The sequence below is a fragment of the Coregonus lavaretus genome (genome assembly GCF_964263955.1).
Source record: "Coregonus lavaretus genome assembly, chromosome: 11".
Lineage (NCBI taxonomy): Eukaryota > Metazoa > Chordata > Actinopteri > Salmoniformes > Salmonidae > Coregonus > Coregonus lavaretus.
In genome coordinates, this window is record NC_139998.1 from 29,812,702 (window position 1) to 29,956,880 (window position 144,179).

The 144,179-nt window shown below is 42.7% G+C and overlaps 1 protein-coding gene across 1 annotated transcript; it reads right to left on the reverse strand.

The window, feature by feature from the left end:
• Window positions 1–1,344: 1,344 nt before the first annotated feature.
• LOC311137411 (semaphorin-4B-like) lies at window positions 1,345–91,303 on the reverse strand. Its single transcript, XM_084171888.1, has 15 exons — window positions 91,059–91,303; window positions 35,389–35,805; window positions 14,193–14,353; window positions 13,037–13,099; window positions 12,358–12,456; window positions 10,181–10,292; window positions 9,727–9,843; window positions 9,206–9,363; window positions 5,903–6,084; window positions 5,398–5,548; window positions 3,774–3,984; window positions 3,546–3,661; window positions 2,948–3,105; window positions 2,506–2,597; window positions 1,345–2,211 (listed from the first exon to the last, which is right to left on the reverse strand). Exons 2-15 carry the CDS (start codon window positions 35,507–35,509, stop codon window positions 1,436–1,438), a joined length of 2,517 nt encoding a protein of 838 aa, XP_084028014.1. The 5' UTR covers window positions 35,510–35,805; window positions 91,059–91,303; the 3' UTR covers window positions 1,345–1,435.
• Window positions 91,304–144,179: the final 52,876 nt, after the last annotated feature.

Sequence of the window (144,179 nt, forward strand, 5' to 3'; positions counted from 1 at the left end):
AATCACAGGGCCAGGACAGAGCTATCTAAACAACATGGTGAACAGGTTTTTATAGTCTCAGTCCACTTTAACTTGGTGTCTGAAGTCACTGAATTTGGATTGAAGGAATCAGTTCCTGACTGACACTCTGAACTAGTCAGCAACCATTTTATACTGGGACTTCAGCCTAGCTACATCAACTCCAGGCCTAGTGATAGCCTCTATCTCATTCCCTCGCTCTATGACACAGAAATGGCTCAAAATCACTTGCATACTAAATTGTATAATGCCTCTCATTCTCTGTAATCAATAATGTGCTGACACCTACGTGCTTGCACAGTCTCAAGATGAGATTCTCTTTTGATGTGACCTTTCACCCTACTTCACATGATGTGCTTTGCATAGTCTGTCTGCTCCATAATGAACAATATGTTAATACCTGGTCTAGGGTCTTCCCCAATGACAGGGGTACATTTCAACCCTGTGAATGTCAATCTTACACATAACTTAGGCACCATATCCTCCAATACCTTGGGACTTACAAAACCCATCTAACTGCTCTCCATTTAAGCTCCTGGTGGAGCAGAGCAGAGCAGAGGGCCTCAACAAAACCTCTCCAGTGTTATGTTATTCTGTTGTGTGCTATTTTAACCTCACCTCATCCCAGGTGGTCACTACCTCTTTCATTCCTTCCTCATTGGTTCCTCAGCATGTCTCTCGGGTACTGCCAGCCTGTCTCTTGACCAGTGGATTCCATTCTAATGCCTGTCTGGTTATGCTGCATTGAGGTTTATCTACAGTTTAAACTGCCTTTAATTAATAGCAGTTACAATGCTGTTATAACTAAGTCATAGGCCTAATGATCTACTTACTATAGTGAGAATTAGAGGTTGTTTATTCCACTGCTATCCATGCACTGAGTCTGTCTAATGTCTCAGTGCAGGGCTAAGCCCATGCTAACTGTGGATGTAGGTGGGAGAGTTAAGGGTCAGTTCTTGACCCATAGAGTATCTCTCTACTTTCAATGCAATGCCAACAGAGCATTTGGACGGATTGAGTGGCAATGCATACAAACATGACTAAACCATATACAAACTGTTACAGAAGGACAATATCAGCTGTATGTGTCCTATACCCACCATGAGCATCATTCCACAGATTCAATAGTCTAAAGGCAATCTGTATCAGATTCTCTTCATTGTGCTTCAGATGCACTAGAGAAAGAAGAGTGACTAAACAAGGAAATGAGAACTGACCACAGGGACAAAATGAAAAAGACAAATGTGCAAAATCAGTGTAATGAAATGTCCCTCTGAGAAGAGGTTGACGGTTTTCAGTGTTCCCTCCTTTTGTGTTTTTCTTTTCTTTCACTTATAGTCCCCTCTTTCCTTACAGTTCATAGTTAGTCACTCCGCATTACAGTTTTATATCCTGCTCAAGTTGATCAAAGCTGTCCTCACACAATGGAGTCTTTGATCTCTGAGCCCAGTCTCACCCGAGGCCGCGGGCAGGTGGGCGAGATCTCGACAGTGCTCTCCTTTAAGTTTAGAGGCCTCGTCTCTGACTCCGAGAAGCTCTTGCTGTTGTCTGGTGATGAGCACTCATGTGGCGGCGTGTTGCAGATGTAGTTGTCATTGAGGGTCTGGTAACCCTTGTGGTCTGACACAGACACTGGCACTGTGCTGTTGCCATTCAGAGGCAGGTTTTCTGCCGGCTTCCCCACTATCCTGGGTTTCTTCTGCTGCATGTTGGGACACTCACCCTCCTTCAGCATGGACTTCATGCGGTCACGGTTCCTGTAAACCACAAACAGGGAGAAGACCACCAGGGAGAAGCCCAGCAGGGCACACACCACAATCAGCTCGTTCCAGTAGGTCTTGGTGTTGATCTGCGGGGAGCGGGTCTCTCCGGGTAGGATGATTGGCTCCTCCTGGGGGACAAGAGGGGTGCGTGAGTGGCCGATCAGGGTGGTACTCTCCTGCCTGGCCTCACCTCTCACACAGTAGTTGGCCAGGAGCTGCCTGAAGCCCTCCTCCACTGACCAGCACTCATAGGTCTCCTGTCTGTCAGCATGGGCCACCACCACTAGACCTCCCTCAGGACTGGGGTACAGGAAGTGACCTGCACCCTCACTGTACTCCCACTTCCTCTCAGCCAGGTTGGAGCGCAGCTTACAGGGCAGCACTTTGAATGTGTTGGCTGGGATCATTATCACCTGGCATGAAGACATCCCTGCAGACAACAAGAGGAAGGGCTTTTTCATTTTTCATTTGTGAAAGCAAGTTCATCCCAGGTAGTTCAAACAAACTGCATTATTATATCACTGTGTTAGCTGAGTAGGAGTGTGCTGAGAATGAACAAATTAAATGAGCTGGGTACGGATAATGACGGTAAGAGAACATTGGAATAAAATTGTCAGCAAAATTTTAATTTAAATGCAGCAGTCCCAGAGTAGATTACGGTGGTACAGTATAGAGCCAAAAGGATTTAGTCCAGCAGGAGCTGATGGTATGGTACAGTACTTACGTGTGGGTGGGGGTTTAGCAAAGCGAGGGCTGGGCTGTGTCTTGTTGCAGATAACTGATGTGTCTGCCTCGTCCACATCCTGCTGCCAGTGGCTGAGAACACAGGCAACAGTAAATCAGAGAAATGGGTGTCTCAGAACAGCTCTAACTGGCACTATCAATCTACACATAGAAGGTCTTGACAGACTACAGTGTTAGTCTGCACATACAGCATGTAAGCAGACAGCATAGAGCATTGTCCTGTATTGTCACTTTTTCTTTGGTGTACTCAGATGTTCTGGAAAGTTACCAGTCATTATGAGAGCTTAGCATCAAAATAGTTTATACCTATCTCTTACATGTTAATACAAGGCTAGTATCTATTTGATGAGTAACACCTACATGTCCATGAGTGGACCATGGAAATGTAAAGTATAATGGCTGGTGGTCTGGGGCAAACATACCTATCTGGTGGAGCCAGCCTGACATCCAGGCACTGCCTCCCTGTCCAGGCACAGTAAGGGTCTCTGGACAGGACACACTCTCCACAGCTCTGGTAGTTGGAGCAGTTAGCCACAGGGACCTCCACTAAGCCAGAGTAGGAGGACACAAACAGCAGGCCCTGTAGAGGAGAGGAGAGACCACCAGTCTGTCAGATGCCAGGGAGGAATAGCCCTAGGTCACGTATTCACATTCAGTTACCCCTCTCTAATATAATATAATATCAACATCATACCCTCGACGAACCCAATGCTGGAGGAACAAACAGAGTAACTTCACAGAGTAACAGCACAGAGTAACAGCACAGAGTAACTCAGGACAAGATTCATGATGTGTCACACGCCGTTTACAACCCATCTGTTTTCAGTTCCCCTGAGAGGAAGTTGCATGCAATTATCTCAATGAACATGAGCTGAGCTCCCCTTTAGGCTCCGGCTCTCTTCACGGCTCATGGGACCCCTAAGCTGCTAGTGCTGACATTTAGTGAGCTCAATATTACTACCACTATGAGGACATGCTCCAGAAATAAACAGAGTTCCTGCTCTACACTCTGTACTGTACCTTCTCAGAGTCCAGTTCTATGTGTTCTACAGGCTGGGGGTCAGTGAAGAGCACCATCTCCTCAATGATGTGCATCTTGTTGTTGACATTAATGGCTTTGTGGAGTCTCCCGTCATCTGCCAGAGACATATGACAGAACAGTAGATGGTTAATGTCTGCTATAGCTCTGCCTCTCATACAGAACAGGAAAGGGGGATAAGTTCTGTCAGCTGAGCCTGTTTACAGTACCTGTTCCAATGAAGAGCACATTGTAGTGTTTGTGGATGACCTGGACCCGGTGGACAGCTATCTGGGTGTAGCGGACGCTGCGTTTCAGCAGGAGGGGCTGGCTGCGGATCACACTGTCCATCAGGAAGTGGTCCTTGACAAAGTTCAGTACCTTGTCAGGCATGTGCTTGGAGGAGGGGATGCCCTGGTCCCGGGCTGCATTAGTGATGCACTGTGGAAGGAACACAGGTAGTCTCATAAGCACACACTACACAACCATACTACTCCCCCATGCCTATCCCCATCAATATGTGCTTGTATCCTTCAGTTGATGTGGACATGATAACGCTGCCAGGAAATGAAAGCAGCAGCACCTTTTTGATAACATCAGGCCTTCTGGGAAAAGGGCAGCCAGTGACAGCAGAGAGACAGATAGCTGCTTATGCACTGATGTTCAGTCCAGATTGGTGATGTGAGTAAGGCAGGCTAGAACACATCCGACCTGCACACACAAGGTTGGCTAAAGCTTACTGTAGGCTTCCCAATCTAAAAAGTTTGCGCATATATTATAACAACATTTTGTGACGTTTTTGGTGTTTGGCAGTTTTCTGCAGTTTTTTTTCTCAGGCTGTTCAAGCACACATTTTTTCCTTGAGGCTTGTCGAAGTTTGGTAGTCGAAGTTTACGCCCCTTCGTCATTGATTGGTCAACAGTAGATTATTCAATTAAGTTTTTGTTGTCTTTCAAAGACAGATGACTAGTTTTCATGTTTTTCACTTGAAAAATACTGCACCAAACATCTTGTTAAAATTACGTGACTAAGACCTCCTTGGCAGAAACGTCAAAATTAATTACAGATTTCTTGAGTTATTTTAGATTATTTCTGACTATTTTGAGGAAGCGTACTGGCTGATAAGGCGTTTCAAGAGGGACAAACCGCTTTTTTCGTTTTTCAAGCGAAGGTATTTTAAGGAAGTATGCGTGCACAGACTTTCACTTCGCCTAGCCGAGTTCTGCTAGGAGCAAACCGAACCTATGTATGCAGACACCTTTATTGCGTTTTTCGTACACCAGAAGTACATTCATTTCCAATGGAACGCTGCGTTTGCCTTGCAGCATTGCGTTGCAGAGGCAGTTGCAGTGTGTTCTGTGTGGTGCATACGTATGCATCAAACTGTATGTGTAAATGGGTTGACAGAAATGGTAGCAGAAGGTGAATGTTGAACTTTTGTTGCACACATATCTAGATGATGCTGCATACTATTTTGCGCAATGACACAGTCGGTGTGTTCAAAGCTCAACGCCTTAATCAAACCGATAGTATTATTGCGCAAAATAGTATGCAGCATCATCTAGATATGTGTGCAACAAAAGTTCAACATTCACTTTCTGCTACCATTTCTGTCAACTCGTTTACGCATACAGTTTGACACATACGTTCGATAAATCCAACATATGCACCACACAGAACGCACTGCAACTGCCTCTGCAACGCGATGCTGCAAGGCAAATGCAGCATTCCATTGGAATTGAATGTATTTCTGGTGTACCAAAACACAATGACGCAGTCGGTGGGTTTGAAGCGTAATGCAGTTTAGTGATACTGTGTCAGCTGTCCAGCAGAGGGCAGTGGAAACTAACTCACCGTTCCAGGCCGTGGCTCAGGGATAGGGTGGTTGTAGGTGTACCACTGCTGGGTCTCCCGGTTGACCTCCCGGTAACGGCCGTTGAAGGCCTTCTCCACCTGGTCCATGGTGAAGGCACACACTGCTGAGCTGCCAGAGGCCCCTTTATACCTGGGATAACACCACACAGGGGTTAGGCTACATCGCATTTCTCTTCCCCCAAATCATCCTATTCTTTACTCTGACAATAGTGCTTAACTAATATAAAGTACTTCATCAATAATATCTCCAATACACCATAGACGAACAGAGGGAATGGAGGTGTGGCTGTTTGCCCATGACTGGGTCAATAATAATCTGCTATAAACTGACAGTGAGCTGTTCTTGTATGGAGAAATGTTTATGAGGAGATGAGTGTAATACCAACCAACTCAGACACAGAATCTTTCATTACCCAAATCAATAGAAAATCCTATACACTCTTGCAAATGAACTGTATGTCAAAGTGACAAAGTGTTTCCTCACCACTGTGAAGTGAAGACCCCATAGAACACTGTGTTCTTCCAGTCTTCTGGGCTGGGCGTCAACACAAACATGTCCTGGATGATGTTGAAGGGGAAGCCATCGTCAGGCAGCGAACAAAGGAGCTGGGCTTTTAGGAAGGTGGTCCATTTCTTCTGCAGCACCCTCTCTCCTCCTTTGTCACCCTGTAATACAAATCAGAGCTGTTATAGTATATGGACCTGCGGTCATAGTAACCCAGTGTCCAGTAGAGGGCACAAGCACATACGTTTAAACTGTAAACCCAAAAGTTGAAATGATGAGAATGCATAATAATTAATATTGCACGAAATATTGGCCTGAGTGATGTCATGGCAACCAACTTGCCTAAATATTATTATGGTTTACATTCTGCCTTGTATACATGTTCTACACCTGTTGTATTCGGCGCATGTGACAAATACAATTTGATTTGATATATGTAATGATATGTCTGAAAAATCCTTCTCCCCAGTTGTTTACCTTGAAACGAAACAATGTACACAAACAAGGCACTGTTTGAACTGACATAAATGAGAAACAATATTGTAAAACTACCAGACTGAGTATAACAGATTGTGGCCATAACACAGCTCCCCTGGGGCAGTGGAGTTTTAGGTCAAGAAAACAATATAAAACATCACAACTGGATGGGAGGATAACACTGGGGCGCTGGGGAGGCCAAATGCTTTTCAGTGAGAGAGAAAAGGACACTGCTCACACACAATACCTCTCCACGGAATACTACCACTCTGAACCTGTGCCTGTAGCACTACCCTGCCTGGTGGGCTGTGGTCATCTATGGGATCATGATACTGGGTTGGCTTGAGATGCAAAAAAGGCAGCACAACTTTTCCATTAAGAAAGTATTAATTCACTTAGATCCCTTCAACCTCTGCATGAAATAGATTATTTGTGAGCCTTACAGCTTTGAATGCTGTGCCTATACTTGTAACAGATAGCTGGATGTACAGGGAATGTGTGGGGACATACAACTGAAAAAAGGGATATAATTGTCTGTTTACATTCACTTGAGTCTGTGGCTCAGAGTGCAGCAATTACTCCAATTCTTGTCTGGGACATAGATCTGAGGAGATTCAAAAGGCTGAGGGAGGAACGGCACTGTTCAGAGGACTAAAAAGAAACAAAAAGAAAAATAAGTCTAGTCTACATAACCCAGAGCCCTGTAAATTGTGCCTTCATCTGAGTCCCCCTCAGCCCAACATTAATCAGAGGAAATGACATCGGTGAATGGGAAAGGGAAATGACACGTGACTAATGCTGAGTTTCAGAAGCAATTACTTGCTGTATTAACCCAACCAGATAATGAGCTACATATATTCCCTGCTCTGCTCCCCTGGGTCTACCTAGTTATTATTAAAACCAGAGAGAGTGTGTACCTAAAGTCTCTCCTTCTGAATATTGGACAGAAAGCACTCAATTCATTAACCCCTTACATAAGCCTCCCTTTCCATCACAGAGGTACTCAGGGCCAGGTAGAATTTCCAGAGTTTCAGTAACAACAGTAATACCAGTAATACCAAATATTGTTGTATTGTTCTGTTTTCTGCACAGCTGTATACATCCACAATGCTCCACCCATCAAAAGTGTTATTTTCAGTATTATTGTAATTCTGTATTTTTGACAACACCTTGTCTAAAGTTTCACCAACACATATTGTACCACCCAAACCTTTACAAGGGGAATTCCTTAACAAAGACACTATAGTGTAAATAAGAATTTGTTCTTAACTGACTTGCCTAGTTAAATAAAGGTTAAATAGTGGCATGTATGGTGTGAGGATAGGAAAGACCAGGAGCTGTAGCTAAGATACTCTGTACCCGGAGTTCAAATCTCCCCTGTGATAGCCCTGCACACCACCATCCTGTGTTTTATTTTAGAGGAGAATCAAGGGTGTGTCCTGCAGCCTCACTCTGACAGTGGCAGACACACTGGTTTCCATTTGACTGCCAATCAGTGTCAAGACAAACACCTGCAGACAGCTACTGTAGAGAAGCCGTTCTGCTTGCAGTCTGCAGAGCCTGGGATGGATAGGCAGTCAAAATCCTATTACTAGGAGATGTCTGCTGCCTGTTTGAAAAATATAAACAAGGAAAAATATCCCTCCATTGGAACTGCAACGTATGGGGCCTCTTAAAATGCAAAACATGCCTGTCATTGCTAAGTGTAGACTGCTTTAATGAGTTTAGCTCATATGGCCGAGGTGGAAATTAAATTAAAAAGGCACAGACGCAATTGAAAATGACTTGTGAGCTGGCCCCAAAGCAGAGCTCTATTTCACATCTCATCATGGTTAATATTTTCGAATTAAGTTTGATAATGGGCTTTGGTGGATTCATTACGTTTGTTTGCTATATGCGGGAGGACAACGTGCTGTCTGCAGGAGCCTTGGACTCAGTCACACAGCTCCTCCCTTCACTGTATGCACCTCACTTGGTCCACTCTGGCAGCACTGCAATGGTACTGTTTATCTCTTCATAAAACTAAAAAGCTAAGAAATGCAATATTACAAGGTGCACATCAGCAGCAAGCTTTCCCGGAAGATTGACTGCTGGAAATGCAAATTCTGGGAGGAGGGGTGTTGACCATAAAACTGTCTAGTATTTCACACTGTGTTTGGATTGACCATAATACAGCTGGGATAAACAAGAGGCCATGACCATGCTGTCAAAGTGAGAGGTGATTCTCTAGTCACAGAGAATAGAAGAGGTTCATTAAATTATTGTGGAGAAGAAGTATCACTTAACAATAGACTGGTGGTATAATGAATGGAAACCATTCCTTTCAGGTTGAAATTCTAGAAACGGAAATAAAGTTGTGGAAAAGGAGAAGGCATTTTAGGTCTGCTGTGAATCCTAGCTGAATGCTAATATTTGCTGAAATGTGATAAGAGTGGAGTGGAGGAGGAGGGCCCAAACAGGGGGAACTCACAGGAGGAATGTTTTTCTGTAACACGAGCCTGTGTCCCTCCCAGACTGTGAAACCAACCGCTCCCACCCTTAAATCCCCCACCTCACACACACACACACACACACACACACACACACACACACACACACACACACACACACACACACACACACACACACACACACACACACACACACACACACACACACACACACACACACACACACACACACATACTTCTCCCACTCTGATAGAGTCCAATAAAGTGTGTGTAGACGGGTGGGGGTGGAGGAGAGCCTTGCTCAAGGGGAAAATACGCTCTTTAGACAGGCCATCTCCGTTGAAGCGTCACTCACCTTACACACGCGAGCAATGCGTGACACAATGGTGTTGTCAAAAAAATCAAACTCCTTTCCCGCCTCGCTGAAGAAGAAGTAAATCTTATCGTCATCGCCCACTGGGTTGCCTTTGGGCAGGCTCTCCTGGATGTAGGCAGAGCCCACAAAGGCTGGGTCTGTAACAATAACAAAGAAACCACAGGTTGAAATGTCAACCTAGAACTATGCATTCTAGGACATGGACATGCCTTTTACATCCACAAACGTCTTCTGGTGATTCAGTGATTTTGCAACAGGAATTGTGGTAACCTCTGCATGTCGATATTGACAAAATACCATGGAAACACCTATAGTTCTTCAAAGCTATGGTAATTGTCATTTATCATGTCCAGCCTGAGGTCTTCAAATACTGATTGTATGTTTAGGGGAAAACTATTTATGTGTGTATGTTTACCTTATCAGCTAGCTACATGTACAAACAGTAGATCATGACATTAAGCAGCTACCAGACAGCTTGCAGCCTGAAGACCTGAACTTACCTTGAAGCCAGTTCAAGGAGTTTTCTGTTTTTAGGGCAGCGCCTTGGCCCAGGCTCTTGTAAATGATAGGTTCATTTCCTTGGAAATTACTGACCGTACCAGCATACAGTTCTCCATCTATAATGTAAGGAAGTATAAGATGAAGACAAACAATATCTTGACCAAGAGAAGGAGCCTCTGTGTCACTCATAACAAACCCTGGAATCTAGAAGGAAAGGGTTGTCTGCTACTATATTTACAGTATGGAACACACTAAGGATGGTAAAATATACATTGCAGCTACTGTATATAAAATATTTTATCAATGATAAATCTGAAATTAAGTATGTCTACATTATGTCTTTTATTTGTATGTATATATTGAATTATATACAGTATGTATTGTGTACACAGTGTTATGGAAGCCAAACATATTTCCCTGACAGTAAATAAGTGACCCATATAGTGAACCTACCGGCCATGATGGCAGTGGACTTGTACTCAGGGTTGAAAGGGCAGCGGCTGCGTCCGTCCTCTGTCACTATCTCTCCAGTCTGGCTTCTCACCAGGGTGAAGTCAGCTGTGTTCTGGAGAGGACCCAGAGAGAAAGAGAGCTTTGAGGAGAAGTAGGGCTGTAATCTACACTGACACTGCCCAATGCCTGCTGGCCACTCTGTTCGCTACTACAGCACTGAGGCACAAATGATGGGGTGGGAACCACTGTGTGGTCACAGCCGGTCACTTTGTGGTAGGTCAAACCACGGTGTGTGGTTTGATGTGGGTGTCTCTTGTGTGTGTTTGCAGGTGGGAGGAGTTAGCTAAATCATTTTTGCCATTTAGCTTCAGCGGCTGGTGTGCGACTGTGGGAAAGTTGGTTTGACTTTGGATAGCCTATCTCTGGGGATGTTTAGGGATCGTCAATAAATTACACAATGTAAATGGGACAATATGTTCATGTTGCACAACTTTTAGTTGTCTCATTAAATGCTTTCAATATTTGTAAATTATATGAATTTCTAAAATGTATAGTTGGTTTGAGGTTTTCAAGTCATTGACATTTGGAGCTATTGACCTTTTAAAATATTGTCCTGTGTACATTGTGCAATTTACCGATGGTCCCTAACTAGCCCTATAGGGATATCGAATGTCAAACTAAATTGACCATGGGCATTACAATCGGGTCGCATGCAGCTATGCTCCGAATTTATGATTTTGTGGGTGCTGCCAGCTGTGGCAGGATTGAAATAAACCCAACCCAAACTGTTACGGTACCCTTCATTTTTTCCATTATCTCGCAAATCTCCGTTTTGGACGAGACTGACTTTATGACCAAAATGATCCTATTTATACTTTGTAGTACATTGTTACACTATAATAAATATTCTGACTCATATCTATGCCACATAGGCCATTTTAAAACGAGAAGTAGCTTTTTAGGGGCCGTCGCTCTTTAATTAAATATTATTATACGATTCCTTTTAGAAGTGATCTGGTGATGGGGATGATGAGGAGTGCTGCTTACAGAAGGAATGGACATAACTTTGTCTGTATACTGTACTTTATATCTCTCTGTGTGGGCTGAGACTCAGTGGTTGTGATAAGAGAGACAGAAGGGAGACTTGGGAGGAGGAGGCACTCGGGAATCCTGGTTCACAACCTAAAGTTCAGTCAAGAGACTTTCCCTCCTCCTTTAATGTTTTCCCTCCTCCTTTAATGTTTTCCCTCCTCCTTTAATGTTTTCCCTCCTCCTTTAATGTTTTCCCTCCCATATTAAAGTAGTGCAGAGGGAAAGGGACAAACATTTGAGATGTTCTTTGACTGTCAATATTTCTAAATGGAAATGTCAATGTTATTCTGAATTGCCTCAGAGACTTGTCTGCTCCATCAGCTGAACACATTTACAGATGCACTTCCTCTCAAATCTGTGTGTTCTAAAACATCTTCATTCAACCCAGAGCCACACATGCTCACTAAGCATCTGTAAGGGGTATAATTGGAATACACTGACTTCAGGATAAATCAAATGCAGTCTCCAGGGTGAAAATCACACGAAGAAGAAAAGCTGTACCTTGATTGACAGAGTGAATTACATGGCTAATTACATCTCTCTACAGCACACAGACATGGGGATTATCTCTACAGCACACAGGCATGGTGATTATCTCTACATCACACAGGCATGGTGATTACCTCTACATCACACAGGCATGGTGATTATCTCTACAGCACACAGGCATGGTGATTATCTCTACAGCACACAGGCATGGTGGTTATCTCTACATCACACAGGCATGGTGATTATCTCTACAGCACACAGGCATGGTGATTATCTCTACAGCACACAGGCATGGTGATTATCTCTACAGCACACAGGCATGGTGGTTATCTCTACAGCACACAGGCATGGTGATTATCTCTACAGCACACAGGCATGGTGGTTATCTCTACAGCACACAGGCATGGTGATTATCTCTACAGCACACAGGCATGGTGATTATCTCTACAGCACACAGGCATGGTGGTTATCTCTACATCACACAGGCATGGTGATTATCTCTACATCACACAGGCATGGTGATTATCTCTACAGCACACAGGCATGGTGGAATTGTATGCTGTATGCTGCAGCAGAATAAGAAATCAAACACTTACTATATATGCACAGATTGGACTGAAGGCGTACGTTCCACACACGTATAGATGGGTACTGTTCACACGCAGTAAAATCTTGATGTAATTGAAGCAATCCGTCTGCATTAAAGACACAGGAGAGGAGAGAGCATCGTTAATATGACTCATAGGTTCCCACAAACTATTCTGGAGGGAGAGTTACTCAGGTTGAGTGGAGTAGCTCATTAGGCGACTCTCCAAGCATATTCCCACATTACTTGGCCGGAATTAATTGCTTTCAAATAGCCTGGCAGGGCTGTTGGCAGCAGTGTGACAAATGTCTGAGTGACTGTTTCAAACAGAAAATGTATTAGAGTGTCTTCATCAAGATCCTGGTCTATGAGCCTCTGTCCCCCCAACCAACCAATCAATCAACCATAAATGAATCATACAATATGTCCTTCTGATAATATACTTCCCACAGTATTGAGGTTTCACCACAATCACAGGGGGTTGGTTAGATGGGATGCATAGCAATTTATCTGGCTATAAAAAAATCACTCAGGCCACTACTGCTGAATGGATATGTACTTAAATTAAAACCTCCACTGCCTGACTGAGTTCATTTTCTGTACTACGGAAAAAAAAACAAGCCTAAGGACTGGAATGGAAGTGTAAGTATTGTCACTAGAGTTCCACACATGCAGCACAGTGTCCTCACCTGTAGGTCTTTGCCTTTGAAACTGCACTCGTCTCTCTTCCTTTCCGGGGTGCTCCATGTAAGCTACAGGAGAGGAGAGTACAGGTGTCAGACACATTACTAAGACACAGCATAGAGATGTAAAGAACGTTGCTGCCGAGCACTGTCAAAAAGCAGTGGTGTAAAGTACTTCAGTAAAAATACTTTAAAGTACTACTTAAGTAGTTATTTTGGGTATCTGTACTTTACTTTATATTTATATGTTAGACTACTTTTACTTTTACTCCACTACATTTCTAAAGAAAATAATGTACTTTTTACTCCATACATTTACCCTGACACCCACAAGTATTCGTTACATTTCGAATGCTTAGCAAGACAGGAAAATGGTCAAATTTACACACTTATCAAGAGAACATACATGGTCATCCCTACTACCTCTGATCTGGCGGACTCCCTAAACACAAATGCTTTGTTTTTAAATTCCGTGTGCCCTGGCTATCCATAAAAAATAAATGAATAAATAATTTGTGCCGTCTGGTTTGCTTAATATAAGGAATGTGTAATGATTTATACTTTTACTTTTACTTTTGATACTTAAACGTATTTTGGCAATTACATTTACTTTTGATACTTAAGTATATTTAAAACCAAATACTTTTAGACTTTTACTCAAGTAGTATTTTACTGGGTGACTTTCACTGTTACTTGAGTCATTTTCTATTAAGGTATCTTTACTTTTACTCAAGTATGATTATGGGTACTTTTTCAACCACTGTCAAAAAGAGCCGTGTCCGCAAGATGTCATACACCATGTAAGTTATATAATTCACACATCTTCACCCTTGGGTTACTGTTCATGCATGCACGCACACACACATGCACGCACGCACGCACACACACACACACACACACACACACACACACACACACACACACACACACACACACACACACACACACACACACACACACACACACACACACACACACACACACACACACACACACACACACACACACACACACACACACACACACACACACACACACACACACACACTACAGTACAGCACTGTGGTGATGTGTATCTGAGAGCAGAGGGTTATTACATACAACCTCAAAAAATACAAATGTTTCTATATTCACACACAGACACACACTCGTGCCCACTTACATTGCGTTGTAGTTTGACTCTGCTGATATCAGAGAGGTTGAGGGCGAAGAGCTCCTCTCGTGCTCCAACATAGAGCATGTTATCTTCCTTACTGAGGAGCAGAGAGGTGTAATTGAAGACTCCATCCACAGAGAATCTTTTGGCTGATCTCTCCTTTGCATCTGGGGAGAGAGGAAAAACAGAAAGAGGATAATAAATATTAACCTTACTGCAGTGGGCTAAATCTGGGTCACAAAATGTTTCTTGTTAGTCTTAAACAAATTTACTTTGAAACAAAAGTATACACCTCACACACATGGTTATGGTCTTTAAAAAAAGAAGACACCTGTACCATGTCAGATATAGAGCTGAAATACATTAAATGTTGAGTTTGCATACCAATGTTACACTTTATAGACATCACAGAAGACTGAAATATAACCAAAACGTTTGACATAGAAACACCAGATTTTCTGCACATGTTTTTGTTGTTATATTAATATTAATAACATTCCATCCATGAGGCCACTAGAGGGAGATTTGGTCATTTGACTGCAGGAAAGGGCTACCAAACAGAATGCATTACTGCAATATGAGCCTGCAGAAAGCATTCAAAGAGCCGTCTGGGAAAGAATGGGCAAGAATGAAACATCAAAACTGCAGTGTGTGTGTGTTTGTGTGGTCACATAACATGATGAGCAGGATGAAGACAGATGTTGGGTCTTAATCAGAGTCACCAGCACACCATGTCAGTACTGATAGTGCTCCTTCAGGCTGTATCTTTGTTCCCATGACAACAACATTGTCTGGCTTAGCAGGCTGTCTCTTTCACTGCTGACTCCATCGCTACATTGGAGCTATAATAGGAGAGATGGACAGAGCCTGGCCTCCTGTGTGTGTGTGTGTGTGTGTGTGTGTGTGTGTGTGTGTGTGTTTGTGTGTGTTCAGTTAACAGTGTACATTAGCAGCCTCCAGTCCTATCACCCTCTCTCATCACCTCTGGAGTGGCCTGCAGAGAAACAGAGTGGGAGCCGGCACCCAATCTGTCTCTCACCATCCTGACACCCCTTCAAAAGTCCTCACTCTGCCTGCAGCCTGTAGCCACGTGTCTCATCATTGACTCTCTCTCTAAGCCTTCAGCGTTGGTGTCAAAGCTCCACATTCAGCACACTGTTGCAGAGTGGAGGTCTTCTGAACTGGCCAGGGTCAAACACTTTGTCTTTACGCCAGTCCAACATTAACAACATGGAGAACATTCTGTCATGCAAACAACGCCTACTAAGTGATTCTCAGAGGACATTACTGCCTTACGGATTATAAGCCCAATATTTAACGATTTATAGTTTTATCTTATCAGAGAAGATACAGTATACCTAGGCTACCTCTACATTTCAACACAGAAACACATTTTAATATTTAATATTTTTTCCCACAGGTTCTATGTATTCTGAGTAGGTAGCGTGTGGTTACCTCCCGGCCTGCTAACCCCACCACAGAGGGCAGAAGGTGTGAAGAGAGGGTTCCGCTTCCCCAGGGGAAACTACAGGCTAATAGCAGTGCATCAACGCAGCAACAAGGGGCCTTTTTAACATAAATTCCTGCTGCAAAACAACAAGAGGATCCTCTCTAGTCTCTACATTGCAAAGACCCAAGCCCACCAAGACTGCTCCCTCTCGGTCTATGATTACAGGATGTAGTATGATTAGCGCTCTGTGCTAGTGCCATTTACCCTCCTTCTTTCTCTCCTCTCCTCCATCTTCCCTCTCTCTCACCTCATTTCCTCTTCTCTCTCTCTCTCTCTCTCTCTCTCTCTCTCTCTCTCTCTCTCTCTCTCTCTCTCTCTCTCTCTCTCTCTCTCTCTCTCTCTCTCTCTCTCTCTCTCTCTCTCTCTCTCTCTCTCTCTCTCTCGCTCCTCTCCTCCCTCAGAGCTTTGGGCAAATTTAACAGTGATTTACCCAGGCTAAGACAAAGGCTGGAGCTTGAACCAAAACAAGAGGTTAGAGGGATTTCCACAGAGGAGGATATCTACACAATTACTCTCTTGAGTCAGATCACCACTGTCATATTCTCCAAGCACTGCTGAGGGAGGCACAATGAGGCGGGTAATTGTGTACCATTAAGGGAATCCATGTGGGTTTAAATAGTGTGATGCTTTCTTTTTATAATTTCAGCCAGTCATTAGTCAGGTTTCTATTTCCATTGTGTCAAGCTGCAGTGGTGATGTTTGTATACAGTGTTGTGTATAGCCTAACAATACTCAACATGGTTGTCCATTTACGCTGCATGTCTGCCCATTCCATAACATTGTGGTCAGTATTACAAGGATCTGTGTGTCCAGAAGAAAATTATTTCCATGCATCAGATGGCTTGCATTGATTAATTATTCTTGGAGCAAATTAAAATCATTGCTCATAAATCCAAGATAATAATCTGGACTGATCCAAGAAAATGAACCTATAAAATGTATCAACGATTTGAGCAATTAAACACATTTCCAGTAAATGGTAACATATGGAATGTGAGGCTTTTGGCAGAATAAGTGCAGCTGCGAGGAGTGCTATTTGAAGAATGCTTAATAACATCAGTTCATCTGGCACAAAATGTATCAAGAAAAGTCAAGGGGGGGGGGGATGGGGGGTAAAATATATTGTATAAAGATATAATACAAGATATAATAAATACATTTTTACTGAAAACAAGTTAGGAGTGGGGAGTCTATCTGCCTGAATGTACTGGTGCTGCTGTTAAGGATTCTGTTTAAAGGTGCTATTACTAAAATGATTTTTTTTTATTTCGCCTTTATTTAACCAGGTAAGCCAGTTGAGAACAAGTTCTCATTTATAACTGCGACCTGGCCAAGATAAAGCAAAGCAGTGCGATAAAAACAACAACACAGAGTTACATATGGGGTAAAACAAAACATAAAGTCAAAAATACAACAGAAAATTTAGGAGGTAAAGATAACATGATTGCTGATCTCAAAGGGACAAAATATGAATTGCAAATAAAATACAATTTCTAGCCCTGGGATGACAAACCCCAATAGTGAACTGGAATAACTGTTGGTCAGTGTCTGTCTGTAGACTGTCTCCCCCAGACACCATACATACAGGCAGTCACCACAGTCTCTTTCAGACAGACTCCACTCTATTGTTGTTAGAGCGTCTGAGGTTGACTCCTGGGGGCCATCCCATGACAACGCAGGCAGCCATGGAAACGCTATGCTGTAGTGTTCTCTGGGAAGAGAAGAGGTCTGGCCTGTTTAGTGTTCAGAGGAAGCAGAAGCACTCAAGAGCTGCTAGTTTCTTCTGGAACTGGGGAGACAGTGGGGTGTCTGCCGGAGCTAAATAAGGGGAGGGTGTTAGGGAGGGCAGGTAAGTTGGCACAGTGTAACAAATTAATAGGCACAACATACTGTATCACAACTAGCGTGCCCTCACCTTGTTGAGCCCCTTCTCCCTACACAGCATGGCCTGTGCCCCGGCAACCCAGAGCTCCACAGTTACTTTATCGATGGGACATCTCATTATTGGGTCCCACAATGTCAATGACAAACAAGGGAAATCAAGCTAATAGAGGCTGGGTTCAAATAGCAATACACTTACGCTGGAGAGGAGACATGGCTATCTAGGCTAACAACCTTGCACGTGTGCAAAGGGAACTGCATTGACAGGGGTTGTTTTCTGCTATCACTGCGAGGTTTGGCACTGTTTTGAACATTCATTTAGATAGGCACCAATGTTGTCCTTGGACTGAGTCTATCACAGCTCCCAGTCTCCGTTTCACAGACAGGCTCAGAGTACATTCAACACAGTCCTATTTAACCTGCTGGCTCTGACTGAAAGACACAGCCTCCGCCTGACACAGCTGCCAGTCACACATTTCTCTTCCTGTCAGTGTACCAGCTCTCTCACCGTATCGCTATTTCCAGGCCCACGTCTGTCCGTCCTTCCATCCATCCCACACCCTCAGAGAGAGCAGATTTGTGTGGCTGGGAGCACTTCCTGTGTGACCCCACAACCAAACCACACATACACAACAGTGCTCCTTCAGCAGGACACACAATAAGATGCAGTGAGGGGGGGTGGCTCAACCACGGGCAGCTGTAAGCAATATGAGATCATTAAAATTATTTTTGCAAATGACACTGCTAAATGGATTGTAATATCCACCCTGCCTTGTTCACTAATCCATTTAGGGGCAAATTAATTATGTGGGCTTTTAGGGAACCCTAGTCTACATTTTGTTGCTGTGGATTTCCCAACGGCTCTGAGTTACAACAGCACAAAGTTAATTAGAAGCACAGAACATCCCGTCTAAAAGGCAAATGTGGAGTAATCTGTCATTCAGTCAGGGAGATCCAAGTGCTTCATTTTGTAGGGCATCCAACTACGGCAGCAGCCTGATTCACTAAAAGGCCTCTCCTATGAAGGGGTATTGGCTTTCACAGCTGTGGGTTGAGAGGTTTGAGGTATGCGTTCCCCATTAGAGACAAATGTTGTTATTGTTTACTTTAATGATGCAGAACTAGCGGGAAACAGTGATGGCCACTGTCAGAGCCGTGTGGATCTCTAGTACACATCACTGGATGGCAATGGGACAATATGCAGCAGACTGAACCGCTTTTAAATAGGGCAAGATTCTGTTTATGTATGTTTTAGAAATCTAACAACAAAACCAGTATCCTAATAGAGGCCTTCACTGGTGAAAAAGAGGTAGGAGAAAAACATGATGAGCACTCTTTCCATTACTCAAATCCTCACCCTTCCTCCCAATCAAGAATTGCATTATTTGAGCAAATAGATTACGCTAAAATAAGTGACAGCTCCCTACAGCTGCAATAAGATACGCTATCTGTTCAAACAGTCATTAATTTGGTGCCTGTCATAACAGCAGATGACGTGGAAACAATCTCATCCCTCTTCATTGAGATCAAGCAGCATGCTATAGAACCCTGTTGGTGCATCTTGAAGGGGATGTCTGCTGCCCCATTTCCAGCAATCTGTCTATAAACATAGCCTAGATTCTCCTGTGGAGGAACCCATGAAGATACTTCTATGTCATTGGCAGCAGGAGGCCACTTTGGACAAAAGGGCTGTGCCTTCTGTAAGCAGGGCAGAACAAGCGTATCAGCAGCAGAGAGCTGGGCACAGCCCCACAGCCACAATTACAGCCTAGCAGTGCAAACGTTAATCTGATGGAGCTGGACCTATGCTCACAATTAGAGAGAGCACAACTCCACAGCCAAAACACTCTGGAGCACAGGTCTCAGCAGCACCACACGCCATACAGAACATGTCTGTGGAACTACATAAACTAACAGGGCCTCCACAAGATTCAAGAGCTTATAGGGTTTTCATTAAGATGATCCAAAGATATACACAGGCCACTTTGGCCGTATCTCAGTAACAAATAATTGTAAGCAGATGATCAGGCCAAAGCTATTTCATAGGTAACTGTGATTTAGCCAAAAAAGGATAGCTGTGATGTGAAAGCCATAGGAGGAAACTTTTGAACCCATGCATGAAAGGTATCTGTCCAGGAAGACCAATGAAATAGGTAGCTTAAACAAATGCAGATACCAGAACTGAAAAACACTAACATTTGCATTGTGTTAAGAGTTTTGCAGAGAAGGTGGAGTCGTAGTGGGAGTATGCTGAGTGAGTGGGGTTAATCGAGGATTAGGCTATAAGCTTTGTAAGGTGAAGTCATGGTGGGGTTTACAAGAGAGGTTAGGGAGAAACAAGGGGGTGGATGGCAGTGAGACTGTTTCACCACAGCCAGACTAAAGAGGACAGAGTATAATAAGGGGCTTAATGGTGTTTCATATGCCTCTGAATCTTTCTGCCCAACCTGTAACAGACTCACTGCCTCTTCATCTCACATCTCCACACCTATCTCATGTCTTTATCAGCATGCAGACACACACACGCACACACGCACGCACGCACACACACACACACACACACACAAACACACACACACACACACACACACACATGCACGCACGCACACGCACACACACACACACACGCACACACACACACACACGCACACACACACATATACACAAATCTGTGTCATCACCATACTTGTTCTTACAGGATCCTCTGTTTTGACTTTGTGCACACTGAAACCAGGCGGTTACTTTTAGTCATGTTCCTTTTCAGTTGGATCTGACCCAATGTAAAAGAACAGATACAGAACATTCAATAATCCAACATGTTGTTCTACTCACAGAGGAAGTGGTCACACCCCAACTCTTGGGAAACAGTACCAGGAACCCCTAACACAGTAAGAACAGAGCAGCTCTTCCCGCTTTCTAGAAACCACTTTCCCAATGGGGACAGACTGAGCTAGGAGCAAGGTCAGTTCACAACTTCCCCTATCATCCCATCTAATCCTATTCTATGTGGACAAACAGCAGGAAGACAAAACCCACCACAGACCTTGTTCATTGTGGAGGCACACACTTGACATCAATTGAGCTAGAGTGGGAACTGAGTCAACCCAATGCTCTGGGACCTGGCAGCTTGCATGAGTAGTATGCTGCGGAGGTGAAAAAGCAACATGAACTATGATTGATAGAATGGTGCATGGCCGTGGTAGAACAAAGGCAGAGAAAGGGGCAGACATCAGATCCACCAGGAGATTCATTGGGCACTCTGTGAGCCAGCTGTTTGTTTAGGGAAGGGCTTGGGTCTTGGCTCTCTATGCTTAGCAGGAGATAGGCTAGAGCTCCAAATGGTAGCATGAAGAAAACACCATGGTGATGCTGAAAGTTCTGGCAAGTTTATACACAATCTACAGTGTCGGAAGTTTACATACACCTTAGCCAAATACATTTAAACTCAGTTTTTCACAATTCCTGACATTTAATCCTAGTCAAAATTCCCTTTCTTACGTCAGTTAGTATCACCACTTTATTTTAAGAATGTGAAATGTCAGAATAATAGTAGAGAGAATGATTTATTTCAGCTTTTATTTCTTTCATCACATTCCCAGTGGGTCAGAAGTTTACATACACTCAATTAGTATTTTGTAGCATTGCCTTTAAATTGTTTAACTTGGGTCAAATGTTTCGGGTAGCCTTCCACAAGCTTCCCACAATAAGTTGGGTGAATTTTGGCCCATTCCTCCTGACAGTGCTGGTGTAACTGAGTCAGGTTTGTAGGCCTCCTTGCTCGCACACGCTTTTTCAGTTCTGCCCACACATTTTCTATAGGATTGAGGTCAGGGCTTTGTGATGGCCACTCCAATACCTTGACTTTGTTGTCCTTAAGCCATTTTGCCACAACTTTGGAAGTATGCTTGGGGTCATTGTCCATTTGGAAGACCCATTTGCGACCAAGCTTTAACTTCCTGACTGATGTCTTGAGATGTTGCTTCAATATATCCACATCATTTTCCTTCCTCATGATGCAATCTATTTTGTGAAGTGCACCAGTCCCTCCTGCAGCAAAGCACCCCCACAGCATGATCCTGCCACCCCCGTGCTTCACGGTTGGGATGTTGTTCTTCAGCTTGCAAGAAACCCCTTTTTCCTCCAAACATAACGATGGTCCACAATGTAAACCAGCCGTGGCCTCAGGCTCTCAGGCTCAGGACCTCCTCATGACCCCTGCTGCACTACAGGGAGATGCTGAGCATCAGCACCATGGTGTGAGAGGCCAGGGGGCTGAACAGGCTGGCGGCAAAACTAGGCTACATGCTGAGTGGAGCACCAGACTAGACTAGACAGTGTGTTGAGCTGTCCCTCCCCACAACACAGGCTAGGAGATGAGGGTGGAGGAGTAGGAGGAGGAGGAGGAGAAGCGATAAGGGTGTTTTCACAACAAGGCCTGTCCAGGGTGATTTATGAGCAGCTAGCTCCCTGGTGGACTGGAGAAAGTGGCTGGCTCTCATAAACACTAGCAACATCAACATCAATGTTCTCCTCTTTATAATGAACCTCAGCCACCCGAGCCACGGTCTGTTCACCCCGCTACCATCTAGAAGGCGGAGATAGTACAGGTGCATCAAAGCTGGGACAAAGAGACTGAAAAACAGCTTCAATCACCAGCCATCAGACTGTTAAATTGTCACCACTAGCCGCCCTCCACCCAGTACCCTGCCCTGAACCTTAGTTACTGTTACCACACGGTACTCTAGCCTGCACCTTAGAGACCGCTGCCCTATGTACATAGTCATTGAACACTGGTCACTTGAATAATGTTTACATACTGTTTTGCCTTCAGAAAGTATGGATACCCCTTGACTTATTCCACATTTTGTTGTATTACAGCCTGAATTAAAAATTGATTAAATATATGTTTCCCGTTACCTATCTACACACAATACCCCATAATGGCAAAGTGAAAACATGTTTTTAGAAACTTTGTATGTATTGAAAATTAAATACAGAAATACCTAATTGACATAAGTGTTCACACCTTGTAGAAGCACTGGCGATTACAACTGTGAGTCTTTTTGGGTAAGTCTCTAAGAGCTTTGCACACATGGATTGTACAATATTTGAACATTATTCTTTAAAAAGTTATTCAAGCTCTGTCAAGTTGATTGTTGATCATTGCTAGACAGCCATTTTCAAGTCTTGCCATAGATTTTCAAGACGATTTAAGTCAAAACTGTAACTGGGCCACTCAGGAACATTCAATGTTGGTAAGCCACACCAGTGTAGATTTGGCCTTGTGTTTTAAGTTATTGTCCTGCTGAAAGCTGAATTCATCTCCCAGTGTCTGTTGGAAAGCAGACTGTACCAGTTTTTCTTCTAGGATTTTGCCTACGCTTATAGCTGTATTCTGTTTCTTTTAATAAAATAAAAAAATCCCTAGCATACCCATAGCATGATGCAGCCACCACCATGCTTGAAAATATTATGAGTGGTACTCAGTCATGTGTTGTGTTGAATTTGCCCCAAACATAGCGCTTCGTATTCAGGACAAAAAGTTCATTTCTTTGCCACATTTTTTGCAGTATTACTTACGTGCCTTGTTGCAAACAAGTTGCATGTTTTGGAATATTTGTATTCTGTACAGGCTTCCTTCTTTTCACTATGTCATTTAGGTTAGTATTGAGGCGTAACTACAATGTTGTTGATCCATCCTCAGTTTTCTATTATCACAGCCATTCAACTCTGTAATTGTTTTAAAGTCACCATTGTTCTCATGGTGAAATCCCTGAGCAGTTTCCTTCCTCTCCGGCAACTGAGTTAGGAAGGACGCCTGTATCTTTGCAGTGACTGGGTGTATTGATACACCATCCAAAGCCTATTTAATAACTTCACCATGCTCAAAGGGATATTCAGTGTCTGCTTTGTTTATTTTTGCACATCTACCAATAGCTGCCCTTCTATGTAAGGCATTGAAAAACCTCCCTGGTCTTTGTGGTTGTATCTGTGCTTAAAATTCACTACTCGGTTGAGGGACCTTACAGATTATTTTATGTGTGGGGTACAGAGATGAGGTAGTTATTCAACAATCATGTTCATTAAGCAATAAGGCCCAAGAGGCAATGCTGTATCATGAATACAGTCACAGGTAAATGGCGTTTCTCGGTCCGCCATAACAAAGGGATTGAATACTTATTGACTCAAGACATTTCAGCATACGTCATTTAAACAGGATTAATAAAAAAAAAAATATATATATATATATACTAACAAAATTCCACTTTGACATTATGGGATATTGTGTGCAGATCAGTGACACAACATCTAAATGTAATCCATTTTAAATTCAGGCTGTAACACAACAAAATGTAGAAGATGTAAAGGGGCATGATACTTTCAGATGGGACTGTATATACTGTATTCTAGTCTTGGCTCATCCTATATAACTACTGCTGTACACACCTTTTCTATTCATACACTGTCCATACTGTCTATGCACACCATTTTATATACAGTACCAGTCAAATGTTTGGACACACCTACTCATTCCAGGATTTGTCTTTATTTTACTATTTTCTACATTGTAGAATAATAGTGAAGACATCAAAACTATGAAATAACAAATATGGAATCATGTAGTAACCAAAAAAGTGTTAAACAAATAAAAATATATTTTATGTTGAGATTCTTCAAAGTAGCCACCCTTTGCCTTGATGACAGCTTTGCACACTCTTGGCATTCTCTCAACCAGCTTCAAGAGGTAGTCACCTGGAATGCATTTCAATTAACAGGTGTGCCTTGTTAAAAGTTAATTTGTGTTAATTTGTGTTTTGACAAGGTAAGGTTGGTATACAGAAGATAGCCCTATTTGGTAAAAGACCAAGTCCATATTATGGCAAGAATAGCTCAAATAAGCATAGAGAAATGACAGTCCATCATTACTTTAAGACATGAAGGTCAGTCAATCTGGAAAATGTCAAGAACTTTGAACGTTTCTTGAAGTGCATCCGCAAAAACCATCAAGCGCTATGATGAAACTGGCTCATGAGGACCGCCACAGAAAAGGAAGACCCAGAGTTACCTCTGCTGCAGAGGATAAATTCATTAGAGTTACCAGCCTCAGAAATCGACAATTAATTGCACCTCAGATTGCAGCCCAAATAAATGCTTCACAGACTTCAAGTAACAGACAGATCTCAACATCAACTGTTCAGAGGTGACTGCGCGAATCAGGCCTTCATGGTCGAATTGCTGCAAAGAAACCACTACTAAAGGAAACCACTAAGAAGAAGAGACTTGATTGGGCCAAGAAACACGAGCAATGGACATTAGACCGGTGGAAATCTGTCCTTTGGTCTGATGAGTCCAAATTGGAGATTTTTGGTTCCAACCGACGTGTCTTTGTGAGACGCAGAGTAGGTGAACAGATGATCTCCGCATGTGTGGTTCCCACCGTGAAGCATGGAGGAGGAGGTGTGATTGTGTGGAGGTGCTTTACTGGTGACACTGTCAGTGATTTATTTAGAATTCAAGGCACACTTAACCAGCATGGCTACCACCGCATTCTGCAGCGATACGCCATCCCATGTGGTTTGCGCTTAGTGGGACTATCAATTGTTTTTCAGCAGGATAATGACCCAAAACACACCTCCAGGCTGTGTAAGGGCTATTTGACCAAGAAGGAGAGTGATGGAGTGCTCCATCAGATGACCTGGCCTCCACAATCACCCGACCTCAACCCAATTGAGATGGTTTGGGATAAGTTGGACCGCAGAGTGAAGGAAAAGCAGCCAACAAGTGCTCAGTATATGTGGGATCTCCTTCAAGACTGTTGGAAAAGCATTCTAGGTGACTACCTCATGAAGCTGGTTGAGAGAATGCCAAGAGTGTGCAAAGCTGTCATCAAGGCAAAGGGTGGCTAATTTGAAGAATCTCAAATATAAAATATATTTTCATTTGTTTAACACTTTTTTGGATACTACATGATTCCATATGTGTTATTTCATAGTTTTGATGTCTTCACTATTGTTCTACAATGTATAAAATAGTAAAAATAAAGAAAAACCCTTGAATGAGTAGGGCGTCCAAACTTTTGACTGGTACTGTATATATTTATATTCCGGACTCTGACTCATTCTGATATTTCTTAATTTCTTTCTTTTTATTTTTGGGATTTGTGTGTATTGTTTTGTATTGTTAGGTATTACTGCACTGTTTGAGCTAGAAACATTTCGTTGCACCTGCGTTTACATCTGCAAAATATGTGTACGCGACCAATCAAATTTGATTTGAATTGAAGAAACAGATACCAATGCGCTGCAACTTCTAGCAGACTTTAGCATGAACAGGTAAAACAGCATGTTATCACACATATTCATAAAATATTCTAAACATCAATCATATCTCTTTTCATGGATGACATACACCGAGTATACCCCCCCTCAGACAGAAGCTCAGCTGGCTCTCCATACTGCAGGCCTTTCATGGGCAGTATGCATGTGTCTGCCAAGGGGCTGTGGTCTAGTGGAGCATGTCTAAGCACCTACGGCCAGACCCCTCCCATAACAACACAGTCCACAGGAATGGAGGCCATTTCATGCATACTTAAAGAAGAGTACGGTATAGTAGCTACATTGTGCAGCTATACTGTACATACAGTACATTCTTGGTAGATTCCTTATGTCATTTGACAAGATTGTCATTTTCAATCACTTCAACGTGAGTGGCTCAACAGGCCTAATCACTGTCCTACAGGACAAGAACAAAGCACATTCTGATATACATTATGTGCTTTAAAATTAATGATCTTCTTAATTATTAGTGCTGTGGGCATGTCCCCTATATGCTGACCTATACCATGACTGCCTGCACTGTGTTTAACAAACAGAGGGCTGAATAGATCAACAGGCACATAGAGCCAACATAAACCGCTTATAGGTGTCCCTTTAAATAGCATTCTAGCACGCTAAGCTCTCCGGCATGGTCTGCATTAAAGCCAGGAACAAAAGCGGAGAGCAAAACAGATGTAGGCTCTCCTCCCTGAACCCATGATCCGTCCTGATAGGCGCATAATGAGAACCAGACCTATGTTCACACCATAACACACAAATCCCCATTCAGTATTCATGGTGGATTAGCCTCTTCATTGAGGCAGAGGGCGGGACGGAGGGGTGGCGGGGGAGGGTAGAGGAGAGAAAGGCTGTCCAGGAAAATGTTGCTGCTGCTGGGCCTGAGGAGGGACTGGGGAGGGCCTGGCTGATCTGAGCGCACCACAATCACAAGGCATGCGGTCATGAAGTCATGAATGCTCACATGAAGTCATGAAGGCTCACATACAAACAGACAGGACTGAGGGGCAGATAGAGAGGAGAAGAGAGGAGTCAGCCTGGTTTTGTAAGGCCTAGGTCCTCAAGGCTCACGGCACAAAGTGTTGCTTTGATACAGTAAACACAGAGTGACACAGCCCTTTTGCAGGGGGCCTGGAAAATGTCATCGCACCGGCACTGATGTTAGCAGGCAAAGGCAGCTCCCATCGTCAGGCCACTGTCAATCAGCATCCCTATCAACATGGACACTTTGCTTTCTTTTCATGAGGGTCTTTGCTTAACCAATGGAATATATATCCCTACTGGACACAAACATTTGCCTATTCCAAGGAAACAGATCTGTGTGGGTCGTTTAAATGTCAGTGGGACCACATCCTTTCGCTGTCAGGTTCAGTGCTGCAGCTGGTAAATGGCTATATGACTGTAACTGTATCATGAGTGAACAGCCAGTTCCTTTTACTACTGAACCTCTCAAAGTTTTAAGAGCTGGAAGTCACTCCCACTGTTAGTAAAGTAGGCTGTTTCCTTATGTTGACCCCATTAGCATGGCTCATCAGTAGAACAGTGGCAAGAGATGTATAGTAATGTGATACTAATTAGCTTACAGCTTTACATAATCAATGAATGGGTTTATGGATAATTCCTAATGGATGCTTCTGTAACAATGGTTTTCTAAACCAAAAAAACACAACCTACAGACTACAGAGTGAGAAGATAGAAACTTGGCCTATATCCAGAATCTTCAGATAATGTAGGCATCTTGACATGACTGACTAGGAAAGTGACATTTCGGTCTTACGTGTTTTATAGTGTTCATTCAAGATTAGTGATTCACCCTAAAAGCAAATATTTTTTTCCAGCCCAAAGAGACGTGTGAAGTGTGAAGTGGCTGAAAGGGCCTTTTACGGTTGTGATTGATGGTGTGTGCTGTTATGAAATGCTCCATCAGGGCTGTGCTGGGGGCTTTGTGAAGGCTGGCAGGTGAGAGAGATTACCTGAAACTATAGAGGTCCATCAAGAGAAAGCCAGGATGCAGGCTGGGACAGGCAGGACAGGCAGGCAGGGCTCCAAGCTGAGGTCTCTGTGACCCATTTCAATCTTCTCCTGGCCTCAGAGGAATATACAGTGGCTTACACTATTGTAGGTGAAGATATTATGAAAACGCAATCTGAGCACTCTGTTTCTATGCCAGTATGTGCGTAAAGACTATAGCTGATCCTAAAATGTGAGTCATTGGGATCAACAGTAAACTAATCCTATTCCTGCATTTGCAGTCTTGCATCACTACTATCCCACACAAATAGCGCTAAAGATTTTGTTCTCCTATGAAAACAAAAATGTTACAGATTGATGAAAAGTATAGCTAGGATTTCTAGTGCTGCCTTCTATAGAGCTGGACCCGCTGCCCCCCAAATGGCCTGTAAGACCTGAGACCATGTGAACCGTGACGAATTGGGTGGTAAATCACATTCTCAATGGTTCACACCAAAGGGAATGGGGGCCATCCATAGCTTTAGCATTATGTGCATACGCTCATCAACCCTGGCAGAGCATTAGTATGTTGACAAATGGGCTGTATTGCAATTACATATCATTTGATTCCTTCTTCCAAAACCACAAATCTGGAGCCATATTGAAATCAGATGGGCGAGCATAATCCCTACGCTTATTAGTTTAACAAGCACTGCACTTAATAAAGACATGTTTTGAAGACATTTTTTAATATGGTGATATTGGCAACTACTTAAGTTAACTGGGCAAACAAACCATTAGCACAGACTGAAGAGGACGGCTACAGAAGAGCAATACCTCACTGTTGATGGAAACTCTGTGTGTGTGTCATTGTCCTGAGTAAGACTAAGTACAATGACCTGGTTCATGTTGTAAATACCTCTGACCTGCTATGACTTGACAGACCCACCCTGATGGAACTGCCATTCATGCCCTGGGATTTAGCTGGCTTTACTGCCATTAAGGTCTAGACACACTGAGGAACACACTGAGTAACACACAGAGTCAAATGCATGGATCGGAAACTTTTTGTACTGCTGAGCCATCATGAATGTTCCTTTAGATTTTGCGAGGAACTGCCAGTGAAATGTATTGAAATGTTGCACAATGTCAATGGAAGTTAATCAATGGAAACACAAGCAAAATGTAAAATCCCTGACAAGAGCTTAATTCTCACAATAGGTTACATAATACAGTATCTTGTACTGAGTAACAATATATCACTAAGACCTTGCAGAACACGCTTTCTCTCCCTTTCAGCAGGATACCATTCAAAGTGTGTGAGGCACTGTCCTGAAATACCAGCGTCTTTCCGTGAGCATAGCAGTTATGTAAATGTTGTGCTCCACCACGATGTGTCCCACTGAGAACACACTGAGCTCCTCAATAGAGCCGGTTAGAGAGGAACAGCCTTGCTCCCATTTGTCTGTTCATCAACACCTTGCCAAGCGTTTCTGTCCATTTTAGATATTCCTCAAAGCCCTGCCTGAGCCCCAGAGCTCCAGAGCTCTCCTCTCCTCTCAGCACCCTGGGCCATCCCAGCCGCCTCCACCACAACCCCAACCCCACACTGCTCTTATTTATAGAGGAACAACAGCTCTGGAAGGGAAGCAGGCTGAGACTCCCATGCACATTTTTCAGTAAATGGATGATCTACACACCCAGGTCAGTGGGGAGAGCACACAGAGTGGGTAAACACTGTAGCCTCTCTCTTGCTCGCTCTGTTTCTCCAACACTCAAGGAATTCTTGTGTTTCTCACACTATGACCTACAACTGGTCCTGGAGAAACAGAGGAATACAGGAGGGAGGAGAGTTACTGTGCATTCGAAAAGTATTCAGACCCCTTGACTTTTTCGACATTTTGTTACGTTACACACTTTTTCTAAAATTGATTAAAACATTTTTTCCCTCATCAATTTCTAATAATAATAATATGCCATTTCGCAGACACTTTTATCCAAAGCGACTTACAGTCATGTGTGCATACAGTTTTATGTATGGGTGGTCCCGGGGATCGAACCCACTACCCTGGTGTTACAAGCACCATGCTCTACCAGTTGAGCTACACACAATACCCCATAGTGACGAAACAAAAAAATGATTTTAGAATTTTTGGCAGATGTATTAAAAATAAAATACGGAAATATTACATTTAAGTAAGTATTCAGACCCTTTACTCAGAACTTTGATGAAGCACCTTTGGCAGCGATTACGGCCTTGAGTCTTCTTTTTTTATTTTATTTTTTATTTATTTTATTATTATACACACATACATACATACATGCATACATACATATATACATACACACACATACACATATACATACGTACATACATACATACATACATACATACATACATACATACATACATACATACATACATACATACATACATATACATACATACAGTCGTGGTCAAAAGTTTTGAGAATGACACAAATACAAATTTTCACAACGTCTGCTGCCTCAGTTTTGATGATGGCAATTTGCATATACTCCAGAATGTCATGAAGAGTGATCAGCTGCCATCTTGTCAGTGATTCTCTCGTTAACACAGGTGAGAGTGTTGACGAGGACAAGGCTGGAGATCACTCTGTCATGCTGATTGAGTTAGAATAACAGACTGGAAGCTTTAAAAGGAGAGTGGTGCTTGAAATCATTGTTCTTCCTCTGTTAACCATGGTTACCTGCAAGGAAACACGTGCCGTCATCAATGCTTTGCACAAAAAGGGCTTCACAGGCAAGGATATTGCTGCTAGTAAGATTGCACCTAAATCAACCATTTATCGGATCATCAAGAACTTCAAGGAGAGAGGTTCAATTGTTGTGAAGAAGGCATCAGGGCGCCCAAGAAAGTTCAGCAAGCGCCAGGACTGTCTCCTAAAGTTGATTCAGCTGCGGGATCGGGGCACCACCAGTGCAGAGCTTGCTCAGGAATGGCAGCAGGCAGGTGTGAGTGCATCTGCACGCACAGTGAGGCGAAGTCGTTTGGAGGATGGCCTGGTGTCAAGAAGGGCAGCAAAGAAGCCACTTCTCTCCAGGAAAAAACATCAGGCACAGACTGATATTCTGCAAAAGATACAGGGATTGGACTGCTGAGGACTGGGGTAAAGTCATTTTCTCTGATGAATCCCCTTTCCGATTGTTTGGGGCATCCGGAAAACACCTTGTCCGGAGAAGACAAGGTGAGCGCTACCATCAGTCCTGTGTCATGCCAACAGGAAAGCATCCTGAGACCATTCATGTGTGGGGTTGCTTCTCAGCCAAGGGAGTGGGCTCACTCACAATTTTGCCTAAGAACACAGCCATGAATAAAGAATGGTACCAACACATCCTCCGAGAGCAACTTCTCCCAACCATCCAAGAACAGTTTGGTGACGACCAATGCCTTTTCCAGCATGATGGAGCACCTTGCCATAAGGCAAAAGTGATAACTAAGTGGCTCGGGGAACAAAACATCGACATTTTGGGTCCATGGCCAGGAAACTCCCCAGACCTTAATCCAATTGAGAACTTGTGGTTGATCCTCGGGTGGACAAACAAAAGCCCACAAATTCTGACAAACTCCAAGCATTGATTATGCAAGAATGGGCTGCCATCAGTCAGGATGTGGCCCAGAAGTTAATTGACAGCATGCCAGGGCGGATTGCAGAGGTCTTGAAAAAGAAGGGTCAACACTGCAAATATTGACTCTTTGCATAAACTTAATGTAATTGTCAATAAAAGCCTTTGACACTTATGGAATGCTTGTAATTATACTTCAGTATAACATAGTAACATCTGACAAAAATATATCATAACACTGAAGCAGCGAACTTTGTGAAGACCAATACTCGTGTCATTCTCAAAACTTTTGACCACGACTGTACACTTACATACATACATACATACATACATACATACATACATACATACATACATACAGTGGGGGAAAAAAGTATTTAGTCAGCCACCAATTGTGCAAGTTCTCCCACTTAAAAAGATGAGAGAGGCCTGTAATTTTCATCATAGGTACACGTCAACTATGACAGACAAATTGAGATTTTTTTTTCCAGATAATCACATTGTAGGATTTTTAATGAATTTATTTGCAAATTATGGTGGAAAATAAGTATTTGGTCACCTACAAACAAGCAAGATTTCTGGCTCTCACAGACCTGTAACTTCTTCTTTAAGAGGCTCCTCTGTCCTCCACTCGTTACCTGTATTAATGGCACCTGTTTGAACTTGTTATCAGTATAAAAGACACCTGTCCACAACCTCAAACAGTCACACTCCAAACTCCACTATGGCCAAGACCAAAGAGCTGTCAAAGGACACCAGAAACAAAATTGTAGACCTGCACCAGGCTGGGAAGACTGAATCTGCAATAGGTAAGCAGCTTGGTTTGAAGAAATCAACTGTGGGAGCAATTATTAGGAAATGGAAGACATACAAGACCACTGATAATCTCCCTCGATCTGGGGCTCCACGCAAGATCTCACCCCGTGGGGTCAAAATGATCACAAGAACGGTGAGCAAAAATCCCAGAACCACATGGGGGGACCTAGTGAATGACCTGCAGAGAGCTGGGACCAAAGTAACAAAGCCTACCATCAGTAACACACTACGCCGCCAGGGACTCAAATCCTGCAGTGCCAGACGTGTCCCCCTGCTTAAGCCAGTACATGTCCAGGCCCATCTGAAGTTTGCTAGAGTGCATTTGGATGATCCAGAAGAGGATTGGGAGAATGTCATACGGTCAGATGAAACCAAAATAGAACTTTTTGGTAAAAACTCAACTTGTCGTGTTTGGAGGACAAATAATTCTGAGTTGCATCCAAAGAACACCATACCTACTGTGAAGCATGGGGCTGGAAACATCATGCTTTGGGGCTGTTTTTCTGCAAAGGGACCAGGACGACTGATCCGTGTAAAGGAAAGAATGAATGGGGCCATGTATCGTGAGATTTTGAGTGAAAACCTCCTTCCATCAGCAAGGGCATTGAAGATGAAACGTGGCTGGGTCTTTCAGCATGACAATGATCCCAAACACACCGCCCGGGCAACGAAGGAGTGGCTTCGTAAGAAGCATTTCAAGGTTCTGGAGTGACCTAGCCAGTCTCCAGATCTCAACCCCATAGAAAATCTTTGGAGGGAGTTGAAAGTCCGTGTTGCCCAGCGACAGCCCCAAAACATCACTGCTCTAGAGAATATCAGCATGGAGGAATGGGCCAAAATACCAGCAACAGTGTGTGAAAACCTTGTGAAGACTTACAGAAAACGTTTGACCTGTGTCATTGCCAACAAAGGGTATACACTGTAACAAAGTATTGAGAAACTTTTGTTATTGACCAAATACTTATTTTCCAACATAATTTGCAAATAAATTCATTAAAAATCCTACAATGTGATTGTCTGGAATTTCTTTTCTCATTTTGTCTGTCATAGTTGACGTGTACCTATGTTGAAAATTACAGGCCTCTCTCATCTTTTTAAGTGGGAGAACTTGCACAATTGGTGGCTGACTAAATACTTTTTTCCCCCACTGTACATAGATACATACACATACATATCCATTAAAAATATATATTTTCCCCTTTATTACTTTCCAACCCCACCACCCTTTCCATAATTGGAGTAAACTAGTGAACAACAATGCTTAGGCCTCTACTCCCAGCTTATACTTACTATATACATTTTATGGACACAGTCAATTTAAAAAAAATTATATTTTGTTTGTTTTTTCTCCTGAACTTCTTCTACTCTCAACCACTCCGATCATTTTCATGATGTCCATCTGGTTTGCTTCTATATGCCATATCTTTCTAACTGTGCTCTTTCACAAAAGCTCCCAACCTACAACCTATATACTTATTATGGACACAGTATGCTTACATTATTAGTTATCTTGTTATTAGTTGTTGTTAGTTGTTATTAGTCCCATCCTTCAACTCCATTCAAAACCACCCATCTATATCTTAACACCATCCATATAGGATTTCTATTTGCCATATATTTTTCAACTGTAATGTGATGTTTTACAAAAGTTCTGAACCTTTCTATTCTCATTGTTTCTACAGATTGTAAATTGAAAATACATTTTTTTGCTAAAAGTATTATTATATTATTGATTGATTGACTTTTCAGATCACCCAGAAATGCTATCTGCAAGGTTAGCTCCAGGTAAATATTGCCTTGAGTCTTCTTGCTTATGATGCTACAAGCTTGGCACACCTGTATTTGGAGGGTTTCTCCCATTCTTCTCTGCAGATCCTCTCAAGCTTTGTCAGGTTGGAAGGGGACAGGGAGCCTAGCACTGTCACTGCACAGCTATTTTCAGGTCTCTCCAGAGATGTTCGATCGGGTTCAGGTCCGGACTCTGGCTGGGCCACTCAAGGACATTCAGAGACTTGTCCCAAGCCACTCCTGCGTTGTCTTGGCTGTGTGCTTAGGGTCGTTGTCCTGTTGGAAGGTGAACCTTTGCACCAGTCTGAGGTCCTGAGCGCTCTGGAGCAGGTTTTCATCAAGGATCTCTCTGTACTTTGCTCCGTTCATCTTTCCCTCAATCCTGACTAATATCCCAGTCCCTGCCACTGAAAAACATCCCCACAGCATGATGCTGCCACCACCATGCTTCACTGTAGGGATGGTGCTAGGTTTCCTCCAGACGTGACGCTTGGGATTCAGGCCAAAGAGTTCAATCTTGGTTTCATTTCTCATGGTCTGAGTCCTTTAGGTCCCTTTTGGCAAATTCCAAGTGGGCTGTCATGTGTCTTTTACTGAGGAGTAGCTTCCGTCTGGCCACTCTACCATAAAGGCCTGATTGTTGGAGTGCTGCAGAGAAGGTTGCCCTTCTGGAAGATTCTCCCATCTCCACAGAGGAACTCTGGAGCTCTCTCAGAGTGACCATCGGGTTCTTGGTCACCTCCCTGACCAAGGCCCTTCTCCCCCGATTGCTCAGTTTGGCCGGGCGGCCAGCTCTAGGAAGAGTCTTGGTGGTACCTCAATACAATCCTGTCTTGGAGCTCTACGGACAATTCCTTCGACCTCATGGCTTGGTTTTTGCTCTGACATGCACTGTCAACTCTGGGACCTTATATAGACAGGTGTGTGCCTTTTCAAATCATGTCCAATCAATTGAATTTACCACAGGTGGACTCCAATCAAGTTTTAGAAACATCACAAGGATGATCAATGGAAACAGGATGCACCTGAGCTCAATTTCAAGTCTCATAGCGAAGGGTCTGAATACTTATGTAAATAAGGTATATTTAATACATTTGCAAACATTTCTAAAAACCTGTTATTGCTTTGTCATTATGGAGGTATTGTTTGTAGATTGATGAGTATTTTTATTTATTTAATAAATTTTAGAATAAGCCTGTAATGTAACAAAATGTGGAAAAAGTCAAGGGTTCTGAATCTTTCCGAATGCACTGTATGTTCCCATAAAGAACCACAGCTATTCTAACAGTCAGGAAGGAAGGCGATGGATGACACTTACTGTAAGTGAAGCTGAGCCGTGGAGTGACATCGTCCTCAGTGGCAGCTGCTTGGACGAAGGCGTAGGCCAGTAGGAGAGTGAAGGCCGGGAAACAGAGCTGGGCTATGCTTATTGTCCACATGGCTCCTCTCCTCACGACTGCCAGCCAACTCACACTGTTTGTCTTTCAGGATTTGGGGGAATTCATGAACAGCGCCCTTTTCTCCTGTGTTTATTTTATCTCCCTCTCTTCCTGTGGGTCTGGGCTCCCTAAATGGGAGACCTGTGCTCTGTTGTGAAAGTGAAGCTCCTCCGGGGCTGCAGAAGACTCTGGCCTCGGAATGATGACCTTTCACCTCACAACAAGCCTCCCAGGATGGACAGCCTCCTCCAATCAGCCTCCATACAGTCAAACCACCCCAGGGGCTCAGCTGAGATCTGCACACATGGACAAAAGAACATTCATTCACATTGGTGTACAGACAGTGCAACACAGTTCACAGGGTTCCTCTCCTTATCATGGAACATTGGTTTGGAAAAACACTCCATTCGCACACGTCTCAGTACTAACAAGGCTTCAGCCATAAGGCTACTGGCTACATAGGGGCTACTTTAGGCTGAGTGCACTTCCCTGTGTTTGTGTTTGTTGGACATAACTCGCTGGAAATATATTAATTTCATAGCTTGTGGCCATGTCTGTCTGTTTTCAGATGGGCAGAGTGCACTCTTTACCTGGACCAAAACAAACACATCATCTGTCCTCTTAACAGGCAAATATGATCATATCTGACAGACTGAGACAAACAGAGCTGAGACAAAGACCCCCCTCTCTATGGGAGTCAGACTGACGTTTTCACTACAGTTAATATCATAATACTGTATCATAGTATCACCCGGCTAGTATGGGTCTACTTAGAGTTCAAATCGAATCAAAACCAAATCAAATTTGATTGGTTGCGTACACATATTTGCAGATCTTATCGCAGGTGCAGTGAAATGCTTGTGTTTCTAGCTCCAACGGTGCAGTAATACCTATTAATACAAAACAATACACATACACAGTACCAGTCAAAAGTTTATACACACCTACTCATTCAAGGGTTTCTCTTTATTTTTTTCAATTTTCTACATTGTAGAATACTAGTGAAGACATCAAAACTATGAAATAGCACATATGGAATCATGTAGTAACCAAAAAAGTGTTAAACAAATCAAAATATATTTTATATTTGAGATTCTTCAAAGTAGCCACCCTTTGCCTTGATGACAGCTTTGCACACTCTTGGCACACTCAGAGAGTCCCAAGCGGGATGTCATGTGCCTTTTACTAAGGAGTGGCTTCCGTCTGGCCACTCTACCATAAAGGCCTGATTGGTGGAGTGCTGCAGAGATGGTTGTCCTTCTGGAAGGTTCACCCATCTCCGTAGAGGAACTCTAGAGCTCTGGCATAGTGACCATCGGGTTCTTGGTCACCTCCCTGACCTAGGCCCTTCTCCCCCGATTGCTCAGTTGTCCAGGCGGTTCCAATCTTCTTCCATTTAATAATGATGGATGCCACTGTTCTTGGGGACCAATGCTGCAGAAATGTTTTGGTACCCTTCCCCAGATCTGTCCCTCGACACAGTCATGTCTCGGAGCTCTACGGACAATTCCTTCTACCTCATGTCTTGGTTTTTGCTCTGACATGCATTGTCATCTGTGGGACCTTATATAGACAGGTGTGTGCCTTTCCAAATCATGTCCAATCAATTTAATCCATTTTAGAATAAGGCTGTAACGTAACAAAATGTGGAAAAAGTCAAGGGGTCTGAGTACTTTCCAAATGCACTGTACATATGAAGTGGGTAAAACAGTATGTCAACATTATTAAAGTTTCTGTTTCTACGGGTAAACAAATAGAATACACAAAGAGATGGTTTGGTAATGATTCACAAAATACTAAGCCATAAATTAGCTCCTCCCTAAGGCATGCATTTCTCTGTGTGCATGAGGTACTGCATGAGGTTAGGTTAATTTGAAGGCATCATCGCATGACGAAACACCCTCAAGCCCTGAGAACTGGTATCTCCACACATACACTACATGGCCAAAAGTATGTGTACACCCCTTCAAATTAGTGGATTCGGCTCATTCAGCCACACCTGATGCTGACAGGTGTATAAAATCAAGCACACCGCCATGCAATCTCCATAGACAAACATTAGCAAAAGAATGGCCTGTGCTGAAGAGTTCACAGACTTTCAACGTACAGTTGAAGTCGAAAGTTTACATACACCTTAGCCAAATACATTTAAACTCTGTTTTTCACAATTCCTGACATTTAATCGTAGTAAATATTTCCTGTCTTAAGGTCAGTTAGGATCACCACTTTATTTTAAGAATGTAACATTTCTGAATAATAGTAGAGAGAATGATTTATTTCAGCTTTTATTACTTTCATCACATTCCCAGTGGGTCAGAAGTTTACATACACTCAATTAGTATTTGGTAGCAGTGCCTTTAAATTGTTTAAATTGGGTCAAACGTTTCGGGTAGACTTCCACAAGCTTCCCACAATAAGTTGGGTGAATTTTGGCCCATTCCTCCTGACAGAGCTGGTGTAACTGAGTCAGGTTTGTAGGCCTCCTTGCTCACACACGCTTTTTCAGTTCTGCCCACAAATGTTTTATAGGATTGAGGTCAGGGCTTTGTGATGGCCACTCCAATACCTTGACTTTGTTGTCCTTAAGCCATTTTGCCACAACTTTGGAAGTATGCTTGGGGTCATTGTCCATTTGGAAGACCCATTTGCGACCAAGCTTTAACTTCCTGACTGATGTCTTGAGATGTTGATTCAATATATCCACATACTTTTCCTTCCTCATGATGCCATTTATTTTGTGAAGTGCACCAGTCCCTCCTGCAGCAAAGCACCCCCACAGCATGATGCTGCCACAGCCGTGCTTCATGGTTGGGATGGTGTTCTTTGGCTTGCAAGCAGCCCCCTTTTTCCTCCAAACATAACGATGGTCATTATGGCCAAACAGTTCTATTTTTGTTTCATCAGACCAGAGGACATTTCTCCAAAAAGTACGATCTTTGTCCCCATGTGCAGTTGCAAACCATTGTCTGGCTTTTTTATGGCGGTTTTGGAGCAGTGGCTTCTTCCTTGCTGAGTGGCCTTTCAGGTTATGTCGATATAGGACTCGTTTTACTGTGGATATAGAAACTTTTGTACCTGTTTCCTCCAGCATCTTCACAAGGTCCTTTGCTGTTGTTCTGGGATTGATTTGCACTTTTCACACCAAAGTACGTTCATCTCTAGGAGACAGAACGCATCTCCTTCCTGAGCGGTATGGCGGCTGCGTGGTCCGATGGTGTTTATACTTGCGTACTATTGTTTGTACAGATGAACGTGGTACCTTCAGGCGTTTGGAAATTGCTCCCAAGGATGAATCAGACTTGTGGAGGTCTACAGTTTTTATTCTGAGGTCTTGGCTGATTTCTTTTGATTTTCCCATGATGTCAAGCAAAGAGGCACTGAGTTTGAAGATAGGCCTTGAAATACATCCACAGGTACACCTCCAATTGACTCAAATTATGTCAATTAGCCTATCAGAAGCTTCTAAAGCCATGACATCATTTTCTGTAATTTTCCAAGCTGTTTAAAGGCACCGTCAACTTAGTGTATGTAAACTTCTGACCCACTGGAATTGTGATACAGTGAATTATAAGTGAAATATTCTGTCTGTAAACAATTGTTGGAAAAATTACTTGTGTCATGCACAAAGTAGATGTCCTAACCGACTTGCCAAAACTATAGTTTTAATGACTCCAACCTTAGTGTATGTAAACTTCCGACTTCAACTGTACCATCATAGGATGCAACCTTTCCAACAAGTCAGTTTGTCAAAGTCCTGCCCTGCTAGAGCTGCCCCAGTCAACTGTAAGTGCTGTTATTGTGAAATGGACATGTCTAGGAGCAACAACGGCTCAGCTGCGAAGTGGTAGGCCACACAAGCTCACAGAACGGGACCGCCGAGTGCTGAAGCACGCAGCGCGTTCAAATCGTCTGTCCTCGGTTGCAACACTCACTACCGAGTTCCAAACTGCCTCTGGAAGCAATGTCAGCACAATAACTGTTCGTCGGGAGCTTCATGAAATGGGTTTCTATGGCCGAGCAGCCGCACACAAGCTTAAGATCACCATGCGCAATGCCAAGCATCGGCTGGAGGGGTGTAAAGCTCGCCACCATTGAACTCTGGAGCAGTGGAAACACGTTCTCTGGAGTGATGAATCACACTTCACCATCTGGCAGTCCAACAGACTAATCTGGGTTTGGCGGATGCCAGGAAACCACTACCTGCCCAAATGCTAGTGCCAACTGTAAAGTTTGGTGGAGGAGGAATAATGGTCTGAGGCTATTTTTCATGGTTCGGGCTAGGCCCCTTAGTTCCACTGAAGGGAAATCTTAACGCTGCAGCATGCAATTACATTCTAGACGATTCTGTGCTTCCAACTTTGTGGCAACAGTTTGGGGAAGGCCCTTTCCTGTTTCAGCATGACATTGCCCCTGTGCACTAAGCGAGGTCCATATGGAAATGGTTTGTTGAGATCGATGTGGAAGAACTTGACTGGGCTGCACAGATTCCTGACCTCAACCCCATCGAACACCTTTGTGATGAATTGGAATGCCAACTGCGAGCCAGGCCTAATCGCCCAACATCAGTGCCCGACCTCACTAATGCTCTTGTAGCTGAATGGAAGCAAGTCCCCGCAGCAGTGTTCCAACATCTAGTGGAAAGCCTTCCCAGAAGAGTGGAGGCTGTTATAGCAGCAAATGCCCATGATTTTGGAATGAGATGTTCGACGAGCAGGTGCCCACATCCTTTTGATCATGTAGTGTATATTAGTGCTGTATGTTGTGTCTGAGTGGTGAATAAATGCAAGCAGTGTTTCTTGGAAACATTAGTTTCTGTGGTTTCTAGTCCAAGATAATGAAAAGGTGTGTCCCTATACTGTATCAGCTCATATTGTAGTGCCGGTCAGTCAGAGGCACTGCCCCACTATGCTGTAGCTCATATCACCACCAATGCTCTTCCAATTCATAATTGAAGTAAGCAACAATATAAAGACACAAAAACATGCTGTTATATTAGTTGGAGATAGGCCTCTGTTCAATTAACGTAAAATTTGCAGCATTTTAATTGCAAGGAGTCAAGCCACCCAGTAGCAGACCACTGGGCAGAAACTGATGGAATCAACATTGTTTCAACGTAATTTGTCAATGTATTGTGACGTGGAATCTAAGTGGAAAATACATTGGATTTGCAAAAGGTCATCAACGTAAATTATTGTTTTGAGGATGAAATGTCAACAGACAAACCTTGTATAAAATATAGAACAAAACATATAAGATCTTCTAAGTCTGTGTTTACCACAGACCTTATTTTCGGCGTTTATCCAAAAACCCTCCAAAAACTCAATTCATTTTCCCATAGGCTTTGTTCAACAAACCATGGCAGAGTTAGTGCCTACAAAAGATGCCATTACTATTGCTTTGTTGTTGAGAATGATTGTTGAGAGTCATTCCAAAAGATAGGTTTAACAGAGCAAATTATATGTGACCATACTTTATCACTCATATATCATCAATGATGCTATTAAGGCCTACATAGCATTTGCTAAATCATCAACAGCTATTGTTCCAATTCAACTCAGGAATCAACAAAAATAAACAATACATATAGGCCTAGGGTTTCAAGCTGGTTGATTTCAAATGTAATTATATTTAGTGATATTGAATTGTGTTTGGTTGTCAACGCAACCAAATAGTAACATTTGAAGGAGATATACGGTATCTTCTGCTTTTAAATGGTTGAAAGCTCAGTGATAGACAGTGATAAACAACAAAAAATCGGACATTGTTTTTCCATTGGAATTTGGTTGTGCTTTTAGGTGGTTGAAAGCATATTGATAACACATTGGATATTCAACTAACTTTGGCTGTCTTTTTGAGTGGGTGAATATAGGTTGTAATCTCATTGATCCATGTCTTAACCAAGTATTACCCAATTATCCACATTGAAATGACATGGTGTGCCCAGTGGGAGTAGTCATAAAAGTTTTTTCATAATTGATCATAAGATGTTTGGTTTTCAATGTACATAAAAGCCTGTCTGCTTTCAATTATGTCCTCTACAAAACCATATTAAAGGAAATTGGAGTGATTAGAGCTTGTTGCCAGCCATTTGTGGTGGGGTTTGAAGAAAATGAATGGACCAATGCCCACAGGAGAGGCCTCTGTGATTAAACATGGTTGGACACAGCTACAACACTCCTAAACTCTCTATGGATCAATGATAGGCTATTAAATCTTTAATGTGCTTGCCAAGACCAAGAGTGGACACTGGCTACCTTGTATGCCCACATCTTAGCCAATATGACATGTGAAAGCATCAGGACAAAACCACAAAGCAGCTGTACAAGAGCATTAATGTGATGTGAACCACTGAAATTTACAGTGTGGCAAACGGCAAGGCCTCTATAGTAACAGAATGTAACGTGATAGACATCCCCCCCCATCTGCTGTTTTTATTATAATTGTCGAGAGGCTTTGCTTACAAGTGGTGCTGAATAACAAATGATCAAAATTGATCAATGTCAGAAAGCCCCTCAGGTTAAGAACGTCTCACCACCACCTGTGAATCCCCACACAGGGAGCCGCAGAGCTCCTCATACTGACTATATAATGAATTAATCAGGAGCATCTGGATCAGACAGGATATGTGCTTTACTCCGTCAACACAGCAGAAGGTGTCCCGTCTCCTGTTTCAAACTGATGTCTATTTTATCACCCAACAAAATCACTGAACTGTAAAATAAATTCACAAATGCAAATATGTACACATTTTCAAAACTCCAACCAGGCTATATTTCTATCTATCTAATGCTAATTCTAAAAACTGGTCGATGAAAGAACATAGACCAATGAAACTGTAAAGAGCACAAAGAGAGAGGTGTCAGAGAGTTGTGATGGTCTGCTTGGCTACACTGTAATGGTAGCGCCTTCCAAGTTTCCCGGTCCTTTGTGTGGAGTGTTGCGTGCCGTAAACAGGGCCATGGTGAGGGCCACATCAGCATGGGAGGCAGCCACAAGCATCATTAGCCTTCTTTGTGAGGAGCAAATTGTAGTCAAGTCCCATCTGACCAATGAGCAGCCGCTGCTCCATTAATCCTTCTGTTGTGTGACAGGCAGAGGAAGTGTCCTACACTACACTACTGGCCCACATGCATCAGGCCGGGTTTTGCTGAGGCATGCCAACAGTTGAACTCAATGGGAGTAAGAGAAGGAGGGCCTCTGACAGCATAGAGATTGCAACTCTGTATTTCTCTCTAGTATGGTTTATCTGAAGGTACTGAATCATCTCATTGTCTCACTATCATCTCTTTCACATAAACCCCCCTACAATTTACTATGGTCAAGATACAACAGACCATAGCAAACATATATGATACATCTGAATAATGGATTTCATTGATATCAACGTAGGCTACTACTTTATCCTTTTGAGTCAATTTTCATTCAGATACAATCAGGTTGGAGCAAACCTTTCTGCTACTGTAGCAAATGTCAAGGTTGTGGATAAGAGCTGAGAGTTAGTTTCCCATTTAGGTTGGAATAACATCTCTAGCATGTCACTTTGGACACAATGTAGGGAAAATAATGTGTATTTTTTGCGTAAATGAAAACAGCAGAGAAAAAACATTCAAACTCTTACATTTCCAAAGGAACAAAAACATTCTCCTCTCTACGCAGATGATGCTACGGTTCATCATTGAGGTGATAAGTGAGTAGGTCTACATTTTCTAATAGACTTCATGTTTTCAAAGGCATAAAGATGCTTTCCCTCAGATTCATACCAGCCTATCATCTGCATGATGAGTAATAGTAATAGTTTTGACTATCCAGTCACTGCAGTGGATTAATTGGGAGAGGAGGTGACCAACAAAACTAACTAGCTTTTCCCAGTCACTGTCAGAGTTACTCTACTGGCCTTCCTAATTATTGCCAGAGTCCTATACTGGGAGAAACCGGAGCACTTGTGAGAACTGCATCACACAGTGACGTGCCAGTGTGCTGGGGAGCCACCATGGAGTTTCTTACTGGAATTGTTTACAGAGTCATGAATGTTTCCATTGCATTTTTAAAGGGAGCTGATGTAGTGGTTACTCAGAGCAGAGAAAAGCTTTGAGGCAATCTAGACATATTAACTCAACATTAAAAGGGTATTAAGAGCTATGACAAGTTCAGAGCAGGATCAGCTGGAGCTATGTTATCGTTCCCACACTGAATAAATACATCATAGAAGGGTCTGACGCAAAAAAGGAGATATATTTTATATTTAACCAAAACAGGGACATTTCCAATACTCTGTATCAGTCATATCCTGGAATACAGTTCCTGTTGTAAATCCCCAGTTCACGTCCAAGGTCTGGAAGGCGTTCATGGAACGTCTGGGGTCTCGGTCAGCCTGACCTCTGGGTTCCACCCCGAGAGTAATGGGCAGGTGGAACGGGTAAATCAGGACTCCTAACACCTTTCCAGTGTATTCTAGGTTACCAACCGGTTCTGGCACCGTGGCACCAGAGCCAGACCGAGGCTCCTGCGGTGGATGACTGGTTTAGGCGCGCGGAGGAGACGTGGGATGCTGCCCACGTTCACCTCCAACGCGCCGTGCATCGTCAGAAGGCCAACGCTGACCGCCACCACAGTGAGGCCCCTGTCTTTGTACCGGGTGATCGGGTCTGTTACGGGATTTCCACCGTCGCCATCCGGCTCGCCCTGCTTCGCGTCCTCCTGGCCGTCCCTGAGGCCGGGGTCGGCGCGCTGCTGGAGCCGTGTGTCAAGGGGGGGGGATACTGTCATGACTTCCGCGGAGGCTGCCTCCCCTCCTTGTTCGGGCAGGTTTCGGCGTTCGTCGTCACCGGCTAACTAGCTGCTGCCGATCCATTTATCATCACTCCACTTGTCTTGTCTAATTAATCACACACACCTGGTCCTTATCCCCAATTAGTCATTGTATAAGTGTTCCTTCTGCTTCCTTGTCTGTGTGGGTGATTTTTTGTAGTGAGCTGTGTGTAGCTCGGTTGAGCTACCCTTACCTTGTTGTGCCTGAGTTTTGTTGTCGCATGCTTGCACAACTGTTTATCGACGGAATAAACTATTTGGATGCGTATACTCTCTTGTGCCTGACTCCTTCTATCACACGCATAACACAAGGGGGATGAATACTTTTCCAAGGCACTGTATATATAGTACCAGTGAAATGTTTGGACACACCTACAAATTCAAGGGTTTAACTTAATTTTTTCTATTTTCTACATTGTAGAATAATAGTGAAGACATCAAAACTATGAAATAACACGTATGGAATCATGTAGTAACCAAAAAGGTGTTAAACAAATCAAAATACATTTTAGGATCTTCAAATAGCCACCCTTTGCCTTGATGACTGCTTTGCACACTCTTGGCATTCTCTCAACCAGCTTCACCTGGAATGCTTTTCCAACAGTCTTGAAGGAGTTCCCACATATGCTGAGCACTTGTTGGCTGCTTTTCCTTCCTCTGTAGTCCAACTCATCCCAAACCATCTCAATTGGGTTGAGGTTGGGTGATTGTAGAGGCCAGGTCATCTGATGCAACATTCCATCAATCTCCTTCTTGGTCAAATAGCCCTTACACAGCCTGGAGGTGTGTTGGGTCATTGTCCTGTTGAAAAACAAATGATAGTCCCCTAAGCCCAAACCAGATGGGATGGTGTATCGCTGCAGAATGCTGTGGTAGCCATGCTGGCTAAATAAATCACCAACAGTGTCACCAACAAAGCACCCCCACAACATAACACCTCCTCCTCCATGCTTCATGGTGGGAACCACACATGCAGAGATCATCCGTTCACCTACTCTGCGTCTCACAAAGCCATGGCGTTTGGAACCAAAAATGTGGACTCATCATACCTCAGGAAAGATTTCCACCGGTCTAATGTAAATTGCTCGTGTTTCTTGGCCCAAGCAAGTCTCTTCTTCTTATTGGTGTCATTTAGTAGTGGTTTCTTTGCAGCAATTCGACCATGAAGGCCTGATTCACACTGTCCCCTCTGAACAGTTGATGTTGAGATGTGTCTGTGACTTGAACTACATGAAGCCTTTATTTGGGCTGCAATTTCTGAGGCTGGTAACTCTAATGAACTTATCCTCTGCAGCAAAGGTAACTCTGGGTCTTCCATTCCTGTGGCGGTCCTCATGAGAGCCAGTTTCATCATAGCGCTTGATAGTTTTTGCGACTGCACTTTAATAAACTTTTCTTAAAGTAATGTAGAAAATAGTAAAAATAAAGAAAAACCCTGGAATGAGTAGTTGTGTCCAAACTGTTGACTGGTACAGAATATTTATATAATATTATTATTATTATTATTATTATTATTATTATTATTATTATTATTATTATTAATTTTTTTATGTTTATTTTTGGACTGTAAAAACAGCTCCAAGTGAGACGTAATTGTATACAAATGCAAGGTTTTAAATTATTAGTTAAATATTATATCTGTTTGGGCTTCTTGCGGTCAATTTGCAGTCTACAAATGATTTATAATTATGTTCCGGCCTCCATCAATAACAATAGGCCCACAGTTAAATCTAAAGTGCATTCGGAAAGTTTTCAGAACCCTTGACTTTTTCCACATTTTGTTAAGTTACAGCCTTACTCTAAATTGTATTACATCGTTTTTTCCCCCTCATCAATCTACACACAATACCCTATAATGACAAAGCAAAAGCAGGTTTTTAGAAAATGTTGCAAATGTATTTAAAATAAAAACTGAAATTTCACATTTACATTTGTTTTCAGACCCTTTACACAGTACTTTGTTGAAGCACCATTGGCAGTGATTACAGCCTCGAGTCTTCTTGGGTATGATGCTACAAGCTTGGCACACCTGTATTTGGGGAGTTTCTCCCATTATTTTCTGCTGATCCTCTCAAGTTCTGTCAGGTTGGATGTGGAGCGTTGCTGCACAGCTATTTGCCGGTCTCTCCAGAGATGTTCGATCGGGTTCATGTCCGGGCTCTGGCTGGGCCACTCAAGGACATTCAGAGACTCCTGCGTTGTCTTGGCTGTGTGCTTAGGGTCGTTGTCCTGTTGGAAGGTGAGCCGTCGCCACAGTCTGAGGTCATGAGCGCTCTGGAGCAGGTTTTCACCATTCATTTTTCCCTCGATCCTGACTAGTCTCCCAGTCCCTGCCCCTGAAAAACATCCCAACAGCATGATGCTTCCACCACCGTGCTTTACTGTGAGATGGTGCCAGGTTTCATCCAGACGTGAAGCTTGGCATTCAGGCTAAAGAGTTCAAACTTGGTTTCATCAGACCAGAGAATCTTGTTTCTCATGGTCTGAGAGTCCTTTACGTGCCTTTTGGCAAACTCCAAGTGGGCTGTCATGTGCCTTTTACTGAAGAGTGGCTTCTGTCTGGCCACTCTACCATAAAGGCCTCGTTGGTGGAGTCCTGCAGAGATGGTTGTCCTTCTGGAAGGTTCTCCCATCTCCACAGATGAACTCTGCAGCTCTGTCAGAGTGACCATTGGGTTCTTGGTCTCCTCCCTGACCAAGTTCCTTCTCCCCGATTGCTCTGTTTGGCCGGGCGGCCAGCTCTATGAAGAGTCTTGGTGGTTCCAAACTTCTTCCATTTAAGAATGATTTAGACCACTGTTTTTTTGGGGTCCTTCAATGCTGAAGAAATGTTTTGGTGCCCTTCTCCAGATCTGTGCCTCAACACAATCCTGTCTTGGAGCTCTACGGACAATTGCTTCGACCTCATGGCTTGGTTTTTGCTCTGACATGCACTGTCAACTGTGGGACCTTATATAGACAGGTTTCTGCCTTTCCAAACCTTTTTTGATTACAGATGAACATGGTTTATTGTATGGTTACACATCCTTGTGATCAGTCTTCATGTTTTACACATCCTCATGATCAGTCTTCATGTCTTTCCATGAGACTTGCAGTACAAACAAATCTTCTGCAAGATGTCGAAGCAGTGGGTGGTGAAGAAAGTGTACGAGAGGCTTGTCCACCTGGCTGTGGAGTGCAGAAATGACCAGATGGTTGTCTACAAGGAGCCTGAGTCACAGCTCCTCAAACCCAACATCCCTGCTAACATCACCACAGCGCCAAAGTCTGCTAAACCAGCTGCCATTACCCAACACTAGAAGAAGTTCACCAGCTGAAGAACATGGAACCTGCCTTGAACATTCAACCAACACAACATCCATTTGTTAGACTGATGTTGTAGTATAATATAGAATGCCTAGTATGCTCACAACTGCATTGTGGTATAGATATTGCTAGCTGTTGTACATACTGTATGTACAGTCGTGGTTAAAAGTTTTGAGAATGACACAAATATTAATTTTCACAGACTGCTGCCTCAGTTTTTACGAAGGCAATTTGCATATACTCCAGAATGTTATGAAGAGTGATCAGATGAATTGCAATCAATTGCAAAGTCCCTCTTTGCCATGAAAATTGACTTAATCCCCAAAAAACATTTCCACTGCATTTCAGCCCTGCCACAAAAGGACCAGCTGACATCATGTTAGTGATTCTCTCGTTAACACAGGTGAGAGTGTTGATGAGGACAAGGCTGGAGATCACTCTGTCATGCTGATTGAGTTAGAATAACAGACTGGAAGCTTTAAAAGGAGGGTGGTGCTTGAAATCATTGTTCTTCCTCTGTTAACCATGGTTACCTGCAAGGAAACACGTGCCGTCATCATTGCTTTGCACAAAAAGGGCTTCACAGGCAAGGATATTGCTGCTAGTAAGATTGCACTTCAATCAACCATTTATCGGATCATCAAGAACTTCAAGGAGAGAAGTTCAATTGTTGTGAAGAAGGCTTCAGGGCGCCCAAGAAAGTCCAGCAAGCGCCAGTACCATCTCCTAAAGTTGATACAGCTGCGGGATCGGGGCACCAGCTGTGCAGAGCTTGCTCAGGAATGGCAGCAGGCAGGTTTGAATGCATCTTCACGCACAGTGAGGCAAAGACTTTTGGAGGATGGCCTGGTGTCAAGAAGGGCAGTGAGGAAGCCACTTCTCTCCAGGAAGAACATCAGGGACAGACTGATATTCTGCAAAAGTTACAGGGATTGGACTGCAAAGGACTGGGGTAAAGTCATTTTCTCTGATGAATCCTCTTTCCGATTGTTTGGGGCATCCGGAAAAAAGCTTGTCCAGAGAAGGCAAGGTGATCGCTACCATCAGTCCTGTGTCATTTTTTTATATTTTAGTCATTTAGCAGACACTCTTATCCAGAGCGACTTACAGTTAGTGAGTGCATACATTATTTTTTATTTATTTATTTATTTCATACTGGCCCCCCGTGGGAATCGAACCCACAACCCTGGCGTTGCAAAAGCCATACTCTACCAACTGAGCTACATCCCTTGCCAACAGTAAAGCATCCTGAGACCATTCATGTGTGGGTGGGGTTGCTTCTCAGCCAAGGGAGTGGGCTCACTCACAATGTTGCCTCAGAACACAGCCATGAATAAAGAATGGTACCAACACATCCTCCGAGAGCAACTTCTCCCAACCATCCAAGAACAGTTTGGTGATTATCAATGCCTTTTCCAGCATGATGGAGCACCTTGCCATAAGGCAAATGTGATAACTAAGTGGCTCGGGGAACAAAACATCGAAATGTTGGGTCCATGGCCAGGAAACTCCCCAGACCTTAATCCCTTTGAGAACTTGTGGTCAATCCTCAAGAGGCGGGTGGACAAACAATACCCCACAAATTCTGACAAACTCCAAGCATTGATTATGCAAGAATGGGCTGCCATCAGTCAGGATGTGGCCCAGATGTTAATTGACAGCATGCCAGGGCGGATTGCAGAGGTCTTGAAAAAGAAGGGTCAACAATGCAAATATTGACTCTTTGCATAAACTTCATGTAATTGTCAATAAAAGGCTTTGACACGTATGGAATGCTTGTAATTATACTTCAGTATACCATCTGACAAAAATATCTAAAAACACTGAAGCAGCAAACTTTGTGAAGACCAATACTTGTGTCATTCTCAAAACTTTTGACCACGTCTGTATATAATGGTGTTTAATATAATATTTTTTACAACTGTACTGACAAGTGGCTAAATGATTCCAGCTGCATCAGAAACAAATAAAGTGTTGACTTCAACTTCTGGATCAATTCATTGTGATATTCATGAAATATATTTTGATAAACTAGCTTCAGTCTTACTGCTAAAACAAATGATGCAGAGAGTCATTTAATCTTTAATTTGTTGGCAAGTAAACATGTTTCAATAAAACAGTAGAATAGTCTGTCAATATAGCAAATAAGTAGACATGGCTTGTATTCAAGACCGAGGTGCGTTTACATAGCAGTATGCAGGAACAGTTATGGCAATTTATGATACATTAGAAGCAAAATATACTACTAACGCTTTTAATAAATATTACAGTTCTACAAAGGGAATACTTGCATATGGTGTGTTTGGGTGGTGGAGTGAGGTGTTCGGAGTCACTTTGATACAAGGGGAGATTATTGTTATGGGACCTTTCACAACTCGAGAGTCAAATTCTTTGTATCCAAGCGGTATTGTCTGTGAGAGAAAGACAAAAATGCTATTACACATTCATGGGCAATCGTTGTGTACTGTCTGTATTCCTACTGTAGCTGCATGGTGTAGAATATGAGACATCTCACAGACACATGTTAGCTAGCTAGCTACAACACCCAGGTATAGTTACTCCAAGACTAACATGAGTCATAAAGCCAAAGTCATTCCTTTACTCTCTGCCATCATCATCAAAACATTTCTCCAGTTTCGCTCCTAATGAGAGGCACTGAGGCTAGCCAGGCTAGTTAGCTAGCTAGCTATAACGTTAGACTACAGTACATTTTAGGTATAGCAAATACACAACTAGCTAGCTAGATAAACTTGGCTAGCTTGCCTTGTAGTGGTACTAGCAAGCCCTGTTATGGCCAAATCGATTACCAAATTGTACTATACTGAACAATACTGCCTCATGTAAAAAGAGAGCTTATATTGCTAGCTAGCTACCGACAGCAAAGCAATTTTCTCATTTGTTATTTGCACTCCTGAGTCCTGGTCCAGCTGGTCTAGGCTGCCACCGCTGCTTGCCGGTCTCGCAATAATTTTTCAGTGTATTCCAGCTCAAATAAATAGGGTTGTATGTTCCTATGTAAAATAACATTTAAAACAATTATTGGAAAGAGGAATCATCAGCAGCAGCCGTTGTAGCTAATTATTTAGCAATCACGGATTGACAGTGCACGGTAAAATAGCTTCCATGAACCTGTAAACTAGTACCGCCCACATTTTGAAAAGCCTGGGAACAAGGATGTAGGGCTCCCGTCAGGCTGTAGTCTTTACAAAGCCAGGGAAAATGAGTCAACCTAGATATTCTGCAATATCCTAGCAGATACGAACATCTTTGATGTCCAATGGCTCTTTTGAAAAAGGACAATTGGCAAAACACAAAGGCCACAATAATTGCTACAAAACATGACCCAATTCATTTTTAGATCAGACAGCAGGCTCAATCAACCAATTACGTAATTGGTTGAATTCTACTGGCGCAAAATTTTTAAAATACAGCTATAGTGCATAATTATGTATGGAGACTGGAAAAACACCCCAAATAGTGTCTAGCGGTGAAGTTTCCCTTGAAGGAAATTCAAAAGAGAGGGTAATATCATCACATTGTCCTCTGGATACAACTCCCATTCCGCTGCAGCACATCATCGTTGCTGTTGAGATGTTCCTGTATTTCCTGTAGTAAATGGGAACTGTGCAACCAGCTAGTCTGTGTGATGAGGTGACCGAGGGGCCTGGAAAGGCCACGTCTCTCTGCCCATTTCAAAGTCCACTCCCCAAGCCCAGCTTAGTGTAATTAATGGCTTATTCATTCCTGAGCAAACCATCCAGCAGTAATTATGACCATATGCTATTTCAAAGACCTTTAATTGCCCAATTAAAATGTTATTAGACTCCTGATCAGAGATGGGAGAATTTTTTTTACTTCAGGTTTTGGGAGTGTAGAATTCTTCAAGCAAAATTACCACAGGGATTCCTGAACCATGGTCAGTAGCCGTTAATTTAATCACAACTAGGTTTTTTTATGGATCAAAAAGGGGCTTAGGTGGTGGGCGTGGCAGGGGGTGTGGCAATGGCGTGGCAATAGCCGCAGTGTATAGAAATGTTTTAATATTTAAGCAAATTTCCTGCAATTGTACACATTTCTCCATGGAGCTGAGAATTTTTTTTGCAGTTTAAAGCAAATTTCCTGCAATTCTATGCATTTTGCCATGGATAATGCTGCGTTCTTTTGCTAAAAAATAATAACAAAATAAATATTGCAAAATAATTTTTTGGGGGAATTTTAAATTCTCCCTGACTGTCTAGCTTTTATTTAGGTGATTGTTAGTTCTTTAGACAATATTATAAAAAAATATATAGGTCCTTTTCTACATATCTGGTTTTAGTAATTTAAGTTTACACTGAAAGCGTTTTTCCATCCCAAAAATGTTTTCAACAAATATTTATACAAATGTTTGACACTGTTTGAACTTTTCGTCCCGAAAAAACACTTAGGCGGCCCGCCCAAGAATTTCAATGGCAGAAAAATCCCTGACAACTGCTGACTGGATGAAATCGTTCCTATGTGAGGAGAATATCAGATGCTCTCTGTGAGCTCAGCTCATTGATATATTAATGTAATATATGGCTGTGAAAGTGGATGAGAATATTTCATCACCTCTGTCTTTGAAACCTACGCAGTAAACTGCCTAAATCAACCAGCTCTCGGAAGTGAAAATATTTGAAATGGTATTCCATTTCATTCCATTTCCCCTCTGTGCTAAATTTCCATAACAGATGTGGAGCCAGCAGAAGCACCTACTGTAGCTGATGAAATGTAAAGTTGCTCTCTGTCTGTCTGTCTGTCTGTCTGTCTGTCTGTCTGTCTGTCTGTCTGTCTGTCTGTCTGTCTGTCTGTCTGTAGCCAGCCCTGATATCACTATCAGGGCTGTGGAGGATGAAGGAGAGCAGCAGGGGTCTGACTTACAAAGTGCCTACTGCATTAAAGGTGCTACACATAGGATATTTTAGAAAATGTCCATGTACCATCTACATTGCTGTGAAATATATTTTTAATAACAACAAAATATTGTTTTTACAGCTGTTTGAAGCTGGTGGACCAAAACTGTAAGTAACTTTCGATTTTGATCCACCAGCTTCAAACAGTTGTAAAAACAATATTTGTTGTTATTGAAAATATATTTCACAGCAATTTATATGGTACAATCATTTCCTACACTATTCAGTGTTTGTTTTCTCACATAAACTGAAATTGAGCAAACAGTGTAGAATTGTAGCAACCAGGAAATGACAAAGCGATTTCCACTAGATAACACAGCCACAAAGTCAGAACAGCTTTCCCAGATGCCGCTCTGGCGGGAAGAATCAATAGGCAAATATCACAGCCAATCACATCACTGGCGGGTAAGTAATACCGTGAAGCACTATCATTCCACTATTAGTGCCAAATATATTATGGAAATTTTCTGAAATTACAATGCTCTACAAAATCTAATGTGTAGCACCTTTAATACTCTACTCTACTGTACTGTACTGTGGGGGAGGGAAGGAGAACCAATAATATAATAATATGCCATTTAGCAGACGCTTTTATCCAAAGCGACTTACAGTCGTGCGTGCATACATTTTTGTGTATGGGTGGTCCCGGGGATCGAACCCACTACCTTGGCGTTACAAGCGCCGTGCTCTACCAGCTGAGCTACAGAGGACCACAACTCATCTACCTGAAAGAGGAGAGCAGTATGGCAGACTGTTTCCCCCTTTAAATGTGAAAGTATCCAATGTGCTGCCTGTAAAATACATCAACATAACATTCACAAAGCCAATGTCTAGGCCTATTCCATCTTTGAGTTATGACAATTTTTTTCTTTTGTCATTTAGCAGACGCTCTTATCCAGAGCGACTTACAGTTAGTGAGTGCATACATTTTTTTTCATACTGGCCCCCCATGGGAATCGAACACACAACCCTGGCGTTGCAAGCGCCATGCTCTACCAACTGAGCTACACGGGGACCATCATGTTAGTAGATCTTAGGAGTCATTTTTGGTCAGTTCTGACCAGAGAAATAACCTAGTTAATATTCAACATCCCGGAAAAACACAATATTCTCTTTCCATTGAGATGTGTGCTTTAGGCAGTTTTGTCCTGTGAGCTGTGCTGGCCTAACTGAGTGAGAGAGGGCTGGCGCTCACAGCCTCCCTTCCTCTTACAGCCAGGACTTTTTTTCCTGGCACTGGGGCCAAATCTCCCTGTCAAAACACATCAGGCAGGGTCTAAACTAGGCGGATTAAAACCTCTCTTGTGTTGTCATGAAGAAAGTTTCATAACACGGTGAATGCAGAGGAATTGAGAAAAAAATTGAAATGTCAGAGGGACCATTTCCTTGTATTCTCCACTGCTCTTGAAGAACTCTGATGTAAGCTGATCTACTTTGGGAGGTACCTTGTTGATTCAGTTGAAGTGGCCTGATTATTTTCTACAGTATGTGTTGCTCTTGTCACACCCTGTATTGTGCATAGGAACACCTCTACTTCCCCTTCACTATATCACATTACATATATGGGACCACTGGCTATTTGATATGCAGCCACTATATTACCATGGTGTGAGGAACAGTACAGTGAACTTTCCGGAAGATGATTCTGAGACCTCATAGTGGGCTGATAATAATTGTAAAGATTCTCCTGGGTGTTTAGGATGCACTGTGAGTTTAACATGGAAACACTGCCTTGTTCAAAATCCATCCACAAAAGATGAAGGAACTTCAGGAACAAATGAGATTTCTCATTGAACTATCTAACACTTGAGGTATTACATGCTCTGTCCACAGATCCCACTATTTGAATGCATGGCAGAGTTGTTATTGTTGTCTTAGCAGTGTATGGTTAGTAGCATCCCCTGAGATAGCTGAAATAAAAGGCTTACCATACCTAATTTCCTGGGTAAATACAGTATGTCATGCTGACATTTGCTTTGATACACAATGCAAGGAGAATACAACTATACTGTTTACAACTTTCTAACGCAGGGGGGATGTGTAATGGGAATCAGAGGCATGAATGAGTGGTCCAGAGGAGTTGTTCAGACCCAGATACAGAAGACTGTGTGGTGAGCTACAAAACCAGCCTTGACTGCCATCTCAGTTATTTGAAATGATTGAGTATTCAACACATACTTTAGTGTGTAGCCTATAGCCTACTCTAAATGCATGCATTGTAATCATGTTTGCTTATCTCCAACACTATCAAAGCCAATACTGATTGGGCTCCAACTGGTGCATGTTTAACTGATTCTTACCAAAGATATGCAAAATCACTCATTATAATATGTGTCTTGTATGTGCTGTTATGATGATAGTATTCAACTGAATCAAAGCCTGCAGGTTATGTTCCCCCTCTATACATCTTCATCAACAACTGTTAGAGAAGTCATAACACTTCCATCTGTTGAGCCTCCTGGCTCCCAACACTCACAGAGCTGCTCAACATGCAGTCAGAGCAATTGTCATCCCACATGTGTTGCGCAAGCACCAACCTGGTCTCATATTATTCTGTACGTAAATCTGAGACACTCAATTTAGTATCATATGTTACGTTTCGTATGGTATGCATTAATTTGTGGAAGTCCATTATCCATTTCGCATGATATGTTACGAATTACAATTCATATGCTCACACTGCCCTACCCTATGCTTTGACTTCTTTCTCCCCTCTCTCTCCAGATAAAATATTGCGACTTGTGACGGCAGGCCGCCCAACAACCTGCCCGCTTGACCCTGTCCCCTCCTCTCTTCTCCAGACCATCTCCGGTGACCTTCTCCCTTACCTCACCTCGCTGATCAACTCATCCTTGACCGCTGGCTATGTCCCTTCCGTCTTCAAGAGAGCGAGAGTTGCACCCCTTCTCAAAAAACCAACACTCGATCCCTCTGATGTCAACAACTACAGACCAGTATCCCTTCTTTCTTTTCTCTCCAAAACTATTGAGCGTGCCGTCTTTAGCCAACTCTCTTGCTATCTCTCTCAGAATGACCTTCTTGATCCAAACCAGTCAGGTTTCAAGACTGGTCATTCAACTGAGACTGCTCTTCTCTGTGTCACAGAGGCTCTCCGCACTGCTAAAGCTAACTCTCTCTCCTCTGCTCTTGTCCTTCTAGACTTGTCTGCTGCCTTTGATACTGTGAACCATCAGATCCTCCTCTCCACCCTCTCCGAGCTGGGCATCTCCGGCGCGGCTCACTCTTGGATTGCGTCCTACCTGACCGGTCGCTCCTACCAAGTGGCGTGGCGAGAAGCTGTCTCCGCACCACGTGCTCTCACCACTGGTGTCCCCCAGGGCTCAGTTCTAGGCCCTCTCCTATTCTCGCTATACACCAAGTCACTTGGCTCTGTCATATCCTCACATGGCCTCTCCTATCATTGCTACGCTGACGACACACAACTAATCTTCTCCTTTCCCCCTTCTGATAACCAGGTGGCGAATCACATCTCTGCATGTCTGGCAGACATATCAGTATGGATGACGGATCACCACCTCAAGCTGAACCTCGGCAAGATGGAGCTGCTCTTCCTCCCGGGGAAGGACTGCCCGTTCCATGATCTCGCCATCACGGTTGACAACTCCGTTGTGTCCTCCTCCCAGAGTGCGAAGAGCCTTGGCGTGACCCTGGACAACACCCTGTCGTTCTCCGCTAACATCAAGGCGGTGACCCGATCCTGTAGGTTCATGCTCTACAACATTCGGAGAGTACGACCCTGCCTTACACAGGAAGCGGCACAGGTCCTAATCCAGGCACTTGTCATCTCCCGTCTGGATTACTGCAACTCGCTGTTGGCTGGGCTCCCTGCCTGTGCCATTAAACCCCTACAACTCATCCAGAATGCCGCAGCCCGTCTGGTGTTCAACCTTCCCAAGTTCTCTCACGTCACCCCGCTCCTCCGCACACTCCACTGGCTTCCAGTTGAAGCTCGCATCTGCTACAAGACCATGGTGCTTGCCTACGGAGCTGTGAGGGGAACGGCACCTCCGTACCTTCAGGCTCTGATCAGTCCCTACACCCAAACGAGGGCACTGCGTTCATCCACCTCTGGCCTGCTGGCTCCCCTACCTCTGCGGAAGCATAGTTCCCGCTCAGCCCAGTCAAAACTGTTCGCTGCTCTGGCACCCCAATGGTGGAACAAGCTCCCTCATGACGCCAGGATAGCGGAGTCACTCACCACCTTCCGGAGACATTTGAAACCCCACCTCTTTAAGGAATACCTGGGATAGGATAAAGTAATCCTTCTACCCCCCACCCCCCCCCCCCCTTTACTCCCCCCCCCCCCCCCCCCCCCCCCAAAAAAAAAATAATAATAATAATTGTAAAGTGGTTATCCCACTGGCTATAAGGTGAATGCACCTATTTGTAAGTCGCTCTGGATAAGAGCGTCTGCTAAATGACGTAAATGTAATGTAAATGTAAATATGATATGTTACAATTTGCAAAACATATGAAATGTTACGAATTCCAATTTGTTGTTGCTAACGTTAGTTAGGTGGCTAGGTAGCTAACACTAATATTAGCTAGCTGGCTAACGTTAGCTAGGCTAGGGGTTAGGGGTTAGGGTTAAGGTTAGGAGTTAGGTTAAAGGGTTAAAGTTAGGGTTAGGGGAAGGGTTAGCTAAAAGGGTTAAAGTTAGGGTTAGGGGAAGGGTTAGCTAAAAGGGTTAAGGTTAGGGTTAGGGAAGGGTTAGCTAACGTGCTAAGTAGTTGCAAAGTAGCTAAAAATGTGTTAGTAGTTCAAAAGCTGCTAATTAGCTAAAATGCTAGAGTTGTCCATGATGAGATTCCAACACGCAACCTTTGGGTTGCTAGACGTTCGCGTTATATGCCCACCCATCCACTCCGACCAACCATCCGCCTTTTGTTTTTGCCTTAAGTAACCTTCAATTTTATGTAACCATACCAAACGTAACATATCATACTAATCCTCAGAGCATGCGCAGACCAGCTGGCTGGTGTGTTTACGGATATATTAAATCTCTCCATATCCCAGTCTGCTGTCCCCACATGCTTCAAGATGGCCACCATTGTTCCTGTACCCAAGAATGCAAAGGTAGCTGAACTAAATGACTATCGCCCTGTAGCACTCACTTCTCCCATCATGAAGTACTTTGAGAGACTAGTCAAGGATCATATCACCTCCACCTTACCTGTCACCCTAGACCCACTTCAATTTGCATAACGCCCCAATATGTCCACAGACGATGCAATCGCCATCACACTGCACACTGCCCTATCCCATCTGGACAAGAGGAATACCTATGTAAGAATGCTGTTCATTGACTATAGCTCAGCATTCAACACCATAGTACCCTCCAAGCTCATCATTAAGCTTGAGGCCCTGGGTCTCAACCCTGCCCTGTGCAACTGGGTTCTGGACTTCCTGAAGGGCCGCCCCCAGGTGGTGAAGGTAGGAAACAACATCTCCACTTCGCTGATCCTCAACACTGGGGCCCCACAAGGGTGTGTGCTCAGCCCCCTCCTATACTCCCTGTTCACCCATGACTGTGTAGCCACGCACGCCTCCAACTCAATCATCAAGTTTGCAGACAACACAACAGTAGTAGGCTTGATTACCAACAACAATGAGACAGCCTACAGGGAGGAGGTGAGGGTTCTCGGAGTGTGGTGTCAGGAAAATAACCTCTCACTCAATGTTAAAAAACAAAGGAGATGATCGTGGACTTCAGGAAACAGCAGAGGGAGTACCCCCCCCCTATCCACATCGACGGGACAGCAGTGGAGAAGGTGCAGAGTTTTACGTTCCTCAGCGTACATATCACTGACAAACTGAAATGGCCCACCCACACAGACAGTGTGGTGAAGAAGGCGCAACAGCGTCTCTTCAACCTCAGGAGGCTGAAGAAATTTGGCCTGTCACCAAAACCCTCACAAACCTTTACAGATGCACAATTGAGAGCATCCTGTCGGGCTGTATCACCGCCTGGTACGGCAACTGCACAGCCCACAACCGCAGGGCTCTCCAGAGGGTGGTGCGGTCTGCACAACGCATCACCGGGGGCAAACTACCTGGCCTCCAGGTCACCTACAGCACCCGATGTCACAGGAAGGCCAAAAAGATAATCAAGGACAACTACCGCCCGAGCCACGGCCTGTTCACCCTGCTATCATCCAGAAGGCGAGGACAGTACAGGTGCATCAATGCTGGGACAGAGAGACTGAAAAACAGCTTCTATCTCAAGGCCATCAGACTGTTAAACAGCCATCACTAGCACAGAGAGGCTGCTGCCTACATACAGACTTGAAAATCATCACTGGCCACTTTAATAAATGGAACACTAGTCACTTTAATAATGCAACTTTAATGTTTACATGTCTTGCATTACCCATCTCATATGTATATACTGTATTCTATACTATCTATTGCATCTTAGACTATGCCACTCTGATAATGATAATGACATTGCTCATCCATATATTGATATATTCTTATTCCATTCCTTTACTTAGATTTGTGTGTATTAGGTTTTTGTTGTAGAACTGTTAGATATTACTTGCTGGATATTGCTGCACTGTCGGAACTAGAAGCACAAGCATTTCGCTACACTCGCAATAACATCTGCTAACCATGTGTATGTGACCAATACATTTGATTTGATTTGATTTTGAGTGTCCCAGATTTACATTTACTATGTTACGTCGAGTCTATGAGACCAGGCTGCAAGCACTGCTGGGACAGTCAGGAAATACAGTACTGTACTGGGGGTATATGCTCAACCCAGGCCAGTCCTCTACTCTCTCACTCTAGTATTGACTTGTCCTTGGTGCAGGGGTTTGTGTGCTGAATGGGGACAGAGCCGGGCTAGCTAATTATGTGGACACCCAGTAATGAGACTCACATATGCAGCCCTGACAGTGGGATTATGGAACAGTTTTCTCCATTACACATAAAAACAGGGGGCCTGGTCCTGCAGAATGACTCACGGGAAGGCTGCTGTCTTCATTACAGCCTTGAGGAGACCCTTATATAATTACAGTCACACCAGCCTGGCAGGCTGCCAGTACGCTTAAACACCTCCTAGACCATTTGACCTTGAATGTCACATATTGGAGGATAGGAAAGAAAAACACCTGAAATACAAGTTGGCAAAAACATACTGTATGTTGACTAATCAAATGATTTTCATTAGGAAAACATTGCAGAAAGGTATCCATTCAACTATATGAGGGGTCACAGCGTCAGAGACACAGGTGGAGCTGTGAAAGTCCTGGCTGCTTAAAGTAGGTCAGAGCAGGTCTGTCCAACGCTTGCTGCTCCCCGTATCCTTCTTTGTACATTTATTGCAGGAGCAATATTGACCCTGATATGCTAAACACTGATAAGCCTGTTACAATCTGCATGACTTCATATCTCACTCTAGTTTCTGTTTTGCTTCAGGTCTGACTGCATGTGGTAGATTGGTTTTTAATGGCAAGGGCCTATTATTGTTAGTTCAAAAGTACACGGTGGATGTTTGCTTTATAAATGACTAACACATCAGGTTTACTAATACATAACCTAAGTGCTTTAATTAACATTTCCTTCAATTGTTTAATTTGTAATTGAATGGTCACAAAAAATGTATAGTTATTCATCACCAGAACCTGCATAGATAACATGAAGAAATGTAAACGATTCCCCCTGCAAATGGGGGAATAGGCTAAATATGATAATAACAACAACAACTTGATGGCAGTAGCTAACTACTGTAGCTAACTAGCCAGCTAACCTCTGTAGGTAGCCAGGAAGCTAGCAAGCAAAGCTAAAGGGATTGCAAAATAAAATAGTTTTCCTAATTATTAGCTAGCTGGCTAGCATTTATGAGGCCATCAAACACTTTCCTCACACGCTAGGAACGTATTTCCTCCAACGTTATAATGAAAAGGTGCCTCTCGCTCCCAAAGTTTTTCTGGAGTGCTGATGACATCACCCACTGTATGGGTCTCGTGGCCTGATTGCGTCCAGACTGAGGAGAAATCCGCACACAATGCGCTCCGGCTCTATTTTCATGTAATCTGACCAAAGCACTGGTTCCAATTCAAGTGCCAATGCCGTTCAGGCATTTACATTTGTTGGATGACATGAAAATAGAGTTCTTTGGCCACACACACCAGTGGTGGGTTTGGCGTCGAAATGAGAATACATGAGCAGAAAATAACCCCATACCTACTGTAAAATATGGTGGTGGATTTTTGATGTTATGGGGCTATTTTGCTTCCACTGGTCCTGGGGCCCTTGTTAAGGTCAACGGCATCATGAATTTGACCCAGTACTAGGACATTTTAGCCAAAAACCTGTTTGCCTCTGCCAGGTCACTGAAACTTGGCCGCAAGTGGATCTTCCAGCAGGACAATAACCTCAAGCACACATAAAAATCCACAAATAAATTGTTAATTTGCCACAAAATCAACATTTTACAATGGCCATCTCAGTGTCCGGACTTGAAACCCATTGAAAACCTGTGGTTTGAATTGAAGAGGGCAGGTCATAAGCGCAGACAAAGGATATTAAGGATCTGGAAGGATCCTGTATGGAGGAATAGTCTAAGATCCCTCCTAATGTGTTTGTTAACTCGTAAAACATTTCAGAAAAAGGCTCAGTGTCGTTATCGTCGTAAGGTGAGGTATTGAACGCTATTGAAAATAGGGGTGTCAATATATATAATTTTGACCCCTACACTTTTGAGAAAAAAAAAATTCCTTGTAGAACAAAATCTCTTTCTCTGAGCAATTGTATTAGTATAAAATAATAGAATTTCCCAATTTCTTTGATCATCCAATATAGCTCAGTATTTGAATTATTTATTTTATACAGTAATTATTGATCATCTTTATCAAGGGGGTCAATTATTTCAGGACCCTACTGTATGTGTGTGTATTGTTATCTGCATCTATAGGCTACTTGTGGTCAGCTCATAGCAAACCCTGCACATGTTTACACATAGCTAACTGTATTAAGAGCAGAGAAAGAAACTGACTACAACTCAATATGCACTACACACAATATGACCTAGAGGATAACATTGATTATTTAGCCTACATGTCTGAGAGGAGTAAGAGGAGATTATGCATACAAAGTAGTCATATAACTGCCCGCAGTAGAGTACCAGAAGAAGGAGAAAGAAAGCTGCAAGCAATAAATACATACATACAAAACTGATGGCGACAACAGTCAACTGGGGGGTGACATTAACGTTTTCCTTCTTTGGTGTTCATAATATCGGCATACTATTTGACTGTTATCATGATGCCCATCCCAGATGCTTGGTCACCCTCTTCCATGCATCAGTTTGTGTGGAAGCTTCTCTTACTTGCTGTGTGAAGGTTGTGAATTGATATTTCAATGCAGGGTGTGTACTGTAGTAAACCTTAATCTGAGCATCCGTGTTTTCATTTGCATAATGCAGAAATAATGATAATTACAATGGTAATACTAAATATCAGACCTCCCAGTTCAAACTGAATGCAGAAGTTGCCGTAATATGCAGACTGCTCTGCTCTGCCTTTGTAGTCAGGCTGTGCTCTGTATGATAAGACAGTTCTCTCTGGGCTGCATATGGGAGAAAATGCTCTTAAAACATTCTGAGGTTGAATTCTAAACCCTGAACACAGTGCAAAGATTGCCTGTCTGATATTATTTTGCCAATCAGGTTCAAATGAGGTGCTACTGATCCTGGGGCAACAGTAGCAGACACTCTGACTTGCTGATGCCTGTGGTTCCTCCAGTACCTCTGCTTCTCGCTCAGCCTTGAAATGAGTGGGAATGATATCAAGTACCAGCCAAAGCCCCCTGGTTGTCTTTATCTAGCTTTATCTAGCAGACAGAGTTTTTTGTTTTTAGTATAGTCTGTGTGTGGGGTATTGGCCCCCCACATGCAGTGACCTCATATTGGAGTGATCAATAGCATGCTACTCATTCCTAAAGAGTCACCAAGACATTGGTATGCCAGTCATCCTAGACATATCATCAATAATTGACACCACAGATATCTAGGGTACATTCCACTCAGTGGCACCCAGCAACCTAGACAACTGGCTTTGACCCCAAAAGGGGGACGACTGGTTGGCAATCTGGAGGAGACTTGGTCTTGTCACTCAATGTGTCAACCTGATAGCCATGGAACGCTAAAGCGCAACACAGCTCCTAGCTCTTGTTTAATAGTAAAATGTATAATTTTAGGTCTAATTGAAGATTATCTCCAAAATCTATCTCCTCACTTTGGAGGGATTGTTCTATCAAGCCTTTCTCCTCTTGTTTTTGTTCATATTTCTAAGTAAAGTTCTGCAGGGTCCCATTGATCCCTGGGCTAGATGGTTATAAGGCTGACTGACTGACTGCTCTACTTAACCAGACAAGCATAATAACGGGATTAGCAGCCTATCAGATGACACAGTATAGTGCATCTGGTTGCAGGTACATACAGGCCCATATCTTATGTCACATGGTGTGGTCAACTAGCACTATGCAGTATTAGAGTGAAAATTGATTAATTTAAAACTTGATGACTGAGAAAAAGGGTATAAATTAAGTTTCTCCTTTTCATTAACACCAAGCAAAAATACATGCATAACATGCATTAAAATGCATAACCTTTATATCACATTTCTGATATTGGGAGTTAGCTTTCAGCTTGCTTTCACTGGCTCTGCAGAGGATTGTTGGTTAATGTAGTACAGAGTGGAGTGAACCTCAAAAGGACCCTTGAAGTTCCTGTGGCCTTTGTTTGCAGTGAAGGGCTCAGTCATAGAGTGCAGTGGATGTGTGTGCGATCCAATCAGAGTCCTGACACGTCCACACAGCTCAGCTCTTTGCAGGGCCCTGCGGCTGCAGGCATGGAGGTGGGAGCTGATGTCATGGAGAGATGGCAGTGAAATGATCTGTTACAGGAAAGTTGAGCGTCTTCAATACCATGTTAGAGCCAAGCCCACATAGCATTTCCTCAGACAACTTCATCTACTTTCACAACAGAGGTCAAGGCACGTCAAACCACAGGTCAGGCCCTCTGATGCAATCTCCTTTCCAGACATGAGCAGAGCAAGACAGATGCTGCTTTTTCCAATATACACAGAGAAGAAAGATGATGTGCAGAACTGGAACAATGATAACCTATTTTCTTATCTGAGACATTTTGTAGGTTAATCTATCAGGTAGACTAAATCCAAGTAGGTACTGTAGATGACTATCAGGTTGGAAAGAGCTTTGCTTGACCTTAAGACCTGGGTCTGAACAAACCAAAGGTTTTAGAGGGCACAGGAAGACAAATAGTAATTTCAAGAAGTCCTAATTCAGACAATGAGCATACAGTATCCCTCAGGAGCCATATAAGGCAATCTCCCAAAATACCCTGTAACTTCAGGGTGAACTGTAACTTGAAAAAGTAGGCTCTACTGCTTTGTTGTTCAGTGAAAAAGCAAATACATGCCATAGCTCTTTCTTTTGGGCAACCTCATCACAAGAAATAATACAGCATCCTTCAAATAAAGCACAAGAAGGTCCCTTTCCCTACTTTATTAATTCAGGAACATGAGGAGCAGTCTTTTACAGACTAAAGCATGGCTGTGTAGAGGGACAGCATGAAGATATCTGTGTGATCTGAACCAATTAGACCAGTGGACCTCTCCTCTGTTCCACTGTCCCACCGACCACGCTGGCAGCAGTGGGGAAAATGAGCATCAAAGCATCAAAAGCGTTAGTTGCTTCCTGTGAGCTGCTACCTGCATGCTAAGCAGTTCCATTCCCCCAGATGTCTGAAAGCTCTGCTGGACCCCAGCCAAAAGCAGCATTTCTGTAACCGTCTCCCTCCCAGGCTGCCCAGACCAGACTAGCCAGGCAGACAGTGGAGCGAACAGGTGCCAGGGTGGAGAGAGAAAAGACAGGGATCTGAACCCTGCTGTCACTCACAGCACAAGAAAGCACCGGGACAAGATGTTAGCATCCTTTAAAAGGCCACCGGATGCCTTGCCCTGGGTGTTTATACATCACATATTCGATCCAATGACATTAATTATTCAGACTGTACTCTGCCTACTGTGGCTCTCACCTCAAACACCTGCACTGTCTGCCTACCTGCCCTGGGTAACAGTGTTACCATAAGAAGTATGATTCGATACATGTCTAGATTCATGGGCTCCGATACGATACAGGAACGATACGTTTTAGTTTGAAACGATTCGGTGCGATTCAGTTTGATTAGAAGAACGAATTGATGCAATGCACTAACATTTTTTGCATAAACACATTCATTTGACATTCTATATTAAAAGTGTGTGTGTGTATGTGTGTGTGTGTGCGTGCGTGTGTGCGTGTGTGTGTAAATGATGTATATGTCTATGGTGTACACACTTTTGATCTGAAATCATCATCACCCACTAATTAATTTGTAATTTGTGCAGATTAAAAGTGTTAGAGCTAGTAATGTATCAATATTTTATCTTGAAAAATTAGCTATGACCTACCCACTGAATATATAGCAGAACTTTGGATTCCACCCATCTCATAATCAAATGGTTTAGACCGTTTGGAGGTTTTGACGGACTTGGAGTAAGCTTCTCTTCTTCTCTTGCTTCGACCATGTAGTATGGATAGCAAAAGTGATTTTGAAATTGACAAGGTTCATTTTCTGGCCATCTCTGAAACACACTTAGATAATTCCTTTGATGATGCAGTAGTAGCTATACATGGTTATAGAATATATAGAAAAGATAGAAATACAAATGGAGGAGGTGTTGCCATGTACAGTTGAAGTCGGAAGTTTACATACACTTAGGTTGGAGTCATTAAAACTTGTTTTTCAACCACTCTACAAATTTCTTGTTAACAAACTATAGTTTTGGCAAGTTGGTTAGGACATCTACTTTGTGCATGACACAAGTAATTTTTCCAACAATTGTTTACAGACAGATTATTTCACTTATAATTCACTGTATCACAATTCCAGTGGGTCAGAAGTTTACATACACTAAGTTGAATGTGCCTTTAAACAGCTTGGAAAATTCCAGAAAATGAAAAACATCATGGGAAAATCAAAAGAAATCAGACCTCAGAAAAAAACATTGTAGACCTCCACAAGTCTGGTTCATCCTTGGGAGCAATTTCCAAACGCCTGAAGGTACCACGTTCATCTGTACAAACAATAGTACGCAAGTATAAACACCATGGGACCACGCAGCCGTCATACTGCTCAGGAAGGAGACGCGTTCTGTCTCCTAGAGATTAACGTACTTTGGTGCGAAAAGTGCAAATCAATCCCAGAACAATAGCAAAGGACCTTGTGAAGATGCTGGAGGAAACAGGTACAGAAGTATCTATATCCACAGTAAAACTAGTCCTATATCGACATAACCTGAAAGGCCGCTCAGCAAGGAAGAAGCCACTGCTCCAAAACCGCCATAAAAAAGCCAGACTACGGTTTGCAACTGCACATGGGGACAAAGATCGTACTATTTGGAGAAATGTCCTCTGGTCTGATGAAACAAAAATAGAACTCTTTGGCCATAATGACCATCATTATGTTTGGAGGAAAAAGGGGGACTTGCAAGCCGAAGAAAACCATCCCAACCGTGAATCACGGGGGTAGCAGCATCATGCTGTGGGGGTGCTTTGCTGCAGGAGGGACTGGTGCACTTCACAAAATAGATGGCATCATGAGGAAGGAAAATTATGTGGATATATTGAAGCAACATCTCAAGACATCAGTCAGGAAGTTAAAGCTTGGTTGCAAATGAGTCTTCCAAATGGACAATGTCCCCAAGCATACTTCCAAAGTTGTGGCAAAATGGCTTAAAGACAACAAAGTCAAGGTATTGGAGTGGCCATCACAAAGCCCTGACCTCAATCCTATAGAAAATTTGTGGGCAGAACTGAAAAAGCGTGTGTGAGCAAGGAGGCCTACAAACCTGACTCAGTTACACCAGCTCTGTCAGGAGGAATGGGCCAAAATTCACCCAACTTATTGTGGGAAGCTTGTGGAAGGCTAAACAATTTAAAAAAGGCTAAACAATTTAAAGGCAATGCTACCAAATACTAATTGAGTGTATTTGGGAATGTGATGAAAGAAATAAAAGCTGAAATAAATCATTCTCTCTACCATTATTCTGACATTTCACATTCTTAAAATGAAGTGGTGATCCTAATTGAGCTAAGACAGGGAATCTTTACTAGGATTAAATGTCAGGAAATGTGAAAAACTGAGTTTAAATGTATTTGGCTAAGGTGTATGTAAACTTCCGACTTCAACTGTATCTACAATACAAAATCCATGTGTACGTGTGTGTAGAGCACGTGTTGGCAGGTGTATGTGTATGTGTGTATCTGTGCCTGTGTGTGTGTGTCTCTTCACAGAACCCGCTGTTCCATAAGGTTTATTTGTATCTGTTTTTTAAATCTGATTCTACTGCTTGCATCTGTTACTTGATGTGGAATAGAATTCAATGTAATCATGGTTCTATGTAGTACTGTGCGCCTCCCATAGTCTGTTCGTTTTTGTGGCAGTCCCTTTTTGTGGCACCTGACCACACGACAGGACATTAGTCCAGGTGCAACAAAACTAGGGCCTGTAGTACCTTCCTTGTTGATAGTGTTGTTCAGAAGGCAGAGCAGAGCTTTATTATGGACAGACTTCTCCCGATGTAGTGATCATAATATAATAGCCATATCTAGAAAAAGTAGTTCCAAAGACCCTGCCTAAAATTGTGTATGAACGATCTTACAAGAGGTTTTGCCATGATTCCTATGTCGAAGAGTAATGAGGAACATCCTGACTCTGCACTTGAAGCATTTATGAAACTGCTTCTTCCGGTTACTGATAGGCATGCGCCCATCAAGAAACTGACTGTTCGAACTGCCAAATCCCCATTGATAGATGATGAATTAAAAAACTGTGAGGCTGAGAAGGATGAGGCAAAGGAAATAGCAATTAAGTCTGACAACACAGCAGACTGGCAAACATACAATTGAGAAATCACGTAACTAAACAAAACAAAAAGAAGAATAAACTATACTATGGAACAAATATAAATGATATAAAGAATAATGGTAAAAAGCTATGGAGTCCTTTTTTTTTTTACCCCAATTTCGTGGTATCCAATTGGAAGTTACAGTCTTGTCCCATTGCTGCAACTCCCGTTCGGACACAGGAGAGGCGAAGGTCGAGAGCCGTGCGTCCTCCGAAACAAAACCCAACCGAGCCGCACTGCTTCTTGACCAATGTGTCAGAGGAAACACTGTACACCTGGCGACCATGTCAGCGTGCACTGCGCCTGGCCCGCCACAGGAGTCGCTAGTGCGCAATGGGACAAGAACATCCCTGCCGGCCAAACCCTCCCCTAACCTGGACGACGCTGGGCCAATTGTGCGCCGCCCCATGGGTCTCTCGGTCGCAGTCGGCTGCGACAGAGCCTCGACTCGAACCAGGATCTCTAGTGGCACAGCTAGCACTGTGATGCAGTGCCTTAGACCACTGCGCCACTCGGGAGGCCGCTATGGAGTACTTTAAATTAAATTCTGGGTTCCATCCTTCATTGAGGCAGATGGCTTGTTCATAACAAAACCCTTTGATATTGCCAACCACTTTTTTTGTTGACAAGATTAGCAAACTTAGGCATGACATGCAAACAACAAATGATGAGTCTTCATATTCATGGATCATAGACAAAATAATGAAAGACAAGCACTGTAGTTTTGAGTTCCACAAAGTGGGTGTGGAAGAGGTGATTTTTTGTTGTTGCTGTCTATAAGGACAAACCACCTGGTACTGACAACCTGGATGATAAATTGTTGAGGTTGGTAGCGGTATATATTGTGACTCCTGTTTGCAAAATCTTCAATTTAAGCCTAGAAGACGTTGTGTGCCCTCAGACATGGAGGGAGGCAAAGGTCATTCCGCTACCCAAGAATAGCAGAGCACCCTTTAATGGTTCAAACAGCCGACCAACCAGCCTGTTACAAGTGCTTAGCAAACTTTTGGAAAAAATGGTGTTTGATCAAATACAAAGTTATTTTACAGAAAACAAATTAACAACATACTTTCAGCATGCTTAAAGGGAAGGGCACTCAACATGCTAGGCACTGACACAAATGACTGACAATTGGCTGAAAGAAATTGATAGTAAGAAGATTGTGGGAGCTGTTCTGTTAGACTTCAGTGCAGCTTTTGATGTCATTGATCATAACCAATGTTCCCTCAAATTATGTTCAGCACTGAGTAGATTTCAGGTCTGCTGAGCGCAAACTTCAACGTTGTGAAAATTCTGTGCAACTTCCAGTGTGCGTTTACTGTGAACACTGAGGCTCTACCCTTTTAAAGTTTTAACAGTGGCCAAGAAGGCTACTGTGGCTATTTGATCATATAATATAGGCCTACCATAACATTTTAAGACGGAAATAGCTGTTCTATCATTCAGCCTACAGTAGCAGCCAATGTGTGGTGTTCAATGTAGGCCTACATTCCATGAAACCTTTGAAAAAAAACATGCAGGGCTTGACATGAACCTATTTATCCACTTATCCTTCAGACAAGGAGGTGACTGAAATGAATTGTTGTGACTGAAATGAACTGAATGTTGTTGTGTTGTTTGATGCAAGAAACCACTTTACAAAATAAAATGCATTATTATTCCCATACCATTATTACAGAGAATCAGACAAATTATGCTACCCTCTGCCTATTGGCTACTTAGCTTATTCAAGCCTGTCTCAAAATACAACACTGCCCCATTAAGACAAAAAAAAAGCTCTTTACCTGAATCTCTTTTCAAAGATGTCTAGAAATGTACAATTTTTTTTGCTCTTGTAGGAAGCAGTCACTCCCCTATTGCTGACAACAAATTATGTATAACTGGGCTAATAACTTACTAACTAGGAAAGGATATAAACAAAATGTGCACAGGTAGCTAGCTACATGCAGCTCTTGCTTTGATCTCAAAACAAGTGCATCTAATCACGACAGCTCATGCTGTAAACACAGTTCAGTTCAAAGTAAATGGCAGAGATCCATATATGGCAATGGTCTATTTGCATATAGGCCTACTGCAGCTCTGTTTGTTTATGCCGCACAGGTCTGTGTAGAGTAAGGGTTGAGTCGTGCATGTCAATGCAATAGAATCCTACTCCGATGCATTCTGCCTACAACAAAATCTCTTGCATAGTTAGTTTTGTTTCGGTATGTTGCATTGAAAGTGGCTAATATTGCGTTGATTCAATCACAATAGCCACAGTAAAGGGAAACGTTGATAGTGTTAACAGGGAAAATTTAATTATATTTCAAAATTTTAGGTATATGATCACACCAGTAATAGATCCATTGCTGTATTACTTGTGAGGCACAGCTGAGTGAGCATACATTTAAATCATTTGCTTTTTATTTTTATTTTACTGTGCTAATGCTGCCTGCATCTGATGGTCAGTCTTAGTGGAGGAAGAGAGCAGAATGATGGTTCGCCTCTCAACATCCCTCCACTCTCCCTTTCCTCTACTGACTGACCAAAAAGGGACACCGTCTTCCAGCTGATGATGAAACTCGAGTCGCACCACATTATTTCTGTCTCATGCACACATTCATATTGTTACTCCTATGAACAGAGAAAGTCAAATATTCCTTGATATTAAAAAAGACCCAAGCCGCTAATAATAACAACTAAGCAAGCCTATAGATACACATTCCTACTCATTCATTACTGCTGCAGTGCTTGTTGTAGCGCTGAGTTGAAACAGGAAGAACTCGCATTTTATGGTTATAAAAGTGCTGAATGCAAAGTGTTGACAGCGCTGAGTAAGAACTTAAACATGAACTCACTCATAAAAACAGCAGCTCTTCACTGTATTCGTTGACAGTCTCTCTCTAGTTAAATACATTTACATTTTAGCAGACACTCTTATCCAGAGCGACAGGAGCAATTAGGTTTAAGTGTCTTGCTCAAGGGCATATCAACAGATTTTTCACCTAGTTAGCTCAAGGATTCAAACCAGCAACATTTTGGTGACTGGCCCAACCTCTTAACCACTAGGCTACCTGCCGCCATAGTTTTAAATGTTTTCAAATCTCACAGTATCAACTTTGCTTTAGCTTTCTTTTATGCCTGCTACGTTATTGCAGACACAGTAATCTGAGCCATCTGATTGGCCAGCGGTAGGCCTATAGTGCACTTGATTTGCTCTCCGGGCCCGCCGGGAAGGCAAAGTTTGTACCTTCAGACACATGAAATGGGTGCACCTACCGTCAGCAACTCGAAACGAATAAAAAGGCTTTATCGTTGTTTTTTTTACAGAAATGTTCAAGGCACTTCACGATCGACTGGTTGGTGACCACTGCTTTAGAAAGTTTAGTGAAGTTCGAACTCGTGCTTCTCTCTGTGGGCTGATATTTCTTCTGCACGGCAATCCTGGAGGAGCTGCGTGGCAGTCTCAAGGCTACTGCACGAGGGAACATTGCTCTTAACCTTAGAGGGAACATTGATCATAAACTATTGCTGAAAAAACATAGGCGTTATAGATTTGCATCCTCTGCCTTATTATGGATTGAGAGTTACCTATCTAATAGAACACAGAGGGTTTTCTTTAATGGAAGCCTCTCTCATGCAAATTCAGTTCAGTGTGGTGTACCACAGGGCAGCCGGCTAGGGCCATTATTGTTTTCTGTTTTTACTAATGAACTTCCATTGACCTTGAATAAAGCCTGTGTGTCTATGTACGCTGACGACTCAAAAGTATACACGTTGGCTGCAACAGTAAAACAAAAATACTGACACCCTGAACATAGAGCTCCAGTCAGTTTTAGAATGGGTAACCAGCAATAGGCTGGTGCGAAATATCTCAAAAAACGAAAAGCCTCATTTTTGGGATGAACCACTAGCTCAACCTCATTTAGATCTATTATTGAATAATGTGGTGATTGAGCAAGTTGAGGAGACTCAACTGCTGGGTGTAACCCTAGATAGCAAGCTGTCATGGTCAAAACATATAGACTCAATGGTTGCTAAAATGGGAAGAGGTCTGTCCATGATAGGGTGTTGCTCTGCCTTCTTGACATCTTAGTCGATGAGACAGGTCCTGCAGGCCCTAGTTTTGTCGCACCTGGACTACTGCCCAGCTGTGTGGTCATGTGCGGCAAAGAGGGACATAGGTAAATTAAAGTCGGTCCAGAACAAAGCAGCATGTATCGCACTTAGATGTACACGGAGGGCAAGTGTCAGTAACATGCATGTCAATCTCTCCTGCCTCAAAGTTGAGGAGAGATTGACTGCATCATTATTGGTCTTTGTGCGAGGTATTGATGTGTTGAAGGTACCAAACTGTCTGTTCAAGCAGTTGGCACACAGTTTGGAAACTCATCGGTACAACACAAGACATGCAACCAGACAAGCACACCTAATTAAACTTGCCAACTAATCATCAAGCCCTCAATGAGTTGAATCAGGTGAGTTTGTCGGGGCTGCAACAAAAATGTGTGCTGTTGGGGGTACTCGAGGACTGGAGTCGGGAAACACTGAACTAGGGGGATAAAACCAGCATACAGTCCTCCCCTCACTCACTCCTTTGTTTGTGGATTCCAGCTATGCATGAAATGGCCAAATACCAGCATCTCTCCTCCCGGTTCTCCTCTGTGAACGTCTCCCACTCCTAACTATCAGCAGGGATTCCTGACTGGATAATGTGACCAACACTTCCAAGTTTAGAGGTGGACAGAATCATCCAACTACAGTATAACGAGCCTGTGACTTCTCAGCCATGCGAAATGTTCAGTTGGTCTTCACAAAATTGGATAATTGATTAAGAATATATGATCACAAAAAAACAAGACCTATGACTTGTTTATCAGTCACTCCAGGATTCCGCGATTCTGTGATTTCTTTTGTTGTTGTACAAATTCAACAATTCCCACCATATTATGCGTGGGCTTGCAAATTTGACCAATCACTGCACTATTTCTGCATAAAACAGTAAAGTCATCTCAATATTTTTTTGGCTGCAAATTGGATAACATCCTTGCATACTGCCATGCAAATATCACAAAGAATCCCTGGAGGGACTAGTTTATAGTAGAAAAGCAATTAAAAGCCTTCTATTATCAGTGGTCTGCAGTCAGGAGTCTGGGAGGGTCAGCAGCACCATTAGTGGAGTAAAGGGCACAACCTGGAATGCTGGGAGATATTGAATCACTGCAGAGGGGGAAGGGGAGGCGGAGGCTGCCATTGTCCAAGGCTGATTCCATTCATCACACACAGCAGCTCCACACTGGTGTCAAAGAGGAGCACACCAACACCATCACAGTGAGAAACACCTCATATAGCCACGTTTAGAACAACATGGCGGCGACAGAAACATTGCCCTGTTTCTAGCTCTTAGACAACTTTGCTCTAGTTTTGTTTTGTTATTTCTTACATTATTTGCTCATAAGGTTTTTGGTATTATTACCTACAGTCGGAAATAACTTTTGGATATTAGATCGGCAGTCACTCACCAGAAATTTGGGCAGAAATTTGACTTGCCTGACCTCGATTCTTTGTTTGAACTTCCCGATGCAGCTCTATTCATCCCGGGGGCTGCACCAAAATGGTGACGCCGGAGAAGAGGTAGAAGGAGTGGGACCATAGTCGGAGTCAGGCGGTGTGCATACCATCCACCGCTTCAGACTATATTATTCACTAACGTTCAGTCCCTGGATAATAAAGCAGACGAGCTCAGGGCGAGGATCTCCTTCCAGAGAGACATCAGGGACTGTAACATACTCTGTTTTACAGAATCATGGCTCTCTCCGGATATATTGTCCTCGTCCATTCAGCCAGCGGGGTTCTTCATCCATCCATCGAACGGACAGGAAGAAAGAACTCTCCAGGAAAAAGAAAGAGGGAGGGGTTTGTTTCATGATTAACAACTCATGGTGTGATTGTGGTAACGTAGAGGAACTCAAGTCCTTTTGTTCTCCCGATCTGGAATACCTTACCAGCAAATTCCGATCGCATTACCTCCCGAGATCATTTTCTTTGGTCATCATCACTGCGGTGTATATTCCCCCCCAAGCCGACACCACGACGGCTCTAAAATAACTACACTGGACTATGTGAAAACTGGAAACTGCATATCCTGAGGCTGCATTTATTGTAGCTGGAGACTTTAATAAAATACATCTGAGGAAAACGCTACCAAAATTCTATCAACACTTCTCCTGTGCTATAGGCACAACATGGACCCTGGATCATTGCTACTCTCCCTTCCAGTACGGCTACCAGTCCCTCCCCCGCCCTCCCTTCAGCAAAATAGATCACACCTCCATTCTGCTCCTCCCCACCTATAGGCAGAAACTTAAACAGGAAGCTTCCATGGTAAGGACAGTTCAACATTGGTCTGACCAATCGGAATCTATGGCTCAAGATTGTTTTGATCATGCAGACTGGGAAATGTTCTGGGTCGCCTCAGAATAGTATTGACGTATACACTGACTCGGTAACAGGGTTCATCAGGAAGACCATAGAGGATATTGTTCTCACTGTGATGATTAGACCTTATCCAAACTAAAAGCTGTTGATAGATGGCAGCATTCGCAAAAAAACATGGTCGTGTACAAACAGACCAGCTACGACCTCCGTAAAGCACTCAGAGGCAAAACGATAGTACAGGGACAACTTGGAGTCGCAATTCAACGGCTCAGACAGGAGATGTATGTGGCAGGGACTCTAGACAATCATGGATTATAATGGGAAAGCCAGCCACGTCATGGACACTGACGTCTCGCTTCCGGATGAGCTAAACACCTTCTTTGCCCGCTTCGAGGTAAACAACATTGAGCTGCCAACGCGGGCCCCTGACGCTCACGAGGCCTGTGTGCTCTCATTCTCCTTGGCCGACATGAGTAAGTCCTTTAAGAGTGTTAACCCTCGCAAGGCTGCCGGCCCAGACAGCATCTCAAGCCGAGTACTCAGAGCATGTGCTGACCAGCTGGCTGGAGTGTTTATGGACATATTCAATCTCTCCATATTCCAGTCTGTTGTCCCCACTTTCTTCAAGATGTCCACCACTGTTCCTGTACCCAAGAAAGCAAAAGTAACTTAACTAAATTACTATCGCCCCACAGTACTCACTTCTATCATCATGAAGTGCTTTGAGAGGCTAGTTAAGGACCATATCACCTCCACCTTACCCGACACCCTAGACCCACTACAATTCACATATCGCCCCAACAGATCCACTGAAAACGCAATCGCCATTGCACTGCACACTGCCCTATCCTACCTGGACAAGATAAATACCTATGTAAGAATGCTGTTCATCGACTAAAGCTCAGCCTTCAACACCATAGTGCCCTCCAAGCTCATCATTAAGCTCAGGGCCCTGGGTCTGAATCCCTCCCTGTGCAAATGGGTCCTGGACTTCCTGACAGGCCGACACCAAGTGGTGAAGGTAGGCAACAACACCTCCACCATGCTGATCCTCAATACGTGGGTCCCACAAGGGTGTGTGCTCAGCCTCCTGCTGTACTCCCTTTTCACCCATGACTGCGTGGCCACGCACGTCTCCAACTCAATCATCAAGTTTTCTGACGACACAACAGTGGTAGGCCTGATTACCAACAACGATGAAACAGCCTACAGGGAGGAGGTGAGAGCTCTGGCGGAGTGCTGCCAGGAACATAACCTCTGCCTCAATGTCAACAAAACAAAGGAGCTGATCATGGACTACAGAAGACAGCAGAGAGAGCATACACTCATCCACATCAACAGGGCCACAGTGGAGACGTTCAAAAGCTTCAAGTTCCTTGGTGTGCACATCACTGACAACCTGAAATGGTCCCTTCACACAGACAGCATGGACTTTTCAACCACAGGAGGCTGAATACATTTTGCTTGGCCCTTAAGACCCTCACAAACTGCTACATATGCACAATTGAGAGCATCCTGTCGGTCTGGTACGGAAATTGCAACATCCGCAACCGCATGGCTCTCCAGAGGGTGGTGTGGTCAGCCTAACGCATCACCAGGGGCACACTGCCTGCCCTATAGGACATCTACAGCACTCGGTGTCACAGGAAGGCCAAAAAGAACATCAAGAACCTCAGACATGCGAGCCACGGCCTGCTCACCCCGCTACCATCTAGAAGGCGGAGACAGTACAGGTACATCAAAGCTGGGACCGAGAGACTGATGAACAGCATCTATCTCCATGCCATCAGACTGCTAAACAGTCACCACTAGCCGGCTTCCACCAAGTACCCTGCCCTGAACCTTAGAGACTGCTGTCCTACAGTGCATTCGGAAAGTATTCAGACCCCTTGACTTTTTCCACATTTTGTTACGTTACAGCCTTATTCTAAAATTGATTAAATAGTTTTTTCCCCTCATCAATCTACACACAATACCCCATAATGAAAAAGCAAAATCTGGTTTTTATAAAAAAAATTTTTTAAAAAGGACAAAAGGAAGCTGAAATATAACATTTACATAACTATTCAGACCCTTTACTCAGAACTTTGATGAAGCACCTTTGGCAGCGATTACAGCCTCGAGTCTTCTTGGGTATGACGCTACAAGCTTGGCACATCTGTATTTGGGGAGTTTCTCCCATTCTTCTCTGCAGATCCTCTTAAGCTCTGTCAGCTTGGATGGGGAGCGTCGCTGCACAGCTATTTCCAGGTCTCTCCAGAGATGTTCGATCGGGTTCATGTCTGGGCTCTGGCTGGGCCACTCAAGCACATCCTGCGTTTTCTTGGGTGTGTGCTTAGGGTCGTTGTCCTGTTGGAAAGTGAGCCTTCGCTCCAGTCTGAGGTCCTGAACGCTCTGGAGCAGGTTTTCATCAAGGATCTCTCTGTGTTTTGCTCTGTTCATCTTTCCATCGATCCTGACTAGTCTCTCAGTCTATCTTGGTTTCATCAGACCAGAGAATCTTGTTTCTCATGGTCTGAGAGTCTTTAGGTGCCTTTTGGCAAACTCCAAGCGGGCTGTCATGTGCCTTTTACTGAGGAGTGCTTCTATCTGGCCACTCTACCATAAAGGCCTGATTGGTGGAGTGCTGCAGAGATGGTTGTCCTTCTGGAAGGTTCTCCCATCTCCACAGAGGAACTCTAGAGCTCTGTGAGAGAGACCATCGGGTTCTTGGTCACCTCCCTGACCAAGGCCCTTCTCCCCCGATTGCTCAGTTTGGCCGGGCGGCCAGCTCTAGGAAGAGTCTTGGTGGTTCCAAACTTTTTCCATTTAAGAATGATGGAGGCCACTGTGTTCTTCGGGACCTTCAATGCTGAATATATTTTTTGGTACCCTTCCCCAGAACTGTGCCTCGACACAATCCTGTCTTTGAGCTCTACGGACAATTCCTTCAACCTCATGGCTTGGTTTTTGCTCTGACATGCACTGTCAACTGTGGGACCTTATGTAGACAGGTATGTGCCTTTCCAAATCATGTCCAATCAATTGAATTTACCACAGGTGGACTCCAATCAAGATGTAGAGACATCTCAAAGATGATCAATGGAAACATGATGCATCTGAGCTCAATTTTCGAGTCTCATAGCAAAGGGTCTGAATACTTTTGTAAATAAGGTATTTCTGTTTTTTTTTAAATACATTTGCTAAAATTTCTAAAAAACCTGTTTTCCCTTTGTCATTACGGATGATGGTGTGTAGATTGCTGAGTATTTTGTTGTATTTAATCAATTTTAGAATAAGGCTGTAACGTAACAAAATGTGGAAAAAGTGAAGGGCTCTGAATACTTTCCGAATGCACTGTACATAGAGTCATTGAACACTCGTCACTTGAATAATGTTTACATACTGTTTTACCCACTTTATATGTACAGTGGGGAGAACAAGTATTTGATACACTGCCGATTTTGCAGGTTTGCCTTCTTACAAAGCATGTAGAGGTCTGTAATTTTTATCATAGGTACACTTCAACTGTGAGAGACGGAATCTAAAACAAAAATCCAGAAAATCACATTGTATGATTTTAAAGTAATTAATTTGCATTTTATTGCATGTCATAAGTATTTGATACATCAGAAAAGCAGAACTTAATATTTGGTACAGAAACCTTTGTTTGCAATTACAGAGATCATACGTTTCCTGTAGGTCTTGACCAGATTTGCACACACTGCAGCAGGGATATTGGCCCACTCCTCCATACAGACCTTCTCCAGATCCTTCAGGTTTCGGGGCTGTCGCTGGGCAATACGGACTTTCAACTCCCTCCAAAGATTTTCTATTGGGTTCAGGTCTGGAGACTGGCTAGGCCACTCCAGGACCTTGAGATGCTTCTTACGGAGCCACTCCTTTCGGGTCGTTGTCATGCTGGAAGACCCAGCCACGACCCATCTTCAATGCTCTTACTGAGGGAAGGAGGTTGTTGGCCAAGATCTCGCGATACATGGCCCCATCCATCCTCCCCTCAATACGGTGCAGTCGTCCTGTCCCCTTTGCTGAAAAGCATCCCCAAAGAATGATGTTTCCACCTCCATGCTTCACGGTTGGGATGTTGTTCTTGGGGTTGTACTCATCCTTCTTCACGGCGAGTGGAGTTTAGACCAAAAAGCTCTATTTTTGTCTCATCAGACCACATGACCTTCTCCCATTCCTCCTCTGGATCATCCAGATGGTCATTGGCAAACTTCAGACGGGCCTGGACATGCGCTGGCTTGAGCAGGTGGACCTTGCGTGCGCTGCAGGATTTTAATCCATGACGGCGTAGTGTGTTACTAATGGTTTTCTTTGAGACTGTGGTCCCAGCTCTCTTCAGGTCATTGACCAGGTCCTGCCGTGTAGTTCTGGGCTGATCCCTCACCTTCCTCATGATCATTGATGCCCCACGAGGTGAGATCTTGCATGGAGCCCCAGACCGAGGGTGATTGACCGTCATCTTGAACTTCTTCCATTTTCTAATATTTGCGCCAACAGTTGTTGCCTTCTCACCAAGCTGCTTGCCTATTGTCCTGTAGCCCATCCCAGCCTTGTGCAGGTCTACAATTTTATCCCTGATGTCCTTACACAGCTCTCTGGTCTTGGCCATTGTGGAGAGGTTGGAGTCTGTTTGATTGAGTGTGTGGACAGGTGTCTTTTATACAGGTAACAAGTTCAAACAGGTGCAGTTAATACAGATAATGAGTGGAGAACAGGAGGGCTTCTTAAAGAAAAACTAACAGGTCTGTGAGAGCCGGAATTCTTACTGGTTGGTAGGTGATCAAATACTTATGTCATGCAATAAAATGCAAATGAATTACTTAAAAATCATACAATGTGATTTTCTGGATTTTTGTTTTAGATTCCGTCTCTCACAGTTGAAATGTACATATGATAAAAATTACTGACCTCTACATGCTTTGTAAGTAGGAAAACCTGCAAAATCGGCAGTGTATCAAATACTTGTTCTCCCCACTGTATATACTATATTGTAGTCATGGCTCATCCTATGCTACTGCTGTACATACCCTTTCTATTCATATACTGTCCATACTGTCTTTACACACCAGTATACACTGAGTGCAGAAAACATTAGGAACACCTACCTAATATTGAGTTGCACACCTTTTTGCCCTCATAACGGTGTCAATTCGCTGGGCATGGAATCTACAAGTTGTCGAAAGCGTTCCACAGGGATGCTGGACCATGTTGACCTTTGAGGGGTGGACCATTCTTGATACACACGGGAAACGGTTCAGCGTGAAAAACTCAGCAACGTTGTAGTTCTTGACACACTCAAACCGATGCACCTGGCACCTACTACCATACCCCGTTCAAAGGCACTTCAATCTTTTGTCTTGTCTATACATCCTCTGAATGGCACACATGCAAAATCCATGGTGCAATTGTCTCAAGGCTTATCCTTCTTTAACCTGTCTCCTCCCATTCATCTTCACTAATGTTTTGTACACTCAGTGTATGTACCGTACCAGTCAAAGGTTTTGACACACCAACTCATTCCAGGTTTTTTTTTTATTTTTACTATTTTCTACATTGTAGAATAATAGTGAAGACATCAAAATTATGAAATAACACATGGAATCATGTAGTACCCAAAACAGTGTTGAACAAATAAAAATAAATGTTATATTTGAGATTCTTCAAATAGCAACCCTTTGCCTTGATGACAGCTTTGCACACTCTTGGCATTCTCTCAACCAGCTTCACCTGGAATACTTTTCCGACAGTCTTGAAGGAGTTCCCATATATTCTGAGCACTTGTTGGCTGCTTTTCCTTCACTCTGCGGTCCGACTCATCCCAAACCATCTCAATTGGGTTGAGGTCGGGGGATTGTGGAGACCAGGTCATCTGATACAGCACTCTCCTTCTTGGTAAAATAACCCTTACACAGCCTGGAGGTGTGTTGGGTCATTGTCCTGTTGAAAAACTAATGATAGTCCCACTAAGCGCAAACCAGATGGGATGGCATATCGCTGCAGAATACTGTGGTAGCCATGCTGGTTAAGTGTGTCTTGAATTCTAAATAAATCACAGACAGTGTCAGCAGCAAAGCACCCCCACACCATAACACCTCCTCCTCCATGCTTTATGGTGTGAAATACACATGCAGAGATCATCCGTTCACCCACACCGTGTCTCACAAAGACACGGCGGTTGGAACCAAAAATCTCAAATTTGGACTCCACACCAAAGCACACGTTTCCACCGGTCTAATGTCCATTGCTTTTGTTTCTTGGCCCAAGCAAGTCTCTTCTTCTTATTGGTGTCCTTTAGTAATGGTTTCTTTGCAGCAATTCGACCATGAAGGCCTGATTCACACAGTCTCCTCTGAACAGTTGATGTTGAGATGTGTCTGTTACTTGAACTCTGTGAAGCATTTATTTGGGCTGCAATTTCTGAGGCTGGTAACTCTAATGAACTTATCCTCTGCAGCAGAGGTAACTCTGGGTCTTCCATTCCTGTGGAGGTCCTCACGCGAGCCAGTTTCATTATAGCGCTTGATGGTTTTTGCGACTGTACTTGAAGAAACTTTCAACGTTTTTGAAATGTTCTGGATTGACTGACCTTCATGTCTTAAAGTAATGATGGACTGTCATTTCTCTTTGCTTATTTGAGCTGTTCTTGCCATAATATGGACTTGGTCTTTTACCAAATATAGCTATTTTTGTATACCCCCCTACCTTGTCACAACACAACTGATTGGCTCAAATGCATTAAGAAGGAAATAAATTCTACAAATTAACCTTTAAGAAGGCACACCTGTTAATTAAAATGCATTTCAGGTGACTACCTCATGAAGCTGGTTGAGAGTGTGCAAAGCTGTCAAGGCAAAGGGTGGCTATTTGAATCTCAAATATTAAATATATTATGATTTGTTTAACACTTTTTTGCTTACTACATGATTCCATATGTGTTATTTCATAGTTTTGATGTCTTCACTATTTTTCTACAATATAAAAAATAGTAAAAATAATGAAAAACCCTTGAATGCGTAGGTGTGTCCAAACTTTTAACTGGTACTGTATATATATTTATATACATTATGTGTTTATATATTTAAATTCCAGTCTCTGACATTGCTCATTCTGATATTTCTTAATTCCTCTATTTACAAATTTTTCGGGATTATTATTATTTATTTTTCAATTGCTAGGTATTACTGAACTGTTGGAGCTAGCATTTCACTGCACCTGTGATAACATCTGCAAATCTGTGTAAGCGACCATGATTTGATTTGTTTGGAGTACACAGGTCACACATTTAGCTCCCCTCCAGGTCGAGCATTATTTAAAGAGGACAGACACTCACATTCCCCAGCTCACCACTGTTTAAAATAGAACGGTATAATGCGTGTAACATGGACATGCAAGAAAAACAGGTGTGAACCCGAGTGTGACGGACAGCATGCCCTGAAAAGACAATTTTCCAATCCTCACACGGACACATGAGAAACTCTGACCCACGTGTAAACATATTCCAAATGTCTTCCCAAAAGTATTTCACAGGCCGGCTTGTGTACAGTTAAAATAAGTCACAGGTCGGGTGATGTGAAAGCCTGAGGCACCTTGTAGTACATGTGCCATGTTTCTGTTCACGTCTCATAGGGGTTAAAGGCAGATCTTAGGCTCTCTGAGACAGCCGAGCAAACACAGGGTTCTGGCTAGGATCCATGTCCACAGCCATTTCCGACATCATGCCACTGTGACTGCTCTGCTCTGGACTGGGAAAACACAGGAGATTGCTAGCTGTGCTCCCAGAATGCCTGGTTGCAGAGTTCCCATGAGTAAGTACACAGTAATAGGACTCCCTGAAGGCCCATGTTTAACCTTCAGGTTACAAGTGGCTGCCACTCCATGACCCATCCCCCTCTCTCGCTGCTATCAACCCCTCTCTCACTCACGCTATACATCCACCACAGCAGTACCAAACAGCTCTCTCACATTAAGACCCTTGCATTTATCATAGCACCTCAGTCCCAGCTGGCTTTCACAAATATTAAGTGACAGTCAGTCATCTTAATGGTGGATGGGTCCTCCGAGAGACAGTGTTTCAGCTCACTCACATTACTTAATATGGTTCCTCATTGAACTAAGCACTGTTGAGAGGGGGATGGGTTGGGTGAGGTTTGAAGTTTATTTACATTCCTTGTTTTTACGACCAGAACGAATTGCATAACCTAATTTGTGATCCACTTCACACACGCACAAGCAAGTGTGTACACACGCGCACACATGCATGCACCCACGTACACACACACTCACCCAGGTACTAAGCCAACAAATAAAGAAGAGGAATCAGAGTAATGCTGAGAAAAGACCCCTGGGATTATATGATGAGTGTGATTGGAAGCATGTGCTAGAGCGTGGCCAGGGAGGGTTGTGCTGTGCAAAGATACTACAGTGTGATGAATTTCTTATTTTATTTTTCTCGGAGCAGAATCACTAATCTGTAACAGGTTGTCCATTGCACTCACATTGTGACGCTTCAGTGCACAGAAGCACTGTTTTTCTTTTTTTGCTTCGTGCCCCTCAGCTGCTGGAACACCAAATCAAAAAAGGCCTTCCACTGTAGCTAGAAACAGCTATGAAATATTATTTACTTTAGGCCTTACATTATTACTTTTAATGTTAGGTTATTCGAATATTCAAATATCCGAACGGACGTTAGTATTCTGATATTTGTGTGAGTATACATTTTTGTGAAAAAACTATTATAGGTCTGTTTTAACACTGAAAATGCTTTTTCTAAATTCAACTAAAATATCCATGTGACATTGTTACATAAAAGGATATACCACGACATTTCAAATGATTAGTTAAATAAAACAACAAACTTTTCAATGTAGTTTTTTAACAAACTTTTCAATGTAGTTTTTATGACGTGCACCCCATAACAAGACTGGTGGCCGACCGGTAGCCTTCACATGTGTAGATTGTTGATTATGCTGGCTAATCAAAGCGGCAAAGAGGCTCAATGAGTAGCAAGTGGAGGGAGAGTTCACTAATGCAATGCAAGAGTGAATAAAATTACAGAATTAAAAGTTATCAAAATGAGAAGGATTAGGCTACAACGAGCAACCAACAGGTAGGCCAGTGGCGGCTCCTGAAAAAATTCTCAGGAGGGGCAATTTTTCTGATGATTTAGGTGACCTACACACATTTTAAAAAAGATATGTCCAGCAACAACATGAAGACAGGGGCAGCATATAAGTCAATACCAGAAGCATTTATTGACTGATCTGGGGAGATGGATTCCAGTTTCTGTGACAGATTATAAATAATCTCTGATGCCTTTGTTATATTAGCTTTTGGTTGAATGTACTGTCGTAGTAAATATATAATGTTATAGCTTGGTCTGACTAAAATCTTGTGCATGACCCATTTTGTGTTGGGCGTTTGTTTTCAATCAATGCTGTTCCTATCCTATAACAATGGACAAAAGAGTCCTATCTTGTCAGCCTTGTCAGCAGGTGGCCAAGGACAACACCCACGCCATAGGTCTCTCAGTTCTTCCAACTCACGAGTTCTTGCTCTGAGGACACACACACACACACACACACACACACATCATCACTGATAACACACACACACACACACACATCATCACTGTTAAACACACACACACACACACACAAAAATCCCCTCTCTTTAGGCTGAACATTTGAAGACAGAGAACCCGACTCAGAGCCAATGCAACAGTGGAGGGGACCTCGCCCAACTCATCAGGACCAATCAGAAGATCAGAACTACTAGATTCAACCTACATCATTTATTGTATAAAATGTCTGCACACAATGTTTTCGGGGCTCTCTTCTCCCTAAGAGTTTGACGAACGAGTCCGTGCACGCGATTCCAGATATCTTTACCTCTGAATAAACTGCCTTTATTATACCATATCCACCCTGTCCAAAGTCTCTACTTGGTCTCAGTTCTCCAGTAAACTTGTGATTATCAACAGTACACAACGGTAACAAACAATTGGGGGAACTCACGGGGCAGATAGTAAGGTCGCAATGACACAGAAAGCAGTTCAATGTCGGGGTACAGAGTCGCTCTCTTACCAGGATCGCGGTCCGCTCTGACCAGGGTGAAGCCGGCCGGCTCCACTTCTCTGTCCGGGACTCTGTCATCCAGCCAAGTCTCCCAGCTGTATTGGGATTCCGCTGCCAGCAGCGTTTTCATTATTTAGTCCGTTCGTAGCGGGTATGTACACGATCAACAAGATCAGTCCAAAACCAACCACTGGAAATCCATGGTTGGCAGAATGTTTGTAAACTAAGTCTACAAATTAAAAACATAAAATAACGCCACACTGCAGGTCGCAACAGAGACGCTGCTAGCCGCTATTGTCTTAGTTACGTTCATGGTTACGTCACGTATGACGAAAGCGCGTAAGTGCAAGCCCACAGACACCCATAGAGAATGTATTGAAAGCTTTGAAATTTGAAAAAAATAGATTTTACATGACAGGCTATGAGAGACTTCTGGGCGATTTTCAACTTGACTGAAATCGCCCCAAAAACGGGCGGGGCCATTTGAAGCACGACTTTAGCCTGATTTGACATTTAGTGGCTGGCAGATCAGACGTGAACACTGATAACTACTGTTGCCGTGATATAATTGATTAGGAAAAAAAGTCCCTTCCTTTTCCCGTTTGGCAGTGCGTCGCCCATATCGCCCTATTGAACAGGCCGTCCCTGAGGTAGGCTGTTGTTTTATCTGAATGGGGTTGGGGCATGGCTGCGAGAATATGTTTTGTGATGGGGTTATTTCACCCCGCTCTGCTGACAAGTATTTTTCTCCATTAAGGCCTAGTGCACTAATATGGTTTAAAAATAAATATATATATACAGTGGGGAAAAAAAGTATTTAGTCAGCCACCAATTGTGCAAGTTCTCCCACTTAAAAAGACGAGAGAGGCCTGTAATTTTCATCATAGGTACACATCAACTATGACAGACAAATTGAGAAAAAATAATCCAGAAAATCACATTGTAGAATTTTTAATGAATTTATTTGCAAATTATGTTGGAAAATAAGTATTTGGTCACCTACAAACAAGCAAGATGTCTGGCTCTCACAGACCTGTAACTTCTTCTTTAAGAGGCTCCTCTGTCCTCCACTCATTACCTGTATTAATGGCACCTGTTTTAACTTGTTATCAGTATAAAAGACACCTGTCCACAACCTCAAACAGTCACACTCCAAACTCCACTATGGCCAAGACCAAAGAGCTGTCAAAGGACACCAGAAACAAAATTGTAGACCTGCACCAGGCTGGGAAGACTGCATCTGCAATAGGTAAGCAGCTTGGTTTGAATAAATCAACTGTGGGAGCATTTATTAGGAAATGGAAGACATACAAGACCACTGATAATCTCCCTCGATCTGGGGCTCCACGCAAGATCTCACCCCGTGGGGTCAAAATGATCACAAGAACGGTGAGCAAAAATCCCAGAACCACACGGGGGGACCTAGTGAATGACCTGCAGAGAGCTGGGACCAAAGTAACAAAGCCTACCATCAGTAACACACTACGCCGCCAGGGACTCAAATCCTGCAGTGCAAGACGTGTCCCCCTGCTTAAGCCAGTACATGTCCAGGCCCGTCTGAAGTTTGCTAGAGTGCATTTGGATGATCCAGAAGAGGATTGGGAGAATGTCATATGGTCAGATGAAACCAAAATAGAACTTTTTGGTAAAAACTCAACTCGTCGTGTTTGGAGGACAAAGAATGCTGAGTTGCATCCAAAGAACACCATACCTACTGTGAAGCATGGGGGTGGAAACATCATGCTTTGGGGCTGTTTTTCTGCAAAGGGACCAGGACGACTGATCCGTGTAAAGGAAAGAATGAATGGGGCCATGTATCGTGAGATTTTGAGTGAAAACCTCCTTCCATCAGCAAGGGCATTGAAGATGAAACGTGGCTGGGTCTTTCAGCATGACAATGATCCCAAACACACCGCCCAGGCAACGAAGGAGTGGCTTCATAAGAAGCATTTCAAGGTCCTGGAGTGGCCTAGCCAGTCTCCAGATCTCAACCCCATAGAAAATCTTTGGAGGGAGTTGAAAGTCCGTGTTGCCCAGTGACAGCACCAAAACATCACTGCTCTAGAGGAGATCTGCATGGAGGAATGGGCCAAAATACCAGCAACAGTGTGTGAAAACCTTGTGAAGACTTACAGAAAACGTTTGACCTGTGTCATTGCCAACAAAGGGTATATAACAAAGTATTGAGAAACTTTTGTTATTGACCAAATACTTATTTTCCACCTTAATTTGCAAATAAATTCATAAAAAATCCTACAATGTGATTTTCTGGATTTCTTTTTCTCATTTTGTCTGTCATAGTTGACGTGTACCTATGATGAAAATTACAGGCCTCTCTCATCTTTTTAAGTGGGAGAACTTGCACAATTGGTGGCTGACTAAATACTTTTTTTCCCCACTGTATAGCACCCTTACTTCCCGCGGCTATGGGTTGGGGAGAAAGTGCAGCATGTAGCCTCAATTAGCCTAGCTAGCTATAGCCAGCTAGCTTAGCTATCTTCTCTAGGCTACTCCAGTCAAGACAGGCACTGTTATATGGGTTAGCTAAGTTAGCTAGTCTTGGCTGTAATTTAGTTGCCTTGGCCAGTGGCTACTGCGTCTCTCTCTCGCTCTCTCCATCTGCTCGCTCCCATCTCACACACACACACCCTCTACAGCTGCAGCAATAGAGCGCCAGCCTCTACCCCTTGCGTAGCAGTGCTCAGGTTAAAAACGTACAGTATGTTAAAAAAAAACACATGTATTTCGAATATACGGATATCCAACCCAAATATCTGACCAAAATTCATGATACTATTCGAATAATGAAATTATTTAAAAAGCACAATATAGATATTTCCACTGTACTTTGGCATTGAGAATACCACTATAGAAACATACATTTACAGTTCATATCCAAGGGTATAGACCCCATCCATTATATCACACAACGAAATGTCCATCCCCCAATGGGATACTAGAAGTGAGTAGCTGGAGTGTGTATCTGAGGTATTGATATAACAGGCACCGTCCTCTACTAACGAGCCAAACTCTTTGTGACAGCGTCATACAGGCAGCTCATTGTCAAGGTTTCTATACCCAGAATCCTGTTGCCAGCTGTTGTCTTTACGGATCAGACCAAAAGAAAACACCGGGACAAGGTCATCAGCACAGGCAGGCTTTTCTTCTCCTCGCAAATGTGCCACAGACGGGGAAATCAACACATTTCCAACTGAATTAGGTAACAGAATTCACCTTGTTTAAAGAAGATATCCATTGTTCTGTCCTCTCATTCTGAGAGGAACTCCCTCTGACAGTTTTTTGTAAAAAGCTTGAATATCTCTTGTAGTTCTACAGTTGCTGTTTTTGTTGTCTCCTATAGCATATCCATGGTTGGGATGGCTATCCTATGTCCCGCTAATCACATAATTGGACTACACCTCCAGGCTATAATGAACTGGCCTGCCTCTGAGGGATACTTCACATTCGATAGTGGTTCATATTGCACTTCAGTGATACTGTATCTAGGCTATGTAGTGCCGAATAGATTGATGTTGACACCCTATTTTGACAAAAACGTAGGCACTGTCCAATGTGCACTGGTAACATCATGCATGTCCTAGAATGAACTACCTGTACACACAACTATTGTATAGGTTAACTCACCGTTTCCCAAACTATGGGTCGCAAGCCCAATGTGGGGTCGCCTGATTTGAAAATGTGGTCACGAGAGAAACTCTGAAATAGAATAAATGCAATCGCACTTGGTTCATAGAACCGGGTTTACGTCAGTAACCTCCGGCAGCCACTAGATGCAGTTGTAATAAACAGAGTGGTTTAATTTTTTTCCCTACAAATGTGGCTTTATCTTTTGGACCGTTTAAGCTAAAAAATATTATGACACATCACTGAAAGATAAGACTCTCAGGAACACGTACAGTTGAAGTCGGAAGTTTACATACACTTAGGTTGGAGTCATTAAAACTCGTTTTTCCACCACTCTACACATTTCTTGTTAACAAACTATGGTTTTGGCAAGTCGGTTAGGACATCTACTTTGTGCATGACACAAGAAATTTTTCTAACAAATGTTTACAGACAGATTATTTCACTTATAATTCACTGTATCACAATTCCAGTGGGTCAGAAGTTTATATACACTAAGTTGACTGTGCCTTTAAACAGCTTGGAAAATTCCAGAAAATGATGTCATGGATTTAAGAGCTTCTGATAGGCTAATTGACATCATTTGAGTCAATTGGAGGTGTACCTGTGGATGTATTTCAAGGCCTACCTTCAACCTCAGTGCCTCTTTACTTGACATCATGGGGAAATCAAAAGAAATCAGCCAAGACCTCAGAAAAAAGATTGTAGACCTCCACAAGTCTGGTTCATCCTGAAGGTACCACGTTCATCTGTACAAACAATAGTACGCAAGTATAAACACCATGGGACCACGCAGCCATCATACTGCTCAAGAAGGAGACACGTTCTGTCTCCTAGAGATGAACGTACTTTGGTGCGAAAAGTGCAAATCAATCCCAGAACAACAGCAAAGGACCTTGTGAAGATGCTGGAGGAAACAGGTACAAAGTATCTATATCCACAGTAAAACGAGTCCTATATTGACATAACCTGAAAGGCCGCTCAGCAAGGAAGAAGCCACTGCACCAAAACCGCCATAAAAAAGCCAGACTACGGTTTGCAACTGCACATGGGGACAAAGATCATACTTTTTGGAGAAATGTCCTCTGGTCTGATGAAACAAAAATAGAACTGTTTGGCCATAATGACCATTATGTTTGGAGGAAAAAGGGGTTGACTTGCAAGCCGAAGAACACCATCCCAACCATGAAGCACGGGGGTGGCAGCATCATGCTGTGGGGGTGCTTTGCTGCAGGAGGGACTGGTGCACTTCACAAAATAGATGGCATTATGAGGAAGGAAAATTATGTGGATATATTGAAGCAACATCTCAAGACATCAGTCAGGAAGTTAAAGCTTGGTCGCAAATGGTCTTCCAAATGGACAATGACCCCAAGCATACTTCCAAAGTTGTGGCAAAATGGCTTAAGGACAACAAAGTCAAGGTATTGGAGTGGCCATCACAAAGCCCTGACCTCAATCCTATAGAACATTTGTGGGCAGAACTGTAAAAGCGTGTGCGAGCAAGGAGGCCTACAAACCTGACTCAGTTACACCAGCTTTGTCAGGAGGAATGGGCCAGAATTCACCCAACTTATTGTGGGAAGCTTGTGGAAGGCTACCCGAAACGTTTGACCCAAGCTAAACAATTTAAAGGCAATGCTACCAAATACTAATTGAGTGTATGTAAACTTCTGACCCACTGGGAATGTGATGAAAGAAATAAAAGCTTAAATAAATCATTTTCTCTACTATTATTCTGACATTTCACATTCTTAAAATAAAGTGGTGATCCTAACTGACCTAAGACAGGGAATTTTTACTAGGATTAAATGTCAGGAATTGTGAAAAACTGAGTTTAAATGTATTTGGCCAAGGTGTATGTAAACTTCCGACTTCAACTGTATATGTCTTCTGGTTCCCTCTACCAGCCCACAAGCCGTGCAGGTCTCATTAAAACAGAGTGGACAAGACCAGGCACTAAATCAGACTGGGGGAAAAAGAACATCATCAATGATAATGTTATTTTCTACACAGAAGATCATACAAAATTATTACCTGATGATCTTCTGAACTACCCAATACTTTCATGATGCATTTCAGTCATTTCAAACCATACTTCCTTCAGATTGAAATACTGTCAAAAGTAATGTCAGACTGATTTGTAATAGACTGTAATAGCCCAAATTCAAAAAGTAAACACTGGCCATCGATTGCATCACTTTCTTCACATGGTGGGGTGTTGATTTCTTTAATATATCAAAATGAGGTTGCGGGCAAAAAAGTTTGGGAACCTCTGGGTTAAGTTATGTACACTAAGTACTTGGAAAACCCTGACTCTTCAAAGAAAGGCACATGTTGTAAGAAAGGTTGTCTTGTTTACGTCTTCATAGACTGGATTCAGTTTCCAGTTCTGTAATAATGAACACACCTCTAACACATTGGCAGGCATTATGTCACGACTGTGGTGCCAGCAGAGTGAGGGTGAGAGGTTTGAATTTCACACAGTAACACCTGCAGCCTCTGGCCTGAAGATGCCCTGCCAGACCTACAACCACTGACTGGCATCACAACTCATACCACCACAACAGTCCTGCTGCACAGCACAACCTGAAACCTCTATGGGAGAAAAGGCATAATCATGCTAACACACTCTCAAATGAGACCTCATGTCGCTTTTTTGTTTGTTCTTTCCCTTCACAGAGTTCACGGAAATGTCCTGTGCTGGGAGAGGATTTGAGTGCACTGGCTGCCACATTCACTGACTCATATCTGTAGAGATAGGCCCCATTCCCTGTCTCACACTCTGTGCCACAGTCGTTCTCTGGTTTAAAGAGCTGGAGAGACTGAGCCGTCATCTCCACTAGAAAAAACACTGCTTTACTATGGTCCCTCACGCACAGGCCAACAACCCTTTAAATGTGAACACACCCAGGTAAATAGCTGTGTAAATACAGAGAGAAAAATGCTGAGTGATCTCTTTAGGCAGGAGGATCTAAACATACCCAAACATATAGCTTGCCACTACATAGAAGAAGGCAGCCCTTTAAAAACCCCTCTGCCCTGCTATCACCTTGTGATAAAAACTTACTGGGGAGAGGCTGTCTCATGTCAGCACACACCCACTCTGGTAATGTATACTTAGAGAGAGGGAGAGCAGCAACAACTAACCCCATGCAGACAGAGAGAGCCATAAAGTAGCCCTAAGCCCATAATGCAGCAGAGGCAGCAGAACGACAGCACACAGAGAATGACGTCATTTCACAAGGTAACCAAAACCACATGAGACACATCAATGATTAACTGAGTCTACGCTCAGCACAGTTAATAAATACAGGGCTGCCTCTATAGTAGTGGCTTGTAGTTACACTATTCTTGTACTTACACTCTTTCCAGCACTTCTCTGTACCAAAATGATCTTCAGATTTTAAAAAAAGCTTCCTTTTAGGGTGAATCAGAGATTGAAGTCCTTCAGGGATTGAGTAATAGAATAGCCAGTATGTTATCCAATATAGAGCAGTTAGAGTACCGGTAGTTAAGGGCTCCTGCTGCCTACTCTGTGTCTGTGTCTGCCTTCTCTCTCTCTCTAACAGTCTGACACACTGTTGTAGTACAGCCTGCCTCAACTCTGGCCACTCTCCACTATAGCCCCTCCCCTCACACACTGCTGCCAGAGAGAGAGCAAGAGAGGAGGAGAGAAGGGGCTCGGATATTCTGATCAAATCAAATCAAATCACATTTTATTGGTCACATACACATATTTAGCAGGTGATATTATAGGTGTAGCGAAATGCTTGTGGCCTTAGTCCTAGATCCAACAGTGCAGTAGTATCTAACAATTCACAACAATACACAAATCTAAAAGTAAAATAATGGAATGAAGAAATATATAAATATTAGGACGAGCAATGTCAGAGTGGCATTCTACAGAAGTGGGGGAAGAAAGAGAGGTGGAAAGGATACACCCACAGAATGGTTTTCTCTTAGTTTTGATTTCTGTTTCTATCTGATGAATGAACTAGGCTTAAACAATGGAACCATTTAGAAGCGGTTTGAAGAAGAAAAAATCTAAGCCTGTTTAATTCAATCAAAAATTCACTTTGTATTTGACTTGCTACATACATGTACATACAGTGGGGGAAAAAAGTATTTAGTCAGCCACCAATTGTGCAAGTTCTCCCACTTAAAAAGATGAGAGAGGCCTGTAATTTTCATCATAGGTACACGTCAACTATGACAGACAAAATGAGGAAAAAAAATCCAGAAAATCACATTGTAGGACTTTTAATGAATTTATTTGCAAATTATGGTGGAAAATAAGCATTTGGTCAATAACAAAAGTTTCTCAATACTTTGTTATATACCCTTTGTTGGCAATGACACAGGTCAAACGTTTTCTGTAAGTCTTCACAAGGTTTTCACACACTGTTGCTGGTATTTTGGCCCATTCCTCCATGCAGATCTCCTCTAGAGCAGTGATGTTTTGGGGCTGTCGATGGGCAACACGGACTTTCAACTCCCTCCAAAGATGTTCTATGGGGTTGAGATCTGGAGACTGGCTAGGCCACTCCAGGACCTTGAAATGCTTCTTACGAAGCCACTCCTTCGTTGCCCGGACGGTGTGTTTGGGATCATTGTCATGCTGAAAGCCCCAGCCACGTTTCATCTTCAATGCCCTTGCTGATGGAAGGAGGTTTTCACTCAAAATCTCACGATACATTGCCCCATTCATTCTTTCCTTTACACGGATCAGTCGTTCTGGTCCCTTTGCAGAAAAACAGCCCCAAAGCATGATGTTTCCACCCCCATGCTTCACAGTAGGTATGGTGTTCTTTGGATGCAACTCAGCATTCTTTGTCCTCCAAACACGACAAGTTTAGTTTTTACCAAAAAGTTATATTTTGGTTTCATCTGACCATATGACATTCTCCCAATCCTCTTCTGGATCATCCAAATGCACTCTAGCAAACTTCAGATGGGCCTGGACATGTACTGGCTTAAGCAGGGGGACACGTCTGGCACTGCAGGATTTGAGTCCCTGGCGGCGTAGTGTGTTACTGATGGTAGGCTTTGTTACTTTGGTCCCAGCTCTCTGCAGGTCATTCACTAGGTCTCCCCGTGTGGTTCTGGGATTTTTGCTCACCATTCTTGTGATCATTTTGACCCCACGGGGTGAGATCTTGCGTGGAGCCCCAGATCGAGGGAGATTATCAGTGGTCTTGTATGTCTTCCATTTCCTAATAATTGCTCCCACAGTTGATTACTTCAAACCAAGCTGCTTACCTATTGCAGATTCAGTCTTCCCAGCCTGGTGCAGGTCTACAATTTTGTTTCTGGTGTCCTTTGACAGCTCTTTGGTCTTGGCCATAGTGGAGTTTGGAGTGTGACTGTTTGAGGTTGTGGACAGGTGTCTTTTATACTGATAACAAGTTCAAACAGGTGACATTAATACAGGTAACAAGTGGAGGACAGAGGAGCCTCTTAAAGAAGAAGTTACAGGTATGTGAGAGCCAGAAATCTTGCTTGTTTGTAGGTGACCAAATACTTATTTTCCACCATAATTTGCAAATAAATTCATAAAAAATCCTACAATGTGATTTTTTATCCTCAATTTGTCTGTCATAGTTGACGTGTACCTATGATGAAAATTACAGGCCTCTCTCATCTTTTTAAGTGGGAGAACTTGCACAATTGGTGGCTGACTAAATACTTTTCCCCCCACTGTATCTACTGTATGTCACTGTAATTTGACTGGGCTATATGGTGATACGTCCCCTGACAGTTCAATATTTCACACACAATATTAGGCATATTATTATAAAAAGTCAGTGAATGATATTGGATGGGTTAGGGTTACATCCGTTTAAAAAAATGTTGATCATATCTAGAAAATTCTGTGGGAAAACTAACTTCTCTTGCCCAATTTGTTTTTGAGTATCACTATCAGAGTATTAATTGGAAGAAGTGAACTGGTTAAGAGAAACCACTTGAGTGTATTTTATATTAATCAGAGGAAGCAGAGGCAGAGTATGAGGCTATCCCTGACAGGATGGTGTCATGAAGCGCTACTAAAATAATACACAACCCACTGCCAAGGACAAGCTTTCAGGGCTAGACACAGAGTTGAACAGAAATGGTGATGCTAACAAGTCTTGGTGGGAATTGCATTCAGAACTAAGAGACCATTTCATACGCTGAAAAGGGGCCACTGTCTTCTGGTGAAACCGCATACTCCCATGCTAAATAGACAAAGCTTGGAGTTGGCTCTCATTTCAATAGCATTAGTAAATGCTGTTATTCTTGCGTGAGTGCCTCAGCGAATGCGGAAATTGAATTGAAAATGGACATCATATCACTCAACCATCACATGCTTTTTTTTCCTTTATCAAACAAAACAACTATGAGTGTCTGGTAGAAAACAGTGGCTTATGAAAGTATTCACCCCCCTTGGCATTTTTCCTATTTTGTTGCCTTACAACCTGGAATTGAAATGGATTTTTGGGGGGTTTGTATCAGTTGATTTACACAACATGCCTACCACTTTGAAGATGCAAAATAAAAAAATTTGTGAAACAAACAAGAAATAAGACAAAAAAACTGAAAACTTGAGCGTGCATAACTATTCACCACCCCCCCCCCCAAAGTCAATACTTTGTCGAGCCACCTTTTGCATCAATTACAGCTGCAAGTCTCTTGGGGTATGTCTCTATAAGCTTGGCACATCTAGCCACTGGGATTTTTGCCCATTCTTCAAGGCAAAACTGCTCCAGCTCCTTCAAGTTGGATGGGTTCCGCTGGTGTACAGCAATCTTTAAGTCATACCACAGATTCTCAATTGGATTGAGGTCTGGGCTTTGACTAGGCCATTCCAATATATTTAAATGTTTCCCTTTAAACCACTTAAGTGTTGCTTTAGCAGTATGCTTAGGGTCATTGTCCTGCTGGAAGGTGAACCTCCATCCCAGTCTCAAATCTCTGGAAGACTGAAACAGGTTTCCCTCAAGAATTCCCCTGTATTAGTGCCATCCATCATTCCTTCAATTCTGACCAGTTTCCAAGTCCCTGCCAATGAAAAACATCCCCACAGAATGATGCTGCCACCACCATGCTTCACTGTGGGGATGGTGTTCTCAGGGTGATGAGAGGTGTTGGGTTTGCACCAGACATAGCGTTTTCCTTGATGGCCAAATAGCTCAATTTTAGTCTCATCTGACCAGAGTACCTTCTGCCATATGTTTGGGGAGTCTCCCACATGCCTTTTGGCGAACACCAAACGCAATGGCTTTTTTCTGGCCACTCTTTCGTAAAGCCCAGCTCTGTGGAGTGTACGGCTTAAAGTGGTCCTATGGACAGATACTCCAATCTCCGCTGTGGAGCTTTGCAGCTCCTTCAGGGTTATCTTTGGTCTCTTTGTTGCCTCTCTGATTAAAGCCCTCCTTGCCTGGTTAGTGAGTTTTGGTGGGCGGCCTGCTCTTGGCAGGTTTGTTGTGGTGCCATATTCAATTTTTTTAATAATGGATTTAATGGTGCTCCGTGGGATTTTCAAAGTTTCTGATATTTTTTTATAACCCAACCCTGATCTGTACTTCTCCACAACTTTGTCCCTGACCTGTTTGGAGAGCTCCTTGGTCTTTATGGTGTCGCTTGCTTGGTGGTGCCCCTTGCTTAGTGGTGTTGCAGACTCTGGGGCCTTTCAGAACAGGTGTATATACTGAGATCATGTGACAGATCATGTGACACTTAGATTGTACACAGGTGGACTTTATTTAGCTAATTATGTGACTTCAGAAGGTAATTGGTTGCACCAGATCTTATTTAGGGGCTTCATAGCAAAGGGGGTGAATACATATGCACGCACCACTTTTCCGTTATTTATTTTTTAGAATTTTCTGAAACAAGTTTTTTTTTTTCATTTCACTTCACCAATTTGGACTATTTTGTGTTTGTCCATTACATGAAATCCAAATAAAAATCAATTTAAATTACAGGTTGTAATGCAACAAAATAGGAAAAACGGCAAGGGGGATGAATACTTTTGCAAGGCGCTGTACATTACATGCAAACACTTTAAGGAATGGATTCAGTCCAATTTCACACTTAATAATATGCCACTTAGCAGATGCTTTTTTCCAAAGCCACTTACAGTCATGCGTGCATATATTTTTTTGTGTATGGGTGGTCCCGGGGATCGAACCCACTACCCTGGCATTACAAGCACTGTGCTCTACCAGCTGAGCTACAGAGGACCACTTACTTAAGGAAAAAAAGTTTTCAGTCTCTGATGTGTCAAATCATTTTTTGACCTATAAAAAGCCATCCATAAGAACACAGAGAGGTGTAAATAGCAGGCTGTTGAGTGGGGGATGCCTGTTTCTAAACTAGTGGGTGCTAATTAAGCCCGTTAACAAATACAAATGATAATTTGGGCCAGAGTGCTAAGGAGGCAGACGGAATGCCAGGTTTAGCCTAGAGGTGTCAGGAATGGAAATGCCAGCTCTGGGCATCTCTGTGAGAAGCTATGAGGCTGAGATGCCATTGGTCACATGAGAACTACTAGGACTACTATGGAAAGGCTAGCCTACTTTGCAGACGTCTTATTTGCAATCACTAGACACAGTCAGTCAGTCCTGTACTTTAAGGTTACTGTCTGTTCTGCAGCACATACTGAAGCCAGACAGACAGTGTACCTCTATAGAATGTGAGTAGGACAGTCAGTTAAGTTAGACCAACTGTCCTTGCCTATACCAGATGTCCCTAAAGTAAATAGTACTCAGTGCAGAAGGAACCCCTCACCGAAGCTGGAAGACGTATAAATATGTGGATTGAACGAGTCAAACAAAAGGAGACAGAGGTGATCATTAGGGCTCTTTCTGTTGTCTGGGATCCCATTAATACATTTGACCAGGTCTCTCTGGACTTCAGACTCCAGTCTACATACAGTGGGGGAAAAAAGTATTTAGTCAGCCACCAATTGTGCAAGTTCTCCCACTTAAAAAGATGAGAGAGGCCTGTAATATTCATCATAGGTACACGTCAACTATGACAGACAAAATGAGATTTTTTTTCTCCAGAAAATCACATTGTAGGATTCTTTATGAATTTATTTGCAAATTATGGTGGAAAATAAGTTCCCTTTGTTGGCAATGACACAGGTCAAACGTTTTCTGTAAGTCTTCACAAGGTTTTCACACACTGTTGCTGGTATTTTGGCCCATTCCTCCATGCAGATCTCCTCTAGAGCAGTGATGTTTTGGGGCTGTCGCTGGGCAACACGGACTTTCAACTCCCTCCAAAGATTTTCTATGGGGTTGAGATCTGGAGACTGGCTAGGCCATTCCAGGACCTTGAAATGCTTCTTATGAAGCCATTCCTTCGTTGCCCGGGCGGTGTGTTTGGGATCATTGTCATGCTGAAAGACCCAGCCACGTTTCATCTTCAATGCCCTTGCTGATGGAAGAAGGTTTTCACTCAAAATCTCACGATACATGGCCCCATTCATTCTTTCCTTTACACAGATCAGTTGTCCTGGTCCCTTTGCAGAAAAACAGCCCCAAAGCATGATGTTTCCACCCCCATGCTTCACAGTAGGTATGGTGTTCTTTGGATGCAACTCAGCATTCTTTGTCCTCCAAACACGACAAGTTGAGTTTTTACCAAAAAGTAATATTTTGGTTTCATCTGACCATATGACATTCTCCCAATCCTCTTCTGGATCATCCAAATGCACTCTAGCAAACTTCAGACGGGCCTGGACATGTACTGGCTTAAGCAGGGGGACACGTCTGGCACTGCAGGATTTGAGTCCCTGGCGGCGTAGTGTGTTACTGATGGTAGGCTTTGTTACTTTGGTCCCAGCTCTCTGCAGGTCATTCACTAGGTCCCCCCGTGTGGTTCTGGGATTTATGCTCACCGTTCTTGTGATCATTTTGACCCCACGGGGTGAGATCTTGCGTGGAGCCCCAGATCGAGGGAGATTATCAGTGGTCTTGTATGTCTTCCATTTCCTAATAATTGCTCCCACAGTTGATTTCTTTGAACCAAGCTGCTTACCTATTGCAGATTCAGTCTTCCCAGCCTGGTGCAGGTCTACAATTTTGTTTCTGGTGTCCTTTGACAACTCTTTGGTCTTGGCCATAGTGGAGTTTGGAGTGTGACTCTTTGAGGTTGTGGACAGGTGTCTTTTATACTGATAACAAGTTCAAACAGGTGCCATTAATACAGGTAATGAGTGGAGGACAGAGGAGCCTCTTAAAGAAGAAGTTACAGGTCTGTGAGAGCCAGAAATCTTGCTTGTTTGTAGGTGACCAAATACTTATTTTCCACCATAATTTGCAAATAAATTCATTAAAAATCCTACAATGTGATTTTCTGGATTTTTTTTCCTAATAAACAGTTACAGTTCAAATAAGGAAATCAGTCAATTGAAATAAATAAATTAGGCCTAAACTATGGATTTCACATGGCTGGGAATACCTACAGTTGAAGTCGGAAGTTTACATACACTTAGGTTGGAGTCATTAAAACTAGTTTTTCAACCACTCCACAAATGTCTTGTTAGCTAACTATAGTTTTGGCAAGTCGGTTAGGACATCTACTTTGTGCATGACACAAGTAATTTTTCCAACAAATGTTTACAGACAGATTATTTCACTTATAACTCACTGTATCACAATTCCAGTGGGTCAGAAGTTTATATACACTAAGTTGACCGTGCCTTTAAACAGCTTGGAAAATTCCAGAAAATGATGTCATGGCTTTAGAAGCTTCTGATAGGCTAATTGACATCATTTGAGTCAATTGGAGGTGTACCTGTGGATGTATTTCGAGGCCTACCTTCAAACTCAGTGCCAAAAGAAATCAGCCAAGACCTCAGAAAAAAGATTGTAGACCTCCACAAGTCTGGTTCATCCTTGGGAGCAATTTCCAAACGCCTGAAGGTACCACGTTCATCTGTACAAACAATAGTACGCAAGTATAAACACCATGGGACCACGCAGCCGTCATACCGCTCAGGAAGTTCTGTCTCCTAGAGATTAACGAACTTTGGTGCAAAAAGTGCAAATCAATCCCAGAACAACAGCAAAGGACCCTGTGAAGATGCTGGAGGAAACAGGTACAAAAGTATCTATATCTGTTAAAAGGGGTGATGTGTACGCGGCAGTGAAGTCAGGCGCAGGACACAGAGGATCAAGATGACTACTTTACTTCAAGTTAACACGCACAAAACAGAAGTCTCCACAACACTGGAGGAGTAACACGCTCAGTGCGTAAAAGACGAACTAGATATGCCGAACATCAAACAGGACAAAATGACAATAACACACAAAGGCCAAACGTAAAACAAGGGAACTTATATGTTACACAATCAACACAAAATAAGTAACAGGTGTACAAACTAGACAACACAAGACAAACACCGAAACATCGATCGGCAGTAACTAGTACTCCGGGGACGACGAATGCCGAAGCCTGCCCGAGCAAGGAGGAGGAGCAGCCTCGGCGGAATCCGTGACAATATCCACAGTAAAACGAGTCCTATATCAACAAAATCTGAAAGGTCGCTCAGCAAGGAAGAAGCCACTGCTCCAAAACCGCCATAAAAAAGCCAGACTACGGTTTGCAACTGCACATGGGGACAAAGATCGTACTTTTTGGAGAAATGTCCTCTGGTCTGATGAAACAAAAATAGAACTGTTTGACCATAATGACCATCGTAATGTTTGGAGGAAAAAGGGGGTTCCTGCAAGCCGATGAACACCATCCAAACCGTGAGCACGGGGGTGGCAGCATCATGCTGTGGGGGTGCTTTGCTGCAGGAGGGACTGGTGCACTTCACAAAATAGATGGCATCATGAGGAAGGAAAATTATGTGGATATATTGAAGCAACATCTCAAGACATCAGTCAGGTAGTTAAAGCTTGGTCGCAAATGGGTCTTCCAAATGAACAATGACCCCAAGCATACTTCCAAAGTTGTGGCAAGTGGCTTAAGGACAACAAAGTCAAGGTATTGGAGTGGCCATCACAAAGCCCTGACCTCAATCGTATAGAAAATGTGTGGGCAGAACTGAAAAAGTGTGTGCGAGCAAGGAGGCCTACAAACCTGACTCAGTTACACCAGCTCTGTCAGGAGGAATGGGCCAAAATTCACCCAACTTATTGTGGGAAGCTTGTGGAAGGCTACCCAAAACATTTGACCGAAGTTAAACAATTTAAAGGCAATGCTACCAAATACTAATTGAGTGAATGTAAACTTCTGACCCACTGGGAATGTAATGAAAGAAATAAAAGCTGAAATAAATCATTCTATCTACTATTATTCTGACATTTCATATTCTTAAAATAAAGTGGTGATCCTAACTGACGTAAAACAGGGAATTTGTACTAGGATTAAATGTCAGGAATTGTGAAAAACTGAGTTTAAATGTACTTGGCTAAGGTGTATGTACATTTCCGACTTCAACTGTATATGGAGGGAATGCAGATAGGCTAACCAAAATATTAATTTCACATAACGGTACCTGTGAAATGGAAGGCATTAAACACATTCGTAAAATATCAGTTGAAGCCTTTTCTTCTGTGCATCTCACACCCAGAGGAAGTGTTGACAAGTCACTTCATACAAATGAATTACAAATAGTGTACAAATTACAGCACAGTGATATGAGTCTGTAATACACATATTAGCCTAATGGGAAAACCCCAGATAACAGGTCCCTATTGAACTAGTGGTGCTAACAGGACCAATGAGACAAGACAGATAGGCTAGCTCCTCAATGTTATCACCTCTGTGCTCAGGGATTATTTTATGATATTCAAGACCATATCATCCTCAGGATAGGGTTTGGGTTTTACCTCCAACCACACAATGTCAAGATCTACACTCTTTACTCCTCCAATGTGACAAAACACTGATATTTTTATCTGTAGAAACATTGGTGATTGATGTGGCGTGACCTTGTTACAGACAGCTGTGTAGAAACCTCTTTCTCTCCGTCTCTCTCTCCATCTCACCTTGCTTTGAGCGGACACATACATCATTATCATCATGGTGTTGAATTTAGAAGGTCTTAGTTGAATAAGTCATATGAATAAGTGGTAATAATTATGAAACTTTTAACAATTAACAGCAGGGAATGTTATGGAAGGCCCCTTTATTAAAATGAATGTGAATCCAGAGGATAGCGGCAGGTAGCTTAGTGGTTAAGAGCGTTGTGTCAGTAACCGAAAGGTTGCTGGTTCTAATCCCTGAGCCAACTAGGTGAAAAATCTGTCGATGTGCCCTTGAGCAAGGCACTTAACCCTAATTGCTCCTGTAAGTCGCTCTGGATAAGAGCGTCTGCTAAATGACTAAAATGTAAATGTAATAGCTACTCTGACTCAATGATTCTGACCTCTGTAGACAAAGACAGGTACTGCAACATCAATAACATGTCACCACTTCACCTTCCCATCAGTATCAATTCAGAAAAGAAAACCATACAGAGATGCATAACGGTATTGAATGATAGATCTGTCAGAACTAAGGTAGTCATGATACAGAGACTATGAACCCAAGGTCTCTACTCCCACACTCTCTCTCTCTGTTCTCAGGTTATCTACTGTTAAAACGATATGGCAAAGCTGGCTTTTACATCACGTCTCAGCTTGTCACAGCCACAGGCACTTTAAACAGAGTGATGGTTTGCCTCTATTCACACTATACCAAGAAAAAAAGCGATGAATACTTTAGACTGAATTAGTGTACTGTTAAAAATGCAACAGAATTTAGAACATGATTTTAACAAAAGTGTACAAGTTACAACTGAACCAGCTTGAATTAAGTCATTCTTCTCACAGTTCATTGATATTACTGTGACCAGAGATATTTTTGTTCTCTGGTAAAGTACAGGCAGGAGTGGCACTGTGTCACAATGCTGGGGGTGAATGAGTCATCTTAACCTGAGAAGCTGGTGCCAGCAGCCAGTTGCGTTAAAGTGGCATGAACAGTCATGTCCTTCTCAGATGGCTGATGTCACAGGGGCAGGTGATTGGGAATGTAAGGCCAGTTCACTGGGTTTCCGCTCTGGATGATGAAATCTGGCATGGAGCTATTTTGGAAATTTACTCAGAAGAATCATTGGGCTGTACAGTATGAACCTAATAACATCAGTATGGTGGCATGGCATAGCCTGTGACAAGCTATTGAAGCCAAATCCTCCAACTTCCCAAAAGCATTATTATATAATCTAGCATTATAAAATAGTAATTCCCTGACCAGAAGCCTTATTACACCACCAATAATGCCTCTGTATCTCCTAGGGAGGGTTAGGGTGTGGGCAGCGATGCGTGCCCTCTGGCATGTTGTCAATCCCACTGCTCCATCCCAGGATGTGTTGTAAGAGAAGTTTTGTGATAATCTGTGTGACTCACTACACGACATGTCCTTTCATTAGAATACTGAGTCCATGCACGTTCCTCTGTCTCACATACAATGTCACTCCCATTACTCATCAGTCTAACAACCTCCCTCTCTTTCTCCAGCCCTGTCTGTCATGTGCTCACCATATCAGCTGTGTGCAACATCCTTCTCTCTCCTAAACATGCTTTTTCCCTCCTCGTACTCCCTCTCTCCCTCTCTTTCTCATCCTCTATAGAGCATCTACATTTGTGACATAATCACTACTGTGCAATATTGAATAATCATGATTAACACACAGTTTATTGCGTTGGTAGTCAAACTCTTTCAGCATCTCTCTTTGTCAGTATTGAGAATCTATGCTCTGGCTTCACTAGAACAAACACCTGTTCAATTTTCAGATGTGGTATTGGGGAGAGAAAAACTCCTGTGCTCCTCAGGTGGCCCTCCATGTCCATATCAAAGGCAACAGCAGCTCCCTTTCATGTCTCCTCTATTTTAATCCCTCTGATGGCATGCAACAACATCACCTGTCCTCCTCACTTCAATAGAGAGAGAAATTAATTAAGCAAATCACTTCGCTCTCTCATGGCCAGTGATCTGATATTGTCCCACAGTAATTATTATTAGATCCAGGAGTTTTACCTGACCATGTGACTTGACCAAGGAAAACTCCTGGCTCTAGTTATGTACTCAAAAAATATTGTTTTGAAATATTATTTTGAATAATGTTTGTTTAAAAGATGGAATCCACATTAGGGGAAACAGCGCCACTGTCCGACCCCTGCACTTTTCCCACTGGGCACAGACGTATAGTTGAAGTCGGAAGTTTACATACACTTAGGTTGGAGTAATTAAAACTTGTTTTTCAACCACTCCACAAATTTCTTGTTAACAAACTATCGTTTTGGCAAGTTGGTTAGGACATCTACTTTGTGCATGACACAAGTAATTTTTCCAACAATTGTTTACAGACAGATTATTTCACTTATAATTCACTGTCAGACGTTTACATACACTAAGTTGACTGTGCCTTTAAACAGCTTGGAAACTTCCAGAAAATGATGTCATGGCTTTAGAAGCTTCTGATAGGCTAATTGACATCATTTGAGTCAATTGGAGGTGTACATGTGGATGTATTTCATGGCCTTCCTTCAAACTCAGTGCCTCTTTGCTTGACATCATGGGAAAATCAAAAGAAATCAGCCAAGACCTCCACAAGCCTGGTTCATCCTTGGGAGCAATTTCCAAACGCCTGAAGGTACCACGTTCATCTGTACAAACAATAGTACGCAAGTATAAACACCATGGGACCACGCAGCCGTCATACCACTCAGGAAGGAGACGCGTTCTGTCTCCTAGAGATGAACGTACTTTGGTGCGAAAAGTGCAAATCAATCCCAGAACAACAGCAAAGGACCTTGTGAAGATGCTGGAGGAAACAGGTACACAAGTATCTATATCCACAGTAAAACGAGTCCTATATCGACATAACCTGAAAGGCCGCTCAGCAAGGAAGAAGCCACTGCTCCAAAACCGCCATAAAAAAGCCAGACTACGGTTTGCAACTGCACATGGGGACAAAGATCATACTTTTTGGAGAAATGTCCTCTGGTCTGATGAAACAAATATAGAACTGTTTGGCCATAATGGCCATCGTTATGTTTGGAGGAAAAAGGGGGGACTTGCAAGCTGAAGAACACCATCCCAACCATGAAGCACGGGGGTGGTAGCATCATGCTGTGGGGGTGCTTTGCTGCAGGAGGGACTGGTGCACTTCACAAAATAGTTGGCATCATGAGGAAATAAAATTATGTGGATATATTGAAGCAACATCTCAAGACATCAGTCAGGAAGTTAAAGCTTGGTCGCAATGACCCCAAGCATACTTCCAAAGTTGTGGCAAAATGTCTTAAGAACAACAAAGTCAAGGTATTGGAGTGGCCATCACAAATGCCTGACCTCTATCCTATAGAAAATGTGTGGGCAGAACTGAAAAAGCGTGTGTGAGCAAGGAGGCCTACAAACCTGACTCAGTTACACAAGCTCTGTCAGGAGGAATGGGCCAAATTTCACCCAACTTATTGTGGGAAGCTTGTGGAAGGCTACCCGAAGCGTTTGACCCAAGTTAAACTAAATTAAAGGCAATGCCACCAAATACTAATTGAGTGTATGTAAACTTCTGACCCACTGGGAATGTGATAAAATAAATAAAAGCTGAAATAAATCATTCTCTCTACTATTATTCTGACATTTCACATTCTTAAAATAAAGTGCTGATCCTAACTGACCTAAGACAGGGAATTCTTACTAGGATTAAATGTCAGGAATTGTGAAAAACTGAGTTTAAATGTATTTGGCTAAGGTGTATGCAAACTTCCGACTTCAACTGTAAATTCAACTTCTATTCCACATTGGTTCAATGTGCAGCACTTTCGTTGAAAGGACGTGGAAGCAATGTGGATTCAACCAGTGTGTGCCCAGTGGGTTGTTTTTGTTTTGTGGACGAAACGGAGTTAAGGTGCGTCGAGCAGCGTTGTAAAAAAAATGCAGTACATATTCTGCTGTTCTATTGCACGTGCAATGATGTCAGAGGGAAGAAAACTGTGTTCGTTGTTGTAATATCCCAAACGGACTTGGCAGTTTCACCATAAAGGATTCCAGCTTTAAACATTTTAGTCATTTAGCAGACACTCTTATCCAGAGCAACTGCATACATTTTCATACTGGCCCCCTGTGGGAATCGAACCCATAACCCTGGCGTTGCAAGCACCATGCTCTACCAACTGAGCTACACAGGGCTAGAATATACAGCACTAAAATATACACTACCGGTCAAAACCTTTAGAAGACCTACTCGTTCAAGGGCTTTTCTTTATTTTTACTATTTTCTACATTGTAGAATAATAGTGAAGACATCAAAACTATGAAATAACACATATGGAATCATGTAGTAACCAGAAAAGTATTAAACAAATCAAAATATATTTTATATTTGAGATTCTTCAAATAGCCACCCTTTGCCTTGATGACAGCTTCGCACACTCTTGGCATTCTCTCAACCAGCTTCACCTGGAATGCTTTTCCAACAGTCTTGAAGGAGGTCCCACATATGCTGAGCACTTTTTGGCTGCTTTTCCTTCACTCTGCGGTCCAACTCATCCCAAACCATCTCAATTTGGTTGAGGTCGGGGGATTGTGGAGGCCAGGTCATCTGATGCAGCACTCCATCACTCTCCTTCTTGGTAAAATTGCCCTAACACAGCCTGTATGTGTGTTGGGTCATTGTCCTGTTGAAAAACAAATGATAGTCCCACTAAGCCCAAACCAGATGGGATGGCATATTGCTGCAGAATGCTGTGATGGCCATGCTGGTTAAGTGTGTAAATAAATCACAGACAGTGTCAGCAGCAAAGCACCCCCACACCATAACACCTCCTCCTTCATGCTTTACGGTGGGAAATACAAATGCGGAGATCATCCGTTCACCCACACCGCGTCTCACAAAGACACGGCGGTTGGAACCAAAAATCTCCAATTTGGACTCCAGACCAAAGGACACATGTCCATTGCTCGTGTTTCTTGGCCCAAGCAAGTCTCTTCTTATTATTGGTGTCCTTTAGTAGTGGTTTCTTTGCAGCAATTCGACCATGAAGGCCTGATTCACACAGTTATGGGCTCCTGAGTGGCACAGCGGTCTAAGGCACTGCATCTCAGTCCTTGAGGCATCACTACAGACCCCCTGGTTCAATTCCAGGCTGTATCACAACCGGCCGTGATTGGGTGTTCGATAGAGCGGCGCACAATTGGCCCAGCGTCGTCCGGGTTTGGCCAGTGTAGGCCATCATTGTAAATAAGAATTTGTTCTTAACTGACTTGCCTAGTTAAATAAAGGTTACATAAAATAAATAAATAAATAAAAGTCTTAAGGCCTGATTCTCCTCTGAACAGTTGATGTTGAGATGTGTCTGTTACTTGAACTCTGTGAAGCATTTATTTGGGCTGCAATTTCTGAGGCTGGTAACTCTAATGAACTTATCCTCTGCAGCAGAGGTAACTCTGGGTCTTCCATTCCTGTGGCGGTCCTCATGAAAGCCAGTTTCATCATAGCGCTTGATAGTTTTTGCGACTGCACTTGAAGAAACGTTCAAAGTTCTTGAAATTTTACGAACTGACTGACCTTCATGTCTTAAAATAATGATGGCCTGTCGTTTCTCTTTGCTTATTTGAGCTGTTCTTGACATAATATGGACTTGGTATTTTACCAAGTAGGGCTATCTTCTGTATACCCCCCTAGCTTGTCACAACACAACTGATTGGCTCAAATGCATTAACTTTTAACAAGGAACACCTGTTAATTGAAATGCATTCCAGGTGACGACCTCATGAAGCTGGTTGAGAGAATGCCAAGAGTGTGCAAAGCTGTCATCAAGGCAAAGGGTGGCTATTTGAAGAATCTCAAATCTCAAGTTTTGATGTCTTCACTATTATTCTACAGAGATAAAGAAAAACCCTTGAAGTGTGTATGGACCCCCTTCAAATGAGTGCATTCAGCTATTTCAGCCACATCTGTTGCTGACAGGTGTATAAAATCTATCACACAGCCATGCAATCTCCATAGACAAACATTGGCAGTAGAATGGCCTTACTGAAGAGCTCAGTGACTTTCAACGTGGCACCGTCTTAGGATGCCACCTTTCCAACAAGTCAGTTCGACAAATTTCTGCCCTGCTAGAGCTGCCAGAACGGGACTGCCGAGTGCTGAAGCGCGTAGCGTGTTAAAAATCGTCTGTCTTCGGTTGCAACACTCACTACCGAGTTCCAAACTGCCTCTGGAAGCAACGTTAGCACAATAACTGTTCGTCGGGAGCTTCATGAAATGGGTTTCCATGGCAGAGCAGCAGCACACAAGCCAAAGATCACCATGCTCAATGTCAAGCTTTGGCTGAAATGCTGTAAAGCTCACCGCCATTGGACTCTGGAGCAGTGGAAATGCGTTCTCTGCAGTGATGAATCAGGCTTCACCATCTGGCAGTCTGATGGACGAATCTGGGTTTGGCGGATGCCTGGAAAATGCTACCTGCACGAATGCATAGTGCCAACTCTAAAGTTTGGTGGAGGAGGAATAATGGTCTGGGACTGTTTTTCATGGTTCGGGCTAGGCCCCTTAGTTCCAGTGAAATCTTTTCACATTTTAAACACTTAAACAATCTGTGTAAATATTTCTCTGGCTGTTGGTTGTGTGGGGTTGCTGAGTCAGTGGGGGCTAGCAAGGGGCTGCTGGGGTGCAGGGGAGGTCTGTGAACCCAGGAACCCAGCTGTTTCATAGCAAATGGAAGTCTCTAATACAATCCTGTACTCTGGGGGCCTGAAATAAAACACTAATTAACTCTGACTAATGAAAATAAATGACTAACTGTCTTTATTCAGCACAACAGACTTCTGATGTGTAGTCTGGGGCAAAAAGACAGCAAAACATAGTCCTAAAAAGGCTAATGAAATTAGGAAATCTCTGTGAAGAATGAAGTACATCATATCGATTCTTCTGCTGGAGTTCAACTTGTAAAATAGTAATTAGATTGTGCCTTAGAATAATGGGCCTGAGAAGCCAACCCACTGAGCACGCATAATTGGGTAATATTTGGTTGAGATGTTGATCAATAGGATTACAACCTATATTCACCCACTCAAAAAGACAGCCAAAAGTTAGTTGAATTTCCAATGTGTTATCACTATGCTTTCAGCCATTTAAAAGCACAGCAAAGTTCAAATGTAATACAATGTCACATGTTTTGCTTATTTATACAACAGATGAACATATTATCCCTGTGCTTCATCTAATAGCAGAACCAAATGGCTTGGATTGGAGTTGAGATTACATTAAACGTTTAAGGTGTGCAGATTATTAGAGTAATTGTGAAGATCTCCACTGACCTGCGATGACCTATGAATGTTATCTTGAACATGCACGCTTTATATGATTACATAAGACATTTATAGTTACAGTAACCTCAAAACGTGGCCATGGATGTGTTACTCATTTTAAGTTTGAATGTTACATTAGTTTGTAAGATAGCCTTAACTTTAGGCTATTTACAGTACTGTATTACGAAATATATATTGAATTGTGTTTGGTTGAAAACGCAGACAAATATCAACACTAGAAGGAGATGTATCTTCTGCTTGGATAGTTCTATCTGTGCCACTAACTTAGTTTGGCTTTAATTCCAGTTTGTCTACAAATTAATAATTGGTATGTTGGATTCATGTCTCCATCTCAACCCAAAATCAAAGTATAGAATAGGACTAAATCAAATCAAACTTTATGTCCTATTCTTTAACTTTGATTTTTGGTTGAGATGGAGACGTGAATCCAACATATCAATTATTAATTTGTAGACAAACTGGAATTAAAGTCAGACTTGGAACAATTCGAGCAGAAGGTACATCTCCTTCAAATGTTGATATTTGGTTGCGTTGACAACAAAACAACAATTCAATTTCACTAAATATCATTTAATTTGAAATCAACCAGAGGTTGAACTGCTACACTCTTCGAAAAAGATTATTTGGCTGTCCCCATAGAATAATCATTTTTGGTTCCACATAGAACCCTTTTGGGTTCCATGTAGAACCTTATGTGGAAAGGGTCCTACATGGAACACAAAAGGATTCTACCTGGAACCAAAATGGTTCTACCTGGAACCAAAAAGGGTTCTTCAAAGGGTTCCATGTAGAACCCTTTCAGGTTCTAGATAGCACCTTTTTTACTAAGAGTGTAGGCCTAGGTAAGTTATGTATTGTCTATTTTTAGTTTAATCCTGGGTTGAATTGAAACAATAACTGTTGATGACTTTGCAAATGCTATATAGCATAATTGATGATTTGAGTATGGTAATTTAATTTGCTCTGTTAAACCTATCCTTTGGAATTACTTTGATAGCAACAGTGAATCTATTTAGATATTAAGTGGTGATCCCTCAACAATCCTTCTCACGATAGCACATTGGTTATAGTCAGTGAAAAATAGAGTATCATAGCTAAACAGGGCTGGGCTTGGTTAAAACCCTGGTTAGGAGACCAAAAGGTAGCTGTAAATATATCAACTTCCAGTAGGAGGTGCTACACAGACAAAAACAATTCTGATAGTGGAAATAACGTTGAAGATCTGACATTGTTTTAAAGGTACAAATTCAACATATTTCATACAAGGTTTGTCTATGTTGAAATGTGGTTACCATGATGACATAATACTGTGGTTGAAATGTCACCCTCAAAATAACAGTTTTCTTTTCAAATCCAATGTATTTTCCACGTAGATTCCACGTCTCAATACATTGACAAATTATGTTGAAACAACGTTGTTTCAAACAGTTCGTGCCCAGTGAGAATGTTCAATTTTCAACAACTGTTTAAAGGTCAGACATATTAACTTTATTAACTTTACCCTAGTGTACACATACCATATACATTAATATGATTTATATATTTTTTTACAGTAAGGACATAACAGTAACCTTGGCATAAAAGTGACCAAAACCAAATGTATTTTCAGCTCTCTATAATATCCAACCCTCAAGCAAAGGGTTGATAGTAGACTTATAGTATGATACTATTCCATTGGGAGTCCACTGTATGAGCAGCCCCTATGACTAAGGTCTGAGTGTAGTATTTGTATAGTAATCCAGCACATCTCAGAGACAGACAGGTCTTCCCCTGCTACTCTTTTAATTGGAAAGCATTTCCATAACAAGTCTATTTATGACTTTCACTCCTTTCCCAGTAGCAGTTTTACACAAAAACACCTGCTGTCATGGTGCTATATTCAGCTAACAAGTGTAATAAGCAAAGCCCTTCATTTACAGAATCACTTCCTTGGAAGATATCATATTGGTGTAAGATTAGCATTTTTTAGACCCCACAGCTCAATAGCATCACCTTCATTGCTTAAGGAGGAGGTACATATTTTTTTGTGAGAAGCTAAGATTGTGGGTTCTGTCTAAATTGGCCGGGTGAGCGCACTACCTGGGGACAATCATTTGGCTGACATAACACATTAAAGAGCACTCCATTGGCCCACTATGTTAACGTCACTTTGTCAGGTCAAATGACAGGAGGAAAGCTTGCACGCATTTCATTTCAGCTCTCTACAGCAGTGTTTCCCAACCCTGGTCCTCAAGTACCCCCAACAGTACACATTTGTATTGTAACCCTGGACACGCACACCTGATTCAACTTGCCAACTAATCATCAAGCCCTCAATGAGTTGAATGAGGTGTGTTTGTCAAGGGCTACAACAAAACTGAGTACTGTTGGGGGTACTGGAGGTCCAGGGTTGGGAAACATTGCTCTACAGTATGCCACACATGCAGAGGATAGCCTGCTTCTTCGAAGTACCAAACAATTTAAATGTTTAAATTGCCTGAAGCGTACTATTGTATGTAGGCTGAATGATATATATAAAGAGCCAATTACCTTGACTGTAAACATGACCTCTTCCCATGGGGAAATCATAGGATGACCCCCCAACAACCCACATGATCTTACCTGACCAATCAAAGCAGGGGATTGTTCTCTACAGTAGATCCTCTCTGCACAAAGGATCCCCAATATTCACACCTTTTTGTGTTTGGTTTGAGTGTTTATAGAAATGGATGATTAATAGGAAAATCTGATGAAATCATTTCCAAATTGTTAAAATAGTACCAATATAGTGGCCTGAATGTCAAGCAACATAGTGAGATAAGTGAACATATTATAGTCCTTAATTACTCAGAGTGGTTAGTGGGTACAGATGGGTGTAGGTATTCTCTGATAGTAGAAGAGGAAATCCTCTGGATGAATTAGTTATGTCCACAGACAAGACATTAATTATTAACATTGCATCAGACAACGTACCAGAGTTTAGCCCAGGCAACCACTGAGAATTCACTAGGTACATTTAAAAACTAGCAACCATTTGAAACATCTGCACCAGAAATATAAATCCAGAGTATATCTTTGACAATATGATGACTAAGCATGATGCATAAAACCTTTATGTTATCAATCTACCTACACTTTTAAAACAATCAATGACCTAAATGGAAAGAAATCTGCATTCATGCAGATGACTCCTACTGTATTACTCATGCACATCATTGTCCATGTACACGCCCACATTTTCTGAACTGAAAAAATCATATATTGAAAATAGAATGAAACCTATAACTATTACACTTAGACAGAACAGCATAACAATTAATTAAGTAACAGCAAAATGTAGATTTTGAAGTACGAGAAAGAATAACAGTAACCCTATAACCTTGTTCTTTTCAGAAATATGCTTACTCTTAAATAATTGAGAAGAAAGGGAAGCTTACTGTAATTCTCCATAAAATCTGCCAGGGAAAAAATGAATAACCTTTCCAAAGGTAGCTTTTCACTAGACATGCTGAATTAGCTCTGAGACAGTATGGGAATCCATCCCATCTTAACCATGGTAACCAACACCTTATACTTCATGTACAGAGAGAGGCAGGCAGAGAGAGAGAGAGAGAGAGAGAGAGAGAGAGAGAGAGAGAGAGTGAGAGAGAGAGAGAGAGAGAGTGGGGGTGGGATAGCAGAAGCCACAGGGTGCAGAATTCAATCTATTGCCATGGCAGCCAGCGCTACAGCAACAAGAAGCTTTCACCGCACAGACCGATTCATTCAGCAGTTGACTGGACACCAAGACAGGTTTCTGTCCTTCCTCTCTCCTTCTTTCTCTGTCTCTCTCTCCGTTCCGCGCTCCTTACATCTACTCCTTTGTGGTGAGCCAGACGAGTTACCTTGAGCAATAGAGGACAAGGTCTTGCGGTGGTCTGTACCAGTATCTCCCAGTCAGGCGGTGACAGTGGAACAGAAGCTCTGCAGGGATCCCCAGAGATGCCGAGGGCTGCAGCTGAACCAAACCAGCGCCCTGCTCACAGACTGAGCCACTACTACCAGCAGCCTCAGAAGCAGCAGATAGCGAATAGGAAGAGGAGGGGGAAATCTAAAGCAGGAGAGGGGTTTGCTCTATCAGTGGCAGGCACATTACATCATAGGCTGCTCCTGTAGAAGGGTGGGAGAGGAGAGGAGAGGAGGGGAGAGGGCTGGGGAGAGGAGCGGCTCCCTGTAACAGCAGTACTCTCTGTCACTGGTGGGCTCTTCACACTGCACACACAACAATGAATGCACTGTTAATTCTGTTAATAGTCTGAGGTCATTAAAGGCAGATGCTGTAATGCTGTAATTAATGCTCAGTATTGTTGAATGTTACAGAAGGTTACTGTTATTGTTAATAGTACTAATGCTATGTATATGAGTGTTATTGTAAAGGGTGTGATTTGTGTGTGTTTGCATAGTATTGGTGAGCACGTTTGTATTGTGTGCGTTGGCAGATGTTTTTTTTTGTGTGTGCATGCATAGGTGGTAGCATTGCAGGTTGATATTCAGCTTGTAACAAAAGGTCATTTTAGATTCCTTACAGCAATGTTATTGAGAGTCAAAAGGAGGAATTGTTGCTGGTAGACATCTGCTCAAGCTGATTACATTTAAACCAAACTGTCACAATAAATAAGTGAGGCAGCAGGAAAGCTGCTATGTGAACAGTTCTCCTCCTGCAGCATGTCTCAGACAGAGAGAGACACACATAAAGACAGAACACAGACAGAGTGTCTGGTGGCCACAGAGTCTGGCTGGTGGCACTAGGGAAGACATGATGGTGGTACTCCCTACACCAGTAAACAGATGTTCATCCCCCACCAACTGACCCACCACATGCCACACACAATACCCATAGCAATGACTGTTCAGGAGGAGATTAACTTCATATCACACACTCATCCACTGCTAATGTAGGCTATTGGCCTGATATCCTCACACATCCAGCCTGTTAGATGAGGCAGGGTGAGAGTGGCCGTGTCCGAATACTCATACTAGCAGACTACATACTTAAACTGCATACTATGTACTCATCGTAGCATACTATTTAGCACGTACCGTTTAGTAAAAGGTATGCAGTATGCCACGGCCGCAATGCAGTAGCGGCTCCTTATAGGCTGTGTAGGTGGGGCGGGGGCCGAGTGCGGATTCAACAGACATGTATCGCATTAACCAGCCTGATAATAGCCGATTTCCAATTTGATTAGTTTCTCTAAACTCTGAATAGAATAGGAATGGAGTTATAGGCCTACTCAGGCTGGTTATAGGCAGACTATCATATTCAACCTATACCGTAGGCCATATAGCCCATCTATCCTATTTAAAAAGGACTGAAGACAGAAACAGATCATTTGGTTCCATTTCAACATATTTATTAGTGAAACCAAAGTGATGTAACATACATAAATTCAATTAAATAGTATAGTAAACACACCAAAACAAAAATAATAATTTTGTTTTCAAAGATGTAGCCTACGATGCAATAGGCTACACATGATCCTTTTAAGGAGAACAAAAACGACTTAGCCTATATTTGAACACCACCGCAGAAGCTTCACTATTCAGCATCTTCCCTCTGTAGCTCAATTGGTAGAGCATGGCGCTTGTAACGCCAGGGTAGTGGGTTCGTTCCCCGGGACCACCCATTTATAAAAATGTATGCACACATGACTGTAAGTCGCTTTGGATAAAAGCGTCTGCTAAATGGCATGTTATTATATATAAGTAGCCTAGTTTGGCTACTTGAAGAGAACTAGGGCCTATCACTCGTAGCCCACCTCTTCCAATGCATTGTGGAAAAGTGTGCATCAAATTCTACTAGATGAAGAGCCGAAATTAATTGTATTTATTAATTTTTATTTCACCTTTATTTAACCAGGTAAGCCAGTTGAGAACAAGTTCTCATTTACAACTGCGACCTGGCCAAGATAAAGCAAAGCAGTGCGATAAAAACAACAACACAGAGTTACATATGGGGTAAAAAACATAAAGTCAAAAATACAACAGAAAATATATATACAGTGTGTGCAAATGTAGCAAGTTATGGAGGTAAGGCAATAAATAGGCTATAGTGCAAAATAATTACAATAGTATTAACACTGGAATGCTAGATGTGCAAGAGATTATGTGCAAATAGAGATACTGGGGTGCAAAAGAGCAAAATAAATAACAATATAGGGATGAGGTAGTTGGGTGGGCTAATTTCAGATGGGCTGTGTACAGGTGCAGTGATCGGTAAGGTGCTCTGACAACTGATGCTTAAAGTTAGTGAGGGAGATAAGAGTCTCCAGCTTCAGAGATTTTTGCAATTCGTTCCAGTCATTGGCAGCAGAGAACTGGAAGGAATGGCGGCCAAAGGAGGTGTTGGCTTTGGGAATGACCAGTGAGATATACCTGCTGGAGCGCAGACTACGGGTGGGTGCTGCTATGGTGACCAATGAGCTAAGATAAGGCAGGGATTTGCCTAGCAGTGATTTATAGATGGCCTGGAGCCAGTGGGTTTGACGACGAACATGTAGTGAGGACCAGCCAACAAGAGCGTACAGGTCACAGTGGTGGGTAGCGTATGGGGCTTTGGAGACAAAACGGATGGCACTGTGATTGGACTACATCCAATTTGCTGAATAGAGTGTTGGAGGCTATTTTGTAAATGACATCGCCGAAGTCAAGGATCGGTAGGATAGTCAGTTTTACGAGGGCATGTTTGGCAGCATGAGTGAAGGAGGCTTTGTTGCGAAATAGGAAGCCGATTCTAGATTTAACTTTGGATTGGAGATTCTTTATGTGAGTCTGGAAGGAGAGTTTACAGTCTAACCAGACACCTAGGTATTTGTAGTTGTCCACATACTCTAGGTCAGACCCGTCAAGAGTGGTGATTCTAGTCGGGTGGGCGGGTGCCAGCAGCGTTCGATTGAAAAGCATGCATTTAGTTTTACTAGTGTTTAAGAGCAGTTGGAGGCTACTGAAGGACTGTTGTATGGCATTGAAGCTCGTTTGGAGGTTTGTTAACACAGTGTCCAATGAAGGGCCAGATGTATACAAAATGGTGTCGTCTGCGTAGAGGTGGATCTGAGAGTCACCAGCAGCAAGAGCGACATCATTGATATACAGTATTATAATATAACATACTGACATTTAAACCATACTCGATTTTCGAAATATTGCATACTATTAAACTAGATTTTTTCGCATACTAAAGTGGCCTGCAATTCAGGACGCTACATATGGGTATTCGGACACAGCCAGTGTGTTCAAGAGTTCCTGACAGCACAGTGAGTCAAACAGCAGAAAATAGCAGCCATTTCTTCTCCAGCTGGTGCCAGATGTTACAGGCAGAGAGCACAGCTCCTCAGTCCCTCCTGCTATTACCTCAAGATTGCAGGAAACATTGAAACCCTTGGGTTTCTCTCTTTGCTCAGTCTCATATTGATCCATAGAGAGAACTGAAACAAACCGAATCGATTGACGTTTTAGAATGAAAAATACCATGGACAAAAATTGGGACCTAAAGCGTGGAAAAGTAACCCCCTCTCCTCCTGCTACTGTCCCTGCATCACTCATCTCCAAATCGAGACAAATCTTGTGCCTTCCAACGGAGACTGTGTCATCATGTTATTGTGCACTCTCTGTGTTTACACAGCTAGCATTCCAAGTTAAGCTCTGTCCATCCAGGAAGATAGTATAATGTTTACCTTGCAGCCACACTGCCTGTACCACTGTGCACACTTTGCCCATCTGGCAAATTGCCATTGATAGATAATACTGTTCAGATGTACTTTATATTGTTCAGATTGACTCTTGGAACATCATTGTTTCTGCTTCAAATACCGTGTTGATGATATGGAAGCCACCGTCGGTTTGCATTTCCATGTAAAAGGACCCATGAGCACCAACATGTGAAGTTCATAGGAGCATGTCAAATCTGGTGTCATATGAAAGCTAAGAGTATATATTTTTGAGAAATTAAGGCATATATACATTTTTCAACCATTTTCCATCCTAAATATTAGGAATAAGCAAAGGCTTAGAAAAATCTGTAATGGAATAACTGCAATTTAATTGGTTACAATGGGAAATAATAGTAGTCACAAACCACAGTTGGGTCACCTGCCACAGTTCTCCCTTCCACTGGCATACTGTTATGTTCAGCTCATAACTGTTTTTTCTCTTTCTGTAGTCTAGTGGGGTCAAAGCAAGTGTAGAAACAGTCTGGACAACCCCTCCCTCTCTCTCTCTCTGCCTGTAGACATAGCCTGCAGAGCTCTATCATACTATCCAGGTCTGTGCCCAAACAGTTTGAGCTTCTACTTCTAAAAATCCACCTTTCCAGAAATAAGTATCTCACTGTTGCCGCTTGCTACAGACCCCCCTCAGCCCCCAGTTGTGCCCTGGACACCATATGTGAATTGCTTGCCCCCCATCTATCCTCAGAGTTCGTACTGCTTGGTGACCTAAACTGGGATATGCTTAACACCCCGGAAGTCCTACAATCTAAACTAGATGCCCTCAATCTCACACAAATTATCAAAGAACCTACCAGGTACAACCCTAAATCCGTAAACATGGGCACCCTCATAGATATCATCCTGACTAAATTACCCTCTAAATACACCTCTGCTGTCTTCAACCAGGATCTCAGCGATCACTGCCTCATTGCCTGCGTCCGTAATGGGTCCGCGGTCAAACGACCACCCCTCATCACTGTCAAACGCTCCCTAAAACACTTCAGCGAGCAGGCCTTTCTAATTGACCTGGCTCATGTATCCTGGATGGATATTGACCTCATTCCGTCAGTCGAGGATGCCTGGATGTTCTTCAAAAGTGCTATCCTCTCCATCTTAAATAAGCATGCCCCATTCAAAAAAATCAGAACTAAGAACAGATATAGCCCCTGGTTCACCCCAGACTTGACTGCCCTTGACCAGCACAAAAACATCCTGTGGCGTACTGCATTAGCATCGAACAGCCCCCGCGATATACAACTTTTCAGGGAAGTCAGGAACCAATATACACAATCAGTTAGGAAAGCAAAGGCTAGCTTTTTCAAACAGAAATTTGCATCCTGTAGCACTAACTCCAAAACGTTTTGGGACACTGTAAAGTCCATGGAGAATAAGAGCACCTCCTCCCAGCTACCCACTGCACTGAGGCTAGGAAACACTGTCACCACCGATAAATCTACAATAATCGAGAATTTCAACAAGTATTTTGCTACGGCTGGCCATGCTTTCCACCTGGCTACCCCTACCCCGGCCACCAGCTCTGCACCCTCCACTGCAACTTGCCCATGCCCCCCCCCCCCCCCCCCCTTCTCCTTCACACATATTCAGATAGCTGATGTCCTGAAAGAGCTGCTAAATCTGGACCCCTACAAATCAGCAGGGCGAGACAATCTGGACCCTTTCTTTCTAAAATTAGCTGCCGAAATTGTCGCAACCCCTATTACTAGCCTGTTCAACCTCTCTCGTATCGTCTGAGATCCCCAGAGATTGGAAAGCTGCCGTGGTCATCCCCCTCTTCAAAGGGGGTGACACTCTAGATCCAAACTGTTACAGACCTATATCCATCCTGCCCTGCCTTTCGAAAGTATTTGAAAGCCAAGTTAACAAAAAGATCACCGACCATTTCAAATCCCACCGTACCTTCTCCGCTATGCAATCCGGTTTCCGAGATGGTCATGGGTGCACCTCAGCCACGCTCAAGGTCCTAAACGATATAATAACCGCGATCGATAAAAGACAGTACTGTGTAGCCGTCTTCATCGACCTGGCCAAGGCTTTTGACTCTGTCAATCACCGCATTCTTATTGGCAGACTAAATAGCCTTGGTTTCTCAAATGACTGCCTTGCCTGGTTCACCAACTACTTCTCAGATAGAGTTCAATGTGTCAAATCGGAGGGCCTGTTGTCTGGACCTCTGGCAGTCTCTATGGGGGTGCCACAGGGTTCAATTCTCGGGCCGACTCTATTCTCTGTGTATATCAATGATGTCGCTCTTGCTACTGGTGACTCTCAGATCCACTTCTACACAGACGACACCATTTTGTATACATCTGGCCCTTCATTGGACACTGTGTTAACAAACCTCCAAACGAGCTTCAATGCCATACAACACTCCTTCCGTGGCCTCCAGCTGCTCTTAAACGCTAGTAAAACTAAATGCATGTTCTTCAATCGAACGCTGCTTGCACCCGCCCGCCCGACTAGAATCACTACTCTTGACGTGTCTGACTTAGAATATGTGGACAACTACAAATACCTAGGTGTTAGAGACTGCACCTTAGAGACTGCTGCCCTATGTACATATAGATATTGAACACTGGTCACTTTAATGATGTTTACATACTGTTCAATATTAGGAAGGTGTTCCTAATGTTTGGTATAATCAGTGTATATACTGTATTCTAGTCATGCCCACTGACAAAGAAATGATCAGTCTATAATTGTAATGGTAGGTTTATTTGAACAGTGAGAGACAGAATAACAACAAAAAATCCAGAAAAACGCATGTCAGAAATGTTATAAATTGATTTGCATTTTAATGAGGGAAATAAGTATTTGACCCCTCTGCAAAACATGACTTAGTACTTGGTGGCAAAACCCTTGTTGGCAATCACAGAGTTCAGATGTTTCTTGTAGTTGGCCACCAGGTTTGCTCACATCTCAGGAGGGATTTTGTCCCACTCCTCTTTGCAGATCTTCTCCAAGTCATTAAGGTTTCGAGGCTGATGTTTGGCAACTTGAACCTTCAGCTCCCTCCTTCAGCTCCCTCCATGTCAAAAATGTTATAAATTGATTTCCATTTTAATGAGGGAACTAAGTATTTGACCCCCTCTCAATCAGAAAGATTTCTGGCTACCAGGTGTCTTTTATACAGGTAACGTACAAAATCAGCAGGGGATCAAATACTTTTTTCCCTCACTGTATATAACTATACTGCTGTACACACCGTTTTCTATTCATATACTGGCCATACACCATGTATATATATACTGAACAAAAATATAAACGCAACATGTAAAGTGTTGGTCCTTCATGAGCTGAAATAAAAGATCCCAGAAGTTTTCCATACGCACAAAAAGCTTTTTTCTCTCAAATTTTGTGCACAAATTTGTTTACATCCCTGTTAGTGAACATTCCTCCTTTGCCAAGATAATCCATCCACCTGACAGGTGTGGCATATCAAGAAGCCGATTATTAGCATGATCATTACACAGGTGCGCCTTGCGCTGGGGACAATAAAAGGCCACTCTAAAATGTTTTGTCACACAACATAATGCCACAGATGTCTCAAGTTTTGAGGGATCGTGCAATAGGCATGCTGACTGCAGGAATGTCCACCAGTGCTGTTGCCAGATAATTTAATGTTCATTTCTCTACCAATGTTGTTTTAGATAATTTAGCAGTATGTCCAACCGGCCTCACAACCGCAGACCACGTGTATGGCATCGTGTGGGCAAGCGGTTTGCTGATGTTAACCTTGTGAACAGAGTGCCCCATGGTGGCGGTGGGCTTATGGTATGGGCAGGCATAAGCTACGGACAACGAACACAATTGCATTGTATCGATGGCAATTTGAATGCACAGAGATACCGTGATGAGATCCTGAGGTCCATTGTTGTGCCATTCATCCTCCACTTTCACCTTATGTTTCAGCATGATAATGCACGGCCCCTTGTCGCAAAGATCTGTACACAATTCATTGAAGCTGGAAATGGCCCAGTTCTTCCATGGCCTGCATACTCACCAGACATGTCACCCATTGAGCATGTTTGGGATGCTCTGGATCGACGTGTATGACAGCGCGTTCCAGTTCCCGCCAATATCCAGCAACTTTGCACAGCCATTGAAGAGGAGTGGGACAACATTCCACAGGCCTCAATCAGCAGCCTGATCAACTCTATGCACAGGAGATGTGTTGTGCTGCACACCAGATACTGACAGGTTTTCTGGTCCATGCCCCTACCTTTTTTTTAAAGGCATATGTGACCAATAGATGCATATACAGTTGAAGTCGGAAGTTTACATACACCTTAGCCAAATACATATAAACTCAGTTTTTCACAATTCCTGACATTTAATCCTAGTAAAAATGCCCTGTCTTAGGTCAGTTAGGATCACCACTTTATTTTTAAAATGTGAAATGTCAGAATAATAGTAGAAAATGATTTATTTCAGCTTTTATTTCTTTCATCACATTCCGAGTGGGTCAGAAGTTTACATACACTGAATTAGTATTTGGTAGCATTGCCTTTAAATTGTTTAACTTGGGTCAAACGTTTTGGGTAGCCTTCCACAAGCTTCCCACAATAAATTGGGTGAATTTTGGCCCATTCCTCGCGACAGAGCTAGTGTAACTGAGTCAGGTTTGTAGTCCTCCTTGCTCGCACACGCTTTTTCAGTTCTGCCTACAAATGTTCTATAGGATTGACTTTGTTGTCCTTAAGCCATTTTGCCACAACTTTGGAAGTATGCTTGGGGTCATCTTCCATTTGGAAGACCCATTTGTGACCAAGCTTTAACTTCCTGACTGATGTCCTGAGATGTTGCTTCAATATATCCACATAATTTTCCTTCCTCATGATGCCATCTATTTTGTGAAGTGCACCAGTCCCTCCTGCAGCAAAGCACCCCCACAGCATGATGCTGCCACCCCCGTGCTTCACGGTTGGGATGGTGTTCTTCGGCTTGCAAGTCCCCCCTTTTTCCTCCAAACATAACGATGGTCATTATGGCCAAACAGTTCTATTTTTGTTTCATCAGACCAGAGGACATTTCTCCAAAAAGTACGATCTTTGTCCCCATGTGCAGTTGCAAACCGTAGTCTGGCTTTTTTATGGCGGTTTTGGAGCAGTGACTTCTTCCTTGCTGAGCGGCCTTTCAGGTTATGTCTCCCGAGTGGCGCAGTGGTCTAAGGCACTGCATCGCAATGCTAGCTGTGCCACTAGAGATCCTGGTTCGAATTCAGGCCGCGACCGGGAGACCCATGGGGCGGCGCACAATTGGCCCAGGGTAGGGGTGGGTATGGCCGGCAGGGATGTAGCTCAGATGGTAGAGCATGGCGTTTGCAATGGCAGGGTTGTGGGTTCGATTCCCACGGGGGGCCATATGAAAAAAAGAAGAAAATGTATGCACTCACTAACTGTAAGTCGCTCTGGATAAGAGCGTCTGCTAAATGACTAAAAATGTAAGTGTAAAACATTTTTCGATATAGGACTAGTTTTACTGTGGATATAGATACTTTTGTACCTGTTTCCTCCAGCATCTTCACAGGGTCCTTTGCTGTTGTTCTGGGATTGATTTGCACTTTTTGCACCAAAGTTCGTTAATCTCTAGGAGACAGAACTTCCTGAGCGGTATGACGGCTGCGTGGTCCCATGGTGTTTATACTTGCGTACTATTGTTTGTACAGATGAACGTGGTACCTTCAGGCGTTTGGAAATTGCTCCCAAGGATGAACCAGACTTGTGGAGGTCTACAATCTTTTTTCTGAGGTCTTGGCTGATTTCTTTTGGCACTGAGTTTGAAGGTAGGCCTCGAAATACATCCACAGGTACACCTCCAATTGACTCAAATGATGTCAATTAGCCTATCAGAAGCTTCTAAAGCCATGACATCATTTTCTGGAATTTTCCAAGCTGTTTAAAGGCACGGTCAACTTAGTGTATATAAACTTCTGACCCACTGGAATTGTGATACAGTGAGTTATAAGTGAAATAATCTGTCTGTAAACATTTGTTGGAAAAATTACTTGTGTCATGCACAAAGTAGATGTCCTAACCGACTTGCCAAAACTATAGTTAGCTAACAAGACATTTGTGGAGTGGTTGAAAAACTAGTTTTAATGACTCCAACCTAAGTGTATGTAAACTTCCGACTTCAACTGTAGGTATTCCCAGCCATGTGAAATCCATAGTTTAGGCCTAATTTATTTATTTCAATTGACTGATTTCCTTATTTGAACTGTAACTGTTTATTAGGTACACCTAGTCCCGGGTCAGACCCCCCTTTGCCTCCGGAACAGCCTGAATGCTTCAGGCATGGATTCTACAAGGTTTTGGAAACGTTCCACAGGGATGTTGGTCCATGCTGAAGCGATGGCATCACGCAGTTGCTGCAGATTGGACAGCGGTAAATTCATACAAACAGCCCATTCCATCTCATCCGAAAGAATCTCTATTGGGTTTGGTCAGCAACAATGTTCAGATACGCTGTGGCTTTCAATCGTTGCTCAATTGGTATCAAGGGACCTTACATGTGCCAGGAAAATATTTCCCACACCAGTACACCACCGCCACCAGTCTGTACCGTTGACACCAGGTAGGATAGGTGCATGAACGCTGCTTACGCCAAATCCTGACTCGGCCATCAGCATGACGCAACAGGAACTGGCATTCGTCAGACCAGGCAATGTTTTTCCACTCCTCAATTGTCCAATGTTGGTGATTGATTGCCCACTGGATCAACTTCTTCTTGTTTTAAGCTGATAGGAGTGGAATCCAGTGTGGTCGTCTGCTGCAATAGCCCATACGTGACAAGGATCAACGGGTTGTGCGTTTCGAGAAGCCGTTCTGCACACCGTTGTACTGCGTCGTTATTTGTCTGTTTGTGGCCCGCCTGTTAGCTTCAAAACTGTTATGTTTACATGAATTCTGATTATTTCCAGAGATACACAACATCCTGAAATATATGTAGATATCTTTGTTAGAAAGAATACTATATTTCCCTTGATGTAGTGATGCTGAATGTAAAAAATGGCTCAACTTACCCCATTCTCCCCTACATGTTGTTTGTCATTAGTTTTCCAGATGTTTTAAAAGTTCACTTTTTTATTAGGTCATGCAGCTGAATCCTGAGATCACTTGAGATTTCGGTAAGGCCTTGAAGGCAATGTTTACCATTATGTGGGCATGTCAACATGATGGCTGTCTCAGTGCTTGATGTGGTGCCATCAAAGATTCACTAGTGATTTACTCATACTTACTCCTTATTCGTCCCTGCATAGCCGTCATTCAGCTCTTATCCAGCACTATGAGCAAACTATACAGGCCAGAAACACACTCCGCAGATGAGTAGGAAAAGTACAGTGTATTTTCTCAGTAACAACATGTCATGCTTTGATTTGTGTTTAAAAATAGAACTATAAATTAGATAAATGTGATCAAAACACTACATTATCTTAATTTGGAAAAGTGACCTGGAAATGGGAGTTCTATTTCACCTCCCTTGTCAGATGCATTTTCCACATCTCCCCCTCAATCTCTCCCTCCAATCAAATCACATCAATCACCTTCCTAATATTGAGTTGCACCCCCCTCCCCCTTTGCCCTCAGAACAGCCTCAATTCGTCGGGGCATGGACTCTACGTGTTCCACAGGGATGCTGGCCCATGTTGACTCCAATGCTGTGCTGTATTGAACTCTACTGTACTGAGAGATTTTTTCTAACTTATGGTGTCATGTCATAACTGACACCCCATTCTTTCTGCAGACATGTTTGAATCTTACTTCAGAGCAGATATTTAACAGAGTTTTTGGAAAACTAAGGGAGATTTTACCGAAATTCTGTTACCAAACTTTGCATCTGCACAGTTCTTCCAGTTAATGTGTTTTTGTAAAATGTTCAGTGTAAATTGATAAAAGTAGTCCTTATGCACAGAGTTGTATGGTTTGTTAAACTTCGAAATCAAATTGTTTTTGTTTGGCATACATTTTAAAGTGAGATATCTGAGTCTCAGCGCATTTCCGTTACTGTGAAATTGCCCACCAATGACAGACCAGGGGTACATCCTTAATTGTAGCCCTGTTGACCAGCTTCAATGGTCACAAAAACTGACAGACAGCCCATAATGCAATTACACAGTTGTATGAGTGGGTTTAAAATCAAACTATAGGGCATAAAATCCATCTACATAATCAATATGAGTATGTTTATGTTTATGAATCTTACTATGCTAGTCGGAGAACATCCATAATTATGTCCAGGTGTTTTTTCTGTAAGCGTTCCCAACAAAGACAGAATACAGCTCCAGCATCGTAACGTGCAGATGTGACCTTCACTTCCCAACAATATACCACATCTAAGCAGTGACACGCCCAAACAGAATGAGAAAATAAAGGGCCATTGTGTGTTGCTGTGTAGAACTTAATAAGTATGACAGGCAAGGGAGCACATCAGTCTAGCTAGTCTTTTGTATGCTTCTGCCTCTTTTACGAACTGAAGAATGGAATTCCGAACGTGTGTAGAGGACATGGCCTACTATTGAGTAGAGGACTATTGGCCTGGGGAAGGCCAAAATTTAAACACCACTCCAGATGGAGCTGACCCCTACTACCACAAATTGGTTGAACCCTTGTAACCGCAGGGGACAGCAGCCATGAAATATTATTGCTCAACACACAGCTTTCTATTTTCCACTGCAATAAAATGCTATTTTCCCAAAGAATTGTGCAGTTACAAAGTTGCTCATAGATTCCAGTATTACATTGCATGAAGCGGAGGGGAAATAACAAAAGCATTCAACTGGAGGTGATCACCTTGACAAGAGATGCATAAAGGAAGATAATGATTTCCATGAAATACAGTGGTTCACTTCAGCCATTAAACATATTAAAGTAGAAATATTCATATAATGTGAGTGAAGTAACAATGTAGAATGTTAATCAAATAAAGAACAACTAGCCTATTCTTAGTATATCAATATCACATTATACAGAAAGCGAAAATGGAAAAAAGCAAATCAGACATCTAGGCATATATCTAGTTATTGTTTTGCTTTGTTCTCCTACCAATCCAAATATTTAGCTACAAAACCCGGACTTTCATGAGAATCACACTGTGGTTGTATAATTCACTTATAACACAATGAGTTCCTTTGAGGGTGTGAGATGTTAGAGAATTACTCAGATTTCATACATGGAGTTGAGAAGTGATCAGTGTTCAGACTCAGCATGATGCATGGTGCTTATTAATCACACTTAGCAGTAGCATCCTGGCCCCCAGCTCTTGAGAGCACTTTCCTAATTAAAAGGTCAGAGGCAAATGCTGGGCCCCTTCTGTAGCCGCTGAACAGAGGCGAGAACAATCAACATCATGACAACCCCACTCAGTGACATCCTCCCTGATATGAGGAAAAGGATGTAGAAGCGACATGGACATTAGCGTAGTGATATCTGGCCTCACACATGCATTAATCATTGGAGATAATGCCACACCAATAATGGTGACATAGTTAACCCAATGCATGCACAGACTCAGCCCACTATGAGTGGGGTCAAGGGTCAAACAGACAGAGAGTTATGCTCTGAAAGCATGAAGGTCCCCATATCACTGATGTAGAAGATGGGTATTCCTTCTAATAGGGTGTCCTCCACATCACCTCACTCTCATAACTAGGCCTATACATTGTAAAAAGTGAATTATAAAATAATACCCTAGGCTAAAGTACTCTGTCTAATGTTCATAGTCTATGTACCTTACCAAAGCATTTTAAAGCACATTCTTCCCAGAAACTGAAACTTTGCAGCTCTGCTCATATTTACCACTGTCTATTAGACCAGCTTTGCAATTAATAACCAGGGTCAAGCCAGGCCTTCAGATGCCTCAGCTAATGCTACAAGCAATTCATCACTTCCACAGCCTGTTTTCTCTGGATTTTTCCATCCTTTGTTTCTATGCTGTTAACAAGTCAAACAGCACAAAACAAGAGTGCAACAGTTCTAAATGAAAGAGTGACAATGCAAACAGATTAGTACAAGGGCATGAATATGAAAACAAACTTATTTTTTGTCAAAAGACTTGTGGCAGACAGTGAAAGCATCAACAAGAAACACAAGCTGAAACCCTGGTGATAAAACATGCAACCCTCTGGTAATTGTGTACTCTAATGATACAAAAACTATAACGAAAACAAGTGAGGCCTTACAGATGTCTAAATATGGCCATGAGAACATCTGACCTTCATTCCTGTTGAAGCCCTTACGAAAAACAGTTGCAGTCAGAGTGCAGTATAACTGCATTTAGAGTTTTTACTGCAGTAATTTTGCAATGTAACTGCAGTTAGAGTGCAGTATAAATGCAGTTCAAATGCAGTTCAACTGCAATTACTGCATCCAAAATACCACAATCGACTGTGGTTACTGCACTTTTACTGCAGTTTCAAAACTGCAATCTTTTCTTGTAAGGGAGGATATGTGTGTCTACATCAGAACCCTCAGACCTCCAGCCGTCCAGTGAGATAAAATAACTAGCGAGGATACAACATCATTGTTAGCTGTCCTTCAGCCTCAGATAGCCTTGTATGCAGCCCTGTGTAACAGCTAAATCACCTGGGTCTTGATAAGGAGTGCTGTGTCTTGAGCAAACAGAGGTTGGGTTTTCAAATATCATAAAGCAATGATCTAGCTGTATTAATCCAAAGCCAGGGCACTATCAGATGTCATCATCTCACATTCAACCTGTTGTCAATCAATATCATGTCACTGTGGCAAGAAACTAAATCCTATCATAGCTGAGTGCCCGACTTAGGTACAGTACTGTACAGTAGGTCTAAATGTCAAATGTGGCATAGGGTTATCCAGTATGTCTGAAACTACAGAAAGATAAACAAGCAATATGTTATTTTACAATCCGTACAAAAGTTAACAAAACACAAGTGTATTAAATAAGAAATGCTCCAGGGATTTAACACTTCCTTTGTAGTCTGAGCTAACAGACTGGCAAGGTGGGCTGACCATGTGCTGCTGTCAATAAGAGACAGAGGAACAGCAGTTGTAGTCTTGCCATGCCTTGGATCGCTGACCCTAATCCCTGGCATAATCACAGCATCCAGCCAGGAGATAGCAGCCCACCCCTGGCATCATGTCAGAAAGCCCCCCGGCCCCCAGCCATCTACCCTCTGTCAGAGAGGAGTGTGTCGCACTGGGATGGTGGGTGATCGTTTGACCTCCATATCCACAGTGAGGATCTGTACGACTGTGGGACAGCTGCTCTGAAGGAGCTCTAATAGAAAGATGTGGAACATTCCTCTGGCTATGCCTTCATCATACCACTAAGCTCTGGTCAATCAACATCGTATAACATAACTACAGATCCTAACTCTATAAACACCTGTATGTACTTCGGAAAGTATTCAGACCCCTTTACTTTTTCCACATTTTGTTAGGTTACAGCCTTATTCTACAATTGAAAAAAAATGGTAACACAAGAGGAATAAAATACACAATAATGGAGCTATGTACAGGGAGCACCAGTACCAGATCAATGTGCAGAGGTACAAGATATTTAAAGTAGATATGTACATGAAGGCAGGGTAAAGTGACTAGGCATCAAGATAGATAATAATAACAGTAAAAGACAGAACAGAGTAGCAGCAGCATATGATGAGTGTAAAAGTGTGTGTATGTGTGTGTATGAATGTGTGTGTATGTGTGCTTGTGTTGTCTCGGTATGCGTGTGTGTGTTATGTGTGTGTGTGTGCGTATTTAGTGTATGTGAATGTGTGTGGGTTTTGTGTGAGTGTGTCAGTGTAGTGTGTGTGAGTGACTGTGTATATAGTGTGTATAGTCTTGTGAGTGTGCATAGAGTCAGTGCAATATAAAGTCAGTGCAGATAGTCAGAGTAACCATTTAATTATCTATTTAGCAGTCTTATGGCTATTTAGCAGTCTTATGGCTTGGGTGTAGAAGCTGTCTCAGAGCCCGTTGGTCCGAGAGCCGATGCTCCGGTACCATTTGCTGGATGGTAGCAGAGTGAACAGTGAGGGGGAAGAGGCGCTGTCGTACCCTCTTCAAGACTGTGCGGGTGTGTGTGGACGATGTTAAGTCCTTAGTGTTGTGGACGCCAATGAACTTGAAGCTCTCAATCTGCTCCACTACGTGGATGGGGGCGTGCTCTCCCCTCTGTCTCCTGTTGTCCATGATCAGCTCCTTGGTCTTATTGACGTTGAGGAAAAGGTTGTTGTCGTGGCAACACACTGCCATGTCTCTATCCTCCTCCCTGTAGGCTGTCTCATCGCCGTCGGTGATCAGGCCAACCACGTTGTGTCGTCAGCAAACTTGATGATGGTGTTTTAGTCATGCTTGGCCTCGCAGTCGTGGATGAACAGGGAGTACATGAGGGGACTAAGCACACACCCCTGAGGGGCTCCCATGTTAAAGGTCTGCGTGGCAGAGGTGGTGTTGCCTACCCTCACCACCTGTGGCCGGCCCGTCAGGAAATCCAGGATCCAGTTGCAGAGGGAGGTGTTCAGTCCCAGGGTCCCCAGCTTGGTGATGAGATAAGAGAGGACTATGGTGTTGAAGGCAGAGCTATGAACAGCATTCTCACATAGTTGCTTCCCCTCTTGTCCAGGTGGGAGAGGGCAGTGTAAAGTGTAATTGAGATTGCGTCATCTGTGGATCTGTTGGAGCAAGGGCTGTTACGGTGACCGTATTACCGGCACACTGGTGGTCACGAGTCATGACTGCAGTCAAATTCCACGTGATGGTTTAGTCATGGTAACTAGGCTTCTCCAAGCTCTAATGCTGCTGATGGTCATTAGTAGCCTACCAAACTTGCGAACTGCCTAGTACTCAGCACTCTACTGTTTTTTCCCATGCCCCTATTCCGAAACAGGTGCATGATAATGGTTCATTCCAAATCCAAAACTAATTTCACACCTATATTATTTAGTATCTGTAAAGACAACATTAAATTAAGAATAGTCTGATAGGTGACAATATTAGCCTATCACTTGTGAATGATGCCCTGCTTGTTTGTAGTAAGGCAAGAAACAACTCATGCCTTTTTTTGCGACTTTTTCAAATCATAGTCGCACACCTCATGTAGCCTAGCCCATAGGCCTATATGTTTTGATAAGGTTTGTATCACAACTAAAGTGGCCAAATAACTTCTTAAAATTAAGCGCATTAATCAGCTTTACAACCGGTTTAGAGCCTAACTGGCATACATAGGCTGCGCCTGAGTTTCAAGTTTGGGTAAGATCATTTTCACCATAAAAATGCACCTTTATAATAAAGCATTACATGAATAATTGCGGTCACTTTTGAAAATAGTGTTTTCCTGCTAATTGCATTTTAGAACATGTGTGCTTATAGCCTAATGCCGTGTGCGCATTGATACGCTTATAATGTGAAGAAATAGCTTTACAATTAATCAAAATCTTAAGCTGAACGTTCTGATCTGTTGCATCAGCCTCATTGCTTTAAAAAAATATATATATATGTGAGTGGTTGTATTAATTTGGGATCTATCGCATCCCACAACTGTCCCAGAGTATGTTTGGAATACTTATTTATTAAACAGAAGGACAAGTTGACCAATAGAATAGGTCAACATTTGCACTATGGATAGTGGATTGACATAGGCTAGTGCTTCTGCTGTTTGTTAGGCCATGACACAAGTAATTTTACCAACAATTGTTTACAGACAGATTATTTCACTAATAATTCACTGTATCACAATTCCAGTGGGTCAGAAGTTTACATAAACTAAGTTGACTGTGCCTTTAAACAGCTTGGAAAATTCCAGAAAACGATGTCATGGCTTTAGAAGCTTCTGATAGGCTAATTGACATCATTTGAGTCAATTGGAGGTTCCTGTGGATGTATTTCAAGGCCTACCTTCAAACTCAGTGCCTCTTTGCTTGACATCATAGGAAAATCAAAAAAAATCAGCCAAGACCTCAGGAAAAATACTGTAGACCTCCACAAGTCTGGTTCATCCTTGGGAGCAATTTCCAAACGCCTGACGGTACCACGTTCATCTGTACAAACAATACTACTCAAGTATAAACACCATGGGACCACGCAGCCATCATACCGCTCAAGAAGGAGACGCGTTCTGTCTCCTAGAGATTAACGTACTTTGGTGCGAAAAGTGCAAATCAATCCCAGAACAACAAACAGCAAAGGACCATGTGAAGATGCTGGAGGAAACAGGTACAAAAGTATCCATATCCACAGTAAAAACAAGTCCTATATCGACATAACCTGAAAGGCCGCTTAGCAAGGAAGAAGCCACTGCTCCACAAATGCCATAAAAAAGCCAGACTACGGTTTGCAACTGCACATGGGGACAAAGATCATACTTTTTAGAGAAATGTCCTCTGGTCTGATGAAACAAAAATAGAACTGTTTGGCCATAATGACCATCGTTATGTTTGGAGGAAAAAGGGGGGGGCTTGCAAGCTGAAGAACACCATCCCAACCGTGAAGCACGGGGGTGGCATTATCATGCTGTGGGGGTGCTTTGCTGCAGAAGGGACTGGTGCACTTCACAAAATAGATGGCATCATGAGGAAGGGAAATTATGTGGATATATTGAAGCAACATCTCAAGACATCAGTCAGGAAGTTAAAGCTTGGTCGCAAGTGGGTCTTCCAAATGGACAATGACCCCAAGCATACTTCCAAAGTTGTGACAAAATCGCTTAAGGACAACAAAGTCAAGATATTGGAGTGGCCATCACAAAGCCCTGACCTCAATTCTATAGAACATTTGTAGGCAGAACTGAAAAAGTGTGTGCGAGCCAGGAGGCCTACAAACCTGACTCAGTTACACCAGCTCTGTCAGGAGGAATGGGCCAAAAGTCACCCAACTTATTGTGGGAAGCTTATGGAAGGCTACCCGAAACGTTTGACCCAAGTTAAACAATTTAAAGGCAATGCTACCAAATACTAATTGAGTGATGTAAACTTCTGACCCACTGGGAATGTGATTAAAGAAATAAAAGCTGAAATAAATCATTCTCTCTACTATTATTCTGAAATTTCACATTCTTAAAATAAAGTGGTGATCCTAACTGACCTAAAACAGGGAATTTATACTAGGATGAAATGTCAGGAATTGTGAAATTGTGAAAACTGAGTTTAAATGTATTTGGCTAAGGTGTATGTAAACTTCCGACTTCAACTGTACATCAATTGATAACGGTTTAGATTTTTATCTCAGCAAAAGTGAGATGTTAATAATCATTCAGATGTTTCAAGAGAAAACAGTCTACCCTTTCAAGCTTCACATGCATCATTAAAGTATAGACTTTCTCTCATATTAGTCCTTCATTCTTCAATGTGTCTGTCTTCACTTGTAGCCTGCTTCTTAGCTGAGATTCCTGTGAGAAGGAACTGATCACATGACGGGCATTGGCTAATAATTAATTGAGATATCTGAGAGAGCCGGTGCATCGTAGCAAGGCAGCTGGGAGAAGGGAATTATAATAATTTTAGTCAGCCCAAGGGCGCGGCGGTCACTTTGGCCGCAAAAGGCATGGATTTTTTTAGACGGCATTACGGCCACACAAGGGGGATGTCGCCGAGAAATTCGAGACCTGGTGAGAATATTATCAAGTGCTTGTCAAATTGTGAATGAGAAACTGATGAAGTGTGTGCAGCCTGCACAAGTAACAAATCAGAGCTCATGGCTTTCATGCAACTTTTTTCAAATTATCATTAGAGTCGCATCATGCAGCCTTAGAATGTATAAAAAATCTAAACATATAGCCCAACGTTTGTATTACAACTAAAGTTGAATAAATAACTCTAAATTAAGCATACAGGAGGACCTGTTTCTATGTTGACCGTTCAACACAGAATTGCTGTATGTGCACACTTCCTTGGAAATCGTTTGGAGAAAATATCCTTTCTATTTTATTCAGCTACAGTGGGGTAAAAAAGTATTTAGTCAGCCACCAATTGTGCAAGTTCTCCCACTTAAAAAGATGAGAGAGGCCTGTAATTTTCATCATAGGTACACGTCAACTATGACAGACAAATTGAGGAAAAAAAATCCAGAAAATCACATTGTAGGATTTTTAATGAATTTATTTGCAAATTATGGTGGAAAATAAGTATTTGGTCACCTACAAACAAGCAAGATTTCTGGCTCTCACAGACCTGTAACATCTTCTTTAAGAGGCTCCTCTGTCCTCCACTCGTTACCTGTATTAATGCAACCTGTTTGAACTTGTTATCAGTATAAAATACACCTGTCCACAACCTCAAACAGTCACACTCCAAACTCCACTATGGCCAAGACCAAAGAGCTGTCAAAGGACACCAGAAACAAAATTGTAGACCTGCACCAGGCTGGGAAGACTGAATCTGCAATAGGTAAGCAGCTTGGTTTGAAGAAATCAACTGTGGGAGCAATTATTAGGAAATGGAAGACATACAAGACCACTGATAATCTCCCTCGATCTGGGGCTCCACGCAAGATCTCACCCCGTGGGGTCAAAATGATCACAAGAACGGTGAGCAAAAATCCCAGAACCACACGGGGGGACCTAGTGAATGACCTGCAGAGAGCTGGGACCAAAGTAACAAAGCCTACCATCAGTAACACACTACGCCGCCAGGGACTCAAATCCTGCAGTGCCAGACGTGTCCCCCTGCTTAAGCCAGTACATGTCCAGGCCCGTCTGAAGTTTGCTAGAGTGCATTTGGATGATCCAGAAGAGGATTGGGAGAATGTCATATGGTCAGATGAAACCAAAATAGAACTTTTTGGTAAAAACTCAACTCGTCGTGTTTGGAGGACAAAGAATGCTGAGTTGCATCCAAAGAACACCATACCTACTGTGAAGCATGGGGGTGGAAACATCATGCTTTGGGGCTGTTTTTCTGCAAAGGGACCAGGACGACTGATCCGTGTAAAGGAAAGAATGAATGGGGCTATGTATCGTGAGATTTTGAGTGAAAACCTCCTTCCATCAGCAAGGGCATTGAAGATGAAACGTGGCTGGGTCTTTCAGCATGACAATGATCCCAAACACACCGCCCGGGCAACGAAGGAGTGGCTTCGTAAGAAGCATTTCAAGGTCCTGGAGTGGCCTAGCCAGTCTCCAGATCTCAACCCCATAGAAAATCTTTGGAGGGAGTTGAAAGTCCGTGTTGCCCATCGACAGCCCCAAAACATCACTGCTCTAGAGGAGATCTGCATGAAGGAATGGGCCAAAATACCAGAAACAGTGTGTGAAAACCTTGTGAAGACTTACAGAAAACGTTTGACCTGTGTCATTGCCAACAAAGGGTATATAACAAAGTATTGAGAAACTTTTGTTATTAACCAAATACTTATTTTCCACCATAATTTACAAATAAATTCATTAAAAATCCTACAATGTGATTTTCTGGATATTTTTTTCTCATTTTGTCTGTCATAGTTGACGTGTACCTATGATGAAAATTACAGGCCTCTCTCATCTTTTTAAGTGGGAGAACTTGCACAATTGGTGGCTGACTAAATACTTTTTTTCCCCACTGTATGTTCAATTGTATTCTTCATACTATAAAATTATAAAAAATAATGCCACGTAATTCTAAACAAATCTTGTCTGCTAAATGAACTAGCGTAGCCCACAGCCGTATGGCATAACCATATCAGGGCCTAACATAAGGACAACTCAGATTATGCTCTTCTGTTTTTCTGAAATAGATTACATTCTCTTCATATCATGTCTCTTTATACCTGTCTAAAATAAAAATGTGTTTATTGTGATGGAGTAGGCTATATTAAATGGATTTATTAGACTTTTTTAAATGTAGATGTTCCAAAGGTCTCCCTCAGTGGCTTGTAGGCTATGCGTGGAAGCCAGGAGATGCTAAATGTGTTTATGTTAATTAACGGTCAATTACCGCAAGTCCGGCAGTTATTTGCTTGACAATCACCGGCTGACAAAATGTCATGACCGCCACCGCCCTAGTTGGGGCGGTATGCGAATTGGAGTGAGTCCAGGGTGTCTGGGATGATGGTGATGTGTGTCATGACCAACCTTTCAAAGCACTTTATAATTACAAATGTGAGTGCTACAGGGTGATAGTCATTTAGGCAGGTTACCTTGGAGTTCTTGGGAACAGGGACAATAGTGGTCAGTTTGAAACATGTTGGGATTACAGACTGGAAGATTTAAAATCTCTGTGAAAATACTTGCCAGCTGGTCTGTGTATGCTTTGAGAATGCGCCCTGGTATTCCGTCTGGCCCAGCGGCCTTGCAAATGTTAACCTGTTTAAAAGTTTTACTGAAATTGGCCACAGAGCGAGAGATCACACAGCCATCCGGAACAACAGGGGCTTTCACGCAAGACTCAGAGTTGTATTCCTCGAAGCAGGCATAAAATACATTTAGCTCGTTTGAGAGTTCTTTATCACTGTGCATTTCACAGCTGGGTTTCCCTTTGTAATCCGTTATCGTCTGCAATTTCTGCCACAGCCGGTGTAATAGGATTCCACCTTCCTCCTATATTGTCCTTTTGCATGTTTTTTTTTTTTTTGGGGGGGGTTTTACCACCTTTTTCTCTGCAATTTCGTGGCACTTTAAGCCGTACACTCCACAGAGCTGGGCTTTATGGAAGAGTGGCCAGACAAAAGCCATTGCTTAAAGAAAGAAATAAGCAAACACGTTTGGTGTTCGCCAAAAGGCATGTGGGAGACTCCCCAAACATATGGAAGAAGGTACTCTGGTCAGATGAGACTAAAATTGAGCTTTTTGGCCATCAAAGAAAACGCTATGACTGGCGCAAACCCAACACCTCTCATCACCCCTAGAACACCATCCCCACAGTGAAGCATGGTGGTGGCAGCATCATGCTGTGGGGATGTTTTTCATTGGCAGGGACTGGGAAACTGGTCAGAATTGAAGGAATGATGGATGGCACTAAATACAGGGACATTTTCGAGGGAAACCTGTTTCAGTCTTCCAGAGATTTGAGACTGGGACGGAGGTTCACCTTCCAGCAGGACATTGACCCTACGCATACTGCTAAAGCAACACTTGAGTGGTTAAAGGGGAAACATTTAAATGTCTTGGAATGGCAAGTCAAAGCCCAGACCTCAATCCAATTGAGAATCTGTGGTATGACTTAAATATTGCTGTACACCAGCGAAACCCATCCAACTTGAAGGAGCTGGAGCAGTTTTTCTTTGAAGAATGGGCAAAAATCCCAGTGGCTAGATGTATCAAGCTTATAGAGACATGTACCAAGAGACTTGCAGCTGTAATTGATGCAAAAGGTGGCTCTACAAAGTGTAGTTATTTTTTATTTTATTTTTTTTTTGGGGGGGGGGGGGTGAATAGTTATGCACGCTCAAGTTTTCTTTTTTCTTTTTTGTTTCACAATAAAACATATTTTGCCTATTCAAAGTGGAAGGCATGTTGTGTAAATCAAATGATACAAACCACCAAAAAATCCATTTTAATTCCAGGTTGTAAGGCAACAAAATAGGAAAAATGGCAAGTGGGGGGAATACTTTCGCAAGCCACTGTACTAGCCTCAGAAATTGCAGCCCAAACAAATGCTTCACAGAGTTCAAGTAACAGTAACATCAACTGTTCACATGAGACTGCATGAATCAGGCCTTCATGGTCAAATTGCTGCACAGAAACCACTACTAAAGGACACCAATAATAAGAAGAGACTTGCTTGGGCCAAGAAACCCGAGCAATGGACATTAGACCGGTGGAAATGTGTCCTTTGGTCTGGAGTCCAAATTGGTGATTTTTTGTTCCAAACGCTGTGTCTTTGTGAAACGCGGTGTGGGTGAACGGATGATCTCCGCATGTGTATTTCCCACTGTAAAGCATGGAGGAGGAGGTGTTATGGTGTGGGGGTGCTTTGCTGCTGTCACAGTCTGTGATTTATTTAGAATTCAAGGAACACTTATCCAGCATGGCTACCACAGCATTCTGCAGCGATACGCCATCCCCTCTTGTTTGTGCTTAGTGGGACTATCATTTGTTTTTCAACAGGACAATGACCCAACATACCTCCAGGCTGTGTAAGGGCTATTTTACCAAGAAGGAGAGTGATGGAGTGCTGCATCAGATGACCTGGTCTCCACAATCCCCCGACCTCAACCAAATTGAGATGGTTTGGGATGAGTCGGACCGCAGAGTGAAGGAAAAGCAGCCAACAAGTGCTCAGCATATGTGGGATCTCCTTCAAGACCGTTGGAAAAGCATTCCAGGTGAAGCTGATTGAGAGAATTCCAAGCGTGTGCAAAGCTGTCATCAACGCAAAGGGTGGCTATTTGAAGAATCTCAAACTATAAAATGTATTTTGATTTGTTTAACACCTTTTTGTTACTACATGATTCCATATGTGTTATTTCATAGTTTTGATGTCTTCACTATTATTCTACAATGTAGAAAATAGTAATAAATAAAGAAAAACCCTTGAATGAGTAGGTGTGTCCAAACTTTTGACCGGTAGTGTATGTGTCTGATAGTTACCACTCACTAGGTTCTCCATGGGTCAAAGCTAACCATGGATGTCCTTGGTGGCACCTGCTACTGTAATTGAAAGAAAGAAAAATGAACTACATTAAAGCCTACTCTAAACAATTCCAAAGATGAAAGGCTAAGAGTGGCTTTGGAATGTACTTTAAATAGGCTTGCTTTTCATTGTACTGAACGTGGTCTAATTTGCAGAGAGAAAATAATGCATAAAATACATCCACTTAAATTAACGACATGCGGAACAATTCACTTTTGTGATCCATCCACATTAAACCTATTAATCTTCATCTAACTGCCACACCAAAGCTTTCACAATACTCGCAGTAGGGCCAGGAATTGCCAGGGACCAGAAGATACAATATTATCACGATACTTACAGTTGAAGTCGGAAGTTTACATACACCTTAGCCAAATACATTTAAACTCTGTTTTTCACAATTCCTGACATTTAATCCTAGTAATAATTCACTGTCTTAGGTCAGTTAGGATCACCACTTTATTTTAAGAATGTGAAATGTCAGAATAATAGTAGAGAGAATGATTTATTTCAGCTTTTATTTATTTCATCACATTCCGAGTGGGTCAGAAGTTTACATACACTCAATTAGTATTTGGTAGCATTGCCTTTAAATTGTTTAACTTGGGTCAAACGTTTCGGGTAGCCTTCCACAAGCTTCCCACAATAAGTTGGGTGAATTTTGGCCCATTCCTCCTGACAGAGCTGGTTTAACTGAGTCAGGTTTGTAGGCCTCCTTGCTCGCACACGCTTTTTCAGTTCTGCCCACACATTTTCTATAGGATTGAGGTCAGGGCTTTGTGATGGCCACTCCAATACCTTGACATTGTTGTCCTTAAGCCATTTTGCCACAAATTTGGAAGTATGCTTGGGGTCGTTGTCCATTTGGAAGACCCATTTGTTACCAAGCTTTAACTTCCTGACTGATGTCTTGAGATGTTGCTTCAATATATCCACATAATTTTCCTTCCTCATGATGCCATCTATTTTGTGAAGTGCACCAGTCCCTCCTGCAGCAAAGTACCCCCACAGCATGATGCTGCCACCCAAGTGTTTCACGGTTGGGATGGTGTTCTTCAGCTTGCAAGCCCTCCCCCATTTTTTCCTCCAAACATAACGATGGTCATTATGGCCAAACAGTTCTATTTTTGTTTCATCAGACAAAAGTTCGATCTTTGTCCCCATGTGCAGTTGCAAAGTCTGGCTTTTTTATGGCGGTTTTGGAGCAGTGGCTTCTTCCTTGCTGAGCTGCCTTTCAGGTTATGTCGATGTAGGACTCGTTTTACTGTGGATATAGATACTTTTGTACCTGTTTCCTCCAGCATCTTCACAAGGTCCTTTACTGTTGTTCTGGGCTTGATTTGCACTTTTCGCACCAAAGTACGTTAATCTCTAGGAGACAGAACGCGTCTCCTTCCTGAGAGGTATGATGGCTCCGTGGTCCCATGGTGTTTATACTTGCGTACTATTGTTTGTACAGATGAATGTGGTACCTTCAGGCGTTTGGAAATTGCTCCCAAGGATGAACCAGACTTGTGGAGGTCTACAATTTTTTTTTCTGAGGTCTTGGCTGATTTTTTTTGATTTTCCTATGATGTCAAGCAAAGAGGCACTGAGTTTGAAGGTAGGCCTTGAAATACATCCACAGGAACCTCCAATTGACTCAAATGATGTCAATTAGCCTATCAGAAGCTTCTGAAGCCATGACATCATTTTCTGGAATTTTCCAAGCTGTTTAAAGGCACAGTCAACTTAGTGTATGTAAACTTCTGACCCACTGGAATTGTGATACAGTGAATTATAAGTGAAATAATCTGTCTGTAAACAATTGTTGGAAAAATTACTTGTGTCATGCACAAAGTAACTTTCCCAACCAACTTGCCAAAACTATAGTTTGTTAACATGAAATTTGTTTAGTGGTTGAAAAACGATTTTTAATGACTCCAACCTAAGTGTACATAAACTTCCGACTTCAACTGTAGGTGCCGATAACATATGTATTGCGATTCTCACGATTCTACATATATTTGGTATTTGGTATTTTATCGCGATTCGATACTGTGATTTTATTGCAATTCGATGTTCCAAACAAATTGGTCACCAAACTGTATGTCTGCTGCAGACGGACAAGAGAGAGCAATGAGACAACGAGTTTTGATCAGTCATGGAAATAAAAGAGTTTTGCTGAAGGTACAGCCAACTACCGCAATAATAATTGTGTGATATTGTCAAAATATCCCGATAAGTAACTGTATAGAATTTTTCCCCACATCACTAACTCGCAGGCGTGGTAACATCAAATAAATCCAGCACATTTTCTCCAGTTATCTCAAGAACACTTTGTACTCTAGGAATTTCTTCATTTGGAGGAAGTCACACATATTTCTGGGACAAGATCAACACAACAGAGGAGGAAGCTGTTAGTAGGATATGCCATGTGTGGAATACTCAGCCCTCCCACAAGTAATCCAGGCAAGTTTCAAACCACCCACGGCCTACTTAGACTACAATGCAACTGTCCAGTACATTTCCCTTACACTTCCCGGACTGTCATTTGATCACCCCCTAATTTCCCGTTAACCGGGAGAGCATGCACAGCCTCTAACACCCTACTGCTGAGCTACTACAGGTAATTACTCCTGTTACACCAGTACCTGTCCAGCCACCCCTCCACCTACCAACTTTCACTGTAGTGTCCTGTTCCCCATTACCTAGGCAACACAGCGGTTATGTTCTCCTCTCCATTCACGCAGCACTCTTGTCTCACTAAGGAACACTCTGGTTGTCAGCACACTCTGAGAGAACAAAAAATATCCATCCACTTGGCCATTACAACAAACGCTGTCAGTTTCACAACAAGCAGGGGGAAAAGGCCCCTCTACTCTATGGGATATTTCAAACAGACCGGCTGTGATTTGTAAAGGTGGGCCTCAAGGGGTTAATGCCCACGTCTCATGGAGGAAGAGGTGGGACAGATTGAATGAAGTTTTACAACACTGCTTTGTCAGTGTGCTGCCAAGGGCAATGTCACGTTTCTTTATCTATGGCACACGGTACTGAGCAGCTCTCCCTATTCTGTTATCTCCTCATTGGACACCTGCTGAAATGTACTGCTCCAATGATAACCAGGTCAAACACACAGGAACAACATTGTCACATTGGTAAAGAGACTCCTTACAAACACTAAATCCAACTCCTACAGCTCTCTATACAGAATCACTGATCACAAGTGTGATGTGCAGAACAGAACAGGACTGTATCTTCACAGTCAGAGTTATAGAAGGGTGGCCTATGTGTAGCTACTGGTCAATATTTTGTGAATGTAGCTAACTGTGTGAGCTCATCTAGAAAAATAGAGTATAAACAATTTATAACCATATATAATTGAAAATACCACCATCTACTATAAGATTCCACAACAAACACATTTAGATGCTGCTTCCATGGGTTGCCCATAACTCTGAAGGAGCTGAGTGAAATCGCCATCGAACTAGGTAAATCCTCTTTTAGTTTTAAAGCACCTCATTGCTGGAACCAACTACACTGAACAAAAATATAAACACAACATGCAACAATTTCCAAAATTCTAATGAGTTACAGTTCATATGTCATTTACAAAATAGCCTCCAACACTCTACTCAGCAAATTGGATGTAGTCTATCACAGTGCCATCCGTTTTGTATCCAAAGCCCCATATACTACCCACCACTGTGACCTGTACGCGCTTGTTGGCTGGTCCTCACTACATATTCGTCGCCAAACCCACTGGCTCCAGGCCATCTATAAATCACTGCTAGGCAAATCCCCGCCTTATCTTAGCTCATTGGTCACCATAGCAACACCCACCCGTAGTCTGCGCTCCAGCAGGTATATCTCACTGGTCATCCCCAAAGCCAACACCTCCTTTGGCCGCCATTCCTTCCAGTTCTCTGCTGCCAATGACTGGAACAAATTGCAAAAATCTCTGAAGCTGGAGACACTTATCTCCCTCACTAACTTTAAGCATCAGTTGTCAGAGCACCTTACCGATCACTGCACCTGTACACAGCCCATCTGAAATTAGCCCGCCCAACTACCTCATCCCTATATTGTTATTTATTTTGCTCATTTGTACCCCAGTATCTCTATTTGCACATCATCTCTTGCACATCTATCATTCCAGTGTTAATACTAATTGTAATTATTTTGCACTATAGCCTATTTATTGCCTTACCTCCATAACTTGCTACATTTGCACACACTGTATATATATTTATTTCTGTTGTATTTTTGACTTTGTTTTGTTTTACCCCATATGTAACTCTGTGTTGTTGTTTTTATCACACTGCTTTGCATTATCTTGGCCAGGTCGCAGTTGTAAATGAGAACTTGTTCTCAACTGGTTTACCTGGTTAAATAAAGGTGAAATAAAAAAAATAAAAAAAATATAACGAAATCAGTCAATTGAAATAAATTCACTAGGCCCTAATCTATGGATTTCAAATGACTGGGAATACAGATATGCATCTGTTGGTCACAGATACCTTTAAAAAAAGTAGGGGCGTGGATCAGAAAAACAGTCAGTATCTGGTGTGACCCCCATTTGCCTCATGCATCGCGACACATCTCCTGCGCATAGAGTTGATCAGGCTGTTGATTGTGGCCTTTGGAATGTTGTCCCACTCCTCTTCAATGGCTGTGCGAAGTTACTGGATATTGTCGTACACGTCGATCCAGAGCATCCCAAACATGCTCAATGGGTGACAAGTCTGGTGAGTATGCAGGCCATGGAAGAACTGGGCCATTTTCAGCTTCCGGGAATTGTGTACAGATCCTTGCAACATGGGGCCGTGCATTATCATGCTGAAACACGAGGTGATGGCGGCAGATGAATGGCACGACAATGGACCTCAGGATCTTGTCACAGTATCTCTGTGCATTCAAATTGACATAGATAAAATGCAATTGTGTTTGTTGTCCGTAGCTTATGCCTGCCCATACAATAACCTCACCGCCACCATGGGGCACTCTGTTCACAACGTTGAGATCAGCAAACCGCTTACCCACACCACGCCATACACGCTGTCTGCCATATGCCAGGTACAGTTGAAACCAGGATTCATCTGTGAAGAGCACACTTCTCCAGCGTGCCAGTGGCCATCGAAGGTGAGCATTTTCCCACTGAAGTCGGTTACAACGCTAAACTGCAGTCCGGTCAAGACCCTGGTGAGGACAACGAGCACCCAGATGAGCTTCCCTGAGACGGTTTCTGACAGTTTTTGCAGAATTTCTTTGGTTGTGCAAACCCACAGTTTCATCAGCTGTCCCGGGTGGTTACATGTGGTCTGCAATTGTAAGGACGGTTGTAGGTACTGACACATTTTCTAAAACAACGTTAGAGGCAGTGTATGGTAGACAAATTAACATTAAATTATCTGGCAACAGCTCTGGTGGACATTCCTGCAATCCTCATGTCAACTACACGCTCCCTCAAAACTTGAGACATCTGTGGCAGTGTGTTGTGTGACAAAACCGCACATTTTAAAGTGGCCTTTTATTGTCCCCTGCACAAAGTGCACCTGTGTAATGATCATGCTGTTTAATCAGCTTCTTGATATGCCACACCTGTCAGGTGGATGGATTATCTTGGCAAAAGAGAATTGCTCACTAACATACTTTTTTTCTCACCCATCTATACACAATACCCGATAGGCCAGAGATACAAAATCTCAATTTAGACCATTTTAAATTCAGGCTGTAACATAACAAAATGTGGAAAAAGTCAAGGGGTGTGAATACTTTCTGAAGGCACTGACCATACCAAGGAGAAAGTAGAACTATTATGTTTTTCTTCACTCTGACATCATGGCTGTGTTTATTGGGCTGGGGAAAGTGTCTCTATTCTGATGGTGTACGTCACCTGTTTTCACCTCATCTCTTTCCATATTAGGAGCCAAAAACATTAGATGAGTACAGCTGTTACCTCATCTAGATTAAACATTTTCATTCTGCATTCAGAGCCAGCCCTCTCATGCACTCCTCAATTATTACGTTTTTCTCTGTCTCTAGCCTCAGAAAGGAGGACCATTTGAGCAGTGGTAATTTGAGGGCTAGATTTAAAGAGCAGGTAGGTATGTCAGGGTGCGCTGGGCTGTGTGCACATTGCCAGCCTGTTTATTTGCTGCAAACGCCTGTCTGATTGCTGCAGGTCTAATGACAGGCTGTGCATCCAATAAAGTAACACATCAGATCAGCCCCCTGAATGTGACCTGTTACAGCAGAAACACACAGTACTCCTCACACTTGGTTATACTCTATGTGATTAGAGCAAAGCATCCCCATAAGGGTGCTGCAGAGAGAGACACTGGGTCTGTCCATCAGTCCGTTCATCTGTCAGCCTTCCTGTCTCTATCTGCCTGGCTGCCTACCTGCCTGTATCTCTGTCTGTCAGTCAGTCCCCAGGAGAGCAGAGAGCAGGGCTTCATTACTCTCCCCTCCATGCAGTAAGCTCTGATATGCAGAGTGACATCTCCCAGCGCAAACAGTAAGGCAATCAATTTGGGACATAATTACAATTTTCACGGACACTGCTCTCAACTAACAAGGATTAACTGTAGCGGTAAATGAACGGCAACGCATCACATTTCATACATAAGTCCATTTCTCATCCATTTCAAGTGGGACATTGCATCCACCTTGTGTTTTCTTTATCAAGATGCTGGTATTTACAGAAAGAGATTTAACAAAATAACTGAATACCTTTTGTCATAATATGTTTCAATAGGGAAAGGGAAGCCATGAAGTGGCAGTGACATTGTAGCTACAGTCAAGGTGACCCTCAATGTGATTTCAAGGTAATATTTGCAGAGCAAAGCATGGAAATGGAGATGGACGTGTGCAATAACAATACTGTTCCAAATAGACTAATCTTAGGAGAATTCCCCTTAAATAAGAACAGTAGATTATGAGAAGGAAACCAAGCTGACAGAATCTATGTTCTATAAATTATCTTGGATCAGACGTCATTCCTGTTCAAACATTAGGTAGGCAGCAAGAAACTTTCAGGCTTCAGAGTTTATTTTTATAAGAGAAGCTTCGTCATCGGCTCATCCTGCCTCTCTTCATAAAATATTAAGCAGATGACGCACACCAACAGTGGCGTGGCACCAGGCACCAGGCAGAATCACTCAGCATTAGCTGTGGCAAACTTGGGGGAGCAAAGGGTTGGGTTGAGAATATGTTGTGCATTATTGGGTTCTGATGAGCTGTTTACTTCCATGCTGTGCTGTCCTGATCTGAACCACACAAATCGTAAGGTAACGTTGACACTCGTATTAAGCTTATGAAGCGTACATAACTCTGTGAGCTCAACTGGGGCATATGGAAAAACCCATTTAGACATCCAAAATAGAGCTCTCTCAGCAACAAACTGTCAGCTACGTGCATCTCTGTTCCACCACTACCAAATTATGCTATAAATTCTGTTACACATTTATGTTTCTGACATTAATTCAAATACTGTTCACATGAGCACATGGATCAATGGCAACTCTATTGACTATCACTGCCCAGCTGCATACCAGAGGATAACATTATGTACTCTAATACATAATATGAACAAAACATGACCTATTTTTTTAAAGGGACAATGTCAAGAGATTGTTTTGGGTAGCTGGTGAAATTATTGTAAAACATAATGTTATCAAACAAAACATATGATCACGAAGACAGGCTGTTGTATTGAGAGTATGTAAGGAGCAACAGTAGTGCTCAGAGTGCTGAGGCCTGCTCAAAGTCTGAGGTGAATGCGTGCTGTGTAGTAGCGTTATACAGCATGTGTCTTTACACCCATGCCAGTCCTAATAATACACTGACCAGAGCATGCACCCCAGGCACAGCCAATACAGCAACACACACAGGCCTCGTTCTCCAGGCTGGC

What these genes read in the sequence shown, in the direction of transcription:
- LOC311137411 (XM_084171888.1), bottom strand. Translation starts at nt 35,509, where the DNA reads ATGTGGACAATAAGCATAGCCCAGCTCTGTTTCCCGGCCTTCACTCTC. An exon ending in GTCCAATCTGTGCATATATA is followed by an intron (nt 10,293 to 12,357) that starts GTAAGTGTTTGA and finishes GGTCCTCTCCAG; the next exon opens with AACACAGCTGACTTCACCCT. An exon ending in CTGAGCCACGGCCTGGAACG is followed by an intron (nt 3,985 to 5,397) that starts GTGAGTTAGTTT and finishes TTCCTTCCACAG; the next exon opens with TGCATCACTAATGCAGCCCG.